A 144179-nucleotide genomic window follows, 5' to 3' on the forward strand; every position below is an offset into this window, starting at 1 on the left:
CAGCAGTCAACTGACCCTTGGAGTCACTGCTTCGGTCTGGGGCTGGGGCATGACTTTTCCCCAAGGCAGGAAATACAGACACAGTCCTGACTTCACTAGCCCAAGGTGCAGTAGGTGCAGCCCAGCAAACACTGCAGCCTTTTTCTGTGCAGCCAAGGGGTCACCAGGGCAGTCCTTCGCTCCTCGTTTCAGTTCCGATGAGATCTGAGGTTCAGGGTGCCAAATTTATCCTGTGAAAGTGCCCGGAGGGGACGAAACAGTCAATAGCCAGTGGGCTACCAGGTCCCCTTTTGCTTGGTGATGAATTTCCAGGGCTGTGTGGCATCTGGCAATCCCAGACTGCACCTGAGGGCAACATGCCCATGGGAAAACCACTTTAGGCACTGGTCTTCCCTCGCTGTCCCAGTCTCTAGCCTGTCTACCTGAGCAAAGGTCAACCCCCCTCAAGAGTGTGATCACCACTTGCTCACCAAAGGCAGCTTCGTCTTTGAAGCTCACCTTTTAGGCTAACACCCTAAGCAGGTTCCTACAAGAATGAGGTGATACCTCTTCCTGTAGTGGGCTGCTATTGTTTCAAAGTCTGGGTGTTGGTCACACTACTCCCCTGCATGGGAGCAGGGGACAAAAAGCTGCCAGTTGGACAGTTCCCATGTGGGGCTCCTGGACCAGCTGGATCACAGAGAGGCAACTTTCTAAGCATTGCACTTCTTTAATAGGGACATTAAATTCAACTTCACCATCCAGTCGGGTGTAATGTCACAATTAATTTGATACCTAATGGTACCTTGTCAGGTACAACCATTCAGAAGTTTGCCAGGCTGAGGTGCCTGTCTGCAACCTTGTGTTACCCAATGGGGCTACTAACCTTTCCACAGCAAAAAAACATATTTAGTTTTGCTGCTAAGACAGATATGAACATGCATGTACACTTAATAATATAAAGCTCCCTGCCTTAGGGCTCGATAAGCTTTCCTTAGGGGAAACTTACTTATATCACTAAGAGAAGTGGGTACTTTGGTATTAGTTTTCATGGCAAAGTCAAACTGGCAGTATGACAACTGCCCTTCCAGTCTGCAGTGAGGCTGGGAGCCATTTTGTACTTTGTCACACACAGGGTGGCACAATCAGTGCTGCAGCCTTGGGTGAACACTCTGCCTTACATGCCTAGGGCCTTATAAACAAGTCCGTACTTGCCAACTGAAGATAGCCAAATCAACATATACTCTGAGAGGTGTTAGAACACTAGCACTGAAGTCTGCTTAGCAGGCCTCAGTGCACTCACAGAGCCAAACACACAGCAGCTAGTAGTCCAAATGGGGCCCAGGGGTGGGGGTGCAAAAGCTTGTTTCTTTACACCACTTAAATGAAATTAAAAGTGCAAAGGAAGCCAATGCACACACTGCAGGGCCGAAGTTACGCCGTTTTCTCATATCTGTATGATCTTTCCTCTTGCTGCATTAAGCGTCCATCTGTTGTAATTTATACCACTTGCATTCTCATCGCGGCCCCCAAAATCAGAGCTTCTAGACGGTCATTTATCAATTTCAAATTAATCAAATAAAAATCTAGGGTAAGGCTTGAGTCACTGAACGATACACAAACCGAAGCAGCAGCAATGGCAGAAAAAAAACATTTGCTCACAAAATTGTATTTTACCATAATGACCACTTGAGGGTGCTCTAGATTTACCTTTGCAAACCATGTTGCCGTCACGTATAAGGAAGATGAGTCCACTTTTCGTAGATTTTCACTACAGGACAGGGAGAGAGGAGGAGGCGTGGTTGCTTCATCAAGCACTATGGCACGAGCCTAATTTACAAACTACGTGTTGTAGTACGTACAACAGTAATACAGTAGCAATTCTAAAAAATGTAGATCACAGCCCTACAGCCAATGACCTCTGCCTCCAACTCTCCTATATTTTATCTGCAGTATCTTATGTGCAGATCTGTTCCACCCTCCGCACACACAGGTGTACAAATTAGTAAATGTGAGAGGAACCTGGGAGTGGATGCGGTCTTTACCAAGCAGATGTTGCAATACAAGTTACAAGGCACTTTACAATGCAGGACTTTACCTCGAGGTCACTTAAAAAGGGGGGTTACTTAGGGGGTCAAGAGCAGGTAGTAATACAGGGTTTTTAGGGTTCAGGAACAGGCAGCGGTAAAGGGTTTTTAGAAAATAAAAGGTGGTGGTTTGGAGTGGCTACCCTAAAACAGAAAAAGTGTTTAAAAAAAATGTATTAGGGGTAACCCCCCAAAAAAAAATATGTCTAATATATAAGTATATATTCACTGATAAAACAAAGTTTAAGGGAACTTTATAGCTATGTGAAAATGTCAGTTAAAACACAGTATAGCTTTAAAAAAAAAAAAAAAAACACTGAAACCCACCACTTAGAGTTATCCACCGTAACTAACTTGCGCCAATGCCATGCAGTGTTATCATCAATGATGTAATTTCAGATGTTGCAATGATGTTATCATTGATGTCCTAGAACATGTCATGAGTTTTGTGAGGTAATTAGCAATGCGTGGTCAGAGCGTGAGATACTGTTTTAAAGTTGATGGTTTTTGACTTAAAGAAAGTTATTTACTTCCGGTAAGGCTTCATCTGGTAGAGAGTATGTCTAGCTGCAGATGCCGTACCCCTCCCATTCGTCTCCGAGTCCTAGTTCATAGGAATAGGGCTCATGCTCCGGCCTGGAAGGCATGGCTCCAGTCAGCACCAGAACTGGTCGACGCCATTCTGATTCAGTGTCTGAGTTGGGGATCAGAACACAGGTGGCACTGCCACTGGGTGTATGGAGTGTAGGCATCATGACCGGCACCGGAGAAGGTTGACAAATGCTAAAAGAGCAGATGATGGACATAATGCGGAACAAATCTAACATCCACCCCCCCCCCCTCCCGGTCACAGATCTGGGTTAAATCCATCCGTTTTTTGCACGCCATGCCATTTCAGTCAGGACCCAGCCATATGCAAATCAGTTTTGACCCTGCTCCCCATGGGAAAAGTCCAGCTTGAACTCTCAGGCCAGGTCCTCCCTGGACCAGAAACAAGCATCCTGGGGACAGTTTCAAGCTATCACCCCCTCATCAGCCAAGATAGGTTAAATCCAGTGGCATAGCGAGCACAAGACCCACGTCTGGGCATACCATTCCCACTTAGGTTGACAAATGCTAAAGAACAGATGTTCGTAATGCGGAACAAATCAGACGTTCGCCCACAGTCAAACATCTGGGTTGAATCCATCTTTTTTTGCATGTCATTCTAGTTTGGACCCAGCTATATGCAAGTTAGCCTGGCTGATGAGAGGTGATACCCTAAAACTGGTCACAGGGTGCTTGTTTCCAGCCTAGGGAGGACCTGGCCTGACAGTTGTGACTGGACTGTTCTTATGGGGAGCAGGGTCAAGACTGATTTGCATATGGCTGGGTCCAAACTGGGGTGGCTTGGTGAGCAAAAAAAAGATGGGTTAAACTCAGATCTGTGACTGGGGATGAATGATTGATTTGTTCAGCATTCAGTCCATCATCTGTTCTTTTTGCAAAGGTCAACGTGGCATGACCGATGCTGGTCCAGATCCAAGATGAGATCCTTGTGACACGACTGGCACTGAGGTTGGAGCCATTGAAGTGGAACGAGAGAGGGCCCTTCTCGGGCCCAAAGGTGCACCAGAGGGAACAGGTCACCCAAAATTGAGGTGCATGGCCTCATAGAATTCCTTTAGTTGTGTGGGGGCTCTGGAGGGTAGCTCTCAGAAACTCGGAGAGGTGGCGTTATGGCAGGTGCTGGCTCCCCCATGGAGACGGTCCTTGAGTGGAAATGCTCCCTCATCTTGTCGGCTGACGGATGAGGTGAAGTCAGACGGAAGAGGTCTGACTACTTCTTCTGCTGATGGAGCTTACCCGAGTGATCCAACAACTTCGAGTGCGATTACGATTTTGGACTCCGCAACCGCTCTCAGGGCCATCCTCTTGACCAGGACCTTGATCCTCGCAGCCTTGCACGTCGAGCTGCCAGGAGCCTGAGGTATCACTCCCTCAAGGCCTTCTGCTCCATGGCACAGCAATCAGTGCAGGCCTTCAGGTCTTGGGCAAACTCAAGGCACCAGAGATACAGAAGGTGCAGGTCAGTAACTGACATCAGGAAGTGACAGGCGCCTTTGGACATGAAGCCGACCTTCTGTGATAACATCACTGCCACACCAGGTTAAAAACCTCAAAAAAGACTGACAAAAGTAAAAATTAAAAATAATAATAATAATAAAAAATAAAAATAAAAACAATCAATCAGTCAAAAAGTGACTAAGGGGTAGCTCTTCTCCGTATCTGCACTCACTGGCACGGAAAGAAAGGATCCAACATCAGCATGCCTGGGTGGCACCTAAATAGGCATCATGAATGTCACTTCTGGCACGGATGAGCCAACAGCGTCACAAGAAGCTGTACGCCACCACCTACCGGCACGCAGCGATACTGCTCACTAAAAAAATTCCAGATCCACTCCGACAACTGGGGATAATTTGCAGGAAATACAATTGTGGCTAGAAGTCTCTATCAGATGTAAGATGTCAATTGCTGCGTGGGCCTGTGGTTGAGTGCCTAAGCATCAGCCATTCAAGGCAAGGCCTTGTGCCCTGGCCCCTATGGGCTCCCAATACCAGCCAGGCCTTGTGCCCAAACCCCTCCTGGGCTTGCACAGCAGACTATGTCATGAAACAATTTAAAGGGTATCATTTTAAATAAGACAGACCTACCAGCTTTGACAAAGGGTCAGACCACCAAAATATAAAAAGCAGCAGGTTTATTGGCTTTATCAAGGGGTCAGCACATCAACATAAAGAGCAGGCCTATTGGCTTTGCCAAAAAAGTCACTAAAACGTTTCAAATGTATGTAATAAATTCACACATTGCAATGTTTATTAGTGATAGTCATAAAATGTTTTCAATAAAGGACTTGTTTTAAAAAAAAAAAAATATATCTTTTTTTTTTTTTTAAAGAACTTTTTTTAGGCCTATTAGTAACATTAGAACCATCCACAAGGGGTCCCTGCACTCCAGCTGAAGAGCACACAGCTCAAGTTCGGAGTGCTTTAAAAATGGTAAGCTCTCCTGGGGTCCTGGATTCAATGACCCAGGAGACTTACTGTGTTTTTTAAATGTTGCTTGAAGCTTCTACTTTGAAGGTCACCTTTTCGGCTCACTGTTAACTGGCCAACTTGCCGGAGGAGGTCACACCTCAACACTCTGCAGATCGTTTGTTCCTCTTCCTGCGAGTTGTTAACACGTCTCTCGAGGAGAGTAGAACGCTGTCTCCAGGACAGCAACTTGTGTACCCCTCTAACACCTACTGGAAACGTTGGACAAAGTGGCAACTTTCTAAAGTTGCACTTTGTACATTAGTGACATTAAATTCGACTTAAGCAGCAAGTCAGGTTTATTGTACTGATTCTTTTGTTACCTGGAAGTACCAACTTTAGAAGTCCCATTTAGTAGTTAGCATTGCTGAGTTGTCAGCATGTAACTCTATGTCTCTATGGGGCTAGTAGCCTTTCCAATGGAAACAAAATGACAATGCAGGGTTACTACTGCCAGGACGTTTAAACACATTCTTCTTTTTAATATACAGCACCCTTGCTTGGTGCTCGTGAGGCCTGCCTCAGGGGTGACGTCTATACATTACAAAGGAAGCTTTGGACTTTAAAAACTGCTCTACTAGTTTGCAATAGCAGTCTGGGTGTCATGTTTTACCTTGTCAGACTCGTGGTGGCATAGCCCATTGGCCCTAGGTAGTAGGTTAATCTATGCCAATTGGAGATAAGCCAATTAACTGTACACCTTTTATGGGTTACAGCACATGCACGGAGGCCTGGTCAGCGGAAGCCCAGTGCATCAGTCATTACACCAGCATGAAATCCATCAACAGTAGTGCAAAAAAGTGTGTGTGGGAGGCTTGCAAAAAGAGCATTGCATTACACATATGTACATACATGTATACACACACACACAGACACACACACACAAGAATATCATTAATTACCACAGCCAATGCATGTTAAAGTACTACAATGTAATATAATTCTTTGTAACGGTCAAGGTGTTGTGAAACTTACATGGCAAAGGTATGTGTGGCAATGACCGATATTCACCTGGGAGAGTGGAAGGAAAGTAGAAAAGTGGGGAATAATCCCTACTAAATAGGAGGGGGGTGAGGAAATTTAATGAGCGATTTGGGAGGGACATGCATAAGGAAACAGGCTGAGAGGGTTTACTCCCCACATTTTGACTACTAGTTACTGTTGTAATGGTTCTGAAATGCCCTGAGCCCTGCTAAAGAAAACTCAGTGCACATGCTTGAACCTTAAAATGGTGCATGGTTAATTGGTTTGTCCCCAATTGGCATAGCCCAGCTAACTTGTAAGTCCCTAGTATATGGTACCAAGGGTACCCTGGGATTTGTGTTAGAGTGTCCACCAATAACTGCAGCACTTGTGCTATCCTGAGGTGACACAATGTTAAACATGGTCCCCAGTCTGCCATTGCAGACCAGAAGAGCAATTCAAACCTGCTAACTTGACCTTGGCATTTAAGGTAATGGTATAGCTCAAACCTCCATTTTTAATGTTTATAAGTCACCCCTATGGCGGGCCTAGCAAACCCTAAGGCAGGGTGCTGTATGCTAAAAAGTGGAACTTGTACTTTTACATATTCCAGCAGTAAAAACACTAAATTATTTTTTTTTCTGTGGAAAGGCTAGTAGCCCCGTTGGCAAGTACAGAGTTACGGGCTGGCACCCCAGCCATGCTAACTTCTGAACGGGACTACTAAGTTTGGTACTGCTTAGTATTGAAAGAATCAGTGCATTAAATCCAATTTAATGTTTAAATTAAATTTAATGTCATGGTTGGGCAAAGTGTACATTAGTTGCCTAATGTTTCCACTGCCCCTTTACTGATGACATGGGGCTTTTCCTGCAGACAGCTATGTGCCCTTCTGATGAGACTTGATAATGACTCCCAGGAAAGGACGCAATAGGAGCCTGCATGGGAGAGGTGTTACTTCCTTTCTGTAGGAAACCATATAGGTGTTAGCCCAAAAGGTGAGCTTCAAAGCAGAAGCCTACTTTGAAGGGCAAATGGGTAACACTTGTGAGAGGGGCTGCTCTATTGTTCAGGCAGACAGGCTGGCACTGAGGATAGAAGAGAAGCCAGTTGTCAAACCGCTTTTTCGCCACTTCTCTAGGGTTGGGCTAAGGAGCTCCGAGTGTCGAGAAAGAGGTCTCACCATGTTGGTAGTGGGTAGAATTGTGCATCCTGGAATAGCCAGTTGCCAAACTTCCTATGAAGTTATAAGGAGGAAGGGACCCTGGTAGCTCACTGGTTACCAACCATATTCTATCCTGAGAGCATTTTCTAAAATAAATAGGGAACCCCTGGCACCCAGAACTCAGATCTTGACCTACCGGGTAGGACTGAAGGAGGACTGCCCTGCAGCACTAAAGGTCTAGCAAAGAGATGCTGCACCGGCGAGGATTGCACTTGCTGCACCTAGTGGCTAGAGAAAATGGTGACTGTGCCTGCTGTGTGCCTCTCAGGAAGAAGCTGTCTCCAGAGCCCAGTCAAGCCAAGAGATTTCCAAGGGCCAGCTGACTCGCCTTCTGTTTGCCTCAGCAGGCTTCTTCAGCTGTTGTGTCACTGTGCTGCAAATTGGTAGCTTAAAGTCTTCCAACTGCTACCACTGCTGCAACAGGAGTGATGCCAGAATGTTGCTGGGACCGTCAGTAGGCACATTATCGATTCAGGAAGGATTGGCTTGTGTCTGAGACAACGGGTGACTGGTAGTCCAGTGGCGACTGAATTCAGCCAAACCAGAGAGGACTTTGTGGGATGTCGACCCTGCAATGAGGCCCCCTCCCCCACCATTTTTGTGGACCGAGGAATCCCTGCAAGAAGATCCCCGATTCAACCTAATCGCATTCACAACCTCCTCAGAGCATCTTCAGCATTCTTCATCTTTGCATCAGGACCACTCCATATGAAAACATTACAATGCAGATAAAGTGCCTTGAACTGCTTAAGTACTGCTTCTTCTGTGGAGGTAACCGTTCTTGAGGGCCTTGCTTGTCCCCATGACTAGCTCACTGTCGGAGTTGGTCACTTCAAGTACTTCTAACTGACCAGATTTACACTTTCCTAAGTTTTCTTTATTGAATTTGCCAAGGCTTGTTCACGGTTGAGTGAAATTGCTTTGATTTATTATTGGCTGTAAACGCTACATCTCCGAAACCCTCAGGTGAAACCCTCAGGTGGATCTTTTTCATTCTAGTGTCTAAATTCTTATAAAAATACAGTCTATTTTTATAAATTTGTGTAGGATTTTTTGAGCGTCATGCCAATTTCTTCTTCAATTGTCTGGGTGCTGTTTAAATGTTTAACACTTGTTCCTCTGTCTAAGCCTTGCTGCTCAATGCCACAGATACCCAGGGTTGAGCTGAGGTTTTTACAGATTAGAGCGCGGTAGGTAGGCTGGAGGTTTGGGTGAGGTGATAGGGCAGTAGTGATTACAGTAGAGGCTGTTAGGAGGGTGCTGTGGTCGGGTGTTAGTGGTGCTTTTGGGGATTGTGGTTTGGGTGGTCAATTGTGGTTAGGGTGATTGTAGGGTGGTGTGGTGAAGGTAGGATAGTGGTGGTAAAGGTAGGGTAGTAGTTAGGGTAGGTTGGGGTGGTGGTGTGTTGGTAGTGTGTTGGTAGTGTGGTGGTAGGAGGATGGTAGTGGTGGTAGAGCCAAGGTAGTGGTAGCGTGGTGAGTGTATGTGGTGTGCATGGATAGTGTTTGCGTTTGGTGTGTCTTCATGTCTCTGACCAGGTGAGTTGTTTAGATGGTTATGGTCCCTAATTCCCGAAATATATTTCAAGCAATATTTTTCCATAAGCCTACATGAAATATCATTTTAAACAGCCAAAAGGAAATATTGAAAGCAAGCAACGGCAAGGCCAGTTGTTGAGCCTATGTGAGATCTACTGGCTTAGGAGTGGTGTGGAGTGAAATTGTGCGTCATTGTGCATAATGTAATGGAATTGTGTGGAGTCGCATTGTATGGTGTGAAATTGCATTTTGTGCCATGGACTCACACTGTGACATGAGGTGGAGTGGCACTGAGTGGGTTGACATTCTGTGTAGTGGCAGTGTGGAGTGACTGTGGCGTGGAGAAGCACTGCACGGCACTGTGTGGCATGGAGTGGAATTGTGTGGGGTAGTACGGTCTTGTGTGGAGTGGAATTGTGCGCAGTGGAATTGTGTGGCACTGTATGGCCTGGAGTGGACCTGTTTGGTGTCGACTGGAGTTGAGTGACATTTTGTGGCTTGGAGTAGTGTCAAAGGTAGTGTCATGAAGTGGAACTGCGTGCCATGGAGTGAAGTGGCATTGAGTGGAAGTATGTGGAGTGGAGATTAATTGTATGCCACTGTGTGGTGAGGAGTGGAAGTGGGTGGAGTGCAGATGTCTGAAGTGGAATCGAGTGGAGTGTAATTGTGTGGTGCAGAGTGGAATTGTGTGGCACAAGGTGGCGTGGAATTGTGTGGAATTATGTTGAATGGAACTTTGTGGAAAGGAGTGGAATTGCATGGCACTGTGCGATGTGGAGGAGAGTGAAATCATGTGGCATTGCGTGGCACTGTGTAGCACGGATTGGAATTGTGTAGCTTGTGTGGAGTGGCATTGTGTGGCATTGTGTTGCGTGAAGTGGAATTGTTTCTAGTGGAATGTTGTGACATTCTGTGGAGTGGAGTTGTAGGGCATGTGTGGAGTGGAATTCTGTGGCACTGTTTGGAGTGGCATTGTGTGGCTTGGAGAATGATTAGTGTGGCGTGAAGTGGAATTGTGTGGTGTGGAGTAGAATTGTGTGGCTCGCATACAATTCCCTGTTCTATCACATCTAAACTGTACTGCCAATGTCACATTTCACCATAGCTGCTCAGATGGTTGCATTAGGCTTGCTGCGATGCTCCGAGCATGCAGACTCGTTTACATTTTTCTATTCACTTTATTTTTTACTTTGCAATAAGACGTGTGGTTCTGACGAAAAACAATATTCAATATGTGTGTATTTCATTATAAAGGTAGAGCATGAAGATAGCAGCAAGTATGAGAATAGACTAGAGTTGTGAATTTACAAGGGTATTTTAAGAGCAGAATGAATGAGAAGAGCAGAACTGAAAACATGGAGAGAGGGTGGGAGAAGGGAGGGAGAGAGAAGCATCACTGACAAAGGGAAGTGGGAGGGGGAAAAATAAATAATACCTCAATTACAGCGTGAGCAGTGGATGGACACTAATAAAGAGGAAGCAATCTGTGCTTGGTTCATGCTCCACAGAAGAAACCGGAAGTGACACCTGGCATCCGCTGGCAAACCAGGAGGCAGCATTGTAGACAATGACAACGAGGCCAATGATTGGTAGGCAGTGGGCAGGCTCCAAGCCCTTTATTGTAAACAATAACACTTGCAGCCAAAGCGTATAAGCAGTCGACAGGAGAAACCTAAAAAGCAGGTTAAGAGATGGGAGACTTCACAGACGATTTTCCCTCTTAAAACAGAAACAATGAGACATGAAGCATTTCACTGCACCACAAAGCTCTGTTAGTGACAGGTGTGCAATATAGAAGAATAAATAATATTAAAACTAGTTATACTGAGATAGATAAGTATAGCTGCTCCTCCTTCTAAACCAAGTGTGACCAGAAACATGATCCTCCTCTCCTCTTTATCGACTTCAATAACACTAGGGAACATTTATCTCATACAACATTTGTCTCACTGGCCCAATACCCAGCATGCACCAACTTGCTTGCAACGTGCATCAGCAGCACAGTCATTGTGGGACTTGTAGTCTGGCTAGTACCTTTTCAATTATCAATTCCACATCCGTGGCTACAAAGTGCTGCTTATTACAAAGGCATCTTGGTCTCAAAGGTCCAAATGTTATGCCTCCACTTGGCAGCTCTGGGTAGAGGTACATGAATGTTTTGAGAGTTGTGAAAGCATTCTTATGGTTTAGTAGGTGGATGAGCCAGTGGGCTGTCAGGTGTCTTGGGGGCACACAGTCCTTTTTCCTGTCTGATCCGAACAATGACAGAATTTCATTATGTACAGGGTTGGTCGCCACAAATCTCACATGATGTGCTTGTTTATGTAAATTGGGATTAGACTCTGTGGGGTCAACTCTGACTTTTTCCCCCACAGCCCCCTTTGTACAACACGGAGAGGGTGGAAAGGGGAGAGACAGCCTCCAAAAACATGCTCACTTATGGAGTGCTGCCACTAAAATTAAAGAAGCACCTTCAAAAGCGTGTGAGCAGTGGAAGGACACTGGGCAGGGCAAGGAACCAGTAGTTGGGCCATGATCCAGGGGAGCGACAAACACACAAAGTGGAAGTGAAGCCAGCAGATGCTGACAAAAAAGAAGCAAGGAAATGAGTGACAACGAAGCCACCCAATGATAAGTAACTGGCAGGCTCTAAGCCCCTTGTGAGTAAACAAAACGTCTTGTATGCAACAGCGTATGCACGGTCTCAGGCGAGACATAAACATGAAGCAAAGTTTATAAAAAAATAAAAATGAAAAGTAAAATGTTTTAAAATTAAATGTATAACTATTAATCAAGTTTATTAATATTAGCAATACAAATGTTGGGGAGGTATTGTTTAAATTGTTTAAAATGAATATTTATACATTAAAATCTTTGCATTATTTTTATTTAAATTAACGAATGTGCAGTAAAATTTGATTTATTATTTGCAGGTTAATAAACATTGTAAATTAACTTACATTTTTAATATATTTTAAAAATAGATATTTTAAAAAAATAATACATTGTATTACATTTCCCTTTACTTTCCCCATCAGGAGATCTCCACCCTGGTGGTAAAGATCGCCATCAAAAGGCGAAAGTTACTAGTAATAACTTAACTCTCGTAAATTCTGTTGTAGGAGGCTTCAACCCCCTCCCACCTCCTCAGAAGGGGTGGAGCCTACATCTTCTAAATCTCCACTCAGCAAAGGTGAATAACGAAAAAGTGGAAACTTCTACCTAGGAGACCTAGGGTCCCAATGCCCAACGATTAGATAGGTAAAAAAGCTTCCCTATTCTCAGAGCTGCCAAAATGAGAAAAGCAAAGTTTACTCACACGCAGGTGCTTCTGAACATGACTAAACAATCTCACATCTCAAGCAGCGAGAACATCTTTCTGTGACGCGCCTTATAATACACTTTTGCCCTTTCTAAGCACTATAATAGTCGGAGTAACTATTACCCAAATTAATAGTACTCAATTTATCGACCTCAGAATGTTTAACGTTGGGTGGGCTTTGCTGACATTCCAACTTGCAACATGAAGATCACTACAGATGTAGTTTAGTGTTTAACTGACTGAATCATCTTGGTCACCAGGTAAGTAGAGAGTCAGGGTCACAGTCATGAAGTTTGGAACCTCTGTTAGGGATGGGTAGTCAGTAGCATGCCAGTCTCACCTCCAATATGCTGCTAGTTTTGTTACACAGCCACCATGAAGCCAGTATAACATTTGTAATCTTGGTAGTGCCCAGGCATACTGCTAATTTATGGGTACTGGTCTTGCTGCAATAACTCCCTGCTTTCCTCATTTCCCTTTCAAGCTCTGCCCAGGGCCATGTTTCTAATTCGCACCCACAAGGTCTGTCCCACTGCTATTTATTTATGTGGCCCCAGAACCTGGCTCTATTGTTATATACAAAGGCATCAAGCAGTTTGTCCTGTTGAGCTCAACTGCAGGAATTGTGTGTAGGCTCAAAGCCACAGTTGCCGCCATTCTTAAAGCGGCCTTCCAGTGAATTATGGCAAAAAAGAACTCAAACCCAAGCTGACCACAAACACAGCAACATTCTAGAACGGTTTTTGTTGGTGCTTGTTAGCAATGCATGTCTCTTAGAAGTGTTTTAACTTGTGCAGGATCGAGGAATATACTTTGTTACCACTTGTATAGAGTACAATCAGCCCCTTTCGATAGTTTGGGATATGAGTTTCCAAGCTTTTTCATTGCAGACCACCAGGAACACGGAGTAAAATATCTATAATACAGTGCATCCACTAGTGAAGTGTGCTTTGTGGCGTAGCTGCAAGTGATTTGCTATTCCCGGGAGGTACCTGGTGTTCCAACCATCCAAGCTCCCGTTTGTCTATGCTCCACCGAAGTGCCTGTATTTCAAATCTTCTCTTGGAAATCGCAGGAGAGGCCTATAAATAACCTTAAATTATTGACAAGAAGATTTACTAGTCTGAGGACCCCAAACTCTTTCAAAGGCAACTGAAACAGATACACGCACATCTGCAACAACCTTCTTTGAATGTGTTTGCTTAGGTAATACAAACCCTTTCTTGGTTCCAGACGCGCATGTGTATGCATGCATTCTCACCAGCAGCCATCTTGAAATAATTAAAAACTAATTTTAAGATGGAGTATGAAAATAGCATAGCAGGCCCCAATTGTTTTAATAAAATGATAAATGAAGTGGAATAGGGGCAGGTCAATAGGTGACAAGCAGGGAGGGGCAAAGGTGCACCAGAAAAGCTATGGTGAAGGGTGGCGGCTTATTTTAAAAAAAGAGTGGGGAAGTAACAGACAAGCTGAGGGGGAGGGCAAGCAGCAAGGAGTGGAAGTAAAGTGAAGTGGGATGCAGGGCACAGAAGAAAGTGAGAAAATACATGCACTCCCATGAAGTCCTCAAAGGAAAAGAAAAAAAAAAGTCGTTCCCTGAATGCAAACATGTCAACAGCAGAAGGATGAATCAGAGTAATGCAAGACTGAAAAGTTCCTGGGCTGGACAAACAAGAATAGAAAGAACATTCAGTGAATCAAGAGGATCCAACTGAGATAAACAACAAAGCAATCCAATCATAAGCAAGGGGTTGGTCCAAAGCCCCCTCTTTATTGGAAAGAACAGGTGTGGCTAACATACCGCTAAAACTGTCTCTAGCTAAGGCCTAAAAATGAGTTGCTGATTACGCATGGAGTCCGTACTAGCCTTCAACCCATCACACCACAACACAGCAACCTCAAGCAGGGATGTCCAGGCTTCTCACTCTGAATAACAAGCATTTTATTCAACAGAAAACAACTGTACATTATACATTGGGAATGATGGGGGTGAAGTGTGGTTGCTGGATTCCAACAAAGCACTGGAAGAGTCTAATCATCAGACAGGTCTGTTCTGTTTGTGTTTCAAAAAGCAGTAGGTGGAAGAGATTTCTGTAGATCATTCGGCTGCCTGAAGTCTAGCATGTCGAGGTCCTGGCAGGCAGTCACTTAACATACCGAGACTGGTGACCAAACAGCTGTGGGGCCTACAATGCTCTCAGTAACAAACCTTTTCTATGAGTGATGGGGGCAACTCGGCAAAGAAGAAGGAGTGCCCTTATTATACTGCAGGATGCTGGGAGTGGCCAGCAGATAAAGGGTTGCAGCTGCAACTTGTACACACTCCATTAAAAGGGAAACAGCAGCTCCTTTTCCATATACCACAGGGTGGTTAAGCAGGCGTACGAGTTAGAGAGCTGCAGATGACTATTGTACACGTAATCTGTGGCAATGTCATGGGTTCAGGAGGTGGTTGGCTGCAGCTGCCCTTTATACACGTACTCCAAGGCGGTGGCAATTGTCCTCATGTCCATCTCAATACTACGTGCCCAGTTCTCCACATCACCGATTTCCTATGAGAAGAAAGAGAAGGTGGTTAGATGACCAGGGTCATGACACTTCATCATCGTAACGGAGATTACCATGCTGCCTGTGGCATGCTAGTCCTTGTGGAAATGATTCAGCCCACTGGACGCACCTCCGGCACTACATATTTAACTCAACATCCAAGCCAAGATAAGTGCATCGGCAGCGCCTTAAAGATGCACATCTTTATCCTATGTGCATCACATTACCTTCAATTCTCCACTGTGTGCTGAATCTTCTATTTTCACTAACTTCAACTCCATTTTCGGACCAAAAAGTCATTTACTTCATGGAGACACCTTATTGAATTGCCCAATCAAAACTAGGCAGTAAACTACTATAAGAAGCTTCAAAAGTCTCAAGGAAGAAATACGTACCGGTTGCTTGTGGATGTTAAAACTGACAAAGGGAATAGTTAAAGGCTTCCAAGTTTGTGATTATGACCAGTGTTCCGCTATTATATGAACTTGCAAACAATCAGCTTATTTTTCAGTAGTTTTTGTACTTTAAGAACAACGTGTGTAACTTAAGATGTTAGTGGCTCGCCACCCTCTATGAGTCTTACTCAGCTTGAGGTCCTCGTTGATCCTAGAGCCTAAAATGAGCCAAGCTTTCTGCTTCCTCCCACACTCACGCCATTCCTACGTCCCCCAAGCGGACCACTCGAGTATTACAGAGGGGCTGGATTTTAAATACTCCATACATGGGGGGGGGAATCTGGCGCTTTTACTGCACCATCGTCTATTTCCAAGGAAGGGGAATATCACTTTATCTCTCAATGCACCTCCTTGGTGGTTCACAGGACTCAACATATTTTAGTGGTCAGCTAAATATAGCCCAAGGGTGACCAGTGTGCAAACTACTGCTGATGGTGCAACAACTATACCTAACGTTCTCTATTTTTCTCTATTTGTCAACACGTATTGTATTTTCCAAAACCAGTAAAATGCAACCCACCTCTACATTACTGGCCATTAAAGCAATAATCTATCCCCAGTGATAACTGAAATCCGAGCACTTCTCTTTAGCTCCGTTGTCACTTCAAGCATGTACTTGAACAGGTGAAAGACATTCTCTGTCCCAGGTGCACGGTCAGTGCTGAGGTAGCACTTTCTCTGTGGGCAGCTATGTCACATTGTGCCATTGAACACAAACCAGGCACAAAGTCAAACAATGACAATGTCTGATTCTTCTATCAAATCACAGTAGAAGTTTCGGGATACGGTAGAGTGTCTATTGAAGGGCCCCGAGAGAGCAGACGCAGTCTAGTCTCTCCACGGGATCCTTTGGGGCCGAAACAGCACACGAAGGGCAGGGATTGACAGGGGGCAAGCATGGGAGGGTCTTAGGGGAGGGTTATATATAGATAGGTAGGGGGAGGGAGTTGGCCTCTTCCGTCCTAGCTAATCGTGCTGCCTGGAAGTAGCCGTAGGCAGGTAGGGTAGGAACGGGTGTTTTATGTGTGCCATGGCCATGACACGGAGGCTGTCCATGCCGCACTTTGTGTCTTGGGTGAAGCCGGCATAGTGGATTTACTTAGCCCTGGTGTTCTTGACCAGGCCTGGGTTAAAATGGTGCAGCCAACACGCACCGTGGCACATGGCGTAGCAGCGGCGGTCACCGCCTGCCATTCCCCCTCAAAAGGGGCTAAAAGAAAAAAGTGGTGAGGGGTGCCCCAGAAGCGTATGCTGGCCTCTGCTGGTCGTGGGGAGGGCGAGGAGGGTCCAGGGAAGCGGGGGGAGGGGCCGCATAAACATAAGCCTTTACAGGCATCGGGGAGCCTTGGGCAGGCCTTTTGCTCTAGTTTGACCCCAGAAGGGGAGGATGCAGTGCAGGGCCCAGCAGAATGGGAACAGCCCTTAGATTTATCACATGGCAGGGGCAGACAGGTTGTCAGGGGGACAAGCAAGGCCCCTGGAATTAAGAAAAGCAGAGGCAAGTCCAGACCAGGGGCAAGAGGCAGGGTCACCTGGGGGAGACACATGGTGCCGGGGGAGATAGCCACAACATGGGGGCCTTTGGGGAGCAGGAAAAGACAAGGGGGGGGGGGGGTCTCAGGGTGACAGAGCACAGCAGGCAGCTGCCATGGACTGCTCTCCGGTAGACATTGAGGCACGGATTAAGGAACAACGCAGATTGGTGGCCGAGACTGAGAACAGGTGAGCCCAATTGTGTAAGGACAGGTAAGAAGTGATGGGGCGAGAGAGGCAGCTCAAAAGGAATTCAGGAGGTGGTGGGGTAGGTGACACAGGAGCCCAGGGTAAGTCAGTTGGGTATGGGTACCAAATGAAGGGAAAAGGGCTGAGCAGGAGGCCGGTGCGGCTGGAGGGTCCAGCAGCGCGAGAGGCACAAGTGGCACATGTGGCCAGGCAGGGCCCAAAGAGTCGAGACCCGCAGGCGAGGCTACCAGAAAGGTGGCGAAGCTAAAGGGGCGCACCACAGCCTCTGGACGTGTGGTCAGAAGCAATAGAGGTGTCTGCAGCTGCCTTCTCTACATCACAGCATCGGTTGAAGCGCATGCATATTATATCCTTGAATTATGTTTTTTGCTGGGGGATTTTTGGGGTGAGAAGTTAAGGCTCAGGGAGTCTGTTTGTGTGTGTTGCAGTAGTCTTCAATGGTGGGGCAGCAAAACGCCTCAAGGGGTTTTGCTGGGAGGGAGTAGATGGGGAGGGTGGAGAGTCAGATGCGGGCCTGGCCAGCCTTCCCGGGGGAAGAAGCAGGTGAAGGATGACAGTGTGGGGGATGCTAGAATAAGGCAGGGGATTAAAGGAGAATGTGGATAGTGGGTGAATGAAAGTGAAGGCTGGGTGAATGGAGGCAAAAGTGGAGAATGGAGTAGAAAGTGAAAGATGGGGGGGGGAGCATGTTCAAAAGAGGTGGCACGGGAAAGTTGATGGCAGTTGAAGTCACAAAGTTATGCAAATGTTGTTCTATAGAGCAATCCTGTCCTAATAAATGGCCTTTTAAAATATTCAATAGTGTGATGATGATTATGTCCCAATAAAAAGCTGGCCCACTTATTTTCCCTCGGACCTGAGAGTGTACCGCAGTCTAGCAGAGGCATCCACACAGGGGCTCCTCCCACTCTCAGAGAAATAATACTGTAAGGCAAGGAAAGGAAGGCTGTGCACAGCCTGTGAGCACACAACAGCTGCCTGTGGTACTGGCAGCACCTACACCATCCTCGCAGAGCTGGGAACAAGCAGGAGAGCAAAGGCTTGCCTCACTCTGCGATCACTGATCAGATTAATACCATACCAGTATACGCTGAAGTCAGACAGCGAAACACTTAAATACACCCCAGAAAACACATCATGGTTAGCTCATCAACCCCTCTAAGTAGAATAATGTGTGCTATACTCAAGCTCGTTTCTTTATCACGTGTGCCTCCGGACAGTTGTGGTAATTTTTTAAGATATACAAGCTGCAAAGCCAGCATTCAAACATAAGGCCAGCTGCATATCTCTGCTGTGTGGGGCGTGATTAAAAGGAATCGGCTACATTGGCATGGAGGGAGGGACAACATTAATCATCCTAAACAGCTCTGCTAGAGCTGAACAAAGTGGACCCCTTGCAATCTTAAGTGAAACTTGCTGACGAACCTTAAGAAAGGCACTGGTTCACCGCCTCCCGAGCCCATTGGGGCGCCCGGAAGTCTTCCGTCACAGGCAGAAGCCTAGCCAGGCATGGAGAGATTGGGCTGGTGTCACTGACACAGCTGGATTGCTCCTGCCCCATCACCCCATGTAATGCCCAAGGGATGGAGCATCTGGGCCCGAATATTCACTTCTTATTTACACTTCCAATCAGTTAATTACAACCCGTCAAAAGGGCAGCGCTAGACGTGAGAAAACACACTAAGGGGGTTATTACAACTTTGGAGGAGGTGTTAATCCGTCCCAAAAGTGACGGTAAAGTGACGGATATACCACCAGCCGTATTACGAGTTCCATAGGATATAATGGACTCGTAATACGGCTGGTGGTATATCCGTCACTTTACCGTCACTTTTGGGACGGATTAACGCCTCCTCCAAAGTTGTAATAACCCCCTAATTGTCAATAAGCATCAACATACACGTCTTGAGCAACACTTTCAAAAAGTCTTTTTTTTTTCTAACTGCACTTTGCATTCTGGGACTTGCCGTTTGTCTATGTAATTGTGAGTGGGATTACAATTCCCAACATATATCCTTGATTGCAATATTTTATTGAATTACCAGTAAAACACCCACCTTCAGAATGCATTTTCAACTCTTTGTAATTTGGATTTTTTTTTAAATATCTTGTGTATGAGGCTAAACCAGGCAACCTATTCACGTTCAGCATTCCTTCCTACCAGAGTCTGCATCAGCAGACAGGTAACCTGCAGCTAAATAAATTAATGACGTAAATTAAATTAGATTAATAATGACCATTTTTGAGGGCTCTGCTCGTGCTGCTGTTCTTAGAGCCAAGCTGGACCCATGGCTGGGCTCTGGCCTGGCTCATCTCAAATTCTCGGACTAGTATTCCACTTCACCCCATAGGGGGGTCGTGATGCACTGCACAAAGCTGTGTTGAAAGCTCATTGCAGCCATATGATGCATATTGATGCTTTTCTCAAAAAAAAATTTCTAAATGACAGTCTCTATGTACTCCTTATATCCCTGGATGCTCAGTACAGAGAAGGCACAGCAAGAACCATTGCACTTGAAGCCAAAAAGGGCGAGGGGTGCTGGCGCTGTTACTGGACGGATGTTAGATCTCCTATGGAACTACATAGTAAACTCCATAACCCGTGGAGTTCTATCTGGGTGGCCTTGCTTTGTGTTGAATCTATACTGAGAGCCCTTGCATTCAGTCCTCTGCTGCTCCCCGATAAGGCTAGCATGTCTGGAAAACAGGAGTCCTTTTGTAGCTCTCCTTGGAGCACAAAGATGAGGTTTTATCAGTAAGTATTGGACATCAAAGCCCCAGGAAATCACAGACGCTTGTATGCTTTAATCAGAGGTCCCCCCTCTCTTCAGGGTCAATGATCTTAAGCTTGAGTGAAGAAGCATCACACTTTAATGTGCTGGATCCTGAAAATACTCCCACCGCAGGTCAATCAACAAAAGTCAAGACAACCGACTGGTTCCAACCTTCCTGAGCTCAGAATGTTCTCCTCAAGGAGGCCCTTCTGCACTTCTTTGATTATATTAGCTCGCAGTCCATAAGGCATGAAAGTCGAGTCATGCCCAGAGCTAGTGAGGGAAAGTACGGCATGTAAGAGGACTCTGCTGTAATACTGCTTCCGTTTGTCTAGGCACATCTGTTCGTATAAAACTTAGGATGCAGTGCATAGAAACGGACATCTTCTTTATTCAACATTTTTTCCAACATTTAAGCTGTTTTGAGATCCTCCCTCTTGCTTGTCCAGTATCCATCACAGCTGGGGCGATGCATGCTAAGACATAGACATGTGGTAACATGGGTCCCAGTGTGCCAGAAACTGATTTGAGCCAAATAAGTATATAGTCATGGTGCAAATGCACTGATTCGCTCTTTCATATTATCAGACAGATTAGAAAAGGCTGCGTAATACTCCTAAAAACGTAGCAGTTTGAGACTGCTCTAGATTCACAAGCTGCATATTATTCCATCATCCAGTGCTTGGAAAAGCCTCTTGAATAGCGTTTTTCGGGGTTATCATGGGTGGACTCTGGATGGTACCACAAAACCCAAAATACCCCACAACATACGAGTCCTTCAGATGGTCTTTTCTGATCGGCTTCTGCGAATAAAATGAAGGGTGACTGAGCCGAGAAAACAAGTATTATAAAATAGGCCCCATTCTTCCCTGCCGGGGGTAGAGGGGGTCATGTGAACCGTATAGCCTCATGCCTCTGGAGTATTATTACAAAGCAGTGTTCCTCGAAGAGTGGTGGGGTGAAGTGAGAGTAGTTTAAATAGCGCCTGCTCACTGTACTGTTTAGATAATGGGAGAACGGATGACGAGGTGGTTTTGTATAAATTTGACATCGGCGAAATTTCTGTTATGCTGGTGTAATCTGGCATAATTCTGTGAATTTTTCATTATGCATGTCACAGGAGATTCTGGATTGACTATTATGGTATGTGGTGAAAATTTGGAGAACGGGAAAAATCATGTAGGACCAGCTCACAGGCAGTGATGGTCACAGCACTTTTGGTCTTTGTGCTATTTTTTTTTTTAAATGCAAAATATTTCCTTTCCTCCAAAGAAGGTGCATTTCATACTAAAACATTACGCTAAATGCAGGTTTTGCATTTCACATAATTTGAGAATGTTGCATTATTAGACAAAAGCAAATTACGCAAATTTCACACATCCCTATTATAAATCGGATAACGACCTATCTCCAACAAAAGCAAATGAAGCAGCTTTCCCCCTAGATTAATGTTTCTTTGGTGAAAGTGCAACTGTTCCCTCTTCAACTGGCTACTCTAACATCCCCAGACCTTGAGACACAGGCGATCGCGCGTCTGAAGTATGGCTTTTTAGATTATTTAAATAATTTGAGAGAGTCCTTCTGCTTGGTATACTAGTAAAATAATTTTCCTCCTCGCAGTGCGGGTTCGAAAAGACACAAAAGTTTAATTCATGTAAAAGGATGTAACAACTGATGAGGTGTATGCAACACGAGACAATCAAACATGTACTAGTACTTACGGTATGGTAGTGGGTATGGGTGCTTTACGGTCACGGAGGATCACTAAGAACACCATGTTCAACAAAGTGCTGAAGGGAGGAAGTATGGATAGATTCAAAGGGTACTGAATAAAACGAAGTTAGGACCTTACATAGGTTTCCAATGGGGCTGACAGTACACAGTGCTGGACAAATTTGATTTACACCTTAAAACAACAGCACACTATGACCGGAATATGAATAGTAATGGAAGATCTGCATTTTTCATATAAGCCAGTAGTTGTAATAAATGAATTCACATGGAAGCATGACCCAGGCAACCATATAATTAATGTAGCAACTACTGCAGGAACAGTATCAACTGCTGTCCTGGTCATCAAGTAGTGGTATATTTTGCAGTATATTATGTCAGTGAAGCTCGCCTTTGAGCCTGCCATATGATGGGCATGCATCTGCGAGGGAAGTTAAAATATCCACATTCCAATTCTTCAGGGGACTGACTATTAAGTGACTTGGGAAGTCTTGTCTTAACTGTCCTTAGAATATAGTTTGTAAATGTGGCAGACGTGGACATAATGGCGTGCCAAAGTGCACTAAGAGAACCACAGCTCTCATGCTCAAGACAAGGGAAAATAGGTATCAGACATTTAGGCTGACTTGCACTTAGTGACCAACTGGGCCTTATTATATACAGGGAGTGCAGAATTATTAGGCAAGTTGTATTTTTGAGGATTAATTTTATTATTGAACAACAACCATGTTCTCAATGAACCCAAAAAACTCATTAATATTAAAGCTGAATATTTTTGGAAGTAGTTTTTAGTTTGTTTTTAGTTTTAGCTATGTTAGGGGGATATCTGTGTGTGCAGGTGACTATTACTGTGCATAATTATTAGGCAACTTAACAAAAAACAAATATATACCCATTTCAATTATTTATTATTACCAGTGAAACCAATATAACATCTCAACATTCACAAATATACATTTCTGACATTCAAAAACAAAACAAAAACAAATCAGTGACCAATATAGCCACCTTTCTTTGCAAGGACACTCAAAAGCCTGCCATCCATGGATTCTGTCAGTGTTTTGATCTGTTCACCATCAACATTGCGTGCAGCAGCAACCACAGCCTCCCAGACACTGTTCAGAGAGGTGTACTGTTTTCCCTCCTTGTAAATCTCACATTTGATGATGGACCACAGGTTCTCAATGGGGTTCAGATCAGGTGAACAAGGAGGCCATGTCATTAGATTTCCTTCTTTTATACCCTTTCTTGCCAGCCACGCTGTGGAGTACTTGGACGCGTGTGATGGAGCATTGTCCTGCATGAAAATCATGTTTTTCTTGAAGGATGCAGACTTCTTCCTGTACCACTGCTTGAAGAAGGTGTCTTCCAGGAACTGGCAGTGGGACTGGGAGTTGAGCTTGACTCCATCCTCAACCCGAAAAGGCCCCACAAGCTCATCTTTGATGATACCAGCCCAAACCAGTACTCCACCTCCACCTTGCTGGCGTCTGAGTCGGACTGGAGCTCTCTGCCCTTTACCAATCCAGCCACGGGCCCATCCATCTGGCCCATCAAGACTCACTCTCATTTCATCAGTCCATAAAACCTTAGAAAATCAGTCTTGAGATATTTCTTGGCCCAGTCTTGACGTTTCAGCTTGTGTGTCTTGTTCAGTGGTGGTCGTCTTTCAGCCTTTCTTACCTTGGCCATGTCTCTGAGTATTGCACACCTTGTGCTTTTGGGCACTCCAGTGATGTTGCAGCTCTGAAATATGGCCAAACTGGTGGCAAGTGGCATTGTGGCAGCTGCACGCTTGACTTTTCTCAGTTCATGGGCAGTTATTTTGCGCCTTGGTTTTTCCACACGCTTCTTGCGACCCTGTTGACTATTTTGAATGAAACGCTTGATTGTTCGATGATCACGCTTCAGAAGCTTTGCAATTTTAAGAGTGCTGCATCCCTCTGCAAGATATCTCACTATTTTGGACTTTTCTGAGCCTGTCAAGTCCTTCTTTTGACCCATTTTGCCAAAGGAAAGGAAGTTGCCTAATAATTATGCACACCTGATATAGGGTGGTGATGTCATTAGACCACACCCCTTCTCATTACAGAGATGCACATCACCTAATATGCTTAATTGGTAGTAGGCTTTCGAGCCTATACAGCTTGGAGTAAGACAACATGCATAAAGAGGATGATGTGGTCAAAATACTCATTTGCCTAATAATTCTGCACTCCCTGTATAGTGCCTCGGGTGTGCCGCAACAGGTTTGCGTGCCCTTGTGGGACTAGGATATTACAGAAGGGGACGCAGACACTTGTGCAGCCCTTTAATACTGATGGCACTAGTGCACAGGCAGCACCAGCGTTATCTTGAGAGGACATTACCTCATTTGCATGAGGGCATGGGTCATGTAATTGACAGAATCACTTTGCCTCTGCACCCACACCCTATTACAAACGCGGGAACAGAGAAAAGGCAGGCCCTTAAGAGGAGCACACAAAAAAAGTGGCATATTTTTTGTGTGCCACGTAACTGCACCTTTTGGAGGGACTAAAGGGGGTCACCACGGACAACCCCCAGGCATCCACCTGCAGACAGGTGCAGTCCCTCCTTGCAGCTTCCTGCAGGGTGATCTCCATCCCCTCCTTAAACTGCAGGTGGCTGCTGCCTGCAATATGAAACATCGAGCAGCTTTTAAGCAGCCTCTCCATATTTCACTGACTGCGCTGCCCCAGAGCAGCCACAATTTTGCGGCTCCCACAATATTATGGTGCATTGTCGCCATCTGAGCCCGGCCCACATTGTGAACGATGCACGATGCCACAGATCAAGACAGTGCGCCTATTCTGTAATCGGGGTCCGGTACTATGCATAGTATCCTGGGAGTGCAACAGGGGTTTGCGTCCACTTTGAGCGTTGCCAGGGTGCTATAGTAATACGCAAGTGTCCGCAAAGGCCTGTGCATCCCCTTCTTTATAATTGACAGCTCTAGCGCACATATAATGCCAGTGCTATGTCTGAGATTATTTCCTCATTTGCATGAGAGCATGGCCATTGCAAGTGAAAGAATCGATTTGCTTCTGCTTCCACGCCCCGTTATGGACGCTGGTGCAGAGGCAAATAAGCCTAAGGGAGGTGCGCTGAGAGTGAGCTACAAAGAGGTGGCGCATTGTTAGGTTGCGCCCCGACAGCAGCCCCCTGGACGGGCTAAAGAGGGTCCCGAGGACCCAGTCAGAGGACCAGATCCCAGACATCCGCCTGCCGGTGGGTGCAGTCACTCACTGTAACCGCCTGCAGGGTGATATGGGCCCTCTTTGAAGTCCAGGCGGCAGCAACCTGCACGGTGGAACACACAGCCACTGGGAACCGGCTGCTCCCGATTTCACGGTCTCTAGGGTAGCCGCAAGTTTGTGGATGCCCTGGAGCAGTGCATTCATGATAATAGGGCGCACTGTCTTGGACTTCGCCGGGTGCCCCTTTTGAAAGGAGTACCTGACGCAGACCACCACAAGTGCGCGAATGAAAAGCACCCACAAAGGTCGCTTACCAACTGATCAATGGTGTAATACCGTGAGACCGCGTGAGGAGAAGTTTATGCTTTCAAACGTTTTCTACTGTTGCACACAAATTTATTGGAGGTTTGATGTTATACCCATGGAGCACATATGCTGTCCAATTGGTCTAGTTCTCGTTTACTTGTTTTTACGGACTGCCTCTTGAACATAACAGCAAGGATTTCGTTCTGATGAGCCCAGAGGCACATAGCCTGAGCCAGGCCTGAAAGTGGAATGAACCCCATCCTGGTCAGTCTGTTAACATAAACCACTACTCTGGTGTTGTCCGGCAATCATAATAATCGACCCCTGCATTAGAAGCTAGAACGCCTGCCAGGCATGTCCAATAGCCTGCCGTTCTAGGACACAGATGTTTTTTGCGCCTCTCTGCAACTCCACAGAACCTTAAAAATAAAAGGACCCCCCCATGAACTCCCCAAAATTTTGGGGGTACACTGAAATATCACAACATGGACTGGATTTGCAAACCATCTGATTATACACCCTTTACAGTGATCACCATAGCAGACCTTATGCCACCTGTGACACAGCCGCCGGATTATGAAGATCACAGACTCCGGAGTCACTCCTGAAACTGCGTTGGTACAGAGGTACATGAGTTATGTAAATGCTGGATGCTAGCATGCTGAAAAATGTCATGCCTATCGGAGACTGAGGCATCTGATACAGAGGCAGCAGTGCTCTAAAACTCCCCCCTCTGACTTAGCCACCACTTTCAGAGCATTGACTTCTGTTCCTGCAAACCTCTCTTGTTGCTCAGTGAAGCCCAAAATGTCCAACAGCTGCATAACCCAGTTTGTGCAGTGCGAAGCAAACTTAAATATTATCAAACAACCAATGAGGTATGGACACGCGCATGGTTTGACGCTGCAGATGTGCTGCCACAATCAACCACAGAACACTTTAGAGCAGACTTGATTGCGAAAGAATGCATGAAGTTTAGTTTGGTTTAGTTTATAGATTTGTAGAGCGCATGGCTACCCGGGGGCATCCCAGCGCTAAAGTACACCATGAATGTCGAAAGAGCCAGGGGAAGCAGATTAACTGGGAAAGAGAATGGTTTTCAACTTCCTCCTAAAGAGAAGTTCAGAGGATTCCTGACGCCATTCAAAGGGCAGGGCATTCCAGAGCCGAGCAGCCCTGATGGAGAACAAATTACCTCCCCATGATCTCTTGACAGAAGGGATGTAAACCTGTCGAGAAGAACGAGATCTAAGAGGTCTAAGGGGCGAGTCAAGAAAGATCCGTTTTCTAAGGGAAAGGGGACCCTTATTGTGTAAGGCTCTGTGAACAAGACACAGAGCTTTAAACTGAATGCGCTGCTTAATCGGGAGCCAATGAAGAGCTGCAAGTGCTGGTTTAGCGGAAAGATGCCTTGGGGTATTCATGAGAAGTCTAGCTGCCGCGTTCTGCGTAACCTGCAGCCTCTTTATTACATAATCTGGAGAACTAAGATATAGAGAGTTCCCGTAGTCCAGGCGGGAGAGAACTAGGGCTTGTACAAGAATTCTTCTGGCAGCGAATGGCAGAAGTCCAAGAATCTTCCTGACACTTCTAATTAAGCCAAAGCAGATCGAGGAGATTCTTTTAGCTTGTGGCTCCATAGTTAAGCGTGGGTCAAGCAGAAAGCCGAGGCTTTTTACTTGTGTTATTGGAGGAGGCAGGCTGTTAAAAGCCTCAGAGTACATAGCCAGAGGGGCGGTAGGGGCGCCATTACCTATAATCATTACCTCTGATTTGCCGTCATTAAATTTCAGTTTTGACAGGGTCATCCAGTCCCCAATATCTTTCATGCAGTCGGCCAGGTTGGCAGAGGGGGAGTCCCTACTACTAGAGAGGGAAACCACCAATTGCGTGTCATCAGCATAAGTGACCATAGAGAGGTTATAAGGAGCGACTACTGTGGCCAAGGATGACAGATAGATGTTAAACAAGGTGGGGCTTAAAGATGAACCCTGCGGAACTCCACAAGATAGAGACCTGACGTCAGACAAAAAAGAGCGATCCAAAACTTGAAAGGATCTTACCGTGAGGAAGGAGGAGAGCCAGGCAAGGGCTGGACCTCCTAACCCTATCTTGGAAAGTCTATCAAGGAGAAGAGTATGATCGACAGTGTCAAATGCTGCACTAAGATCAAGGAGGATAATAGCAGCATGACCACCTTGATCTAGAAGTTGCCGAGCAGATTCAGTTACAGTAAGGAGTGCCGATTCTGTACTGTGATGGATTCTGAAACCCATTTGAGAAGGATGTAAATGATAGTGGCTCTCAAGATGCCTGGTCAATTGCAGGTTCACGTGCTTCTCCAGAATTTTTGCCAATATAGGGAGAAGGGCAATGGGTCGATAATGATCCAAGACAGAGGGATCCAGCTTAGGTTTTTTTTAAGAGAGGCTTTATGATTGCATGTTTGAGGGAACTGGGAAGAATACCAGCGGACAAGGAATTAGTAAGTATTTCTGTCAAAGGACCAACAACAATATCTGCTGCCTTCAAAAGAATAGAAGGAGGCGCCGGGTCCAAGGGAGAACCCGATTTGATATTAGCAAGAAAATTCCCAATCAGACTACCTGTGAGGGGGGAAAAATTGGTTAACTGGGTCATACCCGTAGGAGAATTCATCTCCTGCCCCATGAGATTATTCTGAGAGGGAGATGGAGGAAAACCGGAGTATATCTTGTTAATCTTGTCTTGAAATAAGCCGCTAATACATTACTATGCATAATAGAAGCTTCCACCGGGGAGGGCGGCATAGGGCGTATAGTGAGCTCCTTAAAGATCTGAAATATTTCTTTCTGGGAAGTGGACGAGTTCTCTATTCTACTGCTGTAATATAGAGCTTGTGTTGTCTTAATATTATGATGGTAAGATCTAATAGCTGATCTATAGGCTTCTTTAGCAGAAGGATTATAATCTTGACTCCAAATTCTCTCCAATTTTTTACAGTTCTTTCTAAGGTCCAATAGAGAAGACGAAAACCAGGGACTAGACTTATGAGCAGGTTTTTTCACCCTCAGTTTGCAAGGCAAAACTGAGTTTAAAGAGGTAGAAATCCGTTTGTTAAACAGGTCCACCATATTAATGGAGGCATGGTCATTGGCTAAGGGAGAAGCACAGAGTGCCATATGCCAAGTGCTAGGTACCAACTTCGACCAAGCACGACCCATTGTGGTGCACCTGGGCTGTGTCTCTCTAGGAGCATCATAGGGAAACGTAAGTGACACTAAATAGTGATCGGTCCAGGGTAGAGGTAGAGAGGAGGAGAAGGTAAGATTAGGGATATTACTAAAAAAAAAGATCTAAAGTATGGCCTTTCGTGTGAGTTGGACCAGTAACATGCTGGTCCATAACCATAGAGGTAAAAGAGGCTAATAATGATTTAGCCGATGGACAGTTAGGATTGTCTAGGTGGATATTAAAATCGCCGAGGACGGTTAAGTTAGAGGCTTTCCCAATAGAACTGGCCACTGCCTCGGGGAGAACTTCTAAAAAGACTCCACACGGGCCGGGGGGGCGATAGAGAAGGATTCCTGAGAAAGTATAAGTAGATGACAAGTGCAGAGAGAAGAACATACTTTTCACATCCTGGAATTTCCAGTGGGAATGTTGAGCATTTAATGGAGATTTTGTGAATAATAGCTATACCGCCACCTGTCATATGAAGTCTGTCTAAATGAACTATAGAATAGTTAGGGGGTAAGGTACTGCATAAATCTGCTGAAGAATCTCCATTCAGCCAGGTTTCAGTGAGAAACAAGGCATCTGGTGATAGCTCTTCAAGGAGCATGTGAATATGTAAGGAGTGTGCCGCTAGGGAGCGGCAGTTAAGCAGTAATAGTTTACCTAATTGATGTGAGGAGGTATTAGAAGGCGAGATGAAATTGGGAGCCCAAGAACAACTAGAACAGGGGGGAGACACAGACGACTGGTTAGGCCCTACAGGAGTGGAACATATCTGGGTGTTTCTAAAGGCATAAAGATGTGAAGCTGAATACCTAAAACGAGCAGCATCTCTGGGCCCTGGGCTCGTCAGGGCGTGGACGGACGCAGACGGGCTTGCCTTAGGCGCGCCATCAGCGCGGCCGGTGGCTGCCCATGTTTAAAAAGAGCATGGGGGAGGCCTGACCTGGCTCCAGCACCAACAACTAGACCGGCAACCAAGATGGCTGCCGGAAAATGGCACCTTAATGGCTGCCGAATAAAAAGTAAAAGGAGATGCACCAGGAGCCCCCAAAACCGGGCACCGGTGCAGAAAAAAAAAAAAAAAAAAAAAAAAAAAAAAAAGAGTAAAAACCACAAAACCAATATTTATAAAAGTAGCACCCCTGAGGACTGAAAAAACTGAGTCCTTTGGTTAAAAGTTCCCAACAGCAGATCGACTCACAGTAAAAAGAGTAAAAATACTAAATAGCAGAAAGAGCCTTTATAACTTATTTTAAACTGTTAAATCTCTAAAAGGCAATGAGGCTGAAATAGGATAGCCGTTCCAAAAATGCAGAGTGTACTTGAATGGATCTTTGTCCTCCACCACAAAGCTTTGGATGTACAGGGACACAAAGACTAAATTCTAGAGGTTATGGCTGCTAGAAAGTAATCGTAGTATGATGTATTGCAAATTGGCATCTAGAATCTGTATATATTCTTTCATGGCGAATTTGATCACCCAGACTGGGATTGAAATGACTTTCCTGTCTATGGCAGTTTTGACACCTGAGGATTGTCATGTTTCATCACCTAAGTACAGTGCTCCTTGGACTCCTTAGGCATTGACGGCCCAGGAATAGTGGATTGCCTTTTTGACGTACACAGTTTTTGGTAGCATATACATTTTTGGGGTTCTTGTGTTGATATGGCCTATATATCTGGACACAACAGGGCTTCGGCATTTTGAAAAATCTAAAGTAACGTTTAGAACCAAGTTGGGTGAATCAACACCACAAGACCCTGTAGAAAGTTATTCTTCACAATTTGAAAAAATGCTTCAGAGAACGCTAGGTCTGTTTCATCCTCAAAGCCAACATCCAACTTCTGTGATGCAGGCTCTGAAACCAGTACCTCACTGCTACCCACGCTAGATGCTATGGAATGAAATATCCAGCTTTTTCTTTTTGGGGGGTTTTGGCTTGAACACAGCACACACCGAACACAGAACAAGTTTGCAATCACGCGACAAACACAGGATACATTGCAAGCAGAAATCTACAGATGAAGAAACTTCAGGCAGAACTTATGGTGTTTTCTTCGTATTGAAAATCTATGTAAAGTAACTTCAATCTATACAATGTGTACCACTGATGCTCAACGTCTGTAGCTCTGGAATCAAGAAAAACGCCCATATCCAGAGTTGTGCTTGGTGTTTTCTTTGTTTTCTGTGCTCAACACAGTGAAGCTTAATGACCATTCCTGATGTTTGAAGAGCAATTTCCATCCTGATCACGACATGGTTTCCGAACATGATTCCATACAACATACATCTATACTGAATCTCTTGGGACGCACACAGACCTCTACGTTCATGCTGCACTCTGAACTTTTTAGAGAAGACACAACACATCAGAATCACCAGGCGCTACAAAGCTTGCTCATAACTCCAGCTGCACGGGACATGCCCAGGGAAAGACCAAGCCAGGATGGGTCCGTCTGAGCCCAGGGAGGCTGGGCCACTCTACCTGGTTTTTTAAAAAGTCTCTTTTTATTTTTTATAAACATGAGCAGACTGAAATCAGTTATGCCCCCTGGTGGGAAGGAATGTAATCCATCTTCCTCTATTGTCAATTTTCAGACAATTAAAGAAATTAGAAATATGAAGGAGAGGTTGGTGGTTACACAGTGAGCGGTATCCGAAGTTTTGATTTTATCCCCTGCCCAAGAGCCAACAGTAGCAGGACTTATCTCGAAGAGTGCTGATAATTCAAGCATGTTTTTGAATAATCCCTGCACTCAGGCAATCAATCTCACTTCTCTTAATCTTCTATCAGGCTCTGCGCCAGCGAGAGAAAAGAAATCAGTAGTACCCGCTACTCAGCAAAGAACTAAACCATCGATTGATATGACCCAGGCCAAATCGGGTCCACTGAAAAAAGCGATCTCCTATTAGTATGAAGTGAACTGTCGGAGAAGGTGGATAGATATCTATCTGCTTTGGAGGGCTCCATTAGGGGGATTGTTTGATGAAGTATGCGGCAGGCTGAGGTCTGTAGAATCTATCCTGAATAATTGCTTCAAGCTTGTTAATGATTTAAAATGTATTACACCGAGACAGCTAATGCATCTTACATCTAATAGATCATGGTGGAAGAGACAATTAAACAAGGGGTAAGACCTCAGTGTAGAGTAGAGGGAAGAGAGCTTAAAGAACAAAGGTTTGTATGGTAAGTAAAGTGAGCACACTGCCAGCATCACAAAAGCCTCCCTCCCACCCCATCACCTCACTGCCCTGAGACCCATTGATTAAGAGTTTAACCTGTCCTAGCTGATTACATTATTTACAACTTTCTCCCCGGAAGCTACACCATATGTTATTGTTTTAAAAGATGTTCTCCCTCTCCGTTTAACAAGAAGGAGGAATTACAAGAACTCAGAAATAAGGTAGTTCACTGGGTGGAGAAACGAGTAACACATAGGATCTTTTTGAGGATATAAATATGGTTTGAAGTGTATCTTGAGTAGGGAATGGTTTGAAGACCTGTATGGGCGACTGTGTGGTGGTGAATTTTAGGACACTGGGAAAGGTGGTGTTTAACCTGAACGGCCCCTTTTTGTCCCACAGAAAAATTCATGCTGGTCCTTTGGGATACTTTTATAGACCTGTGAATTATGAAAAACTTGTCCATGTTTCACACATTTGGATGAAACAAAAGTCTTTGGCAGAAAATTACAACATTGAGGGGGTGATTCTGACAGGCCGGCGGTGCCCCGCAGGGCATTCTGACTGCGGCGGTTCGGCCGCGGTCAGATGCGGAAAACCGGCGGTCTCCCGCCGGTTTTCCGCTGCCCATGTGAATCCTCCATGGCGGCGGAGCGCGCTCCGCCGCCATGGGGATTCTGACACCCCCTACCGCCATCCTGTTCCTGCCGGGTCTCCCGCCAGGAACAGGATGGCGGTAGGGGGTGCCGCGGGGCCCCTGGGGGCCCCTGCAGTGCCCATGCCAATGGCATGGGCACTGCAGGGGCCCCCGTAAGAGGGCCCCATTTAGTATTTCAGTGTCTGCTATGCAGACACTGAAATACGCGACGGGTGCCACTGCACCCGTCGCACCTTCCCACTCCGCCGGCTCAATTCTGAGCCGGCGTCCTCGTGGGAAGGTTGATTTGCCCTGGGCTGGCGGGCGGCCTTTTGGCGGTCGCCCAGGGCAAATCCCAAAATACCCTCAGCGGTCTTTCGACCGCGGAGCGGTATTTTGGTGGGGGAACTCTGGCGGGCGGCCTCCGCCGCCCGTCAGGGTCAGAATGACCCCCTGAGTCTTTCAGTAATTTCTTGCCCCTTAACTTAGAAGGCTTAGACTGACTCGTAAATAGCTCAAATGCTACCCTAACCAGCTTACTGGATAATGGTGTTGAGGTTTATTCCCTCTGAACAGCTGCCACTTCTCTTCCTTCGAATGTTAGAGGAGCTGAAGGATAAGGGGTTCCCAGAGAATGAGACACAGGTTGTAATCCCAGGGGGAAATTACATTTATTTTAATGGGATGTGGCAGGGATCAGATCTAAATTGGACAATCAGGACTGGTCGAGTTTTGTGAAGGGGTTTGTCATTCTTTGCTTTAAAGAAACCTTGGCCACTAACCCTTTTTACTTAGATGGCTATACAAAATAACACTCCTGCAATTCCCTCAAGAACAGGGAAATTAAGGGGAGGGTTGTCAATTATGATTTCAACATTGATCTGAGGTAAAAAGAAAAACAAGCACTATATTAGATTCTCCATTTTGTCAACTGCTGGGTCTGGAGAGGATTGGAGAATTGGATATTTTAATTATTTTTTTTTTATAACAATCTGCTTGACCATCCCAGTGTAGAAGTGTGAAGAATTGTGGTGTATTACATGGTGTGGTTGTGTACACTCACAAAACCAACTTGAGCCCAATCAGGCTCGTTTGCTAAACCTTACATCAACCCTCACTCAGTAGCTGTGGCTTTAAGCAGTCCGGCTTAAACAAAGGAACACATACAAAGCATTTAGAAGTACCAAAACACAAGAAATAAATCCGACAACAAGTTATAAAATTACTGGATTTTTATTATATTATTCATCAAAATGAACAAAATCTATCAGAGGATTCTGTAGATATAGATTTTTAAGTAAAAATGTAATTCTCTGCTATTTATTGAAAAAACATAAACAAGCACTAGTAACTGCAAAGTTTGGCAACTTGTAAAACTCTTTGTTTGACTACTCCGGTCTGCATTGGACAGCCAACTATAATAGGGGGGGGGAAGGTCAGGGGGATAGTGAGGAGCAGAAGAACAGTTACCTTGGCACCAAAGCAGTCTCCAGTTCAGGCCCTATGGGTGAACCGCCATAGATTTCAATGTAGTAGTCCTGATACAAGGGATACAGGATGCTGAGATACTGTGGGGTCGACAGGGATCTAGCTGGGGCTACTCCTCTCTCCACGGTCCAGGGGGGTGACTTTGGGCACAGGGGTCTATTGCCCTCAAAGTCCTCATTGGTCTAGCAAAAGTCCAGTTGACACTGGACTACTGATCTCAAGTCAATGCGAAATTAGCAGTTCCCTTTCGTGAAGGCTAGTGTCCGTCTTGGTGGATCAAACTGCACTTCGACAACTCTCCCGAGTCGGAGAGACTCTGATGCAACTTTTGAAAAATCAGGACTTGGTCGCCTGGGCTGCAAGTCGACAGTCAAGCGATTCTGGCTACCGACTGTCCAGAAAGGCTAGTTCAGCTTTTGCAGCCCTAGTGCTGTAATGAGAAGTCAGCCAACTGACTTTCAAAGTTAACTTTTTTTTTTGTCAGGGGCTTGAGAGCGACATTTTCACAAGCTAGGCTCCAGGGGCCCAGTCCTTTTTTTGCTAGCCCAAGGATTAGCAGGTGCAGTTGAGCAACTGGTGCAGCCTCTCTTGCTAAGTCAAGGGAACAGTAGGGCAGTCTTCCTTCGGTCTTCTCTGCAGTTCAGATATGTTCTGAGGTTTAAGTGAACCATAGTTATGCCTTGAAAATGCCCTAGGGATGTGGAGGTCACTAGCTAATGAACTAGTGGGAACTTCCTGTGAAGTGTGCCATCTAGGTATCCCCAGTGCACTATTCTGCCAACTCCTGAGGTGCACGCCTCCCCAAGAAAATTTGTAAAAAAATAAAAAAAAGGCGAAAACAGTGCATTCTACAGCCCATTTTTCTATAATTTATTCAATTGCATTCGTTTTTAAAGCATAGTAAATTATGTCTTTAGAGAGCACCACAATACTGCTATCTACATTGGGGCTCTTCAATGATTCCCTCACCATCACCCTCTAACAGCGCCTCTCATCTCCCCATAGACCCCCCTCTCACATCTATTTCATTTGCTTTATAGGGCTTCTCTTACGATTGTAGGAGCACTTTAGACCACCCACCCACACACACACACTGAATTATACATGTGTAAATCAGTGTATTGAAAATGTTATACAAGGCAAAAGGGACTACAAGGTGTGGGATTCACATGTCATCCATACTGGTAGGCATTTTTAAGAGTGCTTGGTCTGGGAGAACATAAACTCAGGATTCAGAACCTAACAATGGTTAGAGTTGACTTTACTAATAACAATTTATTTCTAACCAAACAAAACCCTGTTAGAAAAATTAGGATAATCAAAGACTGGGAAAAAACATAACTTTCCAACCTGTACCGTGCAGTTTGCATGCAGCTCTTTGATGGCAGTTCATAGCTCACTGTGCTAGATTATGATTGTAACTTATGAACTGTGCAGTAACAAAAGGATCTGTGACAAAAGCAGTATCCCACTGAGTTATACACATAAAATATGGTTCTGTAATCTACAGAGTACATGTTCTTTGCAGCAGGCATATTAACCCTCTGTGCTACCCTGGATGAGTCAAAACTTCCACTTGACAAACCCTGTTCTCTCTCTAGCAGGTACATTAATCATCAGAGTAATCATGGCACGTTTATTGTTGCCTGAACATTTTTGGATATACAAGGAACTCTGCAGTGTTTTTAAAACTTGCACTGTTACAAAACCGCGCCCAGTAACAAAAGCAGCCCCAATCCTCCCAGCCTCCCCGGGAAATGTCTGGTACAGCCAGTCCGACCTTGCTCCTCTTGTGTGTCCACCATTTGCCCTTCATAGGCAGCTTCCCCCTTTGAAGCTAGACTGTTGGGCTCACAACCTGTGTGGCTTCCTAACAGGGATAGGTGGAACTTCTTCCAATGGCAGGCCTCTATTGTTCTCACGCCATGAAATTGTTCAGACTTCTCCCCAGGATGGCAGAAGGCTGTATTGTACCCATCAGCTGTTATGTTTCCACTGGAAAACAAGGGCAACAGAGTAGCAACTTCCTAAAAGTTTCCTTTAATCAAAAGCTACATTAAATTTGCCTTGGGCATCAAATCAGGTTTAAGGTGATGATTAATTTGATACCTGGAAGTACCAACTTTAGTAGTCTCCATTCATGATTCAGCATAGATAAGTTGTCCGTGTGTAACCCTGTACTCGCCAATGGGCTACTAGCCTTTCCAAGGTAAAAAAAAACCGACAATTTGGGGTTTTTACTGTTAGGACAGATAAAACATACATGCCCTGCTTTTAATATACAACACCCTGCTTTAATACTTGATAGGCCTGCTGTAGGGGTGATATACGTAATAAGAAGGGAGGTTTGGGGTTTGCCATTAGTTTAAATGGGAAAGTTGAGTTAGCAGTTAAAAACTGCTCTACCAGTCTGCAGTGGCAGGCTGAGTCATGTTTTCATGTTGTCACAGCCAGAGTGGCACAGGGCGTGCTGCAACCCTAGGGGTGGGGGGGGATTCACTTTTGTATACAGACCCCCAATACTTCTGGTATCATACACTAGGGACTTGTAAGTAAAGTTATGCCATTTGTGTGTAGCCCAGTTAACATGACCCTTTTAAAGGGTGAGAATACTGGGGGCTGATTAGCAGGCTTCAGCACACTCTTAAGAGTTGAAATCCCAACAGCATCAGTCCAAAACTTTGGTGGTGAATATGCAAAAATAACCATTTCCTTACAAAAAGTCATGATTACTCTTGAAAGGGATTTGATTTTATATACTCAGACAACAGATGAGTTGTATATCATTTGGGCAAGGATCTTGATGCCCGTCTTTGTACCCTGTCACCAAAGGATGTTTGTGGGATGGTTGATTCAGAGTGTGATAACCACCAAATTTTAAGAATACTTTATGCGGTGTGGCTCCAAATAATCAGTTTATTAAATATTATATATTTGCTAGTGATGTTTGTAATTCTTCAATTTCTTACTTACCCACATTAATTGTGAGAGGCATTTGTAGCACCATTAACTTCATATTGCTTACTGAGAAATTAGATCCCCGTTCTTTCATTTTTTTTTAGTTTCTACAAATTGTGCAAGTGATCATAACCCAATTGCACTGGTTATTAAATTGGGAAATGGTAGAATGACACCTCCTTTAACTATAGTTTATCTTGGGGTGGTGAGTTGTAATGGGTGTTACACAAAGAGAGTACAGTGAACCCGAGGCCTTTACTATTGGAATTGGTATGTGAAAATATAAAGTATTTGGATATTTGCTTGATTGATGCCACTGATGACAGGACTATCAAGCAAGTTTTTGAAGTAGTTTCCAGATGAATTAGGACAGCATTAACTACTTTGTGCAAGGTAAAAGATGTTGCATGGCTGGTTTGATTGTGTGCATGGGCACCCTTGAAAAAAACCTTGATTGGCCCCAAAGTAAGAAACCAAGAAATAAAGAAGTGTAAACGTGTAGATGTAAGTGAAGAACTCACTGCAGTCGAAGTAAAAATCCAGAAATGAAAATTGTGGGCATTTCTTATGGCAGCTAGTGAGACCAAAGAGTTAATAGCCTTTTGCAAAGTTACCAATATGCCATATTTTAGGGAACCTTTACCCCCTATGAACGAAGTCCCGATTCCTCCACAGAAGCAGGTAGCCCATTTTGGTATTAATTAGGCAAAATCACATGTAGAGAGCCCAATAATGCTGAATGAGGCAATATTGTCTGGGTCGATGAACTCATCACAGCTTTTGATTTTGAGCTCAGTGAGGTTTTTTCAAAAATTACGGAGTGGAAAGGCCCCATATCCAATGATGTCCCAATATATATATATTTCTAAGAAGAAATTAAATCTGTGAGGACCCACAATAACAAATGTCTTGAAGGCTGGCCTAGAAGTGGCAAGTTAGATGCATGGTCACACTCAATAATTGTCCCAATTTTCAAACAACCAGAGAGAGCTGACCCAAAGTGCTACCAACCCATTCGTTAGTTAAGGAGGATTTTGCTAGCTAAGCTGGAAAGTTGGGATTGAGGATGCAGCAATTTTTATCGGAAGTACAGTATGGTTTCTGCAAAGGGTTAGGTACTGTTGAACAATGACTAACTTTATGTCTCCTGATAAGCAAATAGATGATGGCAAAAGGGGGCGATTCATCTGCACTTATGGATCTCTCGGGTACGTTTGATTGTATCACTCACTTGAAGTTGTAGTCTATTATGTTGGCTTTGGAAGATAAGACAGTACAATTTCTTAGACTATCATATGAAGACAGTACAGCTATAATCAGTTTTAAACTTAGTGGGGAGTGTTCAAATTCCTTTAGAATTAGTTGAAATGTCAGGCTTAGTTGCATCTTTGCTCCATTTCTTTTTACTCTGTACATAAATAAACTATAACGGTGTTTAGTTTGCCAAGGGAGGGGCATACCCCACATCGGCTTACGCCCTATTCCAGTTTTGCTTATAAGAATGAAACTGTTTGATGGCGCACACAGCAACCAAGTCACATAATGTATTGGATTTGTTTATGATTTTCATTAATAAATTGGATCTTAAAATTAATCTTAGCAAAACTTTTACTATGACTTGTGGACCGCAAATGATTAGATTCCATGTTTATAACATTGAAGTAAAGTTCAAACGTTTAAACCTGGGTTTGGAACTGGCTTTCCTTGGTAACTGGGGGAATGTGCAGAATATCAGGAAGCAATAATTTGAAAAATCTATTAAAGCTGCTTTCATATTTGCGACCACGTTAGGAATGCACCCCCTTAAGGAGACATTTACGGTCTACAGGAATAAATATTTTTCAGCAGCTACACGTGGAGTAGCTGTCTGTGGCTATACCAATGTAGAGAATTTACAGCTGGTTTTAAAGTTTGTCTACTTATATTTGCCATATGGAACTGGGCCTGATGCATGTGGGAGATCTCATTAGACTCTACACACTTGTGGGCTGTGGCAGTAGATTTGGTCTAAAACCGGAGGTATCTTTGAGAAGAGCGGTTTTACGTGACTTCGTTCTCCACATTCCCTGACTAAGTTATTTTAAAAAGCCGTGGAAGAGCCTCAGAAGACCTGAATTTTATGGGGACTCCACAACCATGAATGGTATGAATAAAAGGGATATTAAGCTTTTATTTGCAAAGTGTTGTTAACAGGGTAGAGAAAATGAGGAGTTTCAAAAACCAACTATTACCTTATATTCACTTTTAAATAATAAAGGATGGTACACAACCGCATCTCAAAAAGGTGATGACTGCCCAATACAGGTTTATGTTTATCAGCTTACGACTTCATTTGGTCCACTTTTTGGTTGCTTTCCCAAACAGTATGACTGGTTTGGTATCTTTCCAGGTGTCCCTGTGATAATCATTCTATTCAGTGCATTTTATACATTTTATGTTAAACCTCTACTTACAAAGTTTATTTTCATGCAGTGCAGATCAGCTCTTTTGTTCTTACAGCGGCTGCATACTCCTGAAACCGGACTAGCTGTTTCTAGTTATATCTGGCAGGCCAGGAAAACTAGAAAAGTGTTAGTAGAAATGTGGCTAGTAGTTTTGATATATGTCATTTTAATGACATTTCGTTTTATCACATTGTTGATTAAATATTAGATATGAATTTGACTGGGATTAATCTGGTATTGTATATAATGTACTATTGGTTAACTGGATGTGAAGATCTTCTTTCCTATGGTTTTAATGTGAACCGAATAAAGACTTTGCCGACAGGCATACAATAGAATCCAAAGATGGTGGCTATATTGAGTGGCACTTCATATGACTGTCACTGTGAGGCATGGAGTCCAAGCCCGTGGTCGACATCCCAAAAATGTTTTTGGTGTTATGTCTAAGCCAAACCACAAGATAGTGGACAAATACAGCACATGTGAAGCTAGAACAAGTTGTGCAACAAAAACAACTAACCCCACTGAATCCCAGCCACCAAGCATTAATTTGCATTTCATGCTGCGAGCTCCCTTCTCCATTACCCACAGTGGTATTTATATACTGTGGACTCTGAGGCTTGTGGCAGGTGAGAACTGGCCTTAGCACAGTAAATGTGATCCCAGACTAGCTGTTGAAGAGTCACTGGATGCCAGGCTTTAGTAGACCAGCCTTAGGACCAGGGGCGTAGCTTGGTCAGTATGATTGGGGCATGGGGGGGGTTAGCTTCAGGTTTCCCAACAATCACGCTGGCACATGATGTTATAAGACATTATACGACAAGCAAGGTGCACGAGAGGGGCTTAAGAGGCAGTGGAAAGGGTGAGAAATGCGGATTGGTAGGTGTACTAAGCGAGAGAAAGCACATTATTTTGTGAAATAACCAACATTTTCAAAGTCTTTCTAAAGAGAGAAGGGAGAGGGCGAGTGTTCGTTTTGCCTGTGGGTGTAAAAACTCCTGGTGAAATTTGACAGGCACCTCACCACGGGGCAGGCTTTTCGGCAGTGCGACCGCACCGGGTGCTGACCTCAGGGGGGGGCGCTGTGTTTAGCAATAACTTCAAAAACTTGCAATTTAAAAGCACCTGTTGAAAAGTTCCTTGCGCGTTTAGCTTTCAGGAAACAATTAAAATGTCAAGATACCTCTTGTGATTAATGTTCCTGCTAGGGAGAGATGGGAGTTTTGCCTAGTGGCAGCTTTGACTCAACATTAAGTAGCATAGAGGGTTAATAAACCTGCTGCAAAAAAAACAGAACTATAGGGCATATTTAAGAAAAGTGGCTCTGCACACTGTGCAGCGCCACTTTTCTTGCACCACTCAGCGCCCCTCTAACCCCACCATGTGTGCGTCATATTTAAAATACGGTGCACCATGGCAGTCATTAGGGGACTAGCGTCAAAGATTTTGAAGCTAATCAGGCGCTTTGCAGGATTAGCGTCAAAAATTTATGCTAATCTTGCAAAGCACCCAGAGTCCCATTGTAACCAATGGAAGCCTCCTTTTAATGGCTGCTCTGAGCAGGCGCTAAAAGTGCCGGAAAACAAATGATACAAAGAAATCTAACAGATTTCTTTGGGCCCCCCCTAACAGGAGGATGACCCCTTTGTATACATTATGCCCGGCGCAGCCACAATGTAGCGAAAACGGTTACAAAATGGCGGAATGCTGGCATTGCGCCACTTTGTAAATATGGCGCTGCGTTTTTGGTCTTCTAACGCCACATTAGCTTAAAAATATTACACTAATGTGGCGTTGGAATGGCACTAGGGGCTCTTTAATATGTCTCTGCCTATGGGACATATTTAAGAGCCCCTATATTTGAAAAAGTGGTGCCGCACACAGGGCAGCACCACTTTTCTTGCGCCCCTTAGCGCTCCCCTAACGCAACCATGTGTGCACTGTATTTAAAATACGGTGCAACATGGCGGTAGTGAGGGGACTAGTGTCAGAATTTTTTTACACTAGTCCGGCGCTTTGCAGGATTAGCATAAAAAATGTTAATGCTAATCCTGCAAAGCACCCAGAGGCCCACTGTAACCAATAGACGCTTCCTTTTAACGCCTGCTCTGTGCAGGCGTTAAAAGTGCCGGAAAAAAAATGATGCAAAGAAATTTGTCAGATTTCTTTGCACCATTTTTTTGGCCCTCCCTAACGGGGGAACGCCACCTTTGCATACATTATGACTGGCGCAGGCATAATGTAGCACAAAGAGATGCAAAGTGGCGCAATGTATGCATTGCGCCACTTTGTAAATATGGCATGGCGTTTTTGGCCTTCTAACACCACATTAGCGTAAAAAATGACGCTAATATGGTGTTATAAAAGCGCTAAGGGCTCTTAAATACGCCCCTATATTTTATGTGGCTAGCTGAGTGGATTAGTAAAGCCAGCCTTTACAAGTGCTTTAAAACACATGAATGTATGTGAAAGGGGAGCGATGGAGAGATGAGGGGCAAATCTGCTGGGTGGTAGTGAGTGAAACCGAGGAGGTGGTCATGGGGTGGGGGCGCCACAATAAACTGTCACCCGGGGAGCCACCAGTCCTAAAGCCGGTCCTGCCTCAACATACCCGACTGAAAGCACCCGCAGCCAACTATTTATCACAAAATACATTATTTGGGGGAGGGGTGGGTGTAGCACCCCACATTCCACCCCCCCTCCCCCCCCCCCGAACCTACGCCCCTGCTTAGGACAAGGAAAAGTAGAAGGAACTGGCATTAGGACAGCTAAGGCGAACCGAGCTTCAGGGCAGTATATGTGATCTGGGAACAGCTAATGGAGAGTCACCGGGAGCCACTTTTCAGTGGACCAGACTTAGGACAGAGACCAGGAACAGGGGACAAGCCTCGGGGCAGAGACGGTGAGCCAAGCTTCGCGACAGTAAATGTGAGCTGGGCTAGCCGTGAGACAGAGTAAATTAGCCTGCCTTTAGGACAGTAAATGTGAAACAGACTAGCCTTGGGACAGAGAAAGTGAGCCTGACTTTAGGACAGTGAATGCAAGCAGGAAGGGGAGGGGTGAATAGCAAAGTAGCAAGAGGAAAGAAGGCGAGAGGCTGAAACCCCAGCCTTAGAAGACAATGGCTGGCGAGGAGGGGGAGGGGAGCAAGGACCGGCCTCAGCACAGGTTCCGTGGGCGCGGCCGCACAGGCCAGCTTTAGAACAGCGGATGAGAGCCTTTAATCACCGAAAAGTAAAGAGAAAAGCACGGACTGACCCGAGACAGTGGCCGTGAAGAAGGACGGGCCGGGTCCGAGGGTGGGGAAATGAGAAGTCATTATGCGACCAGCCTTTAGGACAGTGACTGCGACCCGGGAGAGGGTAAAGAAAGAACGCCAGCAATAGCTACCGATGCCTTAGGAGGAGGCCACTAAATGTCAGCAAAGACCTCTGGTCTTAGTACAGCGCACGTGAGCAGGGTCACAGGAACGGGCTTTAGAAGTAAATCCGGGGCAGGTGTGGCTTAGCATGGTGAAAAGCGTTTAGGAACTGGCCTTGGTCCAGTGAATATGGGCGGGGTCACATGGTTTAACTATAGGCGTAAAGAGAAGGGGCCAGTCTCAGGACAGTGAATGTGAATAGGGCCGCACGGACGGGTTTGAGACACGATGCGAGCAGGGACTGGCCTTCCGGCAGTGGATGTGAGTAGCCTGAGACTTGACTCTACTGGACTTCACATTCCTCCGACGGTGGGCGGCAGGTGCAGCTGTTTCTCATGACGTTGGGCCCACACACATCTCGCCTGCTTCCTCCTCGCCGAGACGGGGTCACTCTTAAGCACTGGACCTCGTCCTGCCCTGGTGCTGTGGGTGGTCCGAACTCCAGTATATTTAAAGCTTGTGCTGCATGGTTGTGCGTGCGTGCGTGTTGGTGCGTGTGTGAGGAGGTGGGGTTGTTTGTCGGAGACAGACCCGGGAGGGAAACGCTGGTAACACTATCCGCCGGCACTCATTTGATCGCCTTCGGAAGGAAGAAGGGCTGAGTCAGCCCTGTCGGCTTTCGAGCAGGTGATCTAAAAGTTAATTACGGATCTCCGCGGCAAACACTTCACTGCCCGAGCTACCTTGCCATCTCGGTTGATCTCTACTACAGGCAACAGCCTGATGCCAGAGTTGAAAGGCAGAATGGCGCTACAGATAGACACTAGGGGAGTGGCGGCCCCCCTTTGCATCCACAGGGCTGGGTGGGGCCTTGTTCTGCCAGGGGTGAGGCAGGACTCCTGGGAGGCACAAAGACCCTTTCACAATTCCAGCAAAGCTCGGTGCAGAGGATTAAACCCCCGGCGTGACTCACAAAGCCGCACTATCGTGTTGCTCCCACTTGTAGGAGGGTGCAGAAACAAACAGTTCAGTGCAGGCTTGGCATGGGGGGCGCAAGCGGCATTCCGGGCACACCCACACCGCAGCTCTGTGGTCACTGCCAGGGTGAGCTCATGCAATCCTAGGCCCGCAGGACTGGCAGTCACAGCTGCATCGGGGAAGTTAGCAGGCCAAGGGGCGCTTCACTGCCGCGGCATTCCGCCTGCCGCCAGGCCAGGAAGCTGGAAAGATGAAAGCTCGTCTGGGGCCTTTGTTGGGCCCCGCAGAGGTGGCGAGGGTGGCAGACTCACCTTCAGCGCCTGGTTGAAGTTCTCGACCATGCCTATCCACTGGCCCGTCTGTTTGGCGAACTGTGCAGCCTGAATCTGCAGCGTCTTCACCTCGTGGTCCAACTTCCTCTGGTTCACGTAGGCCTGGGCCACCCTGGAGCAGACAGATCAGAACGTACAGGTGACGTCAGGCATCGAATCACACATACAAAGTACAGGGCAAGCAGAGGGCAAGATTCCCCAGGGTACAGCAATCTTACTCCATCTTATAGAGCAGCACGTACTGGACAGACAGGACAAGCACCTAAAAGCATGGACAAGGCAAGCTTCCTCTTACAGAACAGATACAGGATGGACAGGCCATGTGTACATGTGACGTCAGGCATCAATTCACTCATACAAAGAACCGGACCAGCAGAGGACAAGGATTCCCCAAGGTAGAGCAAGTTTCAGCATACAGAGCAACCCGTACAGGACAAGCTTCATCATACAGAGCAGCATGTACAGGACAAGCTTCATCATACAGAGCGCCTACAACATGGACAAATCAAGCTTCCTCATAAGACTAGATACGGAATGGGCAGGCCATGTGTACAGGTGACAAAAACGTCGATTCATTAATTCATTCGTAGGGAGAACAAGACAAGTAGGGGCACCCCATAGGTGAGCAAGGACTGGACAAGCTTTCGCACAGAGAATGTACACGACAGACGGCCATCTTCCTCATACAGAGCACGGACAAGACAGGCAGGCCGCATGTACAGGTGATGATGAACATCGGTTATGTCATCCTGAGAATAGCACAGACTAGGCAGCTTCCTATTACTGAGCACATACAAGGTGGGCAGGCAGTTCATACAGCGAACAGGACTAGCATGGCAACCTTCCTCATAGGAGAGCATCGCAGAGCAAGATTCTTCACACAGAACACTTAAAAGATGGCAAACCCTGTCCATACGGCAGCTAATAGCACGGAGTGCAAGGCCAACCAATTATGTCAATGGGAACCTTGGTACACACTTTAATATAAGGGACAATGGTTCACTTTTAGCGCTGCAATAATGAATTATTAGCAAGTCAGTAGCACAAAACACGATGTCAAGCATGAAAACCTCTGCATGAGAAAGAATCTTATTTTCTTTCTAACTATCCTTTTATTAGTTTACACTGTAAATAAAAAAAAATGAAATAAGATTGGACACACGTTGTGATTCCGTTTACAAGCATGAAGTATTGATTCATTCATTGCTGGATCATCGTCATTCGATGCTAGATTCTCTGGTCGTGTTCCTTTGGACTATAGCAGTCAATTGAACTCACACTATTTCCTCCAAATTTACTAAGCTTCCTGGGCATCCTCTATTTTGATACATCATTATTTCATGAAGGCTGGGTTCTGTACACACCGCCACGCTGAAGCAACATCTCACCTGGCTACTACCAGTCCCATATCCCACCGCAGCCTTATGTGATCTGGCATGGTGAGTTTACCCCATACTTCCAAAAGCATTATCTTGGCATCCATGCTGGTCTCAATGTTAGATACCCTCACCAAGAAAGTCTTTACTTTTAGCTAGAATCCGTGAATTAGTGGGCAGTCCTACCTTGTGTGTAGGAAGCCCCCTCTTTCCGCACACCTTACGAGACTTTCAGCAGACCTACTGAGCCCATAAACCTTAAATCGTGACCATGAATATTACACAGTGTGCAACAATTTACGTTAGACCAGCCAAATTCAGGCTTTCATCACGGTCGTTCTTGGTGCCCGCATTGCCTCTTCCCGTTAAGTGGGTGCTAAAATCTTGCTAGGAATTGCACTTTAATTATGAAAGTAATGCAACACAATAGCAAGGTTAACAACACACGTGGATCAAAGAAGTGCTTAGCTCCCACAAGAAAAACAACTGTGAATACGCATGTGTATGCATTAAAAACGACTGCGGTCAAAATAATGGAGCTACATGTTACAAATTAATCAAACACTGGAACTAGGAGTTGAGGTAAATCCAGCCGCACATCAACATTCACATTTCTAAATTAAGTTGGCGTGCACAAATCCAGAAGACCAACTCCTTTGCCTTCAAATCGATATACAACAAAAACAGAATTCAGCACGCAATCTGTAAAGGATGATCTTTGACTTTATAATGCCTTATTTGTGATGTCCAAATCAAAAATATTCAGATAATCCTTCATAATTTTTTTTTTTATTAATTTGTCTTGATGATCTTTATCCATTTAGAACTAGCCAACGCATTTCATCCTACTGGACTTCATCAGGGCTAAAAATATATAAGATATTCAATATGTTATTATACACCGTTCTCTACAATCATCAGTTGCTATATATACACATCAAATCCAACATAATATTCTTCCTATCATAATCAATCAAATCAATATTACATAGTTAATTATGAATCTGGAGGCATAGCATTTCTGTCAAAACATATGATTTCTGATCTTAATGATCCATTGCCTTAGTTATATCTCATTATTATTGTTCACTTTATGAGCATTATCCATCATAATTATACTAATCAAATGTGGAAAGAAAACAATTCTTATCCACTAACCCTTATAATGACAGATTGTACGCTAAATCTCCATATTTACAATCTTCTCACAATGACATCATAAATGTAATTACATGAATTATAGGCTTCATTTACATGTAATAATACCATATTTCAAAACTCAATTTTTTTATATTTTGCATTGTCATATTCAGCAAAAAGTCTTCCAACTGTTGTTAAATCCATTTTTCAGATCTTTTGAGCTCTACATAGTCTCGCAAATTATTAAACTAATCTAAGAGCAGTGAGATACTGCTGCCTATTAATACCAAGTATCGGGATGATAATATATCAAAATACAGAAAACCACCCGACATCGTATATTTTCATGTATTTTATTGCAGCCATGTTAAAAGAACGTTTATAATACAAATATCTCATCTATTCTGTCCTTTATGTATATTACTTTCTTACTTATGCACAAAAAAGTATCTCAATCGTCTTGTGACTTAATATTCATTAGGACCATATGTTAATGGCATTTTTACACTCTGTAAAGTTGAGAGAGTACGATCGCTATATTTATCTTTTATGTGCTGCAGTAAGCCGGCGTGCATCCCCATATAAAAACGCACGTGAAGGCGAGCAGGCGGAAAGGACTAGGTCTGATGACAAACCGCTCAGATACAACCATACCTTTGAAAATAGGCGTCTTCTAATTGCACCCATGATACGATGTTCGTAGCAACTGTCAAATGGTAACCCACTCATGCATCCCCACTTAAATAGCGCTCCGATCATTGTCCACAGCTGTGCACTTTTTTTTGCCCGTTTCTAGTGACCTGTGTAAAAACGGCGGCCATCTTAAAACATCCCCTTTATTACAATAAGCGAGTGTATTTGCTCTCTTTATTACCAACATAGCCTAATTAATTCCATTGTTTAGTGTCGTAACCACGCAGGTAAAAATAAGGAAAAATAATCTTTACCTGTGTTTCACTCGATACTGTGTGTAAGATAGTCATCAGTTGACACTATCTGTTGTTTCACTATCAACCATCTCATGTTTTCGAAGGAAATATGGTGGCCATTTTGAAATATCAACTTAAAGAGCAAAACACATGTATATTGCTCACATATATTATTAGTTGGATAAATATTAATCCCAGACTGGGTTTTCTATATGGATACCAAATTCTTATATGATTACCATATTGTCAACAGTGTATCTCCCATATGATGTCATCTATATGTGATTATATGATATTCTTAATCACAATATTTTCCAAGCATGGTCACAATTTGCTCTCAAATATCTCTTCACTATTGAGGTAACTTATTTGGGAATAACACATAAATGTGTTCATTATTTATGTTCCATAATACAAAGTATCGGATGTGAACATTAATTTCCAACTAAACACTCATATAGCTATCATTCGGCCAAATATTACAATAAAGGCCTGGGACCTCATTGCCTCAATTACCTTAAACTACAGGAATGTGAACATTCGCCACCTCCGGATGGAGACACCATTCGTGATCCTGTAAGCATTTTCAGCTGAGTTTGTCTGCTCTGGCGTTCAGAGAACCTGCCAGGTGTTGAACCACCAGGGTCATGCCCTGCTGGTCCAGCCACGTCCAGAGGCGTAAAGCCTCTTGACAAAGGGTCCACGACCCCACACCGCCCTGCTTGTTGCAGTACCACATTGCGGTAGTGTTGTCCGTGAACACCTGCACCACCTTCCCTTTCACAACAGGAAGAAATGCTTTTAATGCTAGCCGGATCGCCAGAAGCTCCAATAAGTTGATGTGGAGCCCAGATTCCGCCGTAGACCAGTGACCTCTGATCTCCACCTCCCCCAGATGGCCGCCCCATCCCAGAAGTGACGCATCTGTCACTACCGTTAGATCTGGTTGGGGAAGGGAGAGGGGTCTGCCCCTGACCCACTCGCAGTTCACTAACCACCACTGCAGATCTTCCGCAGTCCTCTCCGAGATCTGAACCAATTCGGTAAGATTTCCCTGATGCTGTGCCCATTGGAACTTCAGGTCCCACTGCAGAGCCCTCATGCGCCATCTGGCATCCTTGACCAACAGGATGCAGGAAGCCATGAGTCCCAGCAGCCTCAGAGTCTGTCTCACCGAGATCCAGGATAGAGGCTGAAACATCGGAATCATAACCTGAATATCCTGAACCAGCTGATCGGGAGGATAAGCCCGATACTGCACTGTGTCCAGAACAGCTCTGATGAAAGAGAGCTTCTGAGAGGGAGTCAGGTGTGACTTCGGCACATTTATAGTGAACCCCAGCGAATGCAAGAGGTCCGCCGTCATCTGGAGGTGGTTGACGAGAGCCTGGAGCGTAGGAGCCTTCAACAGCCAATCGTCCAGGTAGGGGAAGACTGAAATCCCTGACCTGCGCAAATGAGCTGCCACCATCACCTTTGTGAACACCCAAGGGGCACTGGTGGGACCGAAAGGAAGCATGGTAAACTGAAAGTGCTCGTGGCCCACCTTGAACCGCAGGTAACGCCTGTGGCTTGGCAGGATAGGAATATGGAAATACGCATCCTGAAAATCCAACGCTACCATCCAGTCTCCTTGGTCTAGGGCAGACAAAACCGGAGCAAGAGTGAGCATCTTGAATTTCTCCTTCTTGAGGAAGAGATTGACGTCCCTTAAATCCAAAATAGGACGAAGGCCTTTTTTCTTTTTGGGAATCAGAAAGTAGCGGGAATAACAACCACTGTCTACTTCTGATATCGGGACTCTTTCTATGGCTCCCTTGGCCAAACGAGCCGTAACTTCCTCGCGGAGCAAAGCTAAATGGTCCTCCATCAGCCATTCCTTTGTCGGAGGGATAGAAGGAGGGAAAGACTGGAAGGGAAGGGAGTAGCCCTTCCGTATCATCTGCAGGACCCATTTGTCCGTGGTGATGGAAAGCCAGTGAGGGAGATGAAAACAAATTCTCCCTCCAACTGGACAGACGTGATCCCGCAGAACGACACTAGGAGGGCTTGGGCGCAGTGGAGGGGGGCTGCGTGGTGTCCGACCTCTGGCCAGACCCTCTGGGTCTGATGGGACCACGTCCTCTTCCGGGATGCTGTGAAGCCTGAGGACGGTGGCTAAACTGTGGCTGGCGTGGTACCACGCCCCTCCCGAAGCCTCGGAAGGGGCAAAAGACAGACTGCTGTCGTGCCGGCGTTGAAAGGCCCAAGGATCTGGCCGTGGCTCGAGAATCCTTGAACCTCTCAAGCGCGGAGTCTGCCTTTTCACCAAAAAGGCGAGAGCCATCAAAGAGCATGTCCATCAAACTGGACTGGACATCCCCTGAAAAACCAGTAGAACGTAGCCAGGCGTGGCGACATAGGGCCACCGACGATGAAATCGCTCTGCCCTGCGAGTCGGTCGTGTCCAAGCCACACCGGATTGTAAACTTGACTGCATCTCTCCCATCCTTTACAGCCTGGGTGAGAGTGTCCCGTACGCCCTCCGGGACCTGGGGCAGCACTTGCGCCACCGTATCCCATAAAGTATGGGAATAACGGCCCAATAGGCAAGAGGTGTTTACAGACCTCAATGCCAGGCTGGAGGAAGAAAACATCTTCTTCCCAAGCTGATCCAGCCTCTTGGATTCCCTATCCAGGGGAGCGGAAGGGAAGGCACCATGTGAAGTAGAGGCTTGGACAACCAAGCTCTCAGGAGTGGGGTGTTGTGTCAGGAAACTAGGGTCACTGGGAGCGGGTCTATGGCGGCGGCCGACCGTCCTATTCACAGGAGCCCCTGTGCTGGGTTTGGACCACGTACCCAGAAGGACGTCTGTAAGAGCCTCATAGAAGGGCAACAACGGTTCCGATGTTGACACCCCTGGCTGAAGTATTTCTGTCAGGATATTTGTCCTGACTGGAACCGTAGGCAAATCTAGGTCCAAGACCTCAGCTGCCCTACGCACCACCATAGCGAAAGAAGCCCCCGCCTCCGTAGCCACATTAGGAGGAGAGAGCATACCAGTATCTGGAGATGTGTCCAGTCCACTGGCCTCCCCTAGATCCACATACCAGTCCTGCTGCAATCCTGATTCTAAAGGGTCCTCAGACCCCTCCCATTCCTCTCCTGCGTCTGGCTGTTCCAAATAATGCTCAGACAATGATCTGGGCCGAATCGTCTCCGTCGAAGTCGACGTCGTACGACGTCGCTCCGGCTCATCCGGAATAAGGATGGGGCTGCCACCGGTGGGCGCCGGTGGCGGAATAGTCGACGTCGGACCCGGCGCCGAAGGAGGTCGACTGTGAGACCGGCGCCGGTCCAGATCCGTTATCGGATCCTGAGGTCCCCAAGGGCGCCGAGGCCGAAGCCGCCGGCGTCGAATCCGAAGGGGCCCCTGCTGACCCCGCGGGGCCCGAAGACCCACCGAGGGTACAGCCCACTCAAAGACGAGACGCATGGCCTCGTAAAATTCTTTAATTTGAGCGGGGGTCTATCCGGTCCCCGGAAAGGGGGGAAGACGCGGAGTCGACCCTGGCGACGGCTCTGCAGAACCGCGCTCGGAACGTAGACGTTCCCTAGACGCCTCGACGGTCGACGGGTGTGGCGAAGACGAAGTCCGCTTGGACTTCTTCTTCTTGTGCCTCTTACCTTCCGATGACCTCGAATGCGAGGAAGAGGACTTGGGGCTCCGGGAGCGGTGCCGCGACCTCCTCCTACTGCGAGACCGTGACCTCCGCGGAGTCGCGCCGACCGAAGACAAATGTCGGGCTGCAAGAAGCTTAAGGGATCTCTCCCTCAAGGCCTTCGGCGCCATGGCCCGACAATCTGAGCACGAGGTGGAATCGTGGTCCTTGTCCAAGCACCAAAGACAAACTCAGTGCGGATCCGTCACCGACATGGTGCGATGACACGCACCACACGGCTTGAATCCTGTCTTTCTCGAAGACATGACTCCAAACAGTCAAAAAAGAGTAGACAAACCGTCAAAGCAGGGTAGCTCTTTCCAAAACTGCGCTTAACCGGCGCGGAAGGAAAAGAACTGACGTACGCGCGCCGAGACGGCGTCTATATAGACAACCGTGACGTCATAGACGACTCAGACGACGCTGACGACGCACGCGGAGCTGGTCGACGCACGCGGATCCAATCGACGCCGTCCGACGGCGCGCGCGCAGGGTACTGCTCACAAAAAACTCCGGATTCGAAGCTGACGCCAGGGAATTCTAAGGTAAGGAAGCTGCAGCTAGAAGTCTCTATCAGATACAACAGATAGTCATCGGTTGACACTATCTTTCAGACAGTAGAGAGTGAAACACAGCTAAAGATTCTTTTTCCTTATTTTTACCTGCGTGGTTACGACACTAAACAATGGAATTAATTAGGCTATGTTGGTAATAAAGAGAGCAAATACACTCGGTTATTGTAATAAAGGGGATGTTTTAAGATGGCCGCCCGTTTTTAAACAGGTCACTCGAAACGGGCAAAAAAAAGTGCACAGCTGTGGACAATGATCGGAGCGCTATTTAAGTGGGGATGCATGAGCGGGTTCCCATTTGACAGTTGCTACGAACATCGTATCATGGGTGCAATTAGAAGACGCCTATTTTCAAAGGTATGGTTGTATCCGAGCGGTTTCTCATCAGACCTAGTCCTTTCCGCCTGCTCGCCTTCACATGCGTTTTTATATGGGGATGCACGCCGGCTTAATGTGGCACATAAAAGATAAATATAGCGATCGTACACTCAACTTTACAGAGTGTAAAAATGCCATTAACATATGTTCTTAATGAATATTAAGTCACAAGACGATCAAGATACTTTTTTGTGCATAAGTAAGAAAGTAAAATACATAAAGGAGAGAATAGATGAGATCTTTGTATTATAAATGTTCTTTTAACATGGCTGCCATAAAATACATGAAAATATACGATGTCAGGTGTTTTTCTGTATTTTGATATATCATCCCGATACTTGGTATTAATAGGCAGCAGTATCTCACTGCTCTTAGATTAGTTTAATAATAATTTGCGAGATTATGTAGAGCTCATAACATCTGAAAAACGGATTTAACAACAGTTGGAAGACTTTTTGCTGAATATGACTATGCAAAATATAAAAAAAATTGAGTTTTGAAATATGGCATTATTACATGTAAATGAAGCCGATAATTCATGTAATTACATTTATGATGTCATCGTGAGAAGATTGTAAATATGGGGCTTTATCGTACAATCTGTCATTATAAGGGTTAGTGGATAAGAATAGTTTTTTTCCACATTTGATTAGTATAATTATGATGGATAATGCTCATAAAGTGAACAATAATAATGAGATATAACTAAGGCAATGGATCATTAAGCTCGGAAATCATATGTTTTGACAGGAATTCTATGCCTCCAGATTCATAATTAACAATGTAATAATCGATATGATTGATTATGATAGGAAGAATATTATGTTGGATTTGATGTGTATATAGCAACTGATGATTGTAGAGAACGGTGTATAATAACATATTGAATATCTTAAATATTTTTAGCCCTGATGAAGTCCAGTAGGAGGAAACGCGTTGGCTAGTTCTATATAGATAAAGATCATCAAGACAAATTAATTTAAAAAAATGTTTATGATGGATTATCTGAATATTTTTGATTTGGACATTACAAATAAGGCATTATAAAGTCAAAGATCATCCTTTACAGATTGCGTGCTGAATTCTGTATTTAATGTTACAAATTAAAATAATTCACAAGTCGGTCTATCAGATGACACTGGAAGAACTAGTCGAAATGTCATGTTTAGACCTCAAATATCAGCTTGCAAGGTCATCATTAGGACACACATCGCTATGAGACACCTATTCGTAATAAAAATGAATAGCATGGTACAAATGAAAAGGTTAGTGTAAAAAAAAAGAAAAAGAAAGAATTTGATCAAAAACTGTTTTATAATAACTGTTGCAGGATAACAGATTTCACAAAATGTGCATATAATGGGAAATGCAGGGCAACAGCTTTGCAAAATGCTGAAAACTCCCCAGAAACAAGAGTACTAAATCATATATTTTTGCTGTATTACACAATAAAGTGCTACCAAGGTGAGAAAACAAAGGAGAATTGCTCAATGAAAACTGTCACCAACGATTTGAAGCTAAAAACAACAAGCAAAATGGCCACAAAGCAGTTTCAAAGCAATGAGCTTTGTCATCAAACATGACAGCCAACTTATAATGTAGTGAATCCTTCATTACTGACTGAGATAATCAAGAAGTTTTGAACACGTAAGAGCAGATACAGCGTTTTTTTTTCTTGTAGTAGGTGGCTGCCTGCCGAGCTGCCTGTTAGGAGGGAAAGAAAAGAGGAGAGATGTGTTAAGTAATGTTTTAAAGTCTATCGGCTTCTGGAACCTGACAAGACAGGAACGGTAGTTGTCGTGTTTTTGTTTGCCAACACACTACTTCACACCGCCTTCTGTTACAGCATGGAGGAAGGAGGGGCCAATAAAAATGTTCTCTTAGTGAAAGCTCCCTGGGCGGGAACTTAGCACAAAAGGTGGGACATTTAGCACAATGCACCAATAAAAGTAAAGCGTTTAAGACAAGCACAACAAAGAATGAATGGCAAGAGTGGGCGTGGTTAATGCCCATATACTGAACACAGCATGTCTTGCAGAGACAGTGCATGCACTGTTTAGACTCGACCTAAAAACGGTACATGGCTGGTAACTAGTTTATCAAAATGGCATAGGTAAATATATCAGCAGAACTATATCCCGAACTTACCCAGCTGGTAAGAAGTTTAAAAGGAAACAATCTGTGCTGCTCCTATGTGAAGCAATTAAATCAAAAGTCAAAGCCCAGAGGAGGTTGTCTGGAGAAAAACAATTTCTGGAGCACTGGCAGGGCGGACTGTCAGATGGGAAAAGAATACGGACGAGCCCGCTACAGTGTACAAGTGATATATGGTCACTGTCAGAACCCCTTTCAGACGGCCAAGGGGGAAGCAGGAGCTACTGGTCCCAAATATGGGGGCTGAGGCCTTTTAGCCCTCATGTCCCAGGGACTGACCTACTATGGGTCCTGTGTAACTGGGTCAAGTACTATCCTTCAGCACTTGACTTTCTGTAGTAATGCAGATAGAGCAGTCCACGGTTTCTCTGGAGGAGGTAGGTGAACGGTTAACATGGGCACATGATGCAAAATGCGCTCTGCATCCCCAATATATGAATCTCCAGCCAGATGCTTGTTGTTATGGAAAAAGTAGTATTCACTTATGAACACAAAGTGAAATATGGTACGCCACAATTATTAATGGTCTTCATAAGATCAGCCTTCTAGCATTGGCTGGGTAAGATCCAGAGTCCAACTTCCCTCTATAAACTCTGTGGTAATTCTCTATTTACATAAGGCAAGATTCAGGCTTAGCTCCGCTAATGAGAATGAGTCTTAGAAGTTCCCCAATGGCTTTCTAAAAGTCAACATTCTTCAGCGCTATAGCACTACCGTCAGAGCATGTTTCAGCAAGGCTAGGCCTCTCGGTATTGTCTTATTCACTGGTATTGAGACATGGAAGGCCCAGACCCATGTCAGTTGTACGATGAGAAGCAGTAGTCTGAATGCTGCGGGCAAGGTGGCAGGAGTCTGTGGCACTCCTGATCGCTTAGTAAGTCTGCCTGATTTCAGTGACAGATCTCGGGTGGCTTCTGGATTCTGCTGGTTGAATAGATGCTTTGCTTCCACGGGTTGCAACTTTCTAAGCTTCAACAGCCATCTCTCTTTACCATGCCCCTCAACTGAATTATGGGGGCTGTGAACAGCGGCATGTAGACTGATAGGTGTGGCAGCCCAACATCTTACACTTCACTTCTGGGATCCATGAGACAGGATTCCCACAGGTCCCTGCTTCCTCAAGGCACTTTTGTTCACAGGGTCCTCTGGTCTTGGTAACATGCACTGGTACTCCAGGCTCTAGGGCAAGTGGTCTTGACACTCATGGATGATGTCCCCTTAATCAGCAAGGAGGCTAGCAGACCTTCGTCAACAGCTGTGGGCACAATAGGCAGACATCGTTCCGAGCATCAGTTCGACAAGTTGACCAATTGACAGTTTTGGGAGGCTTAATCTCCCCTCTTTATAATTTATTACCAGACACAGATGTGATATAGCATCTCAGTCTTTGAAGTTCGTACTGTGAGTATTGCTGATTTTGTAGTGCCCATTGTTCTGTCTTTTCTCCAGAAAGCAGTCCGTCCCAGCAGGAGGAAATTCAAGATTGTAAGCCCCATTAACACAGGTCATGGGAGGTGACTAGAGGATCACACCTGGAATGTCAACTCACTGATATAGGTTTACCAAAAGGTTACAAAGGCCCCTTGCTCTATAGGATTCCCTGACTCTGCAGTGTTTCCCTGGTCAGCCCCACCATCTCTCTGATAATGTGCCCAGGTCCCACTAACCAGTGATCTTTCCAGAATCAAGAGTCCTTTTGGAGTGTACAAGAGAACCCATCTCTGCCTCCCTCTAGTGTGGGCACTCTACCCAGTTCTTAGGAATGCAGGCAATCCATAAATCTGTCTGGGGCAGCTACTCCACCGCCTCATCTTTCCAAGGTCTTGGGTTTCCAACATGGAACCCATAGACCTCCATGTACTGTTCCACACATAGGCACACAACATTACATCATGCACATACACAATGCATGCATGCTGCAGCGCTACATACTAACATGATGTAGGCAAGGGCAAGTTAAATACACAGCAGCAGAAATGCATGAGTGGACCGGTATGTTCCACATCAGAAACACCAATATAAAAGGTATGTTCACTCTACTGGTCACTATTAAAAAACAGTATGCTGCCACCACCTGGCTTGTGCTATTTAACTGTTGATGAGGGCAGTAGCTCTTTACCACTACCAGAATACGCTTTGTGGACCCCTTCTGGTCTAGAAAGACTGCAATCTTAGAGACAGGCGTAAGACACAGCACACTTGTATGATACGTTTGCCCATGAGCAAAAAACAGTACTAAGTCAGCAGGGGCGAACATAAGTCACCATTCAGGGGATATTTCCATCCCTATAGCTGCTGGGCGGATTTAGTTCCTTAACACCTGCATGGAACATGGCCTATACAAGTTCAGAATGATCACAAGGATGTTCAGTGATCGGAGTTACCAACAAGTGGCCCAGCTCTTTCAAAGGCTCTCGTCATACTCTGCTGAAGAAGGGGATAGGACTACTATCAAGTAGCTCCTGCCAGAAGGCAGAGTTCAATGGACAGCACATACAGCACCAGCAGGGCAGACTTCCTCATGCACAAAGAACAGCACTGGCACGGCAAACTTCACCTGGTTCCAAAAGGCCTAGTCCACCCAGGATGCTTCTTCCTACACAGCATATACAGTACAGAGGGGGCAAGCTTCCTCTTGCACGTATACCTTGTTCATACAGTAACAAGTCGCAGGGCGTTTATGGTCAAGAAAAACACGTTTTCCTTTTTGGACTGTCCTCTGAATAAGTAGCCCCAATCTTGTACAGCACAAACCTTTAAGCTACTAGTTTACAGTTCCACCATATGGAGCTGCAAAAGAGGATTGTCTGCCACTAGTAAAAGGTTTAGACCCATATGTATGTTGTTCAAACTTGTAAATCCGAGCCATTATGACACGATTTAACTATGAGTTGCCAATCTAAGAAGAAAAAAAAAAGAAGGAAAAAGTGCAACTTGAAAGTGTGACGGTGGTTTTAGTATAGAAACTTGTACACGTTTGCAAAATGTAACCATTTGAGGCCATTTATGATGCTCCCTAATTACATGCAAATACACGCACTTGCAGACTTCGGATTGCTCGCTTTTAAAATAAAATGTACATAAAAAGAGCAACTTGAAATAAAAATGCTTTCCTAAACTACTGCACAACTCTAAATACTATTTCACTAAGGCAGCCTTTAGTAAGAGGTGTATGTGCGCCAATATTTATTAAGAAAAATGATAAAAATGGACAATCCGTGTAATAACTTTCTTGAATTCACAAGACTTTGCTAGGAGTTTGTTTCCAGGCCTCCTTCTGCAATGTTTTGTGAATTCCATTATCACATGATCAGATGTACACATATTTGCTTATGTGAAATTCTGTTTAATGATTGCAAACTCAGTTTCAGTACACCTAATATTTCCCGCGCTCAGAAATATTTTACTGTTGCCCAAGTCGGGAGTAAATGTCCATCATTTTTTTCCAATGTCAGAAGACACTACAAATGAGTTGGTGGATACCCTTAGAAATATTAGCTTGAGGGTATCCACAAACGTCAGTGGCATTCCAACCCTGGAACTGCTGCTTCCTGTCTACTTAAGGTACCTGTCTGAAGAGCTGTGAAAAAAGGAGTAGTGTGCAAATCCTCCAGCATTGGGAAAAGAATCTCTGAGCTTGGGGGTACTCTGTAGCTAATCCCATATAGAAAGGAGCACTTCTGACCTCAGAGGTAAAGTGTACTGTCCTAGAATTGGAAAGGTAAGCTCCTCTCTGAGCTGAGGAGATGCTGGGCGACTTCTCTGGCACTGGTAAGACCAGCTCTCTGAACTCAGGGCTGTGATGCAGTCTCACAACACAAAGTACCGTCTCACCTAAACTCAGGGGTACTGTATAATAAATTACAGCCTGTACATGCTAGGATCCAGGTAACAGTGATAGATAAACAGTTCTGAAAACAGACAGCCCTAATAAATGTTGATGTAGATTACTGAGGAGTGGACTGCATCATACAATGGTTACAGGTATTCATGTAAAAAACAATTTCACCAGTACAGGGAGGAGTGACTCTTTTGGCCTCGAGAGTAGAATGCATACTCCCAGGATGGGAAAAGGAAAATGCTTTAAACCTACAGTTCTCAAATAAAAGGCTTTGAAGCTCCATTCTTATTCCTAGTCTAAAGGGTGAGCCCTTCTCCCGAGAGTCCCCAGTGAAGCTCTGTTACTCATTGCTTGAAAAGATTCAATGCACGAACAAACATTTAAAATTCAGAAGAGAGGTGAAAACATGGTTGTTCCCATGATAAGTACATAAACCACAGACCATGGGATAAACACCAGAATAACACTTCTACCTCTATAAGCACAATCAATAGCTAAAGAACAGTCCTGAGTAGTACACCAGGCCAAGAGAACAGACATGGGCACTAAACTCAAACTGGGGAGCTCCACCCAACATTACATCGCAATGACTAACCACATCTGCTGAAAGCAAAGGTAACACTCTTCGAACCACCAACCCACACAGTGTAGTGGGTGACCTGCCTAGTCAAGAGTTTCAGCATCCCACATGGGTGTAGCAAGCGCTATACAAACAGCGTAATAAACTACAGTACAAAGTAGGCCCTTCACAGGGTTCCTCCTGCTGTGCCCCAAAGCCCATTCGGGCCAGGTACAGGTTATCAGAAAAGGCAAGTCTGTCCGAGTCACGACCTATCCACTGATCTTTTGAAGACTGATCTTTGCATGTTGCTACCTCATGTCCTGCAGCTCCTTCCCAGTCCTTCATTAAGTTATTTTGTAAAAAATGCTGTCCCTCCCATGAAGAAGCCATGTGACCCTGATACAGGTATCTCAAATGGTGCCTACACTGATGTGATCTTGATAAGAGCAAAAATACACCCCTCTGTTCAGGTCATCATTTCAAACCATGTGTTGTTAACCTCAAAATGACGGCCATTTTAGGAATACTCTAGCAAAAGCTAAGCAAGATGCAACATGGCAGGTACCATTTTCTGCTGCATGGCTAGCAAGTTCAGAACGCTCTGGTGATAGTCAACCAAGCAAAGAAAGGTGTTGAAAGTTGCTGTGCTTTCTATATGCATGATTATTTAGCTCCTGGCTGATATGCCTGCTTTCTTCCAACATGCTTGCTCACCGTTTACACTTGCAGCAGATGCCATGTTGCCTGAAAAGGATTTGTAATAAGAAAAACCGAACAAGAATTGGACAAAAAAAAGGAGTTATGGAAAGCGTGTCCTTCTTGCACCAGATTAGTTTGCGTAACTACTGGATATCCACAAGGAGCCGGGATGCATGTGGACGAAACCATGCCAAGGGCGGAAAAAGTGACAAGCTCGGGACCGACGAAGGGGATGTTCCTCCATCTCTAAACACAATGACAGCTGGGAACACTGAAGGTTACGCAAACAGCTAAGAATAACCCAGGCAGCAAGGGATATTCTATTATACAAAAAAAAAAAAACATTGTGATAAATATAAACAATCCAATGAGCAAGGCCCAGTAACAAGGGCTTTGGGACTGCGAAAATCATGGGCTGTCACAAGCCCAAGGGCAGGAATTCCTGCTCCGGTTCCTGTTCCACTAGAGCTCAAGTGGTAGGGGGCACGGGCAGAAATGATAAAAAAACAGAAGAGGCCCGAAATGCACCAAGGAAAATTGCAGGCCTGCATTTGATAGTGGCCCTCCCCCCACCAGGGATCCATTTAAACAAGTATCGGCAAAGCCAATCCCAGAGGCTGTGCAGCACGGTTAAAGAATATTTTTTTTTTTTAAATAAATAAATTTGGAAGTGTGCACACTTACAAAATGACAAATGATTTTAGTTACTGATACGGGTTGGACTGGAAGCTAAAAAGAAAATCAGGACTTTTTAGATGGTCCCTCAGAAAGTTAATTTGGAAAAACTGGCTTTGGATAGCAAGAGGTGAACTCAAGCGAGAAGAGACTCCTTATCAACTCCTAAAATGGTAACATGGGATGCTGGTAGTGTTTGTAGGACAAAAGGGATCATGGCCACTGGGCTTTTCCTCCAGGGGTGAGTCACAATATTTTAAAGAATAATCCCTTGAGCCATTCGAATGAAAAACACTTATTAAACGCAAACACAGACAAAATAGGCATTTTGGCTCTAAGAGAGTGACAGAAGAAAACAATCGAAATAACAGCAGCGTCCTACAGATTATTCAGAACCGATTTTAACAGGCAGGTCAGAGTTGTCCTTACACTTAGACAAAATATACATTTAGTTTCTTGCAGAAGATTCCATAATCTACAATTGTTAGAAGGGCAATTGATAGCTGGTTCCATGCATAAAAGGTCTGAACTAAAAAAAACAGAAACTTTCCTCCTACTCGGGTTTTATTGGTTTACAAACAAAACTAGGGAACAATCGTGCGACCTTTATGGCAGATTGCAAAACATGCCCAGGAGTATATTTGGTAACGTAGGATATGATAGCAGGGGCACCGGACAGTTTATCGGGATACAGACCAGACAAAGCTTCAAAAAAGTTTTCTTTGCAAAATTGGTAACCAGTGCTAGCTTAGATAGCTATATTCTGGATCAGTTGACGCCCGAACAACTTATTTCAGAAAGGCCAAGATAGTAATCTTTGACATAACCTAAATTGGTAAGGGTGGATTATGCAACTACCGGAGCTCACACAGCACAACTCAGACTTTTCTTTGAGAATTTAATTTGGTAGGACCATGAAGACACCACAGCATTAATTTATGTCTCCAAGGAGAAGCTATTGTCGATTTTAAGGCACAAGTTTTCTACCACATTGACCGGATTACGTGGAGACCCCATGTTTAGAGGCCAGAAGTTGACATTCCAGTAAGAAAATTCATGTTTTGCCAACGTTCGATTTTAACATGTTTACTCATTCAGGTTTGAATAGATGCAAGATTTCTTCAGTAGGACAGCTGAAGGGAAACAAGCAGAGAGTCAGCAGCATATGCTATTTATTCCAGGGAAAGGAACGAATAGATGATTCAAAGGCTGCATATAAATATTAAACAAAATTGGGGCAGTCTCTCCTGGTGAACTTTAAATTTCACCCGAGTTACTTTGGACCGGAGTAACAAACTTGTGAAAAATAAAGAGACCCTGAAAGGCCTATCAATGCCAAACATGATAGCATGATTGACTGTAGCAAATACTTTGGAGAGATCCAAGTGATGTCCACTGACCACACTACACCTTAATATATTCAGTATGAAGACCATAGCAGTTTTAGTCCTCATCTGAGATCGAAAACCCTTTTTGAGCCACATTCAGTAGATTATGTTGCAGTAAGTGGTGTCGAAAGCCACTTAGCAAAATACTTCGCCCCCATTTTGTTTTCAAAACGTTAAAGGGAGGAGGAATATAGGCTGTAACTGCACTGACAATGGGTCCTCGTTGGATTGGTTTCAGTAGTGGCTTGACTACACTCTTTCCATTTTTGTGGAACGTGGGCAGATGCACAATTATGGTTCAGGAAGACAGTTTGCAGGCATCACTGTTTCTGTCAAGTAGTACAATTCCAACATTGCAAATATCATCAGAAGATCCAGACTTAAGTAATTGGATTGTGTTGCCCTCGTGAATGGCAGAGATAAGGTCCAATTCAAAGGTTTCTTGCCTGTCGAGGTAACTTGCTCCTCAAGAACATAGCTTGCCATTCATACATTCATACAATTGTACCACACACCTAATCGGGGTGGGAAACTGGATATTTACAAATCACATCACAAACCTACGAATATACTAAAAGAACTGGCACCATTCCAGAAGTCTAACAAGGAAGTGAATTAAATATCTCCCTTAAGATCAAAACAAAGAGGAACTATGGAAGCTACCCCTACCCCTTTGTCAACGCCTAATATTTGGCTGTCAGGTAAATACACATGGGATCAGACAAAACCAGGAGATTCAAAAAATGGCAAAGAGGGAGGGTGTTCATCAGTGCTAAGCTATGCCTAGAATACTGTCTACATCTGGGGGGCACATCTAGAGTGTTGTGCCTGATTCTCAATGCCTGGTCTGGAGTATTGTGCCCAGTTCTTGGGTCCTCTTCTGGAATGGGGTGCTCCATTCTGGAGGCCACATACAGAAAACGATATCTGAAGGCCACATCTGAAGAACTGTCTCCATCTCTGGAAGAGTAAAGAGGAACTACAGACAGTCCAAAGACAGGTGGCCACAACAGTGGTTTGAACCACAAGACCTGTGAGGCAAGACCCAAGAAATTTTAAACACACATTTGGCCATTCCACACTAAACGTGCATGATCTCAGAAGCTACGCAGGGTCACGTCTGGTTAGTAGTTGGAGGAGAGAAAATTGTATTTTACACATGGAAGCTAAAGGGACTAAAGATTATAACGTGCAACATTTTCTGCACTAGAACCAGTTCACAAGAGAAGCTCTTGCAGTGAGGCTGAGGATTAAGGTGTCTCAAAAGGAGACTGGGAATAATTATAAATTACCATTTGTACCATTCTTCCATCGAAGCATTTTACACAGAACACGCAGAGTTGAGGGAGAGCCAGAACATGCTCAAATGTTTGTGATCCTTTATGTTCAACATGGGCACCCCAGCACAATTTGTTTCCACCTTATTTGATCAAATAGACCCATTGCTGTATTCTAGGGACGCTTCCCACACTGCAGCAGGCAGTGGTGAGCAGAGCAGTCCTCCATTGGCCTCTGCAAAAAGAAGTGTTGATTCTAAGACAGAAAACCATCCCTCGGCTCCCTGCTAACGTGTCATCGGCCCTGGATGTTCAAATCCCTTAACTAAAACTAACAAGTCACAGTTCTGCCATGTTGTTCTCTTGGCTGATAAAGAAGCAAAATAGTGCCACTGGGAACGTCTGAAGATGGCACTTACCTGCCTTTTGTGGCAGGTAGCATTGCCGCACCTCTGGTTAGAATTTTTGCAGAATCTCTACCCGATGTCCGACTTTCCAACACGCTAAAGTCCAAGGCAGCGGCAAAGGGAGAGAAAAAAAGAGAAAGAAGGAATTCTGAGAAAATGGCCACATTCTACACAGGCGACTACAGCCCCACTACCTGAATATGCCCACTGTGACAGCAGAGTCCTAAAATGAAACTTTGCCGCAACTCACCACCGAGACCCTAGGAAGCCTACTTGGCAGCATAGTACTGGCAGGCATAACCAAGCCACCAAATGTCACAGAAAGACGTTAAAGTAATATTAAAGTAAGAAGGAGGAAGATACAAGTGAAGGAGTGTGTTCTCTGCCATCTTGACTCTGCACCCAAACCCATGGTCCCTGGAATTACGCCACATGAGCACTAAATTATGCAGCAGCGTCGACTAAATTATGCTGCCAAAAAAGGCAAATCATGCGGCACATTTTTTGATAGTATTACTTAATTATTTTGTCATTTTTATGCATGGTAAGACTGTCTGGGCAAATATTTCACCTCAGTAGTAGCAGTTTAACAACCAAATACAGAAACAAGCAACTGAAAGGTGACTAGTTAACTTTTGCAAAGGCCCTTCCACTGCAGGCAAATCCATGTTGCCGTGTTTTTTGTAACCTTTGATCTGTTTGTGCTAGAAATACATTTTTGCTTTTAACATCTCAAGATTACGTGGATTATGTGGGAAAGCCATAATGATGCAGGAAAAAAGCTGCAGCCACAAACATCGCATAAAGCCAGTGACCTTGCCCATATCCTTACCAGGGGTATCACTTATGACATCAGTGATGCCCTCAGAAAGAAACCGATGGCCCGAAAGGATTTCACTGCACCCACACCCCTCCCCTGCCCCTGGGAAAACCTACTACCTTACAGAAGCTCTCAGCAATGCATTAGGAGCCCACAGTCATTAGTGAAGATGCACTATAGAAGAACCACCTATAATGAGAAAGGGATATTCCCAGAATTCAATAACACGATCTGCACACCTTCCGAGTTGAATAATTTCAAATATACACTTGTTATTTGAAGCACTGACAATCACTTTGAAGCTAAACCCTGTGATCGGCTTTGCTACCTGCCAAGCGTGCATAGGGCAAGCAGAGGAATCTGTGAATCGGAGACAGGGCCCTGCTGGAATGTAGTGGCATCTTCAAAATATGCTGCAACAAACCAGGGATAGCCCCTTCTCAAAAGGGTTTAGTGGCAGTACCCATCCACATGCAGGGGAATTGACCAGAAGACTGAGTAAACTCTGACTGGGCTGGCATAACCGCTGCCACCGTTGATGAGCAAGATACAACTAGTAGCGTAGCAAGGAGATGCTGGTGCCAAGCAAGGAAATTACCCCTCTGAGGGGAAGTAAAACATGTCAATTATGGTTCAAAGGGCCTCGGTTCCTCTGAACCTGCAGCACCAACAGTGGCTACGATTCCGGATACAAGACCGGCCCTACGGTGTGCTCGGGTTCAGGGCGCCAGGGAAGGAAAGTGGATACTTGGCACTCACTATACTTTAATATCCTGCCCCCCACTCCACGTCACCCTGTCAGGAGATACACTCTTAGCCATTCTTAAAAGAATGAGTAGAAACAAACTCCAGGACCCCCCCCCTTCTGCCCGTACACAGGTGGTAAATACTAAAACCCTGTATGTGGAATGTCTCCTGCATCCACCACCCCCATCTGATAAGTAAAGTAAGTACGGGCCCAGCCAGACGGCAAGGTGCCACCACGACACCCCTCCCAAAGGGCATTACATCCTAGCAGCCAATTGTCGCAAGCCCCAACAACAAGGTACAAGTTGTGTGGATCGTTCGTGACCATCTGTAGTAACCACGACGACCCCTCTCCGGTCTTCTGTGGTCTTTAATGCGGGCAAGAAAAAAAAAATCTATTTCGAATTTTGACACAGCGACCCCCTCAGGGAAGCCTGAGGCGCATTTCACTTTTTTTTTTTTTTTTTATAAAACATTATTCTAGGGTTATTCTAGCCATGGCCACATACCCTTGTTCTAGACCAATGGTCTTCAAAATGCTTAATTCTGCTACCTCCGGGTTATTCCCTGCAACTCTCGAGTGGCAAACACATTTTCTCATAAATATTCTACAAAACTGGACGCTGAACATATACTTAAGTCAGGTGCTGCAGTTATGTTCAATAATCCCTTGTGAAAATGCAAATACATGATTGGCAAACTTCTATCAGCGGGCAGGTCTCCCTACATTTTTAAAGTATCCATTGTGCGTTTCTTTATCAGAAATAGGGGAAGGGATACTGTGGGTTATTTCCCCTCCCCCACTCCTCCCATTATGGCTGACCACTGACATTACTGATGTCCTATTCCAGGGTGTCACATTGCCATTTTGTGTTTTTTTTTTTCACTAAAAACACAGCGATGGTATCAGCATATTGTTTTTCCCTGTCCCCAGAGGTATAATAAATGCCACAGTCTGGCGCCCCCCTCCTCCCCAGAGATCAATTAAGGCTCCATGCCCAATGGCCTATCCAACGGTTCGAAGACTTCTGTTCTAGATGGATACAGCAAGGGAGCATGCAGAACTGGATAGCGGCCCTTTAGATCCCTGAAGAAATAAAGGGCCAGATGTATCAAAGGGTTTTACCCATTCTGGGTCTATGGGAAAAGGTGTTCGTACATATGGCCCATAATCTTTCTTGTCTGCTACAGACATCATGTGTTATGTGCAAGTCCTCGTATCTCTCCACCCACGCTTTAGGACAAGAACAACGTATCTCCTCTGACTTTTCCTAATCATTGCAGAGATGGGACCTCCTACCCATAAACAAACTAAGGGGAGGGGAGGGAAGAGGTGCTGTAGAACATGAGCAAACCCTCCTCTGACAGAACTTTACACAAACTAAGAACCCACACGTCAACCTAAGGAGAAAAGAACCCTTTGCTTGAAAGAACTCTTACCCACCAGTGGTACTCCTAGGTTGGAACAGGGAATGTTACAACCAATGAGATGCACATGAGCACTTCATTGGAAATGGAATAGGGTAGTGAGTGGGGCTAGAGTTACTCTTTAAAAATAGCTGCCTGGGGACAATATGTCTGCCACTTATTTTCCCAAACGCTTGTGGCGTTCGTCAGGACCAATTATACTGCACCATCCACATCAATTCCATAATGCCGACGTAAGTGGTGAATTTATCATACATATGTCAAGCACACCTAAACCACCTCCTTGGGGTCCTCTGTAAATGGATGGGTATAACTAACACACACACACACACACACACACACACTTTTAATAGTGCTCCATAGGTATACAGAGGAGAGGCATGCCTGTAGTCACACAGGCCCTAAGGTCCCCACCTGGCCTGCTTGCCTAGAATACCTCTGTACATGTCTGGTAGTTTAGGTGTGCTAAGAAAGTAGGGGTACCTACAGCCTTGGGACTTCCTCACTTTTCCTGTTTTCAATCACACCGGATGGTGCCCACATTAAAGCATTAGGACTACCGGGCAGGTCTTTTTAAAGAGTAATACTAGCCCCACTCACTACCCTATTCCACTAAAGTGCTCCCGTGCATCTCACAGGTTGTAGCACACCCCATTCCGGAACGGGAAGGAAGTGTATGATGAAGCATGACACCAAAGGGTACCCTTGGTGGATGAGAGTTCTTTAAAGCAAGAACATTCTTTTCTCCTTAGGTCGAAGGGAGGTTTCTTAGATTGATCTAACTACGTTGGGCTCTATAGTTTGTATAAAAAAAATGGGACAGCCTGACACAATGCTCCAGATATAGATGTATCTACACAGCAAAACTGAACCCAACTCTCCAGAGGTTGCCTCCAGAGCTGGAAACAGTACTCCAATGAGGCTCTAGAACTGCAGTGCTCCAGATGTAGCTTCCAGAGTTGAAGCCATGCTTCAGATATAACTAATAGAACAGAACACTCCAGATGGGAATTCCAGAATTAAAAAGAACACTATTGGTGAGGCCTCCAGAACTGGCAACAATACCACAGAAGTGTTTTGTAGAGCTGGACATATTACTCAATACACAACCAACTTAATCCTCCAGATGTGGCATCCAAGATGGACACAGTAGATTGATTTAATGTCCACAGCTACACAGTATTTGAGATTTGGCCTGAAGAGCTGGACACAATACTTCAGACATGCCCCCAGAACAGGACATATGGTGAGGTCTCACCCATGAGCAACTGTGGAAGTATAACCTAACTTTCACAGCAACTTGAACCTCTCCCTAAGTATACCTTTTGCCTTTCCATAACTGTGTACCACTAGAAACCTTCCAAACTCACTTACCAGTATTGCAAGTCTGTCTGATGTTCACCTTCTTAAAGCTTTTCAAAATACTTTTCCAAAACAGTTGGCAACCTCTGTAAGGATAATCATGGGGTTCCCCAGAAACTCTAGCACTGTTCACAAGAACCATGCCTCGCTGCCAACATAAGCAATGACTAATCCAATTGGCCTGGCTTTGTCAAGTTAGTGCAGTGCTATTTTTTTTTTTGCAATGAAATGCCACAAAAATAAAAAATAAAAAAAAATACATTTCTGCCTAAACGTGGACGCTTTAAATAAATAAAAAAAAACAATCACTGAATATAATTGTGATGGAAATGTCAGAATGGTTCCTGGCAGGTAGGTGTGCTTGGAACAGACACAGAAAACCTTTTAGTTTTAAGGCACATTACCGGAAAATAAGATAGCTATTGGCACAAAGAAAATATACTATTGGCTTGAATTACTATAATCTGAACACAAGGATGACTTAATAAACGCAAACAAATAAAGTAAAGAGTGAAAAGAGAGAGAAAAGCCTATGAAAAGTAAAATACTGGCCCACCAGGCCAGGCACTGAAGTGTACTTTTTTGTTAGGAATAAGAGCAAACCTCTAGGCAAAATGCTATCAATCAGTGCAGGACAGACAATGGATAAAGTAGGCTGGCCCATTTCCCCATGTTGTGGTAGCTAATCTGCATTTTGTTTATGAATTTTGATTACGTAAGGCTGGAAACAGCTAAAGCAGACTGAAAAGGCAGTACCAATGACATCAGAATCGTTGAATGTTGACATTTGGGGAAAATGCCCTAAACCCTGGGCTTCAAGTAAACACTTTTAGATCAATATAAGAAATGTAGTATGCTTGACTGACTACATAAAATGCATTTTTAGAGAAACACTGAAAACAAACTATGAAAATACTCAAAATTAAAATCAGTATATGTTATTACTGGACACGCCCATAGAAGCATGCAAAAAACAGAGGTCTAATGGCAACATCCTTAAAAATATATATATTTTTTTGCTTTATTACTATTATTATTAAAAACAAAAACAAAAAAAGCCAGTGCTTCTTGCTTCTGGACACATCCAAACAGAAAAGGCCAATGCTGCTCATTTTTAAGCTCTAAAATATAAAATAAACAATTCCATGAAGGCCATCCTTCTCCATCCATAGCTAGGGTTGCCACCTTTCGTAGGAAGAAGTACACAATTTGTATACAGTTTGCTACGTTACAACGGCCAGGAGCGGGGAAGGCACAAAATAAATTGTGTAATATAGGATGATTTTCTACCATGGTAATTATTTTTCTCTGTGCTCTAATAATCATTCAGGGATTCCAAGCGCCAAATAGAAGAATAGACCCGGGGGTGCAGAATGGATTGAAAATGCTTGGTCCAGTGGCTTGTTTAAGTTCACTTTCAATGTATGCTGTGCTCACAGTGTAGTGTAGGTCCATTCCAATTGTCTGTTAAGCTTTCGTGCAAATTATTGTAAACTTCAAACAAGTATACTACATATTTTAATTAATCACATTTAAGAAAAACAATTCAGTAAACATTGCTCCATAGGTATTTTTTCACGTTGTAGGTGAAATGCACAACAGGGGAAACAAAACAAAACAAAAAAAAAAAAAGTGTATTTCACGTGGGCCTCCCAGAAATGATTGCTTCAGAGGCCTGAGCCTCCAACACCAGTGAGGCTGCGGGTGCAGTAAGGAGATCGGACCTCGCAGCACCTGCATGGGGAATGCAGACTCCAAGCTCAACTTCAGGAAAGCTGTGATACCGCTCACCATCAAGACGCTGGAGCAGTGAGACCCGGAAGAGACACTCTGCAATGAGCACGCATTGATAGCATCTTGGCAGCTCTTGCCTGCCCGCTGATTGCCAACCCTCCACCCGACAGCAGTTTGGCATGTGTGCCTGCCACCTATTCATCAGAGTGGGGCGGTTCGGAGCAGTTCGGCAGCCCAGTGGTGTCCGTCTGTCATCCACCGCAGGAGCACCCCTCCTCCTAACCACTATACAGCATCGTATTCTGCCCCGCCATTGCCCCCCTTGTGGCATGAGGGATCTGTGAGGCGTTGAGCAGCGGGTGACCAGCGATTTTGGGAAAAGCCTGGGAAGTGGAAACACCAGTTGCGGTAAAGGCTAGCTAGAATAGTGCAAGGGAGGCAGCCATAGGAGGCTGCTGCTGAGTGCGTGCCCCGATCCCCTAGAGAAGCGGCCCAGCTAGGACTGGGTGCGGCTTGTGGGGCAACCAGGGAGACCTGCTTGCTAACTGCCCTTAGCGCCTGCTCCCTGGAAAAAAAGCAAGGGTTCAAAGATCATCATTATATGTGGTAATTCGTACATTCTGGGGCTTTCGCCTTATCTTTCCCAGTCATGCCTCACTGTAGCATTGTAACCACCTAAAATCACCTATTTTATGCTTTGAGCCCTGCTAGATTGCGAGGCTGTTGAAATACTGTTGAATAATTGCCAAAGCCGGAAGGATGGGCAGGAAAAGGACTCTGCAGAATGGTGATCGAGCGGTAGGTGGTACTGATCCAATAAACTCAACTTTAGACTCCTTTCTAGCACGTGCCATTGGAGTAGTATTAAAGGAGATTGTTTTGGCAGAAAGACTACTTTCTATGGAAGTGAGTGACTGGCAGGGAGCATCAGCCCATATAGAAACCGGTGGGACACCTGACAAAGAAGACTGTCAGTGGTTGCCTAGGTAGTCTTGTCTAAGCCCCCCCCCTTGGCAGTAGATGGAATTAGTGATGTGGAGGCTACTCCAACAAACAGAAAGGGGGATCCCTTCCAACCCCCCCCCGCCGTAGCAGCTCTCCAAAAAAGAAAACCCCTCTGTAAAAATCTGGGAAAAGAGCTAAAGTGGCAGCCCCTGAAATTTTGAGCTGCTCTGGCATTCAGGAGGGTCTCTGTACCAGTCAGAGTCAAGCCTCTGGGTTCAAAAACCTACTGGAGGAATTTAAGGAGCTGATTGAGGTTTGTTCGATGCTCGGGAAGGAAAAATTGCAGGCCTTGTAATCAGCAGTTTTTTCTGCTGCTTTCTAGGAGGGAGCCCTGTAGAGCATCATGCAGCCCCCTTATCCTTATTCCAACATAGACAACCTCCCTGATAAGTATGTGATGACGGCCCTTGAAAATTCATTCAGCATGGCAGGGGAATATGGTAGAAATTGTGCTCGGTGGAAATTTGCGAGCTGGACTGGCGAGAAAGCAGTGTCGGTACAGGAGGGGAGGATGGACCAAAATCAGTACTCATGCAACGGTCCCCCATTCGTCCGATTGGAACTTCCACCTGACTGTGCCCCTTATGTGATAATCCTTACAAATGTACCACCGTTAGCCCCAGGTGCAAGTGAAACCACTGAAAAGCTGAAGAATAATACAGGACATTGGTGGAGCAAAAATTGTGACTAACTGCAATGATTTAGAAGACATTTTGTTTGTTAGATGGATTGAGTGGGTAGGCCCCCTGGAAAAAGAAGGGAAAGGGGATTGTATCATAGTAAACTGCAGATAACCAGGTGTGGCCCACCTTTTGCTCCTATCATGTAACATTGACCCGGGGGGCTTGCAAGAAGTTGGGCAGGGTTCTCCTAGGTTTTTTTCTTTTTTTTTTTTTTACAGGCACACCCAGATGGTTTTTGTGTTAGGGGTTTTTCCAGGGTGCAGGAGAGCCAGCTGTCACTTAGTTTGAAAAATAGATTCACTGTACTCTCAGATCTGGAGATAAACGATTGACTGCCAGGATGGGTGATCCTGTCCATTCAGGAGGAAAATGACAAGGTGGTGCCCTTGAGGTCCTCCGCTATAACATCAGGAATGGGTGGGCTGGGAGAGGCATCCCCCATGTCTCTGCTAATTTCTTGGAAGGTATGATGCTAACCTGCAAGATACGCAATGGGTAGAGTTTATCTCAGGCTTTGATTAGATCCTACTCCAAGAGACTTGATCAGAAGGGGTTGCGGAATGGGATGGATTCCAAAGGTTTGCAGTTTCGGAAGAACGGGTGCCCGGTCACCACTCAAAGGGGGGTCTGGTCACCATCTCTAAGATTTACACAGCGTATCAGATTAAATGTAGCCATCGGGGAATCCTCATCATCTGGTGGTGTTTCCAAACAAGTATAATGTACTCCTGGTAAACTTCTATAATGCAGTAAGATTCTGGTTGCCAAATTATGTCCCTCTTTTCAGCTCTGCAGACATTGAAGGAAAATGCTAACATGTATGGAATTTCACTAATAAAATTGGCAGCGGGTTAACATGAACAATGCACCTAACCCCTATCACCTGCTAAAGTGTACAGTCTGTAACCAGTATGGAGCAAAAATTGATCATTCCAGGTGAGCACTAATCACAGCACCTGCCGCCAAGGTGCCAACCCAAGGGGACAACAGATAATTAATATTTTGATAGTGCACCACTTTAAAGCATATCACAAAAGTCCAATCATTAAATAACGTCACATTGTTGTCTTCATTTTATTCTGCTTTTCTTGCAACAGATTCATAAAAACATCAGCAAATGCGTTTCGTCCTCAACACAGGACTTCTTCAGGGCTGTAATGTTAGTGGGTATTGCAAGGGGTGTTGATGGTTTTAGCTATATATACCTATTAAAAAGTTGAGAAATTAATATCCTCTTTTTATGTATGTAGCTAGTTTTAAAGAAATTTTATGTTTATTTTGTTATATATATGTACATACATTTTGTGATTTGTTCATTGATCATTTCTTTGTGGTTATCTTTTTTTGCTGGGTGTATATTATATATATGTTTGTTTATTCTTAAAACTTGTAATGAGTAAAAACATTTGTCTATTTTTGTTATATATTTATTATGTCTGTTTTTCTTAATTGTTTAATATTGGTTATGGGTGTCCCTTGTCTTTCTTCTCAATTTATGGATTAAGTTGTTTGGGCATTGTTTAGTATGTCTTGTCTTCTTTTTTCTTAATGAACACTTATTTAATGTATTTGGTTCTCTATTATATTGAGGACGTTATTTCTGTTATATTACTGTACTGTAAATTGTACGTGTGTGCTCATTTGAAGTGGAAACACAGGCAATCAACACAGGGAGTTCCCTTGTTCATCGGAGAGTGACGCACGGAACATAAAACAAGGGGTATTTCATGACAAAAAATCCCCTTTTGTTTGAGGAAGTACAACAACAGACAGAAACTGAACTTTCACATTTTGTTTTCATGATCAATCTTAGAAAACTAAATGAAACTACAACGAAAGCTAAATGGTTCTTTTATAGGAATACTTTGTTTTATTGACAGAAAGACTTGAACACAAGTTATTTTTAGTTTTCAGTAATTGTGCTTGCTGTTTTAAAACTTTAAGTATTTTGGAAGTGCAAGGCAAAATATTTCACCACCCCCGTTTTTCTTAACTATGCCTGGAGAACCACAAATAAAATGGTCAAAATGGAAAAAAACATTTCTTCATTACTCCAGGGTGTGTGGTACTAACCTGTCCAATGAGAGGAAAACAGCTTTGCTTATGCACTGTTTAGGTTGCGAAAGACCAGAAATTTTTGAAAATCTGCCCGACATAGGTGATGAAGGTACTGATCTAAATTAATTTGAAATATGCTTGAAAAAACTAGATCTATATTTCTTACCTAAGATTAGTACCATTTTAGAACGTTACCATTTCGGCTTGAGAGAGCAAAAACCTGGCGAAAGTATTGAAGAATACATTACCGCTCTAAGGAAATTAGCATCTACTTGTAAGTTTGGGAGTACTATTGATGAGCGGATCAGAGACCAGTTTATGTTGAGGTGTTCAAGTGACAAAATAAGACATGAGCTGTGGAGCAAGGATGATCCATCTCTACATGAGGTTATTATATTAGCTAAGAGGGTGGAACACACCTTAGCTTGTGTTGAAGAACTAGAAAAGGGAAAGAATATTGGGATAAATAAAATTACTACAAGAAAAGAAAATCTTGGGAAAGAAGCAGATGGCAATAGAGAGGAAGATCAAGCTAATCAAGGACAATGGGTCAGATTCAAAGATGCAAGGTGCTTTCGTTGTGGGAATAGTGGCCACTATGCGTCATACAAGAAGTGTCCTGCTATCAATATGACTTGCAAGTTATGCAACAAAAAGGGACGCTTTGCTAAGTGCTGTAAATCTAACAAAGGTCTGACGTCAGTGAAAGTTGTAGAAGACTGTATATTATCTGTTACTACGTGCGCTGAAAAGAAAAAGCACCCAAAAGATACGGTTACTATTTTAGGTGTTGCAAGTGAAGTACTGTTCGACTCAGGAGCATGGTTGGCTCTAATATCTAGCGATTTATTTGACAAACAACAGAGTCACAAGGTTGAATTGAAAGACCCTGATGTTATTCCAGGAGCTTATGGGGGGCAAATTATTGAATTGAGAGGTTATTTTGAATCTGAAATCTCATTCAAGAAGAACACAATCTTTGGGAAAATTTATGTTCCCGTAAAGGGTGATAGTGTTCTGAGCTGGCCACACCAGAAGGAGTTGAATATCATTCTTGACCCCAATTCACCCACACCTGTCATGATCAAGGATGATTTTGTTGATATGTTGCGAAATGTATGTGAGCTTTCCGTGCAAGATGAAAAGGGAGTCTTTACCTGACTTTGTTAATGAATACAAAGAAGTATTCAGTGACAAATTAGGATGTTTGAGGAAGTATGCCCATCGTATAAAGATAAAAAAGGGGTCAGTTTCTGTGGCTGCCAAAGTACGTCCCATTCCTATATCTATGAAAGATGATGTTGAGAGAGAAATACGTAGATTGTGTGATGAAGGAATAATTGAGCCAGTAGAATCCTCGGAATGTATTTCACTCATTGTCGTTGCACGCAAGCAGTATGGAGAGATCAGACTATGCATTGATTTGAGAAACCTTAATAAGTGTGTAGTCAGTGATCAGTTCCCGTTACCCAATGTAGGAAGTTGGCTCTGTATGTGCTATTTTAAAGTAAGGAATAGCATGCACAGAGTCCAAGGGTTCCCCTTAGAGGTAAGATAGTGGCAAAAAGAGATAATACTAATGCTCTATTTTGTGGTAGTGTGGTCGAGCAGTAGGCTTATCCAAGGAGTAGTGTTAAGCATTTGTTGTACATACACATAGACAATAAATGAGGTACACACACTCAGAGACAAATCCAGCCAATAGGTTTTTGTATAGAAAAATATCTTTTCTTAGTTTATTTTAAGAACCACAGGTTCAAATTTTACATGTAATATCTCATTCGAAAGGTATTGCAGGTAAGTACTTTAGGAACTTCAAATCATCAAAATTGCATGTATACTTTTCAAGTTATTCACAAATAGCTGTTTTAAAAGTGGACACTTAGTGCAATTTTCACAGTTCCTAGGGGAGGTAAGTATTTATTAGGTTAACCAGGTAAGTAAGACACTTACAGGGCTTAGTTCTTGGTCCAAGGTAGCCCACCGTTGGGGGTTCAGAGCAACCCCAAAGTCACCACACCAGCAGCTCAGGGCCGGTCAGGTGCAGAGTTCAAAGTGGTGCCCAAAACACATAGGCTAGAATGGAGAGAAGGGGGGTGCCCCGGTTCCGGTCTGCTTGCAGGTAAGTACCCGCGTCTTCGGAGGGCAGACCAGGGGGGTTTTGTAGGGCACCGGGGGGGACACAAGTCCACACAGAAATTTCACCCTCAGCGGCGCGCGGGCGGCCGGGTGCAGTGTAGAAACAAGCGTCGGGTTCGCAATGTTAGTCTATGAGAGATCTCGGGATCTCTTCAGCGCTGCAGGCAGGCAAGGGGGGGGTTCCTCGGGGAAACCTCCACTTGGGCAAGGGAGAGGGACTCCTGGGGGTCACTTCTCCAGTGAAAGTCCGGTCCTTCAGGTCCTGGGGGCTGCGGGTGCAGGGTCTCTCCCAGGCGTCGGGACTTTGGATTCAAAGAGTCGCGGTCAGGGGAAGCCTCGGGATTCCCTCTGCAGGCGGCGCTGTGGGGGCTCAGGGGGGACAGGTTTTGGTACTCACAGTATCAGAGTAGTCCTGGGGTCCCTCCTGAGGTGTCGGGTCTCCACCAGCCGAGTCGGGGTCGCCGGGTGCAGTGTTGCAAGTCTCACGCTTCTTGCGGGGAGCTTGCAGGGTTCTTTAAAGCTGCTGGAAACAAAGTTGCAGCCTTTCTTGGAGCAGGTCCGCTGTCCTCGGGAGTTTCTTGTCTTTTCGAAGCAGGGGCAGTCCTCAGAGGATGTCGAGGTCGCTGGTCCCTTTGGAAGGCGTCGCTGGAGCAGGATCTTTGGAAGGCAGGAGACAGGCCGGTGAGTTTCTGGAGCCAAGGCAGTTGTCGTCTTCTGGTCTTCCTCTGCAGGGGTTTTTCAGCTAGGCAGTCCTTCTTCTTGTAGTTGCAGGAATCTAATTTTCTAGGGTTCAGGGTAGCCCTTAAATACTAAATTTAAGGGCGTGTTTAGGTCTGGGGGGTTAGTAGCCAATGGCTACTAGCCCTGAGGGTGGGTACACCCTCTTTGTGCCTCCTCCCAAGGGGAGGGGGTCACAATCCTAACCCTATTGGGGGAATCCTCCATCTGCAAGATGGAGGATTTCTAAAAGTCAGAGTCACCTCAGCTCAGGACACCTTAGGGGCTGTCCTGACTGGCCAGTGACTCCTCCTTGTTGCTTTCTTTGTTCCCTCCAGCCTTGCCGCCAAAAGTGGGGGCCGTGGCCGGAGGGGGCGGGCAACTCCACTAAGCTGGAGTGCCCTGCTGGGCTGTGACAAAGGGGTGAGCCTTTGAGGCTCACCGCCAGGTGTCACAGCTCCTGCCTGGGGGAGGTGTTAGCATCTCCACCCAGTGCAGGCTTTGTTACTGGCCTCAGAGTGACAAAGGCACTCTCCCCATGGGGCCAGCAACATGTCTCTGGTGTGGCAGGCTGCTGGAACTAGTCAGCCTACACAGACAGTCGGTTAAGTTTCAGGGGGCACCTCTAAGGTGCCCTCTGGGGTGTATTTTGCAATAAAATGTACACTGGCATCAGTGTGCATTTATTGTGCTGAGAAGTTTGATACCAAACTTCCCAGTTTTCAGTGTAGCCATTATGGTGCTGTGGAGTTCGTGTTTGACAGACTCCCAGACCATATACTCTTATGGCTACCCTGCACTTACAATGTCTAAGGTTTTGTTTAGACACTGTAGGGGTACCATGCTCATGCACTGGTACCCTCACCTATGGTATAGTGCACCCTGCCTTAGGGCTGTAAGGCCTGCTAGAGGGGTGTCTTACCTATACTGCATAGGCAGTGAGAGGCTGGCATGGCACCCTGAGGGGAGTGCCATGTCGACTTACTCGTTTTGTCCTCACTAGCACACACAAGCTGGCAAGCAGTGTGTCTGTGCTGAGTGAGAGGTCTCCAGGGTGGCATAAGACATGCTGCAGCCCTTAGAGACCTTCCTTGGCATCAGGGCCCTTGGTACTAGAAGTACCAGTTACAAGGGACTTATCTGGATGCCAGGGTCTGCCAATTGTGGATACAATGGTACATTTTAGGTGAAGGAACACTGGTGCTAGGGCCTGGTTAGCAGGGTCCCAGCACACTTCTCAGTCAAGTCAGCATCAGTATCAGGCAAAAAGTGGGGGGTAACTGCAACAGGGAGCCATTTCTTTACACCCAACATAACTGAGATGGTCACGCTGTTGCATGGGTCAAAATATTTCAGCAAGCTTGATTTGACTTCGGCGTATCATCAGGTTATGTTGCATGCTGACTCAAGAGACTATACCATGTTTACTACTCCTTTTGGAACTTTTAGATTTATAAGGATGCCTTTTGGGCTGGTGTCTGCTGCTGCAGTGTTTCAACGCTTGATGTACAACTTGTTCGACTCAGAACCTGGAGTAAAATGTTTCCAGGACGACATTTTAATACATGGACAAACAGTAAAGGAGCATGAGATGAGAGTTAGGAGGGTTGTAGCTATATTGAGAGACCATGGTTTGACTCTCAAGTTAAAGAAGTGCTCTTTCTGCAAAACCGAGATTGAATACCTAGGTCACAAAATTACAGCTAAGGGTTTATGTCCAAAGGAAGATATGGTCAGGAACATATTGAATCTACGTAATCCAAAGAAGAAAGAGGAGTTATCTTTTCTTGGAATGGTAGAGTTTCATGCTAAGTTTTTACCCAATTTAGCCTCTAAAACAATACACATGCGTAAACTACTAAAAAAGGGTATTGAGTTTACATGGGATGATGAGTGTAAAAGAGAATTTGAAGGGATAAAAAAGGAACTGTCAACGATTGGGAGCTTGAATTCATTTGACCCCGATAGGAAATGTGTGATCATGACAGATGCTAGTATGAGAGGTTTAGGGGCAGTGTGGTTACAGGATATGGCTGACTGTGACCTTAAGCCCATAGTGTACAATTCTAGGACTTTGCGTGGGGCTGAAATCAATTATTCTACAATTGAGAAGGAGGCTCTGAGTGTTTTCTGGGCGGTTAACAAATTCAAGAATTTTGTGTGGGGTAGAGAATTTCAGATTTTCACAGATCACAAACCACTTGTGGAAGTTTTTACGAAGAAAGGTCTAGATATGATTTCTAGTAGAATTAGCAGATGGGTTGTCAATCTACAGGATTTCTGTTTCAATGTGTTCTATGTTCCTGGATCTAACAATAAAATTGCTGATTGCTTATCTAGACTGAGTTCTGAAACGGAAGAATGCTCAGAAAAAAGTCAGGAAAGTGATATCAGTGTGTGCAGTGTAACAGGAGGAATTGTAGAACAGGATGAATGGTTAAGAGCGGTAGTTGAAGATTCTGTATTACAGCGGGTGTGTGAAGGACTTGGGTACGGGTGGAATACTAAATGTGAAACGCTATAATGAGTTGTTAGGGTTTTGGAAAGTGAGAGATGACTGGTCTATGGAGAATGGTATTCTTTTGCGCGGTTTAAGATTAGTAGTTCCAGCTGTTTTGAGGGACAAAATTATCGAGTTGGGACATTAAGGACATCAAGGGATGAGTAGGACGAAAGCCAGAATTCGCCTTAACTATTGGTGGCCAGGAATGGATTTAATGATTGAAAGGATGGTCAGGGAATGTCCAGATTGTTGTAATAGTGACAAGGTGTACAAGACTAGAGTACCACCGATGTGTACAAGAGACATTCCTAACAAAATTTGGGAAGTAGTAGCTGTCGGACCTATTCACGGGAAAGGTGGGTCCAACTACATTCTGGTTTTGGTAGATCAGTTTTCCAGGTGGGCTGGAATAGGAATCTGTAGTAGTATTGAAACTAAGAGAATTATTAAATTTTTCAATGATATTTCCAGCCGTGAAGCTTTGCCAAATACAGTTGTGACAGACAATGGGCCGCAGTTTGTTTCTTCTGAAATGGAAGAAATTTTTCAGTGCAGAGGCATTAAACATAGAAGGTGTTCCTTGTATCATCCCGAGGGGAATGGTACAGTGGAAAGATTTAACAAATGTGTAAAAGAATGTATACAATTGGAAGTTACAGCCAATAGGAACTGGAAAGATGGTCTCAAAAATGTCCTTCATGCCTACAGGTTCACACCTCACTCTACTACTGGTAAAGTCCCTTTTGAACTTTTTAGAGGTCGTAAGCCAACACTCTTGGCACGTGGTTGGGTGTGTTGGGGGAAAAATGACAGTGTCTCATGGGGTAGCGTGAGTGGGGGGGAAGGAGTGTGAGAAGAAGGGTATACAAAGAAGGAAGGAATATTTTGATGAAAAGAAGAAGAACACACTAAACATTGGTGTGAAAGTTGGAGATCAGATTTTAGTCAAGAAACCAACTCTGTGTAGAAGTGGAAGTAAGTTCATGGGGCCATTTGAAGTAATCAAACTTTTCAGGAATGCTGTCAAAATTAGGGATGGAAGGGTGTGGGATCTCAATCGCGTGGTGATTTCTAAAATAGTTTCATGATGTTAATTTTATTTATAGGTTTTACCCCTTTCTGTTTTTTTGTCCTTATTTTGTTGTACATTTTGGTTTGTTGAACATTATAATCTTGTATCCTATCTTTAAGAGGGAAGGTGTGTGGTAGATGTCTTTCATGGCATCTCAGCAGATGGTAGAATGTAAGGGATTCCATTCCTGAGGTAGATGTCACTCATGACATCACATTGGGATTGTGGAATGTTAAGAGAGAGTTGCTGAGACTCAGAAGAGAGATGGATGTCCTGCAATTGTAGGTGGATAGGATGCTCCAAATAAAGAACCTACATCTCATCGTTGGATTTTGACTCATCTTTACAGGTGGTGAGCCAAAATTTAAACCTAATGTTAGTGATTCTCTTGGCTGACTCCCCCTCACTGGGAAGGCTATTGATGCCGCGGATAAAATAAATGGTTCCATTAAAGCTACTTTGACTAAAAATGGAGAGGCCACTACTAAGGAGCAGGGTGGATGGCTAAATAAACCCTGTCACGCGGCGAGGAAAACTCTGAAGAAGCTATTGAAAATGCAGCCTAAGATAAGGTTTATGTGAGTAGTGTGAGGGCATAGTACAAGCTTGCTCTGAAGGAGAGAAAACGGCAGCTCAAGGAGCAGGCTTGGGAGGATTTGGAGTTAGCATCATGCACTAAAAACTCAAGCCCGTTCTGGAAGATAGTAAATAGGGGTAACCCTTGAGACTGGTACATCTGCGGGTCTGGATGGTAATATTCCCCAAGGAGTGGGTGAACCATTTTTTGTAGTGTCTTCTTGGGAGTGATCTGGGTTGAGGAAATAGATGATTTGTTTGGTGCTACCCCAAATCTGTCCATCAGATTTACGCTGGAGAAGGAGGTGGTGGTGGTGGTGGTGGTGGTGGTGGCTCTGCAGGATAGGCAGTCTCAAAGCGCCTGGTCCTGATGCAATCCCCATGGACCTGTACAAGAGAAATTCTCAGTTGTGGACACCTATAATTCTTAATGTCCTAAATACAGCAATGAGTGTAGGAATCCCTCCCTCCTGGAAATCTGCTTGCATTGTTCTTGTGTTTAAAAAGGGAAACCGCAGTGATCCTATCGCCCGATTTCACTCCTAGACTCATCGATGAAAATCTTGGGTCCTATTGTTTTATGACATATTGAGGAGTGGGTGAGAGCAGGATCTGATGAGTATGGTGCAGTATGGTTTTAGGAAAGGGTTGGGGGCTCAGGAGAAGTGTTTGAACTTGCGTATGTTGATTGGTAAATACACTCAGGCGAAGGGGGTACTCTTATTTGGCCTTCATGGACCTTAGCAGTGCTTTTCATAAAGTAAATCGTACAAATTATGGGGACATCAAGCCATGATGGCCATGGAGACACAAATCGTGGGGCTGCTGTGATACTTTTACTCTGGAACTAATGCTTTGGTGAGGTATGGTACCCATGGGGAATGCACGGAATCTTTTAATTTCAATAGCTGTGTGAGACAGGGGTGTATTCTGGCCCCCACGTTGTTCCTTTTATATACAAATTATTTGCACAACTTTTTGGTTGATAGATGCAAAGACGTCCCTAAGATAAATGGAAAGAGTGTGCTGTCCCTGATTTATGCAGATGACACTGCACTATTGGCCTGCACTATGAATGGTCTCTGTGTGGCGGTAAATGCCTATGTTGACTTCATGTTGGACTTAGATTTAGAGGTGAACATCAGCAAAACACATTTTATGGTCTGCGGCAAACCGTTGAGCAAAATAGGGGCTCTGGTGATGAACTGATTTAAAAATCAGCCATACGCATGAGTTTCCCTATTTAGGTTTGACTTTTGATGACAAAGGGTCATGGAAGCCCTGCATAGCGAGGCGATGTGCTTGTTTTAACGCCGAAGTAGGTGCTTTGATTTCACAACTAGAGTGGGAAACAAGCCTATAGCACCTCTTCTAGAGGTATACAGGAGTAAATGCCCCCCGGTCCTTACGTACAGGGCACCACTCTGGGGTTGCTCGGGTAGTATGGCTCCCCAGATAGAGGAAAATCAGCCCTGCAGAAGGTTACGGAGTGTGGGGCAAAACACTTCTGGGTTTTGCCTACACAAGGAATTGAACTTTGAGTTTGTAGGTGATGGCATCAAGATCATGCCTCTCCTGCTGTGGATCTCTGTGTAGTCTAAGGATTGTGCCTCCCTAAATAGGGAGGTGATCCGTGATTGTCTGCCTTGTGACAGAGGCTTGGATATTCCTTGGATGACATATATAAGAGAGGCCGCCACGCTTCTTGGACGTCCAAAATTATTTAACGCCCCACAATGTTTAACACGCATCGACAAGCCGTGGGTGAAGGAGAACTTTTATAAAATTTTGAGAACTAATAGGAAGGCAAAGGAATTAATGAAACCAACTGTGAGGGATTTTTTTTAATGCTGAAATCGCAGGAGGGTCCTGAGGTGTACCTTTTGGTGGTACAAAATGTTTGGGAAAGGACACTTATTACTTGCTTCCGATTAGATGTAATCAGATGTAATCTGGGGTTCCCGCTCAGCCAATATGATCCAAAATCTATACAAATTTGCACGTTTGATGGGGTGTCTTCACAGTCTTTAATTAATTTTACCTTGTTTTGTGATTTTTATGCCCCTTTTAGATGAAGATTTTTACTTCCCCTACTGAAGAAAAAGGGTTACGTGCAATATCGCCCAGCTTACCTGTGGCTACGTATGGTCTCAGATGTGTTGGGGCGCCAGGGGTTGTTTTTTTTATTTTTTAAAAGGGGTCATATGTTGGCGGAACAGTATACATTTTGAAAAATTCATCTAATTTTAGCTTTCGGGAATACCCCCTGACTACCAATGGGTGACAGGTAGGCAACATTTCAATAGCAGACTGTGCACTATAAACATACCAATAACTTACATTTAGAGAACAAGTGTGACATTTTTCTTTAAACTCAATGCTAGCTGTATAGGATTCAGCATGTGAAAATCTAATCCTGTATTCTCAATTGTATCATACTTCTATAGTCCTATGCATTACAGTATTGTTGTTTTACATATATGATCAATAATGTATCACTATTTTATTATCAAATATGTGCATAGTTTTACAGTGTTTTGGAACATTCAGTCTCTGTGTGCACTTGCTAATTTTAATGGCTCAAGTAGGCCCTGAAGTCATGTTATTGCAGGTAGTTAATATGTAAATTTCCAGAAAAACACAGCCTCGCTTTCAAACTTGGCAGAGGGAAGTAGGATTTCAGGACAATATTGAGCCCAGTATTGATTGTATGAATGATAAGTCCTCCTCAAGTATGTCTTGCTCTTCCTCGGAGAGAAGATCCGGCCACATGCTTCATAGACAAGATAAGTTTTGCCGAAAGTATCAAGCTTGCATCATGTGGATGGGTTCCATGGACTTGAATTGAGAGAAAGTATATTATATGGAAAATGTCACTTACCCAGTGTACATCTGTTCGTGGCATGTAATGCTGCAGATTCACATGCTATCCATATCCCTTCCAACATCTAGTGTTGGGCTCGGAGTGTTACATGTTGTTTTTCTTCGAAGAAGTCTTTTTAGAGTCACAGGATCGAGTGACTCCTCCTCTCGGTTCTATTGCGCATGGTCAGACTCCATTGTTAGATTGTTTTCCCGCAGAGGGTGAAGAAAGGAGTGATAGAGTATAGAAATATAAAGAGATGTCCATGCAAATATAAATGTATATACATATGTACAAATGTTAGAAACGTAAACGACTACAGGCTTCGGGGGAGGAGGGAGGGTGCATGTGAATCTGCAGCACTACATGCCACGAACAGATGTACACTGGGTAAGTGACATTTTCCGTTCAACGGCATGTGTAGCTGCAGATACACAAGCTATGCATAGACTACAAAGCAGTTAGTCCTCCCAAAAAGTGGTGGCTAGCCTGTAGGAGTTGAAGTTGTTTGGAATGAAGTCCTTAAGACAGCTTGGACTACAGTGGCTTGTTGCTGTGAGAATACATCAACACAGTAGTGTTTTGTAAATGTATGAGGTGTTGACCATGTAGCTGCTTTACATATGTCCACCACTGATATGTTTCATAAAAAAGCCTTTGTTGCACCTTTCTTTCTTGTAGAATATGCTTTGGGAGTTATCAAAAGTTGTTTCTTTGCTTTGATATAACATGTTTGTATACATCTAACAATCCATCTTGCTAAACCTTGATTTGATATAGGATTGCCTGTATGTGGTTGTTGGAAAGCAACAAAAAGTTGCTTTGTTTTCCTAAAATCTTTAGTTCTGTCTATGTAGTACATAAGAGCTCTTTTGGGATCTAGGGTATGAAGAGCTCTTTCTGCCACAGAATCTGGCTGTGGAAAGAAGACTGGCAATTCCACTGTTTGATTGATGTGAAAAGGAGATACTATTTTTGGTTAACATTTTGGATTTGTTCTTAGTACAACCTTATGTTTGTGCACTTGGAAAAAAGGTTCTTGAAGAGTAAATGCTTGTATTTCACTAACTCTTCTTGACGAAGTAATAGCCACAAGGAAGGCAACTGATCAGTGTAGCAGTAGGGAAAGATGCGGAAGACATTATAACGCGAAGGGTTAATTAGCTTGAACAGTGTAGATGAGCGTGATGCCTGCCGAAGCCAGAACAACGTGAAAGAAATTCACGATGTTCGCTTTCAAGCTGGTTTTCTTTTGACATTCCATAGATAAACTTATTCGCAGCTGCATGTGTGAGAAACAGGCTGTAAAGGAGTCAGTCTCAGCCTTGAGAACGAGACCACAGTAAAAGATGGAATGAAAACAATGGCCAGGGAATGGCAAGGCAGCCAAGAGACATGTACTGATAACATACATAGCTAGAAAATACTGGAAGGGGTAGAATCCAAGCTTCAGGTTATTTAAACACTGAAAGGTGGGTGAGGGAATTTTGAAGATCGCAGATGGAGTTATGAAACTGTCATCTTCAGACCCAGCGCTGCCTCCCTGTTTTGCTGTTCCAAGACCGTGACGCTCGAGGGGGAGAGAGGTCCAAGCGGGCGGTAGAGGGCTTCCCAGCACTCGTGGACTAAGTGACTAAGTTAAGTTCCACCCAGGGATGAAAGGCTTTTCGTTTCTCTGCTCTATTATTATGATTGATTATTATACTTGCACTGTTTTTATAATCTGAGAAATTCAGCTCATTTATAGTTCTTTTCCTGCTTTACTGAACATCGTAGTGGGAGTCTGCCACAGTAACTGAAATGTGCATTTTAGTGTGCAGTAAATCAAAGCTTATCTGAAGTGCTCAACTCGTTAATATTCTGCTCCCTGAACATCGTAGTGTATCACATGTTGGTATACAGTTATTCCAAGTTTATATCTGTCAATGAACTCTGTACTCAGACGTATGCATAGATGCTCTTTGTAGTGTACTGATATATAAACATTTATATAGATATTTTTTTTATTTACTATTCTTAGTCTGTCAATGAACTCTTTGCTCATTCGTATACATAGATACTATCTGTAGTGTACATATATATGAATAGGTGCTTTTCATTGTCATGCTTATTTCACTATTGTTAATGTGCTAAATGTCTGCATTTATCTGAAATTGTAGTAAAGCCAAATTTATTCATAATTTGCGTGTGGTCCTTCATTGAGCGTCCTTATTGACTTATACCGAACAGGTGAACCAGCCACCTGGATAGAACAGCAACCTTCCATGTTAAAAATTGAATTTGGCAAGAGTGCATGGGTTCAAAAGGTGGGCCCATGAGTCTGGTAAGTACAATATTTAAATTCCATGATGGAACAGGCGGTGTTCTAGGTGGAATGATGCGTTTTAATCCTTCCATGAAGGCTTGGATAACAGGAACTCTGAATAGAGAAGTATGCTGAATAGTTTGTAAGTATGCAGATATTGCAGCAAGGTGTATTTTAATAGATGAAAAAGCCAAATTTGATTTCTGTAAATTAAGTAAATAGCATAAAATATCTTGTACAGATGCTGTAAGTGAATCTATGGTTTTAGATTGACAATATTAGACAAATCATTTCCACTTACTCGCTTAGCACTGTCTAGTAGTAGGTTTTCGTGCTTATTTAATTACTTCCATACATTCTGATGGAAGATTTAAATAAACAAATTCTGTGACTTCAGGAGCCCAATCGCTAGATTGAGAGCACTGGGGGTTTGGATGCCTGATTTGACCTTTGTTTTGTGTTAACAAATCTGGTCTGTTTGGGAGTTTGGAGTGAGGTACTACAGATAGGTCGAATAGTGTTGTGTACCAAGGTTGGCGTGCTCATGTTGGTGCTATGAGTATCATGTTGAGTGATGTTTGACGTAATTTGTTGACTAGAAATGGAATGAGTGGGAGAAAAGCGTAAGCAAATATCCCTGACCAATTGATCCATAGAGCATTGAACTTGGATAAGGGATGTGGGTGTCTGGATGCAAAGTTTTGGCATTTTGCCTTTTCGCTTGCTGCAAATAGATCTATGTCTGGTGTTCCCCACCTTTGAAATTACCTTTGAAGTACTTGGGAGTGAATCTCCCATTCGTGTGTTTGTTGGTGATTTCTGCTGAGGAGATCTGCCAATTGATTGTCTATTCCTAGAATGTATTGTGCTAGTAGATGAATTTGATTGTGAATTGCCCATTTCAAAATTGTTTGGGCTAGAAAGACAGCTGAGATGAATGTGTCCCTCCCTGTTTGTTTAGATAATAGATGGTTGTCATGTTGTCCGTTTTTATGAGAATATTCTTCTGTTTGAGAAGAGGTTGAAATGCTTTTAGGGCAAAGAACACAGCTAATAATTCTAAGTTGTTTATGTGTAGCTGTTTCTGTTTGACATCTTATTGCCCTTGAATGGTTTGATTGTTTAGGTGAGCTCCCCAACCAATCGTTGATGCATCTGTTGTAGTTATGGTCTGAGGCACAGGGTCTTGAAACAACAGCCCCTTTATTAAATTTCTGCAATTCCACCATTGAAGGGACATACGTGTTTGGCGGTCCATCAACACTAGATCTTGAAGTTGACCGTGTGCTTGTGACCATTGTTGTAAGGGCCTCATATTTAATATTGCATGTGGGATTATTGCTATGCAAGATGTCATCATTCCTAGAATCTTCATGATAAATCTTACAGTGTATTGTTGATTTGGCTGTATGAGTGGTATTAAATTTTGAAATGCTTGTGTCCTTTGTATATATGAATAAGCTAGAGCTAGCTGAGTATTTAGGATTGCACCTAGATACTGTTGTACTTGTGCTGGCTGAAGGTGTGACTTTTGGTAGCTTGTAGAAAACCCTAGTGTGTGCAGAGTTTCTATCACATAACGAGTATGTTTTTGGCATTGTGTAAGATTGCTTGATTTTATTAGCCAATTGTCTAGATATGGAAAGACATGGATGTGTTGTCTTCTTAAGTATGCCGCTACTACTGCTAGACACTTTGTGAACACCCTTGAAGCTGTTGTTATGCCAAATGGTAACACTTTGAACTGGTAGTTTCTTCCTGCTATGACAGACCTGAGGTATTTTCTGGGAGTTGGGTGGATGGGCATGTGGAAATACGCATCTTTGAGGTCAAAATCTTGTTTTTGCAGTAGTGGAATAACATCTTGCAGAGCTACCTTGTGAAAATGCACTGACAAGAATTATAGATAGAGGGGCCTGAGGTCTAACATGGGCTTGAGGGTGCCATCTTTTTTGGGAATTAGGAAGTATAGTGAGTATACTCCTGTTCCTTGTTGGGACTGTGGAACTAATTATATTGCTTGTTTGAACAGTAGAGATTGTACCTCTTGTTGTAACAAAACTGTATGCTCGGGGGACAACTTGTGATATCTTGGTGGAATGTTTGGAGGGGCAGATATCAATTCTAGGCAACAGCCACTGCAGATAATTGATAATACCCAGTTGTCTGTGGTGATATTTTGCCAATGAGAGTGGAACTGCTGTAGTCTTCCCCCTACAGGAGATGTGTGGAAGGGAGGGAAGGAAGTCACTGTTTAGGTTGTATTGTTTGTTTAAAGGTTTGGAATTTACCTAGATTTCTAAAGTATTGACCTCTGTAGGATCCTCTAAAGCTACCTCGTTGATACTGGGTTTGTTGTGGTTGCCTTGTTTGGGAGGTGGAAGCATCTGTGGACTGTGGTTTAAAACCTCCTCGAAACTGTGGCCTGTGAAATGAACCTCTATATGGGGTGGTGTACAAAGTGCCCATTGCTTTTGCAGTATCTGAATCCTTTCTCAGTATTTCAATAGTGGTATCCACTTCTGGGCCACAGAGGTGCTTTTTATCAAAAGGCATGTTAAGTACAGCCTGTTGAATTTCTGGTTTAAAACCAGAGGAGCACAGCCATGCATGTCTTCTGATTGTGATGGCAGTGTTTACGCTCCTTACAGGTGTATCAGCAGCATCAAGGGCAGATCTTATTTGATTATTACTAATAGCTTGCCCCTCATCTACTACTTGCTATGCCCTCTTCTGGTGCTCTTTTGGGAGATGCTGTGTAAAATCTTGCATCTCATCCCAATGGGCTCTATCATAGCGGGCTAGAAGTGCCTGAGAATTTGCAATTCTCCACTGATTTGCTGCCTGTTTAGCAACTCTTTTCCCTGCTGCAGCAACTTTTCTGCTCTCCTTATCAGGAGGAGGTGCATCTCCTGAAGACTGGCTATTTGCCCTCTTTCTTGCTGCACTGACTACCACTGAGTCTGGAGGGACATGGTGAGTAGTGTAATCTGGGTTAGAGGGTGCAGGCTTATACTTCTAATCAATTCTAGGGGTGATAATCCTAGGTTTTACAGGCTCGCTAAAAATTTGGTCTGCGTGTTTTACCATGCCTGGTAACATTGGGAGACACTGGTACTTGGAATGTGTAGAAGATAATGTATTAAATAAGAAATCTTTTTCCAATGACTCTGAATGCATGGTTACCCCATGATAAGCTGCTGCCCTGGATATGACCTGATTGTATGCAGTGGTATCTTCTGGTGGAGAAGGTTTTGATGGATAAGTATCTGGGATGGGTTCAGGGTCATAAAGATCCCACGGGTCTGCGGTATCTCCCTGTGAATATAATGAATGTGTTGGAGAAGGCATTGGTGGTGGGCTGTTGTGAGGTGAGACAGATAATTGTGGAGAATGAGGAGGAGAAGTATGAAGAGGTATTGGTTTCTCCTTTTGTTTTTGTATCGTTGCTGGTGGCTGTACAGAGTCCAGTTCCTCTAGGAAAGCCAGCTTTCTTTTTGTTTTTAAAGGAGTTGCAGTGACAATTCTTCCTGTCTCTTTATGGATGTGTATTCTGGATTGTCTCTCATCCACGATTTGCAAAATGGGCTCAAAGTCAGGCTCTTCCTCAGAGGTTTTATGGGATTCTCTAAATTTTTTTGAAAGTCCTTGTTCCTCTGTATATGAGTTTTTTTTCGGCTCCGAAGTTTGTTGTTTTTTCGGTCCCGAAAAGGTAGTGGAGGGTCTCTGCTCCGAAGCCGACTGCCAAAATTTTCAACTCCAAAGAAAGGGCTTTTTTACTGGAATCCGAAACTGAGCCTTTGACCGATATACTCGACTCCGAAGTAGCCGGAGGAGTGGCCTTTTTCGGCACCAACCCCGAAGGACGGTCGCCAACAGTCTTTTTTCGGGCGGAACCATGGCCTTTCGGCAGTGGTGTACCCAAGGCCTTTAAATGTCTTTTGTGCAGGGGTGTAGGGACAGACGTACTCATACTGTCCAGCTGTGATGGGTCTGGCATCCTCTTATTACTGTTTGGAGTCTGTGTCTCAGATGGAGACTGCTGTCTGCGCCTGCTCTTCTTCAGCGACATCGAGATGTTCACTGCTTTTCAACACCATTTTGAGTCTTCTAGCTCTTTGGTATCTGAGGGTCTTCTTTGAACGAAATGATCGACAGGCCTCACAATTTTCCTCCCGATGGTCTGGAGAAAGGCACAAATTTCAAACCAAGTGCTGGTCTGTATAGGGGTACTTCACGTGGCACCGAAGGCAGAATCGGAATGGAGTCCGATCCATCAGGCTTTCCACACGGTGGGCCCGAATAGACCCGAGTTGGGCGCACGTGCCCCGAAGGGCAAAAAAGAAGGTTCTGACAGTACTAATGGTTCGATGCAAGATGGAAAACGTGATCGAAAGAATATCGACGAATAAGAAGGTTTTCTAAGGCTTTCCGAATCAAAATCTCAGAGCGAGAGGAAACACGTCCGAACCAGACAACGGAAAGAAAACAATCTAACAATCGAGTCGATGCCCATGCACAAAGGAAACGAGAGAAGTCACTCAACCCCGTGACTCTAAAAAGAGACTTCTTCGAAGAAAAACAACTTGTAACACTCCAAGCCCAACACTAGATGTCGGAAGGGATATGTATAGCATGTGTATCTGCAGCTACATATGCCATCGAACATATATATATAAAAAATTTACATACATACACACAAGCCTAAATTGTATGTATGTTAGCACTGTGTTGCAACTGACCCTTTTTTGGCAAAAGCGCTGGTCAGTTGAAATGACAGTCTTTAAATCTTTCCCTGTGCTGCTTGTAATTTTTGGATTAAATGCTAGCTAGACTTCCTTCAGTTCTGTGTTTTGTTCTTTAAACAAACACAATTAGCATTTCTCAAATTTACTTCACACACTCGTAAAAGTAATTTTTTTTATTGTTTTTTCCGAATTAATGCATTTCTCGCATATTACTTCCCTCACACTTTGTTTTAAATGTATTGCTTTTCTCACAATTCTATTCAAACTTTTCACCAAGGCACAAAAGCATTTCAAGCTTGAGATACTTTAACTTCTTTATTTTAAGAAGTCTGAGTGAGACAGAAGAACGGCATCACACTACTTACAAGTAAAAGGTTTATGCAGAAGACATGCAATGTGGTGTACATGGTTTAAGTTACTAGCGACAAACTTTAGGACGTGACAAGGTCTGGCGTGGCCTATGTGTGATTATGCTACAGTGTTCAGTGCAGCATAAAGAGCACCCACAACATTGTTTAGATCATTCGGGCATTGAAGTGCCTTGGCTTTTTTGAGACAAGGGTGGCTGCCTAAGTCTGGCAATACTCTTCTGTTCTGTGAGGTGCCGACTGCAAAAGCGGATCGCGAGTTCTAACAAACAGAGCTGTGTCGGTTCCCATTTAGGTGAGCTGTGATATTCAGTGAAGAACAGTACAGGCACAGCACTGTTTGATTCCATAATCTTCTATATCTGTGGATGTATAAAGACCTGTCAACCTATGTCTGGTGAGAAACTAGTCTTCAATGCACAGTGTCAACACATACACACCTGTCTGGCCCTCTCCCTCCCATTTAGAGAGAAGGGGTGCTGATTGCTGCTTACCCCACATTTAGGTGATCCACCAGTGCTTCTGTCAAACACGTTGCTGCCGTAATCGCCTCCTTTCGTCTCTTTTCTGAAAACAGAGGACAAATTCAGTAGAGTTGACACTTTAAGGCAAGAAAAAAAAAAAGACAGTGACAATAAGCAGTGGACTAGAGACAGCAATATGTTTGAGAGCCTCTGTATGCCCTCTGGACAGAGCCAAAATCGACAACATGCCCTATTACCTGCACCTGACCGATCACCAACTGACATACCCCATGTTCTACGAATAACAGCTCCCGAATTGCAGTGTACTCCATCACCAGTACACTGCCCTTACACCACCCTTTAATGGAGTCCTTTACGTGCACCCTTCTATAGAGTCGTACAGTTTCCTCAGACCTGCACCGGGTTCTTGCACTGTGCATTCTGGCCTGCGTCATGCACTCCTTGATCTACACTAGGCCCCTTGCCCTGCCCTGTTCCCCCAGGGCAGTGCCATGCCTTATTGTCTTCGCCCAATCAGTATAGTGCCATCTCACCTGCACTTTGTGCACCCACTACCCTCCCTGGTGTTATTTCCTCTTTTACTCTGCTTCCTGACCTGGACTGTGCTGCCACTGCCTCCCCTGATCCACATCAGGTCTCATTTACCTTTATCATTGCCTCCCATCTGCATAATTCTCTATAAACAGTATCTGATCAACACTGAATCAAGTACCTTACACTCTGAGCCCTCTTGATGACCTGTACAATTCTACCTTACATGCACTACACCACCTGACTTGCATGAGGCCCTTACAGTACCCACCAATGTGCACTTTACCACCTAATATACCTCTTGCCATCCAAGCTAACCTAGGGCCCACACTCAACACCTAACCAAGCCTTACAACAGCCAATGGGGCGTTCATCTTTTTGTGATCTGCCCCATGGCCTCTGAGTTACCCCTGATCTTCGTCAGGTCCTCATCTAGACACATACCTTGGATCACCCCAATAAGTAATGCATCATTGGATCTGCATCACAAGACCCCTTATCTGCTACCATGCTTTGCAAGATTACGAGCTCTGCGCAAGGGGTTTATACCATGCCCTCCGAATACCAAATAATGTGAAGAGTGCCTTTTACCTGCACCTCCTCTCAGAGGTGCATTATATCCTCTGATCACCTGGTTATCTGTACTGCTCCATCTTACTGTGATACCAAGAGGGGGAATGAAAGATGTTGTAGGGAACACAGTACACTTTCCCTGCTCAAACCTAAAATACTACAAGAACTACTGTAACCCTGCCTTCAATCTTGCATAGTCAAAATCTTGAGGGGCTTGAAAGATCGACAGTGAATTTTTTTCTATACCCATGTCTGGAAATAATGTTTCTTGGTTTGACCAATATATGAATAGAATGTTAAGGTTTGACCCGTCAGCCTTATGGTGGTCTTCCCTCAAAACCTTTTGCCGTACTGCTCCATTTTTGCAGATCTCATTGTTGTTGGCCTTAGGACTCTGTGGACTTTACCACTGATAATCAGTGCTTAAGTGTGTGTGCTCACTCCCTAAAACACGGTAAAATTGGCTAATAGCCAACTGCCACATTTAATTTACTTATAAGTCCCTGGTAGTGTGCCTCTACATGTATCCAGGGCCTGAAATGTAAATGCTGCTTGTGAGCCTGCAGAACTAATTGTGTGTGCCACCCACTTAGGTAGCCCTTTAAACATACCTCAGACCTGCCATTGCAGCCTGTGTGTGTGGTTTAAAACGGATATTTCAACCAAGCAAGATCAACCACTTTCCAGGCCCAAACCTCCTTTTTAATACATACACACCACCCCTAGGTTAAGCCCTATACAGCCCAGAGGGAAAGGCCCAAAGTATTTGAATATGTCCTGGTAGTTAAATTAGTTTTTCACTACTTTGAACCCTACCCCTCCCATGGGATAACATTGGGTTACTATATTACATTTAACAAGTGGTACCTTTCAATTGGGAGCAGGTAGGACGTTCGAGCTTGGTGTCTATAGAATTGTAATTTAAAACTCTTTAATGGTAAAGTTAATTTTAAGTCACAATTCTGAAAATGCTTCTTTTAGAAAGTTTGCAATTTTTGTCACAGCCATTTGGTGTCTGCAGCCTTTCTCCAGGGTCCCATGACTTGTTCCTGGCAGTTGGTCTTTGTGTAGTGCTCCCAGACAGTGAGACAAAGCGGGAATATGTGTTGACAGGATGGGCCATCTCTGATTTGATTGAAGGGGGGTGCTGCACATCAATAACTCTACTTGATCCACCCTCTTGGTTGGAATTTGGCTGCTCTACCACTTAACACTCCCCTCCAAAGCCAAGTCAAGAAACCTGCTGTAGAGATCACCACCTGCCCAGCATTCATGAGGCGTCAACCTAACAATGGACAGTGCACCTACTGACGTGATCTGCGTTCCATTTAGTCTCAGCCCTGATTCATCCTAATTTTTTTTTTTTAAACATCAAAGGGGTACAAAGGTCAATGTTTGGTGTTTTAAGCCAATGTAGTGTGTGCCGCCTGCTTCCACATTCTAAGTAGCCTATGAAAAATCAGTAAGTGGCTGCCACAGAACACCAGACTTAATGTTACACAAGCACTGATCACTAGCAGCCTTGACTACGGCAACACTATCTACGCTGGAATCTCCAAGCGGCTCCTAGACAGACTCCAGACCATCCAGAACACCACTGCAAAACTCATACTCTACTTCCCACACTAAACCCACACTTCTCCCCACCTCAGAGAGCTCCACTTGCTCCTCTTTCACAAACACAGTCAATTTAAACTCCTCACGCACATATACACCTTACAGAACACTGGTCCACCAAACTCAGCAATCACATACACTTTCATCTGCCTGACATACACAGTCAGCCGCACTCTCACATATCCACTGGGTTCACAAGAGCAGAACAGGAGGTTGTCAGTTCTCATAACTAACAACAAAATCATAGAACAGCCCTATCTCCCCATTTCCCCCGCCCCCCCCCAATAATACACCAGAGCCTCCGATTCATCTCTTGAGTTTCACAAGAAGCTGAAAACCGGGCTCTTTGAATTGCTCTGAGAGGACACTTACCTAGCACCTGCTCAACTGCCTGGAAACCCTCACAAGCAATTTGGATGCTATACAAATAGCCATAATATAAAGGTACATGCAGCCTGTATTCTTGGTCACTTGACTAGGTATAGCTGGCAGTTGGTCTTTGTGTATTGCTCCCAGACAGTGGGACAAAGGAGAGAATAGGTATTGGCAGGATGGGCCATCTCCGATTTGCACATCACAAGGACTCTGCTTCAGCTAACTCACAAAGGGTTTACACTTGTTTTTTTGTACCCAGACAGAAGCTGGGGCCAGGGCAGTGAAACAATAAGTTCCAAACACTTCTGGGTATGGAAGCCTCCAAAACCTTCTACTTCAAAGATGGCACCAGGAGTAAATAGAAGACACTCTGGCTCAACTCCTCAGTACCCATCTGGACCTGTGGACAACTCAGAATAAGGGCTGCTACTCTGCTGCCCGAGTGAGATGAAATGGACCTTCATCTTGAACATAGAACCACCAAATTGGCTCCAAGGGCTAGCTGGTGGGCCTCCTGATCAATGCCTCGGGGACAGAAAAGGGTCCAACCCCCTGTACCCAGCACCTGGGCTCTGCCCATTGTGAGTCTTACCCCATCCCTTCTCCCCGAAATGGTGCTACCCCAGTCATGGACCTTTGGAAGTGAGTCTGAAGGTGCTCTCCCAGCCCAGTTGTGGTCTCTTTGAAGAGCTGACGAAGTGTAACATTACCTTGCAGCTCCGCATCAGAGCCACCCCTGCACAACATATCCCCAACACAGGACCTCACATCACTGCTCCTCGAACCACCGCTGCATGACGTATTCTTGACACAGGATTTAGCATTGCAAGCCTTTGTTGATGGCATTCTCAACGACTATGCAGGACCTCGCATCGCAAGCACAGTCGAAGGCTATGCTTGCCTAACCTTCTGTACCTCTGATTTTTTTTTATTTTATATATATATGTATGTATGTATGTATGTATGTATGTATGTATGTATGTATGTGGGAGCGGTCCGATGTAAAAGCAAATAGATGGAAAACAGCAACAGAGTACTTTGTAAAGCAGGTCCAGGAATTTTGAATTAAGGAATAAGCGTGCCGATCAGGATAAAGCGAGCAAGATGTGGCAGGGTGAGAGGTGCCATCATGATAAGTGTCCAGCAGGTATTAACGAAAAGTGCAGCCAGGAATGCTCCTGGGAAAGACTAAAGGAGCACGACTATTTAACAAATTAGTATTGCTTTCATAGAACCGTTCTAGGACTTGGCAGCTTAAATGAAGAACGTCAGGCCTCATCTACAATCAAGAGTATGTATCCCTAAGATGTGTTTATAGCACTTGCCTAGCCAAGCAGCAGCAGTGTTCTGTGTAATTTCAAAGGTGAAGTTACAGCCAGTATGTATTTGGAAAGGTAGCAGATATATGGGAGCAGAATTGGACCATTACAGCATCATGATTTAGTTTCCTTTAAAGAGTTTTGTCTACACCTTTTTCTGAAATCGGAGCAGGGCTTCAATCCATATCTGCACCTCATCTAGTGGAGCACTACCTAAATGTCCCAATTTTCTATTTCTAAAGCGTGATACATTAATGATAGGGAGAGAAAAATATATACATGTAAAGACATTGCCCTATTTAATGTCTTGATTGGTTGAATGGTGTATATTTTAAAGCATGCCCACTTTTCAGTACAAATTATGTCTTTTGTACTAAACAAAAAACAAAGTTAATACATGACAGTCTGTAGACCAAACGTGCAATCGCTGAGAGAACCCTTTCAAAAAGAAAACGTAAGAATTGGAGCTATTAAATCCAGTTTAAGGTTCTTTCAAACTTTTAATCATGAAGGTGTATCATAGATCAAAACGTTAAGATTAGCAGACCATCCTGTCATGGACAAATGTTAAAACTAACATTCTGAAACTATGGGCACCCATTAGAAAAGGAAGCCTTCGAAAAGCGAAATAATCCACTAGTCATGTGTCGCCTAGCTAATAAGGAACTGGATTATGTGACTGATGTTAAGAAGGCTGTTTTAAGAGAAATTGTTTCCATTAAGATGAAGGAAGATTAAATGTTACACGACAAGTGTCCCTGAAGAGAAAACAATGATTTCTACCTTTTCAGTACATTTAAATGTTAAAGTGTGAAATGACTACTTTGATTATTGTGGACATTTTAAGTACCTCCATTTTTGTATAAAGAAAAAAAGGTTGGGGGTTGGTCCCTGAAAATGAAGGAAGAAAAAAAAACCTTAGTCGCAAATTTGTGCTATTGGGACTTCTGCTGGCAAAGCACCACATTGCTATTAGAACATTCGAATGTTGGCATGTCCCAAGACAATGGACTGCTGCGGGCTTTTACAGGCCGGTAAAAGCCCGCAGCGCCAACATTCCAATGTTCGCTTTGTTCACAGCAACAGCTGTGAACAAAGCCTCACGGAGCCCGAGGGGATTTAAATCCCCTCGGGCTCCGTGAATTTTTTTTTTAATAGAACATTCTGCCCTGTGTGGCAGAATGTTCTAATAGCCTTAGAACCCGCCGTAGCGGGCTCTACCGGCTATTAAAGTCCCTCTCCCTTGTTAAATGCCCTCACCTTCGGCTTGGGCATTTAACGCGGGGAGCGGGCCTTTAATAGCCGGTAGAGCCCGCTACGGCGGGTTCTAAGGCTATAAGAGAATGAGCAACTTAAATCAGGAGCTCCTACATACTAAGATATCAAAATCCTAAAAACTGCATGTACACATGGCAATCAAAGTTTTTTGCTACTCCCTGCATCCATTAGAATTTAGAAGGACAATTACAGAGGTAGTAATTTAATCATGTCTTGACTATTGCAATGATAAAAAACGCAATTGTTCTCTAGAATTCAGTTATTGGTAGAATATTCAAGAGTAGGTTATAACAGCATTTCCCAAACTGGGGATTGCAAGACGATTTTTGGTGGGTTGAGAAAGTCCTGGCTGTATGCAAGTAATGCTTTAAATGTTTGTGTGACAGTGCAAAGGTGCTGAACAATGGTTTTAAGTGCAGTTTTAAAACAAACCTTTGAAGGTACTCCCAACAACGCTCCAAGTGAACCTTCCAGTATTTTGTTTCTACTGTTTTGTTACTTCACAAATCCATGTAATCAGAGAATGTGCTCATTACACATGATCATATAAATCTATATCACTTGTGTATGTCTTTTATGCGTGAATAAATATGGATGTGACCTAACAGCCAGAGCTGCCAACTTTGGATTTGGGAAACCAAGTTTAATCTCCGGCGCAGGCACAATGTCCTTTGATTCTGGGCAAATCCATTAATCTTCGGTGCTTAAAATAAAAGGATTCGGACCTTGTGTCCAGGTACAGTGCTCCATTCCCCTTTGGCTGTGTTAGTGATATATTGCACCGCTTGGCCTCGCTTTAACACAAAAATGGAGACAAACTTCTTCTGCATACTCAGCTCCAGAAGGATTTTTTCCATGTTTGCTAAAACCACTGCTATCAACAACAATAACATCTTTCATAAGCCTTTTGATGTTAGAGAACGGATGCCACTGGCCAGCCTTCAACTCTGAAAAGTGTTGCAGCTACAGTCTCTAGTGCAATTCACCATCTGCCACTTTTATGGGCAGATCAATATCCTTGCCACAGTCCCATGTCAGAGGGTATGGTCAGGGTAGAGACATTCAAAAACAGTTGCTGTTATTACATTAAAAAAAAGAAAAAAATATTGCTCTGTCTCATGTCCATTAAAGCTAGGCAGGTCACAAAAGTTTGTAGCTCTAAATAAAAAGGGGTTGTGGTCCTAAAACGTTTGGTAAAGACTGGTTATAAAATCCCAATTATAATTTTTTAAGGAAGAGGAGTGTGATCTCCTTTACATGATCGATAACAAATACCAATAAGCAGATTAAATCAGTATAAAATACTCATGCACACATGGAAATTAATTTTGAAAAGATCAAGAAAAATCTGTTATTTTGTTACTTGCTCTGATCTAATTTAATTGCGGCTATGCAATAAATACGAAAGTGCTACTGGCACAATGTACAAAATTAGTGTGAGAGTAAATGAGTTTGCGTATAAAAGTACAATGAAAAGCCTAAGCCGAATCAATTCATAAGACGGTATAAAGCATTAGCAAATCCAACAGGTCTCACCCTTTTGGCCCATTGATTTTCACAATGTTTTTGCTATAGGAAATAATTTTTTTGTTTTAAAAAAAGAAATAAAGTAAGCGTGCCAAGGTTTGTACGCATCACTGTGCCATAAAGCTACAGTGACCCAGCATGACGAGATATGTGCATATGCATCAACATGCACACAAGCACATACAGCATAACAGACGCCATTTTAAGTACCACAGCAGGATAGGCAGGGAGCAATGGATTACCACCTGAAAGAAGCCAATGTGTGGGAAATATTAATTTAATAGCAAAAAAAATAAAAGACAACTTGATTGAGTGGAGCAAAACTGAGCATATGGGGCAGGTATTTGGAGGGGAAGCTGCACATGTGAGAACAGAAAGAAATAAGTAATTACTTCAATGTGAGCAGTAGAAGGATACAAGTCATCCAATCAAAAGGATGGTAAAGAAGCTATGCACCGGAGAGGGACAAACAAGTGGAGGGAAAGCTATCAAATAAGACGCAAGCACATGAGATTGACAAGAAAGCCATCAATGGTAAGTAATGGGCTGGCCCAAGCCCACTACAAGTTGTCATTGTCAAACATAGATCATTCAACAATAATGGGATCTAAAACAATTGTCCAATAACTTCGTAGTTGTCTGTTGAACTAGTTCAATGGGGTAAAAGCTGAAATTTGAAACCTCACAGCAAGTGTTCATGAAGCTTATGAGGACCAGAACATCTAGTCAATCTAACACCCTCTCATTCTATGCAAATACTATGATCCACTGTCAACTAAGTGTGGGTGCTGTTGTATTACAGAATGGTAGGGTTAAATAGTGTCTGTGCTTGATTTTAAACATAACACTGAACTCAGAATGAGGTTGAATGCATTGAAACACACGACATAACGATAAATCGCCATTAGCAAAGCATCAGTCATCAAATGACTTCAAAGGAGGAACAATCCAGGAGTATCTGTATGGGCTCTGGGCAGGGTAATTATATGCCTTGGGTTACAGCATCTGGTCCCTAACCCAACTGTAGAGTATAGACCAGAAAAGCTTATCTTCATAGCAGCAGACAGGAAAAGAGCGCTCTCAGAGAAAATGCTTCCAGTACAGAAAATACAAAGTTAACTTTGTACTTACTAAGTTGTCACAGCACAGGAAGCATACTGAGATGTAAACATTCAACAATCAATAATATTTCTGCTGTGGTGCTTATCCATCATAATTCTGACAGGTGCATCCACAACAGGCAACGCATGAACTAAAGTTCCAAGACAAAAAACTGGAAAGCTAAGAATGGTACACCAAATACTAATAATAATGGTAACTGACTGTATGCTACTTGCAATGCTGTACATTATTGTAATGTGTCCTGACTCAGGAATGTGGTCCATTAACATCAATGAATTTAAGTGAGTACCCAATTTGTAAAGTGCAGTTATGGAGCTAACTGTTAAGGTGCCAGCTCAATGCAGGAATAGAAGTAGATGACTAGGCGAGCAATACAAGGTAGCTTACTCAAAAGGATACTGTTCTTAAACAGAAGTCGAAACATTTAAATATTTGGAAACAACACGAACGGAAGGTTATTACACAACAGTGCACACTCATTCCCGATTCTACATTTTCTTACAGAGGGCATTTAAAATCTAGTTAGTTTCAATAGGGCTAGATACCTGAAGCACAAGTTCCAAGAAGTAAGATGTTCTTTTTTTTCCAAATAATACGGACTGGAGGGGGTGTGGCGGAGAGGGAAGACATGCCTTTCCACCCTCTGGGACCTTCGGGTGGGTGGTACAGTCCGAGGAAACGGGGGGGAAAGGGTACTGGTCAGGCTTGCTCAGGGGTGGACTTGAGGCTTTAAGGAGAAGGACGCGTGGTCACCTGGCACCATTTTCTGTTTCTCTTTGGAGGTAGCAAATTTGGTCAATTTAGTATGTTGGGAGAGTTGAATACGTTTTGATGACATCAGAGGGGGCAGGCAGAGTGGACTTCCTGCAGCTTCAGGTGTTGCAACAGGTCTGGGTCCCACAGAAAGGGATGTCAATGAGAAGGTCAGGGGGCCAGGGTGGTAGCAGCGTGCTCACCCCTGAAGTCCAAGAATTAGCATGGCTTGAAGGGTAAATCTGTGGGCAGTATAACAGGGACTGACAGCGCGCAGGGCAGGCCCTCCAGGACGGATGTGCCCCGGTATGTCATAAGCAGCTGTGTAAGGCTCGGGAGGCGGGCAAGGGGCTGCAGGTGATCGTGCCAACGACCAGTTGCAAGAGGAGTCTGGGCGGGACTCGCCCGCTGCAACCTATATGAGGGGAACGCAGTGAGCATTATTAAAAGGCAAGGCCAGAAGCAGGTGTGCTTTGCCCATGGGCTCCTTTATCTATGACATGTGCGGCAGGCTTAGGAAGCCGCATTAGAGTGAGCGCCAAGGGGGTGCAGCAAAGTGCAGCCTTAATGCCACGTGCAGGCCTGAAGGAGAAAGTCTGGGAGATGCAGTCGTGTCTTTAGGCTGTCAGGTGGTGAAGCATTGTGGTTTGGAGGGCGGGGTGATGATGTCATGGGACTGCCAGTGGACTTCTCTAGTCCGCGCAGGCAGGCCCTGCATGAAGGGAAGGGAGGGTGAGTAGCAGAGCAGGCAATCTGCTTGAGGAGCATTTACAGCATCATGAAACCAGGCATTTTGTCTTTGCCATTGAGACAGGCGGATAGATAGCCTTCTAGAGGTTTGCAGCCAAAAGCAGGAGAGGTGTTTGGAAGTCCAGGTGGCACAGTGGTGCAGGGGCCAGAAGAGGCCACGGGGTCAAAGGCGGGAACACGGACACTATGAGCAAGAAAGAAAGCAAGGAAAAAAAACATAAGAAGCTCCCTTATATATATGGGGATTACTAAGCCTTTGGTGACTCATTTAATGTTTTCAATAAAAGAAGATATATGGTAAAGGGAGTACATAGAAGGTTTTAAGATCCTTCATAAGGAGGCGAGGGCAAAGGAAGGCTCTAAGGGGGAGGAATACGAGTTTTTTTGGCATCCAAAAGTACATGTCAATATACAGAACTGGACAGCAGCATTCAAGTGTGTACTGTGAAAAAAAACCAAACATGTGGCTTTATTTGAATTCATTGATATGATGAGAAAGGCATAAATCACTTTTTTTTGGGGGGGGGGGGGTGCTTGGGTGAGATACGATGAGGGGTTTCAGCCAAGTTGTTAGAAGATGCAGACGGGGATTTGGGACAAATGGACAACAAGTTGTTTTTGCAGACTATGACTCCAGAGAGGCTGTCTCCCTCTACATACACAGCCAGTGGGTGGCCAGTGATATATAAGCTCTTTTGAGGACACCCTACTCAGGCAGGGGTGAGTGCAGGGGGTCGAGGATAGGCCAGTACTACCAGAGTTTGCTCGTCATACAACCAGGGACAGTGCTCGCAGGAATATTGAAAACATAGGCATAAATGTTCAAAGTGTGGAAGGAAGTACATGGCCATCCAATGTTGGCCTCGAGGAGGTAGCTTTGGGCAGCAGAGTTGTTCAGGAGGTCAGTGGCAAGGTAGACCCGAAAGAGGCAGAGCATGACAGAATCTGCATGTATGGCAGTTAAGTTGCACAGGATCAGGCACTGGCTGACAAAGTTGGGTACTCCAGGAGAGAAGAAATTGTTGTTGGATGGTTTTGAGCAGGGCCTTCTTTTGGTTATGAAGGGCCAAGGGAAGGGAGAGGGCCAAGGAAACAGAGATGGTCAGAGAATTTGACGTCAGTCAAAGGCCATGAGGATTTGGTTTGGAGGAAAACTCTGAAGGAAGTGAGGGAAGGTACCCTTTTAGAATTGGCCTTTAAAACATTTTAATGTGTCGCCGATTAGCGCTGTTCCTAAGAAAGAGCTGGGGGAAATTTGTCTGATCAAATACTTTACTTGTGCGGAGTTTATGTCAGTCAACTATTTTATTCTGATGTATACTAGAGTTCACTACGCATCCATTTATACAGCCATTGTGATGGTGAGTCCTTCGGGGCAAGTTTTATTGATAGCAAAATATATTAAGTTGGCCTTTCATTTGCTCACAATGCACCCTTCTGATTTTGAGTTGTTAGGCATACGGTTTGCAGAATTTTTCTTCAAAGACAAAAGGTTGCCTGTGGGACGTTCCATTTCTTGTTCTCTGTTTAAAGTTTTTATGTTTTATTTACAGAAGTTGTTTTGTTTATCAGTAGAGAAGGAGATCACAACTCATTCCTTGGATGATTTCCTTGTGGTGGGTTCACCTGAATCATAGGAATGTGCATATACATTGCAGAAGTTTCAGGATCTCATGGCAGATGTAGGTGTCCCGTTGGCTTTGGAGAAGACAGTTGGCCCAAATGAAGGGATTACCTTCCTAGGCACTGAACTGGATTCTGGGAGCATGGAGGTAAGGCTTCCTGAGAACAACAGACAGAAGTTACTGGATTTGTCGGACAGGATGTTGAAAAAGTCTAAGGCGCAGGGAGAGACATTCAGATACTGCCGGGCAACCACACTTTTGCCTGAAAGGTGGTCTGGGCGGGTAGGACTTTTTGTAGGAGTTTGGGTTTGGTCCTATCTGGAGTTCATTGCCCCATCATAGGGTGTGCTTGACGGCAGGGATGAAAGAGGATCCGAGGATATGGAGAAATGTTTGCATGAATTCAATGGGATTGCCATGGCTGGGTAAGCAGGTTGAATGGTCTTTGGAACCTTTTCAGATGCGGCCAGGGGCCACGGTTTTGGCATTTATTGGCAAGGGAAGAGGTGTGCGGAAGAGTGGCTAGAGGGCTGAAAGGAGGGACAAAGCACAGCTTTTCTGGAATTTCCTCCCTGGGTGGTTGGGGTTTGTTTGCAGGGAAACTTTTTTTTTTTTGCAAACAATGCAGTCATGTTTAATGTTGACAATTTGGCCGTAGCGAATATTGTCAATAAGCAATCTGCAAAAGAGCCAAACGTTTGTCAGTTGTTGAAGATTTTTTGTTTTGGAATGTTTGAAATCAAATGTGACAGATCACGACACATTGCAGGAGTGGAAAATGAAATTGCGGATGCTCTTTCTCGTTTTCAGTGGCGGAGGTTCCGTGTGCTTTCACCATAGGCAGAGGATAGGAAGACTGAGTGATGGGTCAGTTGTGGTCGGTGGGCGAGAGCATGTGATTCAACTTAATATTGGCTCATTGTCAGAGTCAACGCGGAGGGCGACCAGGCTTGCTTGGAAGGGGTTTTTGCAGTCGGGGCCGAGAGATGGAGTAGCTACGGAGGTGTAAGTGCCAAAGGGAACCAGGTAGTGTGATTATTTATGCTTCTAATAGAGAGGGGTTTGTCGGTGGTCACCATATCAGGTAAGTTGCCTATAGTGGCTTTTTTTGGAAAGTTGCTATGGAGTTATGAGCGGTCTGTGGGGGAAATTGGAAGGAGAATTTTGAAAGGTCAGGTGAGGGAGAGGGGAGCACGGTGCAGAATAAGGCAGCAGGTGATGCTCCACATTCCGAGGGATATCATCTTTGTACTTCTGACGGTTTGCAGAAATGAGTATGAGAGTTTGCGGTTTTCAGTGATTATGGTTTGGTTGTTCTTTGGAGGATGCAGGGTTACAAAGGTGCTGGGAACTAACGCAAAAGGAGGAGTTTGGGGGGAATAATGGACGGGTTTGCAGTAAGGTTCTCCAGGTTTGGGTGCCAAGGTTGAAGATGGATCAGTCAGGGAGGGGGATTTGTATATCGTTGCAAGCTTGCCTGGACACTAAGGGATGCCCATGGACATGGTGGGGCGTTTAACGAGGCATGGACACGGCCGCAGTGAGGTTTTTAAGCATGCAGATGGGTCGAAACTTTCAGCATCGCAGGTGCTCTGGGGGCTACAGAGGGCAGTCATGGGGTTGGGATTACCAGTGAGGGATTTTAGAACACATTCTTTCTGTTTACTCATGGCCATCGAGAGGAGAGAATGGAAAAGCGCAGACATTAAGCATGTGGGAAGGAGGGAGTTGTAATGCTATCAGAGGTATTTGAGGTTGGGTTGGACAAGCCCCATTAAATTTTGTTTGTTTTCCATCTAGGTTATGTCACAGGACCGAGGCGAGAATATACTGAGGTGTAGATACGTGGGCACGCCTATCAAATGGGTAGCATGTCATGTAGAGACAAGGAGGGGAGGAAAGTAGCTGGGGTTTCGCAACAAAGAAGCTCAAGTAAATTAGTTTGGAAAGGAAGGAATGAGGTGGTATGAACTGCTGCCTAAGCTTAGTCCTTTAGGAGGGAGTGCCCCCGTCTAGATATTCTAGGACGCAAAAAGGCAACAGGAGTGTATGCAGGATGATTGCATAAGTGAAGTTTGAGTGAGGAAAGCTGTGATGGGATTTTTGGGTGCAACTTAGGGGAAGAGGCTGAGGGGGGTGGATAGTTTATTATTCTGTATAGTGAAGAGGGGTTTAATTTAGTATGTATGGCTTTGTGTCAGGGTTTGTTGGTTTAAGAATTGTACACCTGTCTCATTAAAGCAGCCTTTTTCACACTATGGTTTTCAGCTTTTTTCTTGTATGGGCCATCCTGCCCGATTGTATCTATAACAGTGGAATGTCTAAAAGGACCAAGCAAATGCTACACTTAGAATAATTATGTAATGGCAGAAAGTATAATACAACACGCAGAGAACCATCAAATTACACAAGCGCAATTCGTAACAGCTGCCACTGCTGCCATGTTCCTTATAAAAGAGAATATCCACACCTTAGCCCCTATCAGATTTAGGGCAAGAAAAAAGGCTACCTGCTATATACAGGTGGACTAACACCAACTCATAATGCATTAGCTTAAACTGGAACCCTATGCAATTAGCCTATTTGTATCCATAGAAACTATGCAAACAAATCACTGGTGAAACATCCCGACAACCTAGTTCTCTCAAATCAGTTTTTTTTACCCTCGGTAGATTTTGCGAAATGAACACTATAATTGGCTAATGTTTGCCTAAAGACTGGATGCTGTTGGAAGCCTAAAAATAAGTTTAGTTAACAAAGTATTCTCCTTTTTCTTACAATACAGTTTCCCTACTTGTATCAAGGTGCCAGAAATCAGCTACATGGTAATATTGTTGAATTTATGGCATTTATATTTGTTGGCTGATAAGCAAAAATATTAATATCAATATTTCTTTATGTCTTAAAATTGGGTAACATGTAATCAAACTCAATTTACAAAAAACAAGTTCAAAATTAGAAAGAAAAAAAAGTGTCCCGTTAACCCCCTCGACAAAATAAGCCGTCCTGCAAATAAGCCAAAAAAGTGTAGCAAGTATAAGGAGCGAGTGTCTCAACTTGGGACGAAACAGACGACGTTTGGGACGGACAGGGAGATGTTCACCTGATAAAGTGTTTATTTAGCAGGTGTTTTGTCTAGGATAGTTATTTTTTAATACATCTCAGAAAACGATACTATGTGAGGGAGGGCAGCCAAATCCCATCCCTCTGCTCACCAAAAACGGAAATATAATTTCGATCAGTAATGCTTTTATTTAATGTTTAACAGTTTTTAACGGGCCATGTAACCGAAATAAACACCACGGGGGAAAACAGATGACCAAAAGAAAATCACCGTAATAGATAATCAAAACACCCTCGCCAGTCACACACACAGTTCTTTCTTGGTGGACACGCAGTTAAGGTCCTCACTGCACAGATCAGGTCACAAGACCTGCCCTTCGTAGGCCCCGGCGAAGGAGGAGGAGAAGCACCGAACGCTGCCGAGAACAGTGACACACGCAACCGTGTGACACGGCTACTCGAGGCCGGGGATGCTGTGGACACACTAGGCCGCGCGCCGGAGGACTCACCCTGAAGGTCCCGGCGCTCGCTCTGCTTGGCCTGGTGCTCCTTCAGGAGGCGGGAGAGCATGACTGTCGGTGCCGGCAAGGGACCCTGCGGGGTCCTACTCTTCTGCAAGCCGTTGTCTGCCACTGAGACGCAGAGGAGTACGGGAAGAGGCCGGCCTCTGCAAAAGAGGGCAGGGCCAGAAATCGTTAAGCGCGAAATACGAAGTCACCGTTTGTAAAGTAAAAACTATTTATGTGTTGTGATTGCATTTATATAGTGTTAACCCCTGACGAGCCGTTCACGCTTAGTAGTTGGAGGAAGTGACTGTTAACCTCTTAGCTGCTGGGCCTCCCCCCCCCCCCCCGCTGAGCCATTTTTTGGCTATTTGGGGTAGTTCGCTCTTAGGCCTTCATAACTTTTTGTCCACATAAGCTATCCACGCCAAATTTGCGTCCTTTTTTTCCAACATCCTAGGGATTCTAATGGTACCAAGAGTTTGTGGTTTCCCCTGGAGGAGACCAAGAAATTAGCCAAAATACAGTGAAAATGTCGTGTTTTTTTTTTTTTAAATGGGAAAAAAGGGCTGCCGAAGAAGGCTTGTGGTTTTTTCCCTGAAAATGGCACCAACAAAGGGTTACAGGTGCTAAAATCACCATCTTCCCACCTTTCAGGAACGGGCAGTCTTGAATCAGAAAACCACATTTTTCAACACAATTTTGGCATTTTACTGGGACATACCCCATTTTTACTATTTTTGGTGCTTTCAGCCTCCTTCCAGTTAGTGACAGAAATGGGTGTGAAACCAATGCTGGATCCTGGAAAGCTAAACATTTCTGAAAAGTAGACACAATTCTGAATTCAGCAAGGGGTCATTTGTGTAGATCCTACAAGGTTTTCCTACAGAAAATAACAGCTGGAAAAAAAAAATATTGAAAGTGAGCTGAAAAAAACAGCCATTTTTCTCCACGTTTTACTCTGTAACTTTTTCCTGCAATGTCAGATTTTTTAAAGCAATATACCGTTACTTGTGCTGGACTCTTCCGGTTGCGAGGATATATAGGTTCATCAAGATCCCTAGTTACCCAGAGCCAATAAATTAACTGCACCTTGCAATGGGTTTTCATTCTATACCGGGTATACAGCAATTCATTTGCTGAAATATAAAGAGTGAAAAATAGGTATCAAGCAAACCTTTGTATTTCCAAAATGGGCATAAGATAAGGTGTTGAGAAGCAGTGGTTATTTGCACATCTCTGACTTCCGGGGTGCCCATACTAGCATGTGAATTACAGGCCATTTCTCAAATAGACGTCTTTTTTACACACTGTTTTACATTTGGAAGGAAATAATGTAGAGAAAGACAAGGGGCAATAACACTTGTTTTGCTACTCTGTGTTCCCCCAAGTCTCCCGATAAAATTGGTACCTCACTTGCGTGGGTAGGCCTAGCGCCCACGAATGGAAATGGCCCAAAACACAACGTGGACACATCACATTTCTTCACAGAAAACAGAGTTGTTTTTTGCAAAGTGCCTACCTGCAGATTTTGGCCTCTAGCTCAGCCGGCACCTAGGGAATCCTACCAAACCTGTGCATTTATGAAAACTAGAGACCTAGGGGAATCCAAGATGGGGTGACTTGTGGGGATCTGACCAGGTTCTGTTACCCAGAATCCTTTGCAAACCTCAAAATTTGGCTAAATAAGCACATTTTCCTCACATTTCGGTGACACAAAGTTCTGGAATCTGAGAGGAGCCCCAAATTTCCTTCCAACCAGCGTTCCCCCAAGTCTCCTGATAAAAATGGTACCTCACTTGTGTGGGTAGGCCTGGTGCCCGCGACAGGACTAGACCACACAACGGTCAATGTTGGTCCTTACATGAGGCAGCTGTTGACCCTGGGGTGATCCATTCCTTACACAGGCACTAGGTGTAGGCACTTAAGTGGGGTAGTGTTTTTATCAGGACAGGTGAGGAATCACTGGGTGGTAGGAATTTTGTGGATCCCAGCATATTCCTGTAGTTTGTGTGACAGAAATGTGAGAAAAATAGAGTTTTTATTCAACATTTCAGCTTCGCAGGGTATTCTGGGTAAGAAAACTTTGGGGAATCCACACAAGCCACACCTCTGTGGACTCCCCCGAATGTCTAGTTTCCAGAAATGTTTGGGTATAGTGTGTTTCTCTATATGGCCGCCGAACCCTTACAAAACCAGTTTGTTTTGCGATAGATAATTTTGATGTCTCCACAATACGATTTGGGCGGTGGAATTTGGGGCTGAACTAAATTGGGGAGCTCCCAAGAGAGCACTCTCTCTCTCTGCTTGCTGCCGCATTCACCTGCTCTCTGGGTTGGGCTAACCCACTATTACCCAGTTGCACAGACTGCTTGCGAAGGGACAGCAGGACTGTCCTCATCACCTCCCTCATAATTTACTGGAAGAGGAGTTATCGAATGGGACTCCTCCGACTGAAAAATCACTCCCAGAGTCTGTGCCATTGTCCTATCCCTCAAATGCTGTCTCAGTATCTGATGTCTTAGTCTCTGATCCTATGTCAGAGCTGTCCTCTATAACCCGAGTGACGGCAGCAGTCCTCCATCAAGATGCCATCTCTGCTATTGGCTAAACTGTTGCTCTAAAACACTAGCCTACGTAGGCAGTCACAAAATCGATGGTGTGTGTGAGATACGTGCAACAGTAGAGGCCACCTTACCTGCGCTTCTTCCCTCAATCAGCACGTTCTTTCAAGACACTCAAAAAACACCTTGTCACATACCATTCGTCACAGTCTTTAGCACCTCCTGCGCCCAGTCCAACAACCATTATTGGTGCTCCCACTCCCTCCTCCTCGGATTCCCTCATTACCACCCAGCAAAAGTGCCCTTCATCTCTCCATAGCCGCCCTCCACCCCGCACATACATTTCATTTGTATTATAGCGCAGGTAATGGCTGACTTTACTAATGTACTCAGCTATTTACATAAAATACAGATTTGCTCTTTGCAGTAGGCATATAAACCTTCTGCGCTTCTTTATTGCACTAAAACTGCCACTAGACAAGTCTGACCCTTTTGTAGCAGAAACATAATCACAATACTTACTTGACTTTTTTATTGCTGCCTAAAAGCTACAGTTGAAAAGCGTCAGTTGAAGTATGTGCATTGCTTTGAAGACGCAACTGCAAGACAACTGGTGGCAAATCTATATATATATATATTAAAAAAAATATATATATATATATATATATATATATATATATATATATATATCACTTTTATATGTGGGTCTGGTTTTCCTGAGGGCCGATTGCAGCCCCCAGGGAAACCACACACGTATTGACAAAATATATATATATATATATATATATATATATATATATACATATATCTATAGATCTATCTATAGATATAGCCATGTAGATAGATATATCTACATAGATATATCTATTTATATAGATCTATGTATATAGATATATATATATATATATATATTTTTTTTGGTTGTTGTTGTTGTTGTTGTATGGTTTCCTTGGGAGCCAAAATGGCCCCCAGGCAAACCCTACAAGAACTAAAAAAAATATTGCCCCCACGGGCGACCCCCTGTCCATTTATTTTTTTAAAAAAAATATGCCCCCATGGGGGGGGGGGGTCTCCCGTTTTCCGAGGTGGCCGACCCCCCCAAGTGAAATCCCTGGTGTCTAGTGGTGTTTCCTGGCCCCCGATCGCAGCTGTGCTGCGATCGGGGGCCAGGAAACACTTTCAGGAAGGCCTTGTAAGAAAGGGGAGACTCTCCCCTTTCTTACGAGGCCTTCCCGAACGTGGGGAAGGCCGTTTGTGGCTGTTTTCCCCATCGGAGCACGAAGTTACGTCAGCGCGCCGTGCGTCACAAAGGGGCGGGTGGGAGTAGATACGGAAGAGCTTCCGTGTCTCCCAGGGTACAAAAAAATAAATAAAATCCTCGGGTGCGTTATTAACCCCCTCCCTGGTATCGGCCACTGGTCGTGACCCGCACCAGGGAGGTAGTGCGGGCGTCGGCCAGTGGCCGACGCCCGCATTTAAAGGGTTAAAGAGAGTAATTTAACATTGTTTACATTTGTATGATTTAAAGGTCAAGACATTCATAATGAAAGTTCTGTTTTGATACTTTCAATACATAGCCTGCGTTATGTTCATCTTACCCCGGGAAGGCACAGTGCCAGTTGTGGCGTGACGTCACGCGTTGCCGCCACTCGCGAAGCAGAGGAGAGCCATAGAAATAACCTCCATTCCCTCGGCGCGTGGGGTGATCTGACGCAGTTCCCTTGTCGCTGGTGACGTATCTGGATTTGCAGGCCACGAGGCACATTCCACCCCACACCCCGGGGTCGGTAAACAAAATCCCTCTGAACCCGTTAGCAGAAGCACTGCTACATTTTGTGTTTATTGGCGGCAGAAACCTTAAGCGCTGCAGTAATATGTAATTTCCGAGGCTCTGAGCGGGTAAACAATGTGTTTTACGTAGACATCTGCCTTGTCAAATGGCCTTTGATATTTACTATGAGAGGGCTTATCGAAGATAGCTCGATAAAACAGTGTGTTCCTCGCTGTTCTGTACACGTATGAAACGCACACATGCAAACTGCTTTGTTGGTCGGATTGGCAGGAAAACATCCTGCGTCCCTTTTTATTAAAGTCGGTTACATCACCAACGAAACCATTGCTATCTGACACTGTAGGGAGATTGGAGTCATCTCCCTTCCAGCGTGAACGTCATGGAACTGCCCATGACTAAACATAACATTCCTCCTTTACCCAAGACAAAATATGTATACATTAAACATTACTTCATGTTCCAAACTAAACACAAAAATTTAAGGATTTAGCATGTCAATCGCATAGGAGACATAATCAGTCTAATACAAATCCTTATAGCCTGGTAGAGCATGGTGGGCGAGGCTGGAGGCTATAACGACCGCTCCCATGGTTTTACACAGCCGGGCCAGCCGGCGCGGATCCAGGTGTGTCAGGTTCCGAAAACAAACACCCCTCTGGGTCATCCACCTCTGAGCTCATTGTCTCACTGGACGATGTACCATCAGTCATTATACATGGACCCTGAGACGCAGCAATAGAGTTTCCGGGACTGGCAGTACTCTAAGGATCAGAAGCAAATGAAAAACTCTCAGGAGTTTCTGTCTCTGGGACTCCTGAGGTGTGTGCTTTTTTGAAAAATGAAATGTTTCTTGTGACCCTCTCCTGGCCTCATCTGGCAGTGATCATGGTGCCTTTAATCTCACTTACCACCCAGGGATCCTTCTTGAAGGGTAACACGAATTTGCTTCCACCTCTTCTGCATTTTACCAGCACCAAATCTCTGTTATGAAAAGTTAGTTCCTTGGCTCTCTTTTTCCGTGACATCTTGTCATTTCTGTCCTTCCTTTGCGACAGCGCCTTCCGGACTTGACTATGCAACTCCGACACCTGAACATGGGGAATGGTATCCCTTACCTTCCGATTGAGGCATACTTAACTAGGCGCCTCTCCAGTGGTAGCATGGGGGGTGAGACGATATTCCGGTAGGAACGCATACACAGCACAGTCCACATTGTGACCCCCGGCAACGGCAATTCACAGTACCTTATTCAGAGTCCTCATAAAACATTCCACCTCACCATTTGCCTAAGGCCAGCGAGGCGTGATCTTCTTGTGTACAATTCCCCTCGACAGTAAGTATTCAGCAAACTCTTGGCTTGAAAAAGGAGGACCATTGTCAGTGCGAATCTCCTGTAGCAAACCATGGGTGGCCATGATTTTCTCTAGACGCTGATTGATCTGAACCGCAGTAATAGAGTCTACGATTTCAACTTCCGGATATTTTGAGAAATCATCTATTACAACAAAAGTGTGACGGCCATCTGGCAGACTGCCAAAATCAGCGCTCACTCAAAACCATGGAACAGGATGAATGGTCTCTGTGATGATCGGTGGGGGATGTTCAGCCGGACCTACAGCTTGACACATCATGCACTGACATACAACACTTTCAACGTGGTCATCGAGACCTGGAAACCACACCTTGCTCCTCAATATGGACTTTGTCTTTACCATGCCTTGATGAGATGCATGGGCAAGCTCTACTACAGAGTGTTGTAAAGCCATGGGAATGACGAGCGATGCCCTCTCAACAGGCATCCTTCAGGAGATACGACCAGCTCTTGTCTGACCTTCTGCAGCGAGGACAACATGGTGCGGGCTTCCGCCGTACGGAGGGTGACATTTCAAAGGATGGAATGCCATTTTCCTGATACCACAGCAGACATCACCAACTGCATACACTCATCATCTTTTGTGGCCGACCTGATTTCTTCCAGGGGCAGGGGCAGTGGTCAAGACCTTTCCACTATCAACCTTATGTACTCTTCGACCTCCTCCGTATTTGCAACTTCGCGAGAAGTAGCAGGCCTGGTATGCCGTGAGAGGTAGTTGGCAGGATTCAAACTTCCGGGTCGATACACCACCTGAAAGCGATTGTCTTGTAATTGCAAAATCCATTTTTTAATTTGTGGTGGTGGCTTGGACGAAGACCCATTAAATAAAGGAATCAGGGGCTTGTGATCAGTGTGCACTACAAACGGCTGATCGTACAGGTACAAATGAAAGTGTCTGCAGCCCCAATGCACCACAATGGCTTCCTTTTTGATTTGGGACTAGCGTTGTTCAGTCTCTGTTAGGGCTCGACTAGCATATGCTACAGGGGCCCACTCCCCGTCCATCTGCCTCTGTGCCAACACTGCACCTAACCCTGTGGGACTAGCATCTACCGACAGTTCCGACTCCTTCCTGGGGTCAAAGTAGACGAGAGTGGTGTGTTCCGATAGTGCTGACTTAGTGGCCTGGAAACCGGCTTCCTGTTCTTGCCCCCATTCCCACACTGCATTGGCCTTGATGAGGTCTCTGAGGGAAGCTGTCAGTGCTGTCAGGTTCTTGATGAACCGTCTGCAGTAATTCAGCATGCCTTAATAACTGCGGACACCAGACACATTGATGGGAGCCATGGCAGATTGGATGTCCCTTACCTTGGTAGGGTCTGGCAACACCCCTTCTCCCAAGAACCGATACCCAAAAAAGGCCACTTCTGTTTGTAGGAAGGAACATTTGTCTCTATGAAGTGTTAAACCATTCTCATGAAGCATCTGGAATGTGGCTCGGAGACGAACAAGATGTGACTCCATGCTGGGAGCATGCACAAGTATGTCATCGCTGACATCGATGACTCCTGGTAGTCCAGCAAGTACCCCACGGATGGTGTCCTGGAAGATCTCTGCGGCACTGGAGATCCCAAAACTCAGGCGTTTATAGCACCTGAGACCCACATGAATGGAGAAAGTAGTTATCTCTCTAGAATCGGGATGTAATAATAGCTGGTGGTAACCTGCCCGCAAGTCCATTTTCGAGAACCATCCTGACCCTGCCACTTCTGCAACAATGTCATCTACAGTAGGTGTTAGATGTCGCTCATGCTTGAGGGCAACATTTGGCAAGCACATATCCACACATATTCTCACCTCACCAGGTTGCTTGGGTTTCCTGTCAATCACAATGGGCGACACCCATGGAGTGGGACCATTGACCTTCTCTATGACATCCGCCTGCTTCAATTTCCTGAGCTCCTCCTCCACTTTGGGCCTCAGATGGAAAGCAACCCTGTGATGCTTCAAAGCCACTGGTTGTATGGACTTGTCAACGTGTAATCGTGACATGCGATCCTTCAGACAGCCTATACCTTCAAATAGTGGTTTGAATTCGGCTACTAGACTCTCCACAGTCTCTAGGTGAACGCTGAATGCGAATGAGATGAGATTTAGCTGCTCTGCCGTCCGGCAGCTTAGTAGCATATCTGATCCAGTGAGGGGGACACATACCTTAGTTTGTGTTGTATGTCCCTCATGAGATAGTGTCGTGGTAAACACACCTGCCAATGGCAATTGCCGTGATGATCCAAACGCATATACCTGAGTCATTGTAGGTCGTAGCTTGGGCTGCATAGGAAGACTTTTTAAAATCGACTGTGCCATCACATTGATGGAAGCACCAGTGTCAATTAGTGCATCAACCTTGTGACCTGCCAGGAGAACTGGGTATCTTGGCACTTATTTCCGGGGATGCCCACTGGGCTGTTGTGCATGTATCACATGGACTGTTCCTTCACCTTCCTCATCATCGTCCAGATCATCATCTTCTTCTGTCAACACTGAAGGTTGGACAGCGTTGACAGTTTTGGACTTCTGTGACCTTGAGCAGGGCGTTGACCTGCATACGTTGGCGAAGTGATTTAATTTATTACAGCTTGTGCATTTTTTGTCTTGCGCAGGGCACACACCTTGATGAGGGAACGGGTTCTCCACAGGAGTAACAGGATCGCAATGATGTGGTGGCCTTTTGCCTGGACTTTTTTTTAGCCACAGCCACTGCGGTAACGGCGTTCACTGGCTGAATTGTGTTTGCAGTGCCGCTTCCATATGAGCTGCACGTACCTTGTACAGTTCCTTGCACCTTCCTAGCATTAGGATATTCACCATCGACATACCCGGTATCTGTAATATGTGTTCTCTCAGCTTCACAGACGTGCACCCCTGTATGAATTGCGCACGGACTTCATCTTCGACGTCCACTGAGGTGCAGGTACGAGCCAGGTCCTTCAGTCTTGCATAGAAGGTATCAACTGATTCGTGCAGAAGTTGTCTGGCTTGTCTGAGAAGAAAACGTTCGTAATCAGGATTCGCTGGGGGTTTAAAATGAGCTGTGAGCGCCCGTTTTAGTGACTGGTAGGTGAACGGTGGACCCTTTTCGACCACTGATTGTCCCAGTTTATGGATAGCTGCACCTCCCAAGTGTAGTAGCATGAGACGGCGTCTGTCATTGTCTAAGGGTGTTGCGGCAAAATAGGTCCACCCCATCCTTCCAACGAGGGTGGACCTTCTACAACTAAAGGTTCTAAAGCCGGTACGGATGCCATGGTTGCACCTCACGCATGCGACGTTGGACCACCCCACTGCTCGTCCTGTGCACTCCGACTGAAGAAGAAATAGCCAGGAAACTCACACACACAGACCGCTGCGCTCTTTAGATTACGTGCACGCGCTCCAGACGTGTAAGAATGAAATGTTGGAGTAGTATCCTACCACAATGCGCAGAAGTCACTTGTCCTGTGGCATTCCATGGGACACAGCCAGTGGTGGATGGATCACCCAGCAAAGAACACCTCCAGCAGAGGAAGGAGAATGCAGGCAGCCAAAACAGCAGATAGAGAACAAAAATGAGAGTAGGCTCCCAGTCTCTGGAGAACAACAGAGGAAGAAGAATTTAGGCAGCCAGAGCAGCAAATGTAGAACAAGAATGAGCGCAGGCTCCCAGTCTCTGGAGAACAACTCTTGATGCCGTACTGACTGCTGTGCACTCCAGCGTATGCACCACCGAAAGTTAGGGCCTATCGTGCCCCACCGTGTTGCCGCTCACCTTCACCAGGCACCGGTCGGGATCTTTCCACACACTCGGCTGGTTGCTCCAGCAACCGCCGGGACGCTCACCTCACAAATGGGAGCGCAACACGCCTCATCTGTCCGGCGTGCGATGCAGAAGACAGGCACGCGCCAAAACCCGTGTGACATTCAACGCGTCCTTTGGCAGCACGCCTCCCACCGCCAACACATCAACACGCCGTCCGGTGCTAGGAAACGGGAACCGTCGGCATGGCCCAGGAAACACAGGGGGCTGCCGACGAACAAAGGGATGACGCTCGCCGGGAACCCCACAACCTGCAGGGGGCCGCAAACGTCACTCAGGGGTCGACCGCCCTCGACGGGAGCAAAGAGGTAGGTGCACGAGGGGGTTCGTATAATTCGGATTGCCCGCCTCGTCGCCAATTTGTTCTGTACACGTATGGGTAAACGAGTTGAAATGAAACGCACACATGCAAACTGCTTTGTTGCTCGGACTGGCGGAAAAACCTTTTGCGTCCCTTTTTATTAAAGTTGGTTACGTCACCGACGAAACCATTGCTGCCTGACACTATAGGGAGATTGGAGTCATCTCCCTCCCTGTGTGAACGTCATGGAACTGCCCATGACTAAACATAACACTTGCTTTGTCGAGATTCACTGTGCAGTTCTTCTTGGATGTTGTACAACATGCCTTCTTCAACTCAGTTTAGTACATACCTCCATATGTGGCTGACTCATCCAGTCCAGGTTTTTCTTTGAATTCTGGATTTGTAGTCTTGTATATTCAATTAGGACTACAAGTCTCTCAAAGCAAAAACAAAAGAAATTGCCTGAAGCATCTATCAGACCTTCCAACCTGTGGGAATTTTTCTTAAGTTAGGGGGGCGGGACTTTGTGTTGAACAAAGCCTGAGTTGCTTTAACTCACTGTTTATTCTGCTACACAAAAAGCTTCTGAGGCTGCCACTGATGGCTTGGGGAGGTTTTACATCTTGTACTGGACATCGGCTGTGCAGACCCTAAAAACAATTAGATGGAAACCTGCTCTCTGCAGGGGTTTCTAGTTAATTGTGTGCAGTCCTTGTGAGGTCGGCTCCTCACGGGTAACCAGAGGCATATTGTGTGACATGCGTTATGTTATGTGAATTTGTAGAGCATGGCTAATCACCAGTGAGGATATCCAGGCGCTGAGTAGGGCAGGCACAACAGAGAAGTAGATCATGCCTTTTCAATCTCTATATCTTGAGGTTCCTTCAGAAGTCCAAGAAGGAGGGGAGGGTGGGTTCTGAGGTGTTGCAAAGGTCTTTCCAGAGGGTCAACAGTTGGTCCAGTTTGCTGAAATTTTAGTAGGCTGTGGTCATTGTCCAGCAGATGAAGCAGTACGTCAGAGAAACAGTATTGTTGCAGTCAAGTTGTTCATTCTTCTTGACCTCCAAAGACAGTGTACTGCTGGGTCATATCATATACCGGTATCCTTCAGTGGAGGATTGCTAGGCCCATATTTTAGGCAAAGAGGTGCCATGGACATGTTGCCACAAGACTGGGCTTCAGCTGTGTTTTGGTTGCGTGTGTGCACCGTTGCAAGACCGTCAACCAGCCACTGCCAAGTCACTCTTAAGCACTTTGGCCATTTGTGTGACTTATTTCTGGTTTTCCCACTATTCCTTCACCAAGTCATTGACGGTATTTGTCAGTGGCCTGCCTTAAGAGATTCAATGGATCGCTCACAGCCAGTGGTACAAGAACACTGTAGTGGTGATGTTCAGGTGTGATCAAACATCTTCCGAGACCGTGCAAGGTTCTCCATTTCTTGTGTAGGACGGGAGAGGTCTTGAGGTTCAGCAGTGTGGAATGACTCGCCTTTCCCTTTCTTTTTTCCTTTTTGGTGCATGGGTGTGGCACTGTCTTCTTTGTGGTCAGGCCAACAGGCATCTTTTGAGATAATGTCTGCATTGGTGGTGAACAAGGGGTACCTTTGGGTCAGTCGTAGATCCTCCTCACTTCTTTGCGGGAAACTCAACAGTCTGGTGGACCATCATGTCATTTGTTAGCTTTAAGTCTGTAAGTTGGAACTGTGCCCTTCCAATCCTGAAACTAAGAATGATACAAAGTGTCAGTATGGGGGCCTGCAGTGATGTGCGCTTTTCAGTCTATAGTGCATTTCTAATGGATGCCTGGCTGTATCTTTGTTAGTAAGGCATGTTCCTTTGCCTCACCTCTGCCGTGTTGTGGAGTTGACACCTCTCCTTTGCTGGCTAGTTAATTGGGGGCCCACTGGAGGCTTTCATTGTCTGCAGCTCTGGAGGTAGTTAAGATTCCTCAAAGATGAGCATGTCTGGGCCATCCATTGATACTGTAGGGTTCCGGGTAACAGTTGTGATGCTCGGAAGGGTGATATTATCTCGCCATTGTGAAGAGTCCAATGACGAAGGGCAAAATCGCTTAAGTCTTTTGGAAGACAGCTTCTTCTGGCAAGGACAAGTTATTCAGGCAGAGAGCAGTTGTTCACCTTGCTCTGCATTTTCTCTACCCTCCCAGCAGCACAGGTCAGGGCTGCTGATGCTTTCCCAGGCTACTTAGGATGTGGGTAGTCATTCTGACAGGCAGATTTGGTCAGTGTGAGCGTGTGCCCAGGGATGCATGACTTTCAGTTTCTCCACTTGGGTCTACTTCCTCTTGTCTTCATAAGGGTGAAGCAATCACCCACAGCTAGCTGCATTGACTGGTGGGGTGGCTTACACTGCAAGTACTTCTGGAGCAGAGGCAGCAGCATCAGTGCATTGGAATGGGAATTGTTCACCTCCTAAGATGGTTCCAATGATAGACACATTCCTCTGGGAGGCTCACTCTCCCCTCCTCTTTCTGCTGCACAGCAAGAGGACATATGATGCTGTGATAGGCAGTCTTTTCTGCTGCAAGGACCAGAAGAGCAGTGCAGATGTGGATGACAGCCCAATTGGTCCCTTCCAGGGACAGTCCTAGAGTTGCTACACTCTTTCTTCCCTATTTACAAAGGAACAGCAGCAGATGTAGCTGGAGAGGTTGTTCAAAGATGGACGCTGAATTATAATTCAGAGATGGAACTTTGACTGTTCTAGGTATGGTGACTGGTCTCTGAAGCCACAAAGTATTCACACAAGTGAAACGTGTGATACACAGGTGCCCTTGAGAAGTTGTTACTGTCTCAGGAGGAAAAGCAACAGGCATAAAAATCACTCCTTGGAGGATAAAGAACTTCAAGGTGCAAATGGAGGATTCTAGAGCACTGAATGATTTCAGAAAATACACTTCCTAGCACAAGAAACAAGAGCCAGCAAGTGGCAATAGCAAAGAACTGCCAAAGAAACATGGCTGCCTTGCAGCACACTCTGCAACCAAACTGGACTCCTTAAATACAAAGTAAACAGGAACAGAAAATGATGAAACAATCCATGTGACAATCACTATGATGGATTGGGAAACTAATAGAAACTAAAGGAAGAAACAGCCATATTGGAAAGGGGAGACAAGGAAAAAGAAAATCCAGAACCAAACTACGAGCTAAGCCCCTTTAAAGCCCACCTGCAAACTGTCAGGCAAGTGCTTGCCATTTTGGAGTAATGATCCTGGGAAGACAGCTAGTGGAGCTCAACAGTAGCAAGAGGCTGGAAATCTCCAGTACAACTTGTCCCAGGTAAGTGTTTTACCTTGCTTGCAATCACAGGTTTCCGAAGTCTTGCGGTTCCAGTGTACTGCAGTATTGTGGCTCCCAGGTACTCCAACTTCACAGCCATTAAATAACTCATCAAATACCAGTGCAAAACTACTTTTGCGACAGTACACCCTCCTCCCGAAGCCTAGGTTTTTCTGGAAAAGCTCAGTAAAACTGGCGGACCAGTCTAGGAGCGTTGACAGACGAGATAGGAACCCAGGAGTATTTATTAGAAGGATACCCTTTCTAAAGGAAGTAGAACTGAAATTGATTTCTAAAAATTTGAGAGTCACTGCTTTTACTCAACCAATACTCAAGCTGTCCATTAACCATCACCTGGGAAGGAACAGAATTTCTATAGAAAGGATCAACAAAATATGATTTCATTTGGGATATATGAAAAGTGGAATGAATCTTTCATGAGGTGGGCAAACAGAGTTTAAAGGCCACAGGATTGATCTGCCTAATAATAACAAAAGGACCAAATAATCAAGGATGAAACCAGAAAGGAACATTATAGGTGGGCTGACACATAGAAGATAGCCAAACCTTATCTCCTAGCTTATAATTAGTATCTAGTGTTCTAGGTTTTTCAACTCTTGCCTTCGTAGTCGTCTTGGAATCATTATCTATCTGGAAGCAGGAGTCTCTGGGTCTTCTGTTTCTACATATCATCTAGACAGAGCATCCTCAAGAATATTCTGGGAACCACTGATATAGGTTATGTAAAAGTCATATTGGAAGAAGTATGCCCAACGGGCCAGTCTGCTATTCCTCCACTGCATATTCTGGAGAAACTGTAAATTTCTGTGCAAACTGCTGACTTTGAAGGATTCCACAGAGCCCATTAATAGATGTCACCATTCAATACAAAAAAGTTTTAGGGCAAACGTCTTCGCTCCAAAACTGAATACTTATGCTCATAGGAACTCAGCACATCAGACAAATAAAATAGGGGGTGATCAATATGATCTTGCTTGTGGAGCTGAAGTAAAATAGCCCCAACAGCTGAGTCGGAGGCATATGTCTCTACAGTCAATTTAAGGGGTGGGTCCTGATGCTGGTGAATGGGTACTTGGGTAAACAATCTCTTGAGTTGTAAAAAGGCTTAATTTGCTTTTATGGTCCAGTGAAACCTCTGGAAAGATTTTCTTTCTTCAAGATGGGAAAATTATGGTAGGTCATTTAAAAAAGGTCTTAATAAATTGCCTGTAAAAATTGCCCAGACCCAGAAAGCTGTGAGTCTTCTTGATGGAAGGTGGACCAGGTAAACCAGGTTAGCTGAGACCTTGAGTGGGCCCATAGAGAATCCTTGCTGTAACACACAATACCTCAAATACTCAGTTTCTCTCTTCTTCAACCACCCTTTTCTAGCTTGCAAGTTAGCAGATTCTTCTGAAGATGGCAGAGAGAGAAATAGCATGCTCTAGATGCTCCGACAAGGAGGAAGAGAAATTCAGAATGTTGTCAAGGCAAACCACTACATACTTCTTCAAAATATCTCAGAAGGTACTGTTGATGAAGACTACTGGATCATTTGTGAGACCAAAGGTCATCATGACTCTATATGCAGAGTGCTTGCAAGTAGTTTGAAGGCTGCCTTCCTCACACCCCCTTCTTAATTCCAAGTAGATGATATGCTCATCATAGATCAGGCTTGGTGAAGTATGTAGCCCCTGCATTGATTCTAAGATGTTCCTAATAAGTAACGATCTTTGATGGTCACCTCATTAAGTCCTTGAGGGTCAACACAAGGCCTCAACTCTTTTGGGCTTCCTTGGTACAAAAATCAGAGCTATTACATCAGGAGAGGAAGGGCAGACAATCAGACCATTTGGAATATTTTCTTTCAGATACAGTTTCATAACCTCCTTCTCGTGCTGGAACAAGGATTACATCCCCACAAAGTAAATCGCAGCATTACCCAAGGTGGGAATGTATAGTGATATTTGTGTTTTGACCACTGACTCCGTGTTGCACCACTTTGCACTTGGCTTAGCTGTCCATCGTCACATTTGTGGTCACCAGTTACAGACTCCATTTTGTAGTCAGCTTAGCCTTAGCTTCACCGCCACGTTAAAAGTGCAAGTATCTTTCCATACAAAACATGTTAGGCAACGTGTTCTCTGTTCTACGTGTCTGCTTGTTCTTTTCTCATCAAAGGGCTAGGACATAACGTGGAGGAGTCAGTCAGCACGATAAGGATGTACTAGAAAGATACTTATGGTACAGCAGGGAACGGCTTAAGCTTGGGAGAGACACCTTTGGAAACTGGCTAATTCCAACCTGTTTCTTTCAACCCTTACCTAAAATAGTCAGCATTTTTTAATACTTCTTGCGGAGCGGGAGGGTTTTTTCCAGAAATCTCCTTCCTCGTTTGTTTAAGTAAGGTATATAAGAAACCCAGGTCGACAGTGGGAGATTCAGAAACCTCAATCAGGATTGAGACGTTGAATGCCTAATATATTTCCCTTGAGGGTAGATCTCTCTCTTTCTTGTTGCGGTCGAACCGGGGTCAACGACTTGCTGGCAGGAGAAAGATGAAGCACCAGACAGGCCCTACGGTGATGCATTTTTATTAATTATTTGTTTTGCATTGTGTTGGAATATATATATACATATATCAATGTAGGTGTTTGTATCTTTACATGTATATATTTGCTGTTTATAGATTGAAGATTCTTTGTACATGTTCTTACATCATTGTTGCACATTTTAAAGGTACACTTTCGGTTATACTGACCTTCCTTCACAAGCCTTGCAAAAAGATATAATAAATGTCTTCTTTAGATGAAAAAGTGCATTCCAGAGAATCTTTTAAACTCCTCTCAGTGTGTGTATTTTGGCTTGGTCAGCAGTAAAGCAAAACAGAGTGCAGCCATCCAAATTCCTATGAGGAAGTAGAGTAACTGAAGCAGGGTTTTGGGAAATATCCATAAAGTGTAGGTACAGACTGGGGACAACAGACACCTGGGCTGTGGCTCAGCAGATTCCTGCTCAATAGGTGACCAATAGCTACCACCAGGGTAACAGTCGTGTTTACAAAACTGAGAAGAGAGAGAGAGGGTCTGAGTCTCTCAAATGATGCACAGGTTATGATGTTCTAACCAAGGAATACCTAATATGATGGTATAGTTAGGTGATGCAGCTAGATCAAAGACAATAATCTTATGAATACCTAAGGAAAGCATCAGTGGAACAGTCACGGGTGTCCCATGTCCAGATGACAATCTATCTACCGCCTGGACATGCTCTGAAGATGCCTTCCTTCTGAATGATAATTGAAATTTTGAGACTCATTGACTACCCATAAACGTTCCCAAAGCACTTGCATCCAACAAGTCAGACAAGTAGATGGACCTTTCAGGAGCGATCTGAAGATATACTTGTAGAAACAACAGACAAAATCCAGATCCTAAGGAAGAACTTGAGTATTTGGATTTGTAGGAGAAGACTCTCTTGTTCTTTTCTCCCTTATAAACGATTGGGCTTGGCATTTCCCTGAAACCTGGAAGGTCGGATGGGGCTTTGCCTTACTTAGTGACCTGGGTCTGCACAGTATAAACATTGGCCATTCTTGTGCTGTCATCCTTTTTAGAGTCAGACAGAGGTCCCCTAGTGCATCCAATTTGCATGGGTTCCTCTTGTGGTAAAGCGCTGAGGTTTTGTTCAGTTCATCTGAAATTTCAGGGTGGAAAGATTGCGGGTCCAGACTGGCTCTAATGTTGCTCCATTGTTCTCTCTTGAAGCCTGTGGTGAATTAGTAAGACTTGATCCAGGAGACTGGAGAAAGAGTTGGCTTGTGGAGTTCTAGCTAGTTTGTCTTTGAGTTCTTCCTTTAGCCCTCTCCGAAACACGGTCATATGAGCACTCTTTGCCTAAGTTGTTTTGGCTGCCAACTTTCGGAAACGGGCAACACATGTAAGAACATCCAAGTATCCTATTGAAATCTTGCACAAGGAATCTTCTACAGAGGCTTCTTTATCCACTCTCTCAAACAACTTTGGGAGTTTCGCCAAGACGTTGGAGTAATTATTGACGGTAGAGTCTTCAGGAGAAACCAGCACGGTGGCCTAGGCTAAAGCTGTATCCAACAAGGATCCAATCAGGTAGATAACCTTTACCCTTTGAAAAAATTGTCCAGAACAAAAGGCAAAGTGAAATACTAAGCCATCTAGAAATTCTTTCAGTTTAGCATCATCACTAAAAAACATAGTCATTGAAGGTCTAGTAACGGGTACATCTCCAGTTCAAGAAAGGACTACATTATGAAAACCAACATTATTTAATTGGTCCAGCTCCAAAATCTGTTGCTGTAGAAGAGTCGCCAGGTCTGCACCCAGATCTTTTTAGAACTTGCGGTCGGCAAGCATCAGTATCACTACCTGCCCAAAGCTGGACACTGAGTTAACTTTTAAAGATAGAACTAGACTGTCAGAGGTGCAAAAGCCACAGTATAATCACAGAAGTGGAACATGTTATGAACAGGTGCCCAGAAGAAGCTGCCATAATCTCAGGAGAAAAATGCCATAGCATAAAAAGCCTCCTTGCACGGTGAAGAACTTCAAGGGGCAAATACAGGATTCCAGAACGCAGGAAAGGTTCCAGAACAAATACTTCTCAGCACAAGAACTAACAGATGAGGAGAGGTATGAACTGCCCAAGGAACACAACTGTGTTGCAGCACACCCTCCTACCAAATTGGAGCATTTATATCTGGAGAAAACAGGAAATTATGAAACACCCCAGGTGACAAACTCCATGATGGTTTGGGAAACCTTATAGAACTCAAAGGAAGAAACTGTTATATTTAAAAGGGAAGAAAAAGAAAACCCAGAACCAGACTACCATTGGATCCCCTTTAAAGCCTACCTGCAAACCTCCAGGTAATTAATTGTCCTTTTTTAAACCTAGGCCCTGTGAAGACAGTTAGCATCATCCTGCAGTAGCAAGGAGCTGCAAAGCTCCAGTAAAATGTGCCCCAGGTAAGTGTTTCCCCTTACCTGAAACATTGTGTTGTACATCTGTAAGCTATTTGTAACAGCAATCCCATACTTCTTTTGCGCCGCTATTTTATATTTTACTCTATAAATCTTATTTCTGCCTCTATACAATGCTCCAATGCCTATGGGCTTTGGTCACCTGAGCTCGTAATGCAGATGTAGTGGTGGCGCTTAGGAGAGAGTGACAGCCCTCTGGGAGTGGCGGCTGTGTTGTGACACATGCTCATGGGCACTGCTGATAGAGGATTGTGCTCAGGAGTGCAAGGTTCCATTGCATGATACCTCGCCTGTAAGAGATTCGACCTCTAGGCACACACTGATTGCCTTAATAGAAACAGGTGATAAATAAATTAGATATATTCATACACTCACCATTGACCTACTGCTGTAAACTTGGTACACAAGATATGTGTCACCCCTTTCAGCCAGCCAGTGGGAATTTGCATTCTGAGACTTATACTTTTATGCATATGGTGGGAGAAACTCTCAGTAAGTTTCTGAGTGCAAGATGTTTTTAGGTTTGGGTTGATAGCACAGCTGTTGTTATACCTATTGACACCAATTCTTTAAAATATAAATAGAGTTGACTTTGAATCCAGCAGAAGAGTATTTATCTTCCCTAATGCTTTTGGCTGTCTGGTGTATGATTTCGCCTCCTAAGGAGTGCTTGCATTGCAGTGCATAAGAGACTGTTTTACATTTCAAAAGTACTCTAAATCATCACACATTAAGTTTTCTGAGATATGTCAATGCATACCTTGAGCCCCTCCTTAAAGTTCCACATGCCAGTCATTTATTTGATTTAACTGGAGGCATGTGCATTACAGGTAAGGTTTGCCACAATGCCTAAAAAACAGAGATCAGGAAAGTCCGAAATCCCATCTTCATACAATTGTTCTTGAGGGTCAGGCCACAACAGTGCATGTTTGTACTCTACCCCATTTTCAAACTTTTTTCATACATGGCGTAAGGGGAGCGAGTGGGGCCTAATGACAGAAACATACTAGAGCACATAGAGCACCGAAGGTTCAGTGATGATGGGAAGGGGGAGAAGGTGGAGGTTTGTGGTCAACAGAGTGGACCTTGAGGGACAGGGGTCATCTAGCGTTAAGCTGGATCAAGTGTTACTGTAAGCAGGCCAAGTGTTTCATTGACAGCAAGCAACACAAATAATAGGCAGGGTGTTCTCTCTTTTGGTCGGAGGAAGTGCAGGTATTTTTTTAGCACCTCCGGGTCCTTACCTTGCTTTGGTCTACTATAACGCATATTCACCTGGGCTCAACAGTTCTACAGTAGCTGGAGTAGTGGAACATGATGTTTCTTGGGTCAGGCCTCCCAACCACAGCAGTCCTATTTGCTTTTGACAGGTTGTGTTGGCGATTAGACCCTCTAAAGAACACCCTTGATGTTTCACTAGCCAAAAGGCCCCAAGATGATATATTCTATTAGTAGGCACTCCATATCTCATGATAGAATGTTCCTTTCTCAACCCTTCTAATCTAAGATGGTAATTGGATAATTCTTTGTTATACCTTTAGCCCAGTTCAATATGGAGGAAACCCTTCCTGTGTGTTTTTATTATCTGTTTCTGCCTATCTTCTGAGAGTTTCTGGTATTGTGTCGCAACACAGTTGAAGTGAAGTAATCAGCATTTTCCTTCATCTGAAGTTTCATTCCTCCACCATTTTTTCCATCGAAGTGCTTGAGCTCTGTTGGTGCCTTCAGTACCTGTCTTGTTATGTAGTACTGTTAATGGCAATACCACTCTTGAACATTTTGCAGATATTATGGATCAAGCTATTGTAGTACACTTGGACAACATTTAATTTAGTGCAAGAACGTGGAAGAACATGGACAACATGCAACATAGATATATCTGTATCCTCCTTACTCGATTCTGATATAACTGGCTGCACCCTAAACTGTAACAATATGAATTTGAGCAGGAGCACATCGCATATCTTGAATTCCAGTTATGAACTGAAGGGTTAATAAACCTTCATTTCTAGGCCTCTCCCCGCCCAGTGCTAAGCCTGTTTTTTTAAGCTATTTGGGGTAGTTCTTGCTTCGGCATCCATAACCTTTTGCTCACATGAGCTATCTACACTAGCTCCTGTTTTTGGTTGCTAGCTCAGCCGGCATATAGGGAAACCTAGCAAATCTGTACATTTTTTAAAACGTAGACACGTAGGGGAATCCAGGATGGATCCCATGATGTTTTTTTGTTTACCCACAATGCCCTGCAAACCTCAAACTTTGTCTGAAATCACCCATTTCCCTTACATTTCTGTGCTGGAAACTTCCGGAATCCACAAAATTCCTACCACCCAGCATCCCCCGCTTGTGCCAATAAAAATGTTGAGCCACTTGTGTGGCTGGACCTAGTGCCAGTGACAGTAACTTTTCAAACCAAGTACAATGGGAACCATTGCGTGGGGACTCCTATTGACACCGGTTGGATCCATTCCTGTCGCTGACACTAGGCAGAGCCACACAAGTGGCTAAACATTTTTATTAGCACACGTGGGGCAATGCTGAGTTGTAGGAATTTTGTGGATTCCTGTGGATTCAGGAAGTTTCCATTACAGAAATGTGAAGGAAAATATGTGTTTTTCGTCAACATGTGAGGTTTGCAGGGTATTGTGGGTAAGAAAATGGTGTGGGATGGATGTAAAGCACACTGTGCTGGAGTCCCCCAGATGTCTAGTTTTCAGAACTGTCTGGGTCTGGTAGGATTTTCCAGGCCACCCAAGCCCAAAAAGTGCAGCTGTTCACCATTGCAAGTGGGATGATACTGGGAGTAAAAAAAATTCCAGCTGTCGCCTCAAGATTTTTTCAATTCTATTAAGGACACAGAGGTGAGGATTATGCTTTCTACGCTTTTAATTTTCAGCAGCCAATAAGAAAACAAAACAACACATCACATCCTGTGACACCATATCACATGACCATCATAGAGCCTAGCCCTATATAAACCCATAAGTGATAGAACCCCTCCTCTTTCTTTGCGAGAGTCCAATAACAGTAAAAGTCTCAAGAACAATCTTCAACAGTAGAAGAAAAACTGTAAAATACACAGGACCAACGCTCCACTGATAGTCCAATCAACAAGATGACCAACCAAACAGCTCCAAAGCGGTGAACTCCAATGACAGGAAACATCAACTTCAGAAGAATCTGGAATCACTTGTCTTCAATACCGAGAAGCAAACAAATAAATCAAGCGATTGACCTTACGTTATATTTCAAAGGGACGGGTATGAAAAGGAAGCACAGCATGAAAATAAGACCTATCAATAACATGCTTGACATAATTATATAAAACACTTTTCCAAGGGAGGGGTAAGCCTTGCCTCCGTGTCCTTAATAGAACTGAAAAAATTATTGACGTGACAGCTAGAAAAATATTTATTCTATGTCAGGACCGGAGGCTCCGATTATGCTAGTTTAAAGCTGATTTAGAACAATTGTTGCGATGTCTAAAATAGGCTTGTAGTACAAAGCTTTAAATGTAGAATCAGAAGACCAGTCAGACGCTCTCAAAATGTCCTCTAGACGGTATCCCAAAGAAAACACCTTAAAATCCATGGCACCTCTCGCAGAGTGACCCGCCTAACTCATAAGCCACCGCATCCATCTAGCCAGAGTGGCCGAAGATACTGGGTGGAACGGCTTTAACAAAGAAATTAATAATTGACTACCCATATCAGAGCAAACTTCAGCTGTACTTACCTGATAAGCCTTTAAACAACGCACAACACACAACTTGGGATTATCAGGAAAACTAGGATAAAAAACAGACCTAGTATTACATTTGGTATGGCAAGAAATATTGAAGGAGACTCCCTCAGGAGAAAAAACTCTGCCTGACAGGTCTAAAGGCCTGACGTCAGAAACTCATTTGCAGGACACCAAACACAACAACATAGTAAGTTTAGCAGATAGCTGCTTCCTGGACAGGTACTTGTTGGCAGGTCAAGATTCTAAAAAACGTAATACAATGTTAACATCCCAAAAGGTAGAATAACGTGGTTGAGGAGGATTAGAAAAACAAATCCCTCGAAGAAGTTTACAAACAATCGGCAGCTCGCCAGTAGGCTCCTCTCTATAGGAAAATGACCTGCTGAAATGGCCGATCTGTAATTGTTAACAGATCTATAAGCCATACCCGAAGCAGCCAAATGAGACAAAAAATTGAGTATCAAAGAGCAATCGGCTGAGGAATGGATCACCACCTCGTTCAGAGCACCAAGAACGCCAGCGTTTCCTAGCGGATGCGTAACGCTTGTGCATGCCAGGAGCCCAGGATCTCAAGATGAAATCTTGAGATTCGCACGAAAGGCCTGGGAGAGACCATCGTTCCCTGAAATTCTCCACACCACCAGAGTCAGGGAGTGCTATTGTACTAGAGGATGGGGAAGACCCAGTGGGTGTAGTAATAGGTTCCAACGATGCGGAAAAATAACTGGAGAGGCACAGGCCATTTCCAGAACTAAAGGGAACCAAGCTTGAGCTCTCCAGAGGGGAGTCACAAGCACCAGTTCTGCTCTCTGACGACGAACCTGAGTCAGAACTCTGGATATCATCATGAATGGAGGAAAAGCATATCCCAGAAACTGGGACCATGTCTGCGGAAATGCATCTGTTGCCAGAGCCTCCGGATCCGGGTGCCAAATGAAAAACCCATCCAATTGCCGGTTGAGGCGAGACGCAAATAGGTCTATTGCAAAATGGCCCCACAGACATTGGAGAGAATGGAATATTCTCGGGTGAAGTCTCCAATCGCTGAAGTCTCGAAGGTAACGAGACTGCCAATTGGCCACTGTATTGCTCTGACCCGGAGGATACTCTGCTATTACTGAAATCCGATGCTAAAGGCAGAAGTGCCAAAAATCCTTGGCAATCTCCACTAGAAGGCGAAACTTTGTCCCACCCAGACTGTTGACATAACGGACTGCCGAAAAGTTGTGCATCCGGAGAAGGATGCAACAATTCGACTTCTCCGGAGAAAGACTGCAAATCGCAAAGGAACACGCAAAGAGTTCCAAGCAATTGATATGAACATCCAACTCCTCCCTCGACCAATGATCCTCGGTGACTATTGAGGCAAGCCAAAGATCGCTCTGCCATTCCAAGCCTCCATATGATTGAGCCGACAACAGATCTCGGTCCTAGCCTTGAATGAGAGGGGAACTAGGGCAGAATAGCTGAGGCCCTTCTGAAGATGCAATATCTTCAGATGCTGAAGGGCCCGCTAATGAAGAGGACCCGGAAATATAGCATGAATGGACGAGGAAAGGAGACCCAACATCCGTGCTAGGCACCTCAAAGATACCATCTGTTTGGACAACAATTTCCTCAATTCCTTCTTTATATTCCGGACTTTGGAAGGAGGACGCATCAATTGAGCTAGTACCGAGTCTACATGAAAACCGAGAAACTCCAGCCTCTGGGAGGGAACCAAGATGGACTTCTGATTGTTGAGAACGAAGCCCAAATCTTGAAGGAGGGAGATCGCCCTCTCTAAATGGGTCATCAGAAGAAGAGGGCACTGAACCATGATGATAAGGTCGTCGAGATCTATGATCAGACGAACCCCTTTGGCCTGAAGGAATTCCGCTACTTGGCACATCACTTTCGTGAAAGCCCAAGGAGCTGACGACAGGCTGAAAGGAAGGACCTTGTACTCGTAACAACGGCCTTGCCAAAGGAACTGCAGAAATCTCCGATGAGGAGGAAAAATAGGAATGGTCAAATAAGCATCCTTTAAATCTTTGCGGACCATCCAATCTTTTTCTCTTAGGATGTCCCTTAGTAAGTGAATGCCCTCCATCTTGAAGTGGCGATAAACAATCCAGCCATTGAAATCTTTTAGATTCAAGACCAGACGGAAACCGCCACCCTTCTTTTCTACCAGAAATATCAGACTGAGAAAACCGTTAGGATGAGGAGAGGAGGCGACTATGGCCCCTTTGGATAGAAGCGGCGAGACTTCCAGAGAGATGAACTCCTGATCTTGTAGGGAAAAAAACATTTCCAGGGGAAAAACCCCCGAACAGGAGAGTTGTAAAATTCCAGCTTGAAACCCTGAATGGACTCTAGAACCCAAGGGTCCTGCGTGATCTTTTGGCAATTGCGAACAAACAAAGTTGTCCTGCCTCCCAGAATTATATCTGAACAGGAAATGAGTCTCACCTGTAGTACTGGGCTCCTGATAGGTGGTGTAGGATCCCTTAGATCTTCCTTTCCTGAATCGATTATGACTCCCAAGGGACCTGGTGGGGTAGAAGGTGAAGGAGGAACCCTGATATCCCCCCCTGGGATGTTGGTAGGAACCTCGCTGGGGGCCTTGAGAATAATTACGGCCGAAGGCTCGCCCTCTGTAGCGTCCGGCCCTGGAAAAAAGTGGGCAAGGAACCTTCTTTATGGAGCCTTGGGCCTTGTCAAGGTTGGCATAAATGGACGCGAACTTAGAGAGTTCCTTGAGGAAAGGAGATCCAAAAAGCAGACCCTGCGCCAAAGGACCTGAGTCAGACGAGGCCAGATCAGTCAGTTTGGGATCCATCTTGATTAAAATGGAGCGATGCCGCTCACTGGATATGGAGCAGTTAGCATTTCCCAGAAAACATAAGGCCCTCTGGGCCCAACCAACCAGAACTTCGGGATTAACAGGAGTACCCGATGCCTTAGCCTGAAAACCCAATTCCAAAATCTTGGTGAGGGGGCCTGAGACATCCAGGAGTTTGTCCTGGCAACCTCGCCAGGCACGAACAATGCCCTTTTTTGGGTCTTTGGAGAATTTCTTAAGATAGGTTACCAGGGTGGGGTCTCTCTCCGGAGTCTCCCTAACTTTTGAGGGAAAATCAGGCCTAGGACATTCAGATCTCAGCCGAGACCGGACATCTTTATCACAACAATGGCAAATGTGTGCCTGAACATACTCAGCCACTTCGGAAGGCGGAGTCCAGGAGTAAGATCTAGGATGAACAATATCTTCCAGTTCAAAAGTAAGCACCTTCAAAGGCTGCGAAGACACTGAAGAATGCCGGGATTTGGCCTTACGCTTCCAAGGAGGAGAATCAGAGTCCCTATCCAGGCTGTTAGAGGAAGAAGAGGCATCTAAATCCCCTTTACTCTCATCTCTTAGATGAAGCGATTGTGAGGATGAGTAACCATCCTCTTTATTCAAGGATTGAACGAGTTGTTCAAAATCAGCTTGGTGAGGGTTTGCAACAGAACTTGAACCTATAGCTTTCGAAAATGGCAGCTCTTCCTGGCTGCTAGACTGTGGGACCCAGCCCTGCTGCTCAGCAAAACCCAATAAGTGATGCTTAATCGGCTGAATAGCTTGGGCCAAGGACACGTTGACAGTGTGCCGAACACCAGCATCAAGGGCATAGACAAGGTCATGCTCAAACGACCCCCCTCCCCCGGTGTCATCATAAAAGATACCTTCCCCTGATTCTCATTCATAGCCAGCCATGGCGCAAAAAGTTAGGTCACCAAGGGTGATAGCTTAAAAATGGACAGAAAAACTACCAATAGGAACTTCAAATTAAGTGGGTAGGCAAGCTGATACTTTTAAAGCAGGCAAATACACCCAGGGAAGGCCCCAAGCTAATAGTAGAATGTGGAGGGAGGCCTGCTTACACAGAGGAAAAAAATCCACTAATAAAGTGGGATTCACAAGTCAAAGCCTATTAATTATAATTATTGCAACCCAAAAGCCAAACACAATCGGGTGTATGACGGAGAGCAGAGGTGAAAGCCTGGAAGAGACAAAACATCGGTCTCTCACGTGTTCCTAACCCCTGGGCAAATAAGCCGACAGGAATAGACTCATGCGCACACATGCATGATGCAGGCATACCTAAAAATAGTAAGAGGACAGGGCATCAAGCAAGATGCGCTTTCCTTGCTCTCCTCCTCCCACTCCACAACTAATAAAAAGCGAGGGTAAATAAAAACCCTCACGAGGAGGAAAAACGCTCCTGCACGCGCTGTTAAGATCGGAAGCATCCGATAAGAAAAACACTTGAAGTCAGAAAAGGAGCGCGTCGCGGGCGAGCAACAATTAAATACACGAAAACACTCAAACGTGATGCGCTCCCCGTGGCAACTAGAAACACAAAAGCATATAAATAGAAGAATAGACATTTAACTGGCTGTGAAGCAGCAAAGAAAGAGGAGGGGTTCTATCCCTTATGGATTTATATAGGGCTAGGCTCTATGATGGTCATGTGATATGGTGTCAAAAGGATGTGATGTTTTGTTTTGTTTTCTTATTGGCTGTTGAAAATTAAAAGCATAGAAAGAGAAGCATAATCGGAGCCTCCGGTCCTGACATAGAATAACCAAACTCTCTTGTCCTAATTTGTAAAAAACAGCACCTAAAAAAATTAAATATCCTCTTGCTTTCCATTGGGATGAAATGATTTAGTTTGCAGGGGAGCAGAAAGACTGTTTCTCCATTTTTGAGGGGGTGAAGGCATGGGCATGCCCATGCTGGGGAGCCCCCACCAATACAAATGAAAATGAAAAAGAAAATAATCCCTGGTGTCTAGTGGCCTTTCTACCCCCGGGGGTGGCAGATGGGGGTAATTGCCCCTATCTTCCCCCCCCCATGGGGGAGGCAGAAAGACTGTTTCCCTTTTTTGGGGGACGTGGGGGAATAGCTATGCCAACACAAATTAAAAAAAAAAAATCCCTACTGTCTAGTAGGTTTTCTGCCCTCTCCCGAGAGGTAGAAGGGGGTAGTTGGCCCCATCTGCCCCCTCCTTGGCAGAAATACTTTTTCCATTTTTTGGGGGGGTGTTGAGGGATGGGCATGCCCATGCTGGGCAGTCCCCACTGATACAATTTAAAAAAAGAAGTAATCCCTGATGTCTAGACTTTCTGCCCCCCCCGCCGGGGGGAGGGCAGATGGGGTGATTGCCCCCATCTGCCCCCTCTGGGGGGGCAGGAAGACTGTTTTCTTTTTTTGGATAGGGTGGGGGAATGGCCATGGGGCTGCCCCCACCCCTACAAATAAAGTAATCCCTGGTGTCTAGTGGGCTTTCTGCCCCCACCCCGGTGGCAGATGGGGTACTTGCCCCTATCTGACCCCTCAGAGGAGCCGAAAGACTGTTTCCTTTTTTGGGTGGGGCATGGCCCCACTCCTACAAATAAAACAATAGAGTAATCCCTAGTGTCTAGTAGGTTTTGCCCCCGGGGGGAAGAAAATGGCCCAAATAATTGCCCCTATATTGGGGAGCAACCCTTGTTCAAGGGGCTGCTGCCTGCCATGTATTTATAAAAATCTCTTGTGTCTGGTGGTTTTGTCTGCCCACCTAGGGGGGTAGGGGTTTGCAGATCAGCCTAAAAATAAGGCCAATCTGCTGCCAGGTGGGCAGAAATCAGCCAAAATATATGCCCAATTCCTGGGAGCGGCTCTCTCCTAAGGGGCCACTCCTTGCAACTAAAATAAATCCCTTGTGGTCTAGTGGAGTTGATCCCTGCTTGGAAAAGGTATCACTGGAAAGGGGAGATTCTCCTCTTTCAAACTATACCTTCCCCTGTTGTTCGGGGGTTGAGACAGCCCCCTGATCACCGAAGCAGTGAAAATGAAATGAGCCAATCGGCTCTTTTCACTGAAATGATGTCAGTGCGCCCTGTGCACCGATTGTCATTACAGTGACAAAATAAACTGCCTTACGCAGCAGGGGAAGCTCTTCCCCTGCTCCGAGGCTCAAAAATAAAAAAGGAAATCCCTCTGCTGTAAACAGCAAAGGGATTTCCTGTGCTTGTGCTGAGGGCGGAACGGTTCCATCCTCAGCACATACCCAGTGTGGCTGAGAACAGAACCGTCTTGTAAGTCTTTGAAGGCGGTACAATGCTTCGTCAATTTGAGCATTTTATATTGGTAATTCATCAATGATTTTGCTCACAAGACCATTTATATTTCTCAAACATCAAAGAAAGAAAATGTAATCAAAGGGTTTTGCACGACCAACAAGGCTGAGATTGATTTCCTACAGCTAACAAAAGCCTTCACATAGGGTCTTATTCTAAGACACCCATATCAAACTTGCAAGTTTACCATGGAGACGGATGCGCCAGAAGGAATGACTGGAGCTTTCTTATTACAAATCCGTCCAGATGGCAACCAGGAACATCCAATAAGGTATATTTCCCACGTCCTGCCACCTTACGAGCTAAGGGCTTGATTTAGAGTTCGGCAGACGGAGTAAGGTCCATCAGGGTGGTGGAGGACTTACCTCCGCCACCCTGGGACACTTCTACCCGCCAAATTTAGAGATGACTGCCAGTCCAGCGGTCACCTCTTTACATTGAAATGAACCACCATCACAACGGTTCCTTTCTACGTACTAAATAATTGGTGGAGGGTTGATGTATTTTGATGGTCGTCCACCAACTTTTTTTTGTTTTTCAAAAACAAACTGCCAAAGAGGTTCTTGGTTTTTTAAAAAGAAAAAATTATGCCCCCCATATTATGTTTTTAAACCACAAGCTTTATTAGTTCCAACCAAGAAACCTCAAAAAGAAATACTTTTAATATGCCTCAGTCCTGCTAGCTCAGGTCATCGGGCTGTGAAGTAAACATTGCATTAAAGTTTATGTCCTTTTTGATGGCTTTTGGTTCATCAGGATGTGAAAACCTATCAAAAGGTTTTCCCTTTTGCTTAAGGAAAGTCCCTTCATGACAGACCATTTGGATATATTCAACCACTGCCTGTTCCCCCTCAAGCATGATGCATTATCCACTGATTTTAGACTAGCTCTTCCTCCATAAACAAGAAACCTGGAACCTCATGATAATGCTTACACCATACTCATCTATCAAAATGGCACAGTTTTCTGCTTTTTGTTTGGTTCTGAAGGGTGATGGGTGGTATGCCTAAATGAATGTCAGCCACTGGTAATTACGTGGCCACATCCCAGACCATTGTTCTTTCTTTTGCACATCATGCCAACTTAGTTTGGACCAAGCTAGGTGCAAATCAGTATTACCTCATTTCTAATAAAAACAGTCCAGCCCTTGAACTTTGATAGAGGTAAAATCCAACCCTGATTTTGCCAGACCTGATATTTATGGCAGAAACTGATGCAGAGACATTTGCTGCACATTTAGTTTTTCTTTCTCTACTCATAAAATTATTATTTTCCATTTCGTATTGTATGTCCTGATCGTTGAAGATGCCCTTGCTGCTTCTAGTATCTGTTTATAATCAGAATGAGTGCTTAAATGACCAAACACTGGGTCCTGAGAAGCCAGGTTACTAACTGCAGAGATTGAATATCATGATGGCATAATTGTCCATTGTACCTTATAAGCAATTAAGGATCCACTTTGTAATGAATTGGCATACGGATTGACATGTTCCAGAGCTCTGTGAAGCAGTGTTTACGCACCCATGCTTGGGCCACCAAAATTTCTCTACAACTTTCCCTTTTGATTTTCTGCAAATCTCTAGTTATCGAAAGGATTAGAGGTAAGGCATATAGGAATTTCCAAGTTCAATTGATTAGAAAAGCTTCTCCTTCTAACCTGGGCTAGGTCATCTACTAGCAAACCTTTTGCACTTCTTGTTTTTCTCTGTTGCAAACATGTCATATTGGTGTGACTCATTTCTGGAACACTAATGTCTTTGTTGTCCATTTCCCATTTGCCAAAATTCATGTAATATCTGATTCAGTTTGTCTGTGATATTGTTGAATATTCCTGAAACATGTTCTGCTTACAATTTGAGGTTGTTGTCGATGGGCTACTTCCATAATTTGTGAGCTTCTTTCAATAAGGGCTGAAATTGTGTCCCTCTTTCTTTCTATATATCTAACATGTTAGTGGTGTTCTCTGTCGAATCAACCCATGTGTTCCTCCTGCGAGGACAAATGTTTTGAGGACTAGTCTTACACCTCTGAGTTCTAGTAGGGGTATGTAACATTTGTGTTCTGTTTCCAACCATCAACCATTGGTGTTCTAATTCAGCATGGACAATCCCCATCCTGTTCACAAAGCATCTCTAGTAAGAAATCCTTGATGCTTTGAAGCATAATGCAGTACTGTAAACTGACAGCCAAAGGGTTTGTGATGCAGGGGATTAGGCGTAATAGTCCCAAGGACAAAATAAAAATGAAAACTTGTTGCCCTTGACCCTAAACAGTCTGTCCTGGGAGTCGGGCTATAGGAATTCCACACCCCTGTGAGTATTTAACTGCTCTTGAATTATCCTCAAGCGGCAATGAGGTACTAGTAGGACACATGACAACATGGTCCCTACAGCTAACTTGACCATGCGCACCATTGCCTTTTCTTGATGATAGAACAGTTGCTTCCTGAATATTTTTTTTCCCCCCTATAGAGATGGAAAAATCTTTCACTTGCTTATTTGGATTCTGGCACCTTAGAAAACCACATCTGTTGTTGGAGAGAGACTTGATTTTGTTGTGTTGATTGCCAAACCTGGGTTGTAGGAGTCAAATTGTTTTCTCGGTCATACGCTGCAAACTCACAAAATCTAGCTTTCTTATTAGCCAGTCTCATAAGTATGGATATGCTGTTCTGATCCTTCTTAGATGTGTAGCAATGAGGGCCTTGCATTTTGTCAACACCCAAGGGGTCATTTTTTGCCCAAAAGGCAGTGCTTTGAGTTGATAGTGAAGGCCAGCTACCATGAATCAAAGGTCCTTCCTCTCCTTCACATGTATTGGAATGTGAAAGTACACCTCCTGAAGCTCTAGAGCTATTTAATAAGCTCCTTTCCATCGAAAGGGTAGAATGCCTTGGAGTGTTATATTGCAGCAAATGTATTTCTTTATAAGTTTAGTTTCCTGAGGTTTACCATTGGCTGCAATCCTCTGTTTTTCTTCAGTGTAAGAAAATATCTTGCCTAGACTCCTCGAATCTTCGGTGATGTTGGTACCTGCTCCACAACCCCATGGTTATTAATTTAGACACTTCTGGAAGTAATTCTTGTAGGTCCTTATGATGTTCCTTTTTTGGAGATCAGTTTGGAGGTTTTCTACAAATGCCAGAGTATGACTAAATTTGACTATGTCCAAAGCCCATTTGTCCAAAGTGGTGACCTGCCCGTTTCTTAGGTACTGAGTAAGGCTCTCAGTTTTCCGTTTGAACTCATTTTTACAGATAAATATAAACAGAAAAAACATCTATTTTCCTGTCTGTATTTTGTTTGCAAGTATGGATAAATCAGACAACTCGCACTACCGTCTGAGTGCCAGGTCAATAGCTGTGCAGATTGACAGGTAGGGGAGTTAAAAAATGTAAAACATTTCATAATGAAACTTAAATTATTGTAGCACTACAGCTATTTAAGCTTTTCTATAATGCTAATGGTGCCAAATCACTATTGTACTGTAAATGGCTAACCCATTGGACATTCAAACATGGATAAATATCGATGAACTGTATACACTAAGCACTAAATAAATATAGATAAATACAGATAAAATAGGTAAAACATAAATAAGAATGCAGACGGAATGTCAAAAAACTCCTATTATAGGAGTTGCAGCCCTCATCACAACGCTCTTTTGTGGTGTGAGGAGGAACCCTAAGATAAAGCATGCCACCTCAGGGTGGGTGAGGGTTCACATCATAAAGAAGGCTTTCTTTCTTTTTCTGTCAAAAACATTGACTTTCAATGACGACTTTCCCAACACTGGATCCCGATCTTCATTGTCAGATGCAGGTAAATTGTTGTTGCTATTTTCTTGGGAGTCTGTACCTGCTGGTCTTTAAACACTCCTTGTTCTTTTTTTGTTATTCATATTGCTTGATGATCTACTTCTTTCCAGTACATCTTGCGGCAGAAAGCTATGTTTTTTTTATACAATTTTCTGGTAACTGTATGCATTTCATGTTCAGTGCTTAGCATTGTTAGTGTTGCAACTCAATCCTTTAAATCTGGAACATATTTTTCGGGCACCATCCTTACAAGAAAAACCACCATTGGCCAAATCATCAGTGAAATTATTGTTAAGGTGGTCTTAAATATTATTCCACATCATCATTATATTTGTTCCAATTACTGTTCACAGAAGGCTTTTTATTAGCCCCTTGTCTTTGAGCACGCACACTCTCTAACATTAAGTGATTTAAATGAATGGTTTCACGTTCTGATTATTCTGTACTTAAAGCTTGTGGAATACAGACATTGCAACATCCAGTGTTTTCATCTAATTAGTTTCCAAACTGTAGAGGTGGTGCAGTTGTTGATGTCATTTTATCAACAGTTTATTTCAGCGCATTTCACTTGTTTTATCTGTGCTTTGGACTGATAGCTCTACAATTCTGTGACAGGAATTGGACTGGGACATGTTCTGCCACAGAGGTCTTGGTTGCACAGTATTTTGAAGTTGCACTAGAATGCTGTATAGACCGGAACACATCATATGGTTTCACTGTATCCATGGACACCTGTCGCATTTTCTTTTGGGTAACAGAGGTAGCATCACAGTCCCTGTTGGTTTCGTCCCCGGTCAAGCCACACTGTAGCTTCAGTCTCAATCTCTTTACCACGATCTTAACAGCATCCAGTAAATAGCCAGCTACTGGATATGGTGTCGAGGTTGTACTCTGGCTTAGATTATCCTGGTTGTGCTGCAAATCCAGCAACAGAGCAAGACATGATTGATAATGTGGACACGCTGATCTTGGCTGGTCTGATACATACATTTAGACTCCAAAAAGCATTGCAAATGGTGAGTGGCAAGAAAGTACACACCTTAACATATTATTTATATATCTTATTTGCACTAAGCAGGTTCTGGGCCCATGACACCGTTGTCTAAGACGCTTGCAGCCACTGCTTGTTTTAACATGGCATCAGCTCTCTTATATGAACCCTTTTCAACTGGCCCTAAAGGGATTTGAGAATTAGAGACTTAACATCACCTAAGCAATTGCCTCTGCTAATACTTTAAAAGTAAAAGCTGGCCCTAGTTCAGAAATAAATATATAAGCTCCACGTATTGCTAATAAGACTAACAGGTCTTTTATGACTGTGCGAGTCATTGCCTGGTGTTAATGCCTTACCCACAAAAACCAAATGCACAAGTCTACTAGTTTATATTTATACCTGTCTACTGACTGAAATGGATCGATGTGGAACAGGTATACGATTTTGAAGGGATGTGCTGCAATTTTCCAGTGGAGCATCTGTTAGCTGTGCACATTTGTGGAATGTTTAAATTTTTGGACAGATCTCACCTTGTGGTACATATTGTCTAGTTTATTTTGGCATTACGGGCCACCAGTAACGGTGCTGTAAGAGCCTTACTGTTGCCGACACTCTTATCATGCACAGAGCCTATTCCTTGATAAGCGTTTTTTATTAGGTTTAATTTGTTACACTTATTTTGTATATAGGGTTCTCCTATCTTAAGAGTACTAACTGTGAGAAGACCATCAGGTTTCAGAGAGTAAATACACTTCTCTGGAAAGCTAGGAGATGGGGCTTTTTTATTGGGTGGTTATTAGATGGCCGAGCATGTCTGGGAGGATATTGTTTTGTACCAGGCCATGGCTGCTACTTTACAGAGCTATAGGTGCCCAGTAGTTTTCACATTTTAATCTGAGGCAGAATTGGAAGTAGTTGAGTCCCTCACTGTGGTGCACCAGTGTCTACTGTATCAAAGGGCAGCTATTCGAGGCCAAAGGTGCGTGGGTTTTATTTTTTTTCCCGGCATGTCTTTGTTATCGTTGGTTTCCCACTGTTATAAGCTAACATTGTTTTCCTGTTCACAAAAGGAAGAATTTGATGTTAAGGTATGAAATGATTTATCAGTTCTCAGCAAGAGTGAAAACAGTGCAAGTAATTCTGTAATTTGTGCAGTTGAATCTTCCAAAGCTCACCGTGTTGGTTTTATAATTTTCAATTCTGAGATTTCAAATTTCCCTTGCCCTGCTGCACAAGCCACATAGTACGCTCTTTCATACCTGTTGCTGGCTGTGCTAATCCATCAGTATAAAAACGTTCAGATTGTAAGGAATTGGATTATTATTTGGAGAGTTGACTACCCATTTCAAACAAATAATCAAAACCCGCTGTTTTGACATGCTTCTTTCTCCCTGGTGGGACTCGTGGTCCCAGGGAGCGTCTTGCCCGCATCGGTTTCAGCTGCCGCAGGGGGGCGTAGCCAGTTCTAGTGCTTTTAGTGCCTTCACTCTCCCCGCGGCGCCGGATGCACGCGGGCCTTGTCCCGCCCCTTTGGTTTTTGGCTTTGGGGCATCAATCAATCAATCAATCAAAGGCATTTGTATAGCGCACTGCTCACCCGGAGGGTCTCAAGGCGCTGGGGGGGGGGGAACGCTACTGCTCGAACAGCCAGGTCTTGAGTTGCTTCCTGAAGGCGAGATGGTCTTGCGTTGTCCGGAGGTGGATGGGGAGGGAGTTCCATGTCTTGGCTGCCAGGTAGGAGAAGGATCTTCCTCCGGCGGTGGCTCTGCGGATGCGGGGGACGGTGGCGAGAGCGAGGCTGGCGGAGCGGAGCTGGCGGGTGGGCTTGTGGAAGGTCAGGCGGCTGTTGAGGAACTTGGGGCCCAGGTCGTGGAGGGCCTTGTGTGCATGGGTGAGGAGTCGGAACGTGATTCTTTTGTTGACGGGGAGCCAGTGCAGGTCTCTCAGGTGTTCGGAGATGTGGCTGTGTCGGGGGATGTCCAGGATGAGTCGTGCTGAGGCGTTCTGGATCCGTTGGAGTTTCTTCTGGAGTTTGGCGGCGGTGCCGGCGTAGAGGGCGTTCCCGTAGTCCAGCCGACTTGTGACGAGGGCCTGGGTGACCGTCTTCCTGGTCTCGGTGGGGATCCACCGGAAGATCTTTCGAAGCATGCGCAGGGTGTTGAAGCATGAAGATGAGACGGCGTTGACTTGTCTGGTCATCGAGAGGGAGGAGTCCAGGATGAAGCCTAGGTTGCGAGCGTGGTCCGTTGGCTTGGGGGTGGCTCCCAGGGCGGGGGGCCACCAGGAGTCGTCCCAGGCGGATGGTGATGATCCCAGGATGAGGACCTCCGTCTTGTCTGAGTTCAGTTTCAGGCGGCTGTTCTTCATCCATTCGGCGACGTCTTTCATCCCTTCGTGTAGGCTGGCTCTGGCGGCGTCCGGGTCGCTGGTGAGGGAGAGGATCAGCTGGGTGTCGTCGGCGTAGGTGATGATCTTGAGGTTGTGTTGACGTGCAATGGTTGCGAGGGGGCTCATATAGACGTTGAAGAGGGTGGGGCTGAGCGATGACCCTTGTGGAACTCCGCAGATGACTTCGGTGGCCGCTGACCGGAACGGGGGGAGGCGGACTCTCTGGGTTCTTCCGGCGAGGAATGAGGTGATCCACTCCAGGGCCTTCTCCTGGATGCCGGTGTTGTTCAGGCGCTGTACCAGGGTGCGGTGGCAGACAGTGTCGAACGCTGCGGAGAGGTCCAGGAGGATGAGGGCCGCAGTTTCCCCATTGTCCATTAGGGATCTGATGTCGTCTGTGGCTGCGATGAGGGCGGTCTCCGTGCTGTGGTTGGCTCGGAAGCCGGATTGCGAGTGGTCGAGGGATCCGTTGGTCTCGAGGAAGGCAGCTAGCTGTCTGTTGACCGTCTTCTCGATGACTTTGGCAGGAAACGGGAGGAGCGAGATGGGGCGGTAGTTCTTGAGGTCGGAGGGGTCTGCAGTTGGTTTCTTCAGCAGGGCACTGATCTCGGCGTGTTTCCAGCACTCCGGGAAGGTGGAGGTGTTGAAGGAGGCGTTGACGATGTCACGGAGGTGGGGTGCGATGATGTGGTCGGCCGTGTTGAAGATGTGGTGTGGGCAGGGGTCCGTAGGGGATCCGGAGTGGATGGTGTTCATTGTGCGTGTTGTGTCTTCGGTGCTGACTGGGGTCCAGGTGCGGAGGGTGGCGGTGGGGGGCATCGGTTCGGTGGTGGGGTTTGTGGTTGGTGGGCCGAAGCTGTTGTGAATGTTGGCGATCTTGTCGTGGAAGAAGGCTGCGAGGGAGTCGCAGAGGTCTTGCGAGGGAGTGATGTCATTGTTTCCGGCGTCGGGGTTGGAGAGCTCTTTGACGATGCTGAAGAGTTCCTTGCTGTTGTGGGTGTTGTTGTCCAGTCGTTCCTTGAAGGCTGTCTTCTTTGTGGCGCGGATCAGTTGGTGGTGTTTGCGGGTGGCGTGTTTGAGGGCCGTCATGTTGTCTGTGGTCTGGTTGGTGCGCCAGGTGTTCTCCAGGGAGCGGCAGTTCTTCTTGGAGGTGATGAGCTCGTCGGTGAACCAGGAGGCTTTCTTGCTGCTGCGTCTGCTGGGGGGGTTCTTCTTCAGTGGTGCGAGGGCATCTGCGCAGTTGGTGATCCACTGTGTGAGGTTGTTGGCGGCTTCGTTGGGGTCCGTTGAGCTGGTGGGGGGGTTCTGGCTGAGGAAGGTGGTGAGCTGGTCGCCGGTGATCTTGTTCCAGCTCCTGCGGGGGGTTTGTTGAGGGTGGTGGTGGGTCGTCGTTTTACTGAAGCTGAAGTGGACGCAGCTGTGGTCAGTCCACTGGAGATTGGTGGAGTGGCTGAAGGTGACATATTTGCTGGATGAGAAGACTGGGTCAAGCGTGTGGCCGGCGTGGTGGGTAGGGGTGGTTACCAGTTGCTTGAGTCCGAGGTTGGCCAGGTTGGCCAGTAGAGCAGTGGTGTTGCGGTCCTTGTCGTCCTCCAGGTGGAAGTTGAGGTCCCCCAGGAGGATGTAGTCGGTGGAATTGATGGCGTGGGGGCTGACGAAGTCTGTGATGTCTTCGCTGAACTGTGTGCGTGGTCCCGGTGGTCTGTAGATGAGGGTGCCTCTGAGCGTGGTCTTGGGGTTGGTGTGTATCTGGAAGTGGAGGTGTTCGGCGGAGGTGAAGGTGTCATCGGAGTTGGTCGTGATGCGGATGGTGTTCTTGTGGATGATGGCGATGCCTCCTCCTGTCTGGTTGACGCGGTCCCTCCTGGTGATTTTGTAGCCTTCTGGGACTGCAATGGCGACGTCGGGTGCTGAGGAGGCGTTCATCCAGGTTTCCGTCAGGAAGGCGATGTCTGGTGCTGTCGAGTCGAGGAGGTTCCAGAGTTCGACGGCATGCCTGTGAACGGAGCGGGTGTTGAGCAGGATGCACATCAGGTGTTTGTTGCTGGGGCTCGGTTTAGTAGGTGCAGTGTTGGGTCGTAGGCTGGTGAAGCGGCAGGTCAGGCAGGTGAAGGGTCCGTGGGTGCGTCTCGGGGTGGCTCGGTAGCAGGCGGTGTTTCGGCCGGCGTTGAGTGCGTGGAGGGTTCTGGCATCGTAGCTGTGCAGGGTGTGCTGGCGAGGGCGAGGACCAGGGGGTCTGGCGCTGGGCGCGGTCCAGGCGCAGACGGGCTTACCTTTGGCGCACCTTCGGCGCTCAGTCGGTGCTCCCGCTGCGCGCGTCCGCTGCGCGGTCGCTCTGGGGGCGTCATAAGTAAGGAGCCGGGAGGGAGGAGCAGCTGGGTGGCGGGAGCGGTCCGGCGAATGGAATCACAGGGGGGCGGGGCCGCAGGGAGGCAGCGGCGGGAAATCCCAGGAGCAGCGAACGAAGGAATCTGCAGGCAGGAGGCGGCAAAGGCAGGCAGGAGCGGCAGCAGTGAGTGGGGCGACCAAGCCCTGTGGGTTCATACATTTTTAGTAAGCGCTCCATAGTGGTTATTTTTTTGTATTATTATATACTGGGCGAAGCAGGGACCGTAGTGGGTGACCTGACTCAGTGTTCTATTTGCCTCAGCCCCAGCCGATATTAAGGATATTCGTGAGAGTTTTTTTTCATCATTTACAATTTGCTGCCTGGAGTGGGACTCACGTTCTCTGCTCGCCCGGCCCCGTCATTTTATCGGAGACTCAGCAAGTAACTGTGGCTGGCCACGTCGCACACAGGGCGACAATAAGGGGGACAGCTTCCTAGCGTCGCTCCCCTGTTAGAGGGACAAATGGCCAGGAGGGGCCTCCGTACTTCGGGAGGGTGGTCCACCCCTTGTTTATGGCCCCTAAAGGTGTGAGGAGGGAGGAGTGAGGCCAGGAGGTCCTTTTAAGGGGTGACCTCGCAGGGCTGGGGCTCTTTTGGCGTAAGGCTCGTCATGTTCAATTTCCCATCAGCCCGCATCCCAGCCGCCGTTATCCGTCCGATTCATACACCCCCACCCCAACCCCAAGGAGTTGTAGCGCAGGCTAAGGTCTGGTGCCTTTGAGCAGCAGGCTACCCCGGTACAGTGGTTCAAATCAGGCCACCCTCCTTAAAAAATGCATTCCAGGCGCCTAACACTCTCTCGATTTCTGGGGGTCCATTGAAACTCAAATCCGGGCCCCCAACTTCGGCAAAATGTCGCGCACAAAACCCGGAAATCACGGTGTGTCAACCCCGCCGCAACAAGCGATGTCTTGGGGCCGCAAGAGTCTGGCCCCGAAGCCAAAAACCCATTGCCGCCGCATCCACATTGCATATGCCCCCCCCCAGTTCAACTAAGGATTGCTCTCCGAGCCCTCAGGAGTCCGGAACCGTTTTCCCCAACAAATAAATAAATAAAACTCACCAGGTTTCTGACTCTGTTCGTTAGCAGATAAACATCAACTAAGGATTGCTCTGAGGAGCCCTCAGGAGTACGGAACCGTTTTTCCCAACAAATAAATAAATAAAACTCACCAGGTTTTGGGGGGGGCAAACAGACACAGGGGGAAAGGAAAGAGATTTCCCTT

General features: G+C 44.8%; 1 protein-coding gene across 2 annotated transcripts; it reads right to left on the reverse strand.

The window, feature by feature from the left end:
- Nucleotides 1-14119: 14119 nt before the first annotated feature.
- BLOC1S1 (biogenesis of lysosomal organelles complex 1 subunit 1) lies at nt 14120-105540 on the reverse strand. Of its 2 annotated transcripts, XM_069230631.1 has the most exons (5): nt 105325-105540; nt 90292-90364; nt 62682-62765; nt 43549-43681; nt 14120-14746 (listed from the first exon to the last, which is right to left on the reverse strand). In XM_069230631.1, exons 1-5 carry the CDS (start codon nt 105383-105385, stop codon nt 14636-14638), a joined length of 462 nt encoding a protein of 153 aa, XP_069086732.1. In that variant the 5' UTR covers nt 105386-105540; the 3' UTR covers nt 14120-14635. The 2 variants fall into 2 exon arrangements, with proteins under 2 accessions (XP_069086732.1, XP_069086733.1); XM_069230632.1 differs by lacking the exon at nt 62682-62765 and having other exon boundaries at nt 105325-105533.
- Nucleotides 105541-144179: the final 38639 nt, after the last annotated feature.

The sequence above is a fragment of the Pleurodeles waltl genome, chromosome 4_2 (genome assembly GCF_031143425.1).
Source record: "Pleurodeles waltl isolate 20211129_DDA chromosome 4_2, aPleWal1.hap1.20221129, whole genome shotgun sequence".
NCBI lineage: Eukaryota > Metazoa > Chordata > Amphibia > Caudata > Salamandridae > Pleurodeles > Pleurodeles waltl.

Excerpts from the sequence above, each read along its gene's own strand:
- BLOC1S1 (XM_069230631.1), bottom strand. The coding sequence starts at position 105,385 with ATGCTCTCCCGCCTCCTGAAGGAGCACCAGGCCAAGCAGAGCGAGCGC. Across the intron at positions 43,682-62,681 it reads CTACCTGCCACAAAAGGCAG|GGTGGCCCAGGCCTACGTGA; the intron begins GTAAGTGCCATC and ends TGTCTGCTCCAG. Across the intron at positions 14,747-43,548 it reads ACTTCAACCAGGCGCTGAAG|GAAATCGGTGATGTGGAGAA; the intron begins GTGAGTCTGCCA and ends TTCTTCTCATAG.